General features: G+C 45.4%; 3 protein-coding genes and 1 pseudogene across 8 annotated transcripts in view; 3 read left to right on the forward strand and 1 right to left on the reverse strand.

Moving 5' to 3' along the window:
• The first annotated feature begins 18,499 nt into the window (after positions 1-18,499).
• Positions 18,500-20,189, forward strand: MAP1LC3A (microtubule associated protein 1 light chain 3 alpha). Its single transcript, XM_021689027.1, has 5 exons — positions 18,500-18,771; positions 19,055-19,110; positions 19,187-19,293; positions 19,573-19,742; positions 20,035-20,189. The coding sequence occupies exons 1-4, from the start codon at positions 18,732-18,734 to the stop codon at positions 19,733-19,735; spliced, it is 366 nt and encodes a 121-aa protein (XP_021544702.1). The 5' UTR covers positions 18,500-18,731; the 3' UTR covers positions 19,736-19,742; positions 20,035-20,189.
• Positions 20,190-20,396: 207 nt separating this feature from the next.
• On the reverse strand, positions 20,397-109,835 carry PIGU (phosphatidylinositol glycan anchor biosynthesis class U). 4 transcript variants are annotated; one of them, XM_044919109.1, is made up of 12 exons: positions 109,693-109,835; positions 98,531-98,595; positions 86,128-86,187; positions 84,824-84,886; positions 78,378-78,487; positions 76,096-76,196; positions 59,239-59,336; positions 47,442-47,509; positions 45,184-45,327; positions 42,313-42,437; positions 34,539-34,681; positions 20,397-20,828 (listed from the first exon to the last, which is right to left on the reverse strand). In XM_044919109.1, exons 1-12 carry the CDS (start codon positions 109,820-109,822, stop codon positions 20,715-20,717), a joined length of 1,221 nt encoding a protein of 406 aa, XP_044775044.1. In that variant the 5' UTR covers positions 109,823-109,835; the 3' UTR covers positions 20,397-20,714. The 4 variants fall into 4 exon arrangements, with proteins under 4 accessions (XP_044775044.1, XP_021544700.1, XP_044775045.1 ...); XM_021689025.1 differs by having other exon boundaries at positions 47,355-47,509; XM_044919110.1 differs by lacking the exon at positions 45,184-45,327 and having other exon boundaries at positions 47,355-47,509.
• Positions 109,836-112,116: 2,281 nt separating this feature from the next.
• Positions 112,117-112,223, forward strand: LOC123326152 (annotated as a pseudogene).
• Positions 112,224-134,692: 22,469 nt separating this feature from the next.
• Positions 134,693-143,105, forward strand: part of TP53INP2 (tumor protein p53 inducible nuclear protein 2) — an 8,956-nt gene continuing 543 nt past the window's right edge. Inside the window, exons 1-4 of one of the 3 annotated variants that reach the window (XM_021688962.2) lie at positions 134,693-134,883; positions 138,909-139,082; positions 139,488-139,776; positions 140,302-143,105. The exon at positions 140,302-143,105 is cut by the window's right edge and continues 543 nt beyond it. In XM_021688962.2, coding sequence (XP_021544637.1) covers positions 138,959-139,082; positions 139,488-139,776; positions 140,302-140,554 — 666 coding nt within the window. In that variant the 5' untranslated portion in view covers positions 134,693-134,883; positions 138,909-138,958 and the 3' untranslated portion in view covers positions 140,555-143,105. Of the gene's footprint in view, positions 134,884-135,793; positions 135,825-138,908; positions 139,083-139,487; positions 139,777-140,301 lie in introns of those variants that run through there. The other 2 variants (XM_044918600.1, XM_021688963.2) reach the window with 2 other exon arrangements.

Raw genomic sequence — 143,105 nt, forward strand, 5'->3', positions numbered from 1 at the left:
TTTCAAGATCACATCACCCCAGAAAACTCTCCTGCTGCTTACCAGCCAGACTCCACCCCTATTCCCCAGAGGCAACCCCTGTTTAGATTCCTTCCAAGGTTCAGCTCCATCCATCATTCAAACATCCACCTCAGCACTTGCCACTGTGTCTGGGAATTCTCATGTTGCTCCGTAAGCTGGTATTGCCTTTCTCCAAAAATGTGTTTTTAAAACACTGCAGGAGTTACAGGGGCGCCTGGGTGACTCAGTCGGTTAAGCATCCAACTCTCGATTTCAACTCAGGTCATGATCATTAGGGTCCTGGGATTGAGCCCTGGTCAGGCTCAGCGCTCAGCAGGGAATCTACCTGAGATTCTCTCCTGTGTCCTTCCCCCTGCTTTTGCTCACACGCATGCATTCTTTCTCTCTCTCTTCAAAATAAATAAATAAATCTTTAAAACACTGCAGGGGGCTCCTGGGTGGCTCAATCGATTAAGCGTCTGCCGTCTGCCTTCGGCTCACGTCATGTCCCAGGGTCGAGCCCCAGGTCGGACTCCCTGCTCATCAGTCTTCTCCCTCTCCCTCTGCCCATCCTTCTCCTCATGTGCGCTCTCTTGCTCTCTTGCTCTCTCCTCTCTCTCAAATGAATAAATAAAATCTTTAGATATAAAAAAAAATACACTGTAGGAACTATAGGCTTTCTCCTCTTATGTATATTTGACTCAAACCAACTGTAATTCAGTACAACTTTTCATTGAGAATCCCAAACGAACTTTCCACACCAAATTCAGGTTCTAGTGAATTACCAGGGGGAAAAAAGAGAAATGTGGATCTCATAGATTTATTGCAGCAGGTAGAAATCATGAATTTGTCAAACAGGTCAAATCAGTAGAGCCACAATCCAATGTCAATGAACTTAAGCTGATCAATTGTATTCAGTTGCAAAAGAAAATAACAGAACACAAAATGCTAGTTCAACTGTTGTGTTAAACAAGCTCAGTTGGATCAAAAGGCAACTTTATTATGGTCTCCCACTGTCTTTAAATTTATTCTCCGGGGGGTGCCTGGGTGGCTCAGTCGTTAAGGGTCTGCCTTCGGCTCAGGTCATGATCCCAGGGTCCTGGGATCGAGCCCCGCATCGGGCTCCCTGCTCCGCGGGAAGCCTGCTTCTGCCTCTCCCACTCCCCCTGCTTGTGTTCCCTCTCTCACTGTCTCTCTCTCTGTCAAATAAATAAATAAAATCTTAAAAAAAATAAAATATAAAGAAATAAATTTATTCTCCGGGGCTTGTTCTTCCTCTGCCCCTGGATGGAATGTCTGACAAGTCCTGAGGCTTCTCTCATCACTTTTGGGTAGATGATGTATCCGGCCCAGTGTAACAACAAAACCTTGTAACTGAATTTGGAGATGGAGACTGCCCCTTGCCCACCTTCAGCCCACTGCCAGCCTTGCCCTCCGTGGTGGGGGATGCAGGGTAGGCAGCAAGTGCTTGGCCCTGTTTCCTGACTGTGCTGTCACCTCTTTTGCCCCATGTTGCTGAGAGGGGAGTGAGATGGAGAGGAAAGTGCATGCTTTACCAGTACTATTGGAACTCGGTTCTGGCTCTTGAAGCCTGACATGTTTAAAGCTGAAACATCCTTCTGGTCCATCTTTCATGAATGTTTTCAAGACCTGTCTGCTGTCCTCCTACCTGCAGGCTCCCTGCTGGCCCCTTACAACTTTCCTGTTGACCTCTGGTTCTCAGGGTCCCCCTCTACACGCTCTGCCTCTGTCAGCTTGAGGTGAAGCAGAATCATCCACCACTTCCCTCCATGGGTGGAGACTCAAAGCATATCGACAGCTTCTAATGATCGTCCTCTAGCTTCCACCTCGTTTACAGGCTGGCTATCAGGCAGAAGTCTAGACTCACTTTGGGCCCCCTTGTGTTGCAGTCCTGCGTTGTCCCGCTCCTCTCTTAGCATGCAGCCACTAGTGCCTTGGAGCTTCAGTAGAAACTGAGATGAAAATTACTAGACTTTAACTTCCTAGTTCACAAGAAATATGTTATTAAAAACTTGCCTTAAAGGCAAGATGAAATAGGAATTTCATGATTTTTAAAAAAAATTCTGGGTTTTAAATACTTGGTTGACATACAAGACTTGTTTGACTTTGAAAACTTTACTAAGTTTTCAAATATATTTAGAGAAAACATGTTCTTATTTTACAGTCTTTACAAAGTAGTGCTTTGTTCATTGATTCATTCAACACTTATTTAGCGCATGCCTACTATGCACCAGGCCCCATGTCTAGACATAAAGGAATGGAAACGAGCTTATTTCTAGTTGGAGATGAGACAACAGTTAAGAAAAACAAAACTACGCTTGGGACCCATCTTGGATCAATTAAATCATAATCCCTGAGCATCATTAGTTTGTAAAAGCTTCCCAGGTTTTTGTGACATGCACCTAGAATTGAGAACCATGGACATCATTCAACCTTATACACATGCCATGGTTGCGAGTGCAAGAAGCTAAACAATACTCAGAGATAAGGAAGAACTCTCAAAAGATTAAAAATATGAAGGGAATAATCTCAACAGAAGAATTGCAAGATAAATTTGAGAAAATCTCCCCAAAAGAGGAAGAAAGGAAGAGAAGATGAAAAAGTTAAGAAAATTGAGGGATCCGTCTGGGATATTCAACATCTGATTAGCAGAAGTTCCAGAAAGAACAGAGGGTAGAAAATTATCAAGAGACTATGAGAAAGTTTTCCAGAACTAAGGCCCTAAGTTTCCAGATCAAAAGATCTGAGTGACCAGAGAAATTAATTTTAAAACAGACCCATGCCACCCTAATGTTTATAGGAGCAACGTCCACAATAGCCAAGATACGGAGAGATCCCAGATGTCCATTGACAGATGAATGAATAAAGAAGATGTGGTGTATATATATACAATGGAATGTTACTCAGCCATCAAAAAGAATGAAATCTTGCCATTTGCAAGGACGTGGATGGAACTAGAGAGTATTATGCTAAGCGAAATAAGTCAGAGAAAGATGAATACCATATGATTTCACTCATGTGGAATTTAAGAAACAAGACAGATGAACATAGGGGAAGGGAAGGAAAAATAAAAGATGAAAACAGAGTGGGAGGCAAACTATAAGAAACGCAACTATGGGAAACAAACAGGGTTGCTGGAGGGAAGGTGGATGGGGGGATGGGGTAACTGGGCGATGGGCATTAAGGAGGGCACTTGATGTAATGAGCACTGGGTTAACACCCAACTGCAACTGATGAATCACTAAATTCTACCCCAGTAACTAATAATACAGCATATATTAACTAAATTGAATTTAAATAAAGAATTTTTTAAAAATAAAAAAGATTAAGGGGTGCCTGGGTGGTTCGGTCGTTAAGTGTCTGCCTTCTGCTCAGGTCATGATCCCAGGGTCCTGGGATCGAGCCCCGCGTCGGGCTCCCTGCTCGGCAGGAAGCCTGCTTCTCCCTCTCCCACTCCCCTTGCTTGTGTTCCCTCTCTCACTGTGTCTCTGTCAAATAAATAAAAATCTTTAAAAAATTTTTAAAATAAAAAAACCCAGGCCAGACCCCACCATCATAACATCTCAGAACACTGGACAGACACAATCCAGAGAGAGAAGAAAAACAGGTGCCAAGGATTAGAAATTACAACAGCATTGGACCAACAGCATCACTAGAAACAGAGTGGAGCAATGCCCTCAAAATTCTGATTAAAAAATGATTTACAACCCAGAGTTCTGTTCCCAGCCAAACTATTAGTTAAGTGTGAGAGTTAAGGTAAATATTTTCAGACATATAAGATCACATGCATTTATCTGCCATGAACCCTTTCTCAGGAAGCTACCGAAGAATGTACATCAAAATAAGGGCATAAAGCAAAGGAAATAAGACATGGGGTTCAGGCAATTTGAGACTCCAACACCAGAGAGACAAAAGGGATACCTCAGGATGATGGTGAAGGGCCCAGGGCAGTAAACCTAGTGAGAAGTCCTAAACAGGGGAGAAGGATGTTTCCAAGTAGAAAAAAACTGATAGATTATTTGATGTATTTGAGTGGATTCAGAGAGATTTTTAGTTCTGCAACAAATTTAGGCATAATTTAATATTGGGGCATGGAAAACAAACAACAAAAAAGAAAAAGTAAACCTAAATTCCAGAAAATACAAAATTGTACAATAAAAAGCAAATCTAGGGACATATCATGTGGCTGAGCTGTGCATAGTTTGTAGGCAAACTACTATAAACCCTGAATGGTGCTACAGCTGCTGGGGGAAGGGAAGGGTGATGAGGGGCAAGAGTCAAAGCCCGTTGGGACACCTGGGTGGCTCAGTCGGTTAAGTGTCTGCCTTCGGCTCAGGTCACCGTCCCAGGGACCTGGGATCTGGCCCCACATCGGGCTCCCTGCTCGGCGGGGGGCCTGCTTCTCCCTCTCCTGCTTCCCCTGCTTGTGTGCTCTCTCTCGCTGTGTCTCTCTTTGTCAAATAAATAAATTAAAAAAAAAAAAGCGTCAAATTCCCTTAAAGAAATAAGAGGAAAACCATAGTGCTTAGAAACATCAAGGTAAGGGGTGCCTGGGTGGCTCAGCGGGTAAGCGTCCATCCAACTCTTGATTTCAGCTCAGGTCATGATCTCAGGGTTGTGACCTCAAACCGAGCTTGGGGCTCCGTGCTGGGCATGGAGCCTGCTTAAGATTCTTTCTCTCTTTCAAAAAAAAGAAAAGAAACATGAAGGTAAATATCAGGTAACTGCAATAAGCAGTTAAATTGTTATTTGACTTTTGTATGTTACCAGTATTATTTGGGTTAAATTTTGAGAGTTTGCAATAACCTAAAGCTATGCTTATAATATGATATTAGTGCTTCTAGCCCTTTTCCAGTGAAATAACTGAAGAATGAGGAGAGTTTTCTAGAACTCCAGGGGGAATCTGGAGGGATAGATTAAAGAGAATCTGTTGCAAGCATAAATTATCTTTGACGTCTCCTACTATCTTTAAAAGTGTACACATATTTTGCATTCTGGTGGCTCCGTGGAGAATGCAGGACCTGAGTGGAATCCGGAGCCCAGTCAGCCAGGTGAGCACTGATGGTGGCCTGGGTGAGAGGATTAACTTGGGGTCCTTGCTGGGGGTGGGTGTAGGAGGGGGATTCCCAAGGAGAACATCAGAACTTGCTGAACTGGTGGGAGGGAAGGAATGAGACCTCCAGGGGACTCCTAGGTGCTTGCTTGAGCAACCAGGTGCTGCCACTGATTGAGATGGGGAGCAATTTTGGAGGGGACGAGACCAACAATTTTGAAATGGTCTGCTTAATCTGGGCCTATTAGACATCAATGTGTCCGATATGTTGAACACACTGTTGAATACACAATTCTGTGGTGGACATACAGACTTGGGACCGTAAACCTGTGATTAAAGCCAAGGGCTTTACATGAATTCACCAGAGTGAAAGAGAGAGCGAAAGGAGAGAGGAAGGGTCTGAAGGCATCACCAGGGATACTTCACCTCTGGAGGTCTGCTCCAGGAGCAGACACTAGCAGAGAATGAGAAGGAGGGAGGCTAGGAGAGTCAATTGAGACAAAAGCTCTTTCAATTAGGATTTAGTTCAGCTGCAGAAAACTCAAAATAACTGTGGCTTAAACAAGATAAAAATTTATCCAGTCAGCAGTCCAGGGTTGGAATGGTGACTCCACAAAGTCCTCAGGGACCCAGGCTCTTTTCAGCTTTCATCTCCACCATCCCCAGGGTATAGCCTTTGTCCTTATGATCCGAGATAGCTGCTAGAGCCCCAGCCATCACACTCAAGTTTCAGGCAGCTGACGGAGGATGGGGGTACAGAAGGATGTACTCTTTCCCTTTAAGGAGAGTTCCCAGAAGCCCCACATAGTACTTTCCACCCCCCCCCCCCCCCCCCCGCCCCAAGAGCACTCTATGCCCTTATAACAACCAAGCAGGCTGCTTGAGGGGTTTGAAGCAGGAGGAAGGGATGGCCCCAAGGCCAGGCCAGCGTGCTTCACAGGACTGTAGGTGGTGACTGATCATCTCGGGCCTGATTCCCACCTGGTCAAAGGTCTTGCTGTTGTAGATGCCCACCATGTCCGGTAGGATGATCTTGTCCCGCAACACTTATGTTTTATAGACAAAAGTTTTGTCATCTTGTCACTCTTAACTGCAGTGGAAGCTGGGAAATTAAGCTGGGTGTGCGGCTGCCCTAAGAGACATTCGGGGTTCTGTTCCAAGGGGGAGTAGCACCATAGTTGGGGGGGGCGGGAGGAGGGGGCAACAGTCTGCAGTCAACGCCACAGAAGCCAAGAGAAGGAAGAACTTCAAGGAGAAAGTGGTTGGGAAGGGAGCCGAGGAGAGGTGTGTGAGTTCCCAGAACAGGTCTGTTTGCTGGTGAGAGACGCGGAGGGGCCTCCAGGAGAAGGATGGCCCCCGGGCCCTGGGGGAGGGCTGGCTTAGGCAAGCACAGGGGCAGCTAGTCCACTGCCCCCAAGGGGAGGCAGGGCGAGGGCTCAGGGGGCTGCGGGGTCGGAGGGCTGGAGCTGCACAGGGAAGCATGGCCGGCTGGTTGGGCAGGGCCCAGCTGAGCGGTGCTGCGGTCAACGATCTGGCTTTTGCAGGCAGGGGCACAGCTTTCACCAGGACTGGGGTGTTGCCGGGTCGTTCGGCAGAATGAGGGAGTTCTGGGCTGTGGGAAATAATAACTGGGGTGGGCTCTGGAGTGTGTGCTCGGCAGGAGAGAGTGGAGACAGTGGGGAACTGATTGACAGAGGGTGGTGTTCCAAGGCCGGTGGGGAAGTGTGTGGTCGAGGCTGAGAGCCGGGAAGTTGGGGGGCCAAGCTGACCTGGCGGAGTGACAGCGGGGAGGGTCGGGAGGGGACAGAGGGGTCTGAGAGGGTTCAGAGAGTGACTGGATTGGTGACTGAAGGGGAGAGCCCGGCTGAGACCCGGTCAGGCTGGGGTGATGGACTGTGAGGGCAGGTGGGGATAAGCAGGAGGGTGGATATTGGGGAAGATGGTGGCTTCACTTGGATGTGTTGAACCTGAGAAGCCTAAACATTCTGAGGCAACCTTCGCTCAGGAGGCAGGACCCAGACCTGAGGCCCTGAGGGCAAGTCAGGGCTGGAAGTAGGGATCTGGGAGTCACTGTCCTATCGAAGGCACTGATGGGTGTGAATGTTCCATGGAACATGACCCAGGATGACTTGAGCGGGCTGAGGAGAGATGAGGGCCATGGCAGGATGAGATCTCCTAGGTGCAGCCAGAGCCTGGAAAGGCTGATGGGAGGCAACCTCACCAGGGGACAGGCCAGTGTGTGGAAAGGGCAGGGACTGTGAGGACCTAGGAGGGGAGGGTGAGAGGAGCAATCCCGGCCCTATCATTCAGGGAGGGAAGGTGAGAGCTGAGCCTTCCCCCCGCTAGAGGGAAAGGAGGGGACAGAGGGAGCGAGGCACCATGGGGCAGTGGGACTGGTGGTCAAGGCCTATACTTCCCAGTGAAGCCAGAGAGACTTCGAGGAGTGAGGGTAGGGCAGCCCCAGCCAGAGGCCTGGGGACCCCTGGGCGGGTTTCATTCCCTCTAATCTTTGGAAAATTCCACTTAGAGTTTGTAAACAGGAACAACCAATCCTCACTCAGAGATAATGACCCTGACTCAGACCTCAATCCTCCTGGGTCCTCCTAAATTGAGGCCCATTTTATAAGTGAGTTCATTGCCTTAAATAAGATACCACAGCACTGGGTACTAAAGTTGGTCCATCTGATTCCCGGCCCGAGCTCCATGCCCTCCTGGTCACTCACTGATACAGATTCTTGACCTCAGAGGCAGGTTCTGTTAGTGTCTCCAGGTGAAATTGAGGCTCCAGGGGAAAAGAATGTGCTCAAAGTTTTCCAGGAAGAGGTAAAGCTACTTTGGACCCACATCTCTCTGCCACTGTGTAAAGGAACAGACAGAGGGGATAGAGCAGGAACCAAACACACAGTAAATGCTGCCCTTAAGGGGCTTGAAAGTTAGTGGGAGGGAGAAATAAAATCATTTTTGTAATAATTGTATGCCATATTAAATGTAAACCCACAATGAGATACCACTGCACACCCACCAGAGTGGCTAAAATTAGAACAACTGACAACACCAAATGTTGGCAAAGATACAGAGCTACAACAACTCCCATATAATGTTGATAGGAATCTAAAATGGAACCACTACTCTAGAAAAAGATCTGGAGGGGCGCCTGGGTGGCTTAGTTGTTAAGCGTCTGCCTTCGGCTCAGGTCATGATCCCAGGGTTCCAGGATCGAGCCCCACATCGGGCTCCCTGCTCCGCGGGAAGCCTGCTTCTCCCTCTCCCACTCCCCCTGCTTGTGTCCCTGCTCTCGCTGTCAAATAAATAAAATCTTAAAAAAAGGAAAAAGAAAAAGATCTGGTAACTTATAAAACCAAACACACACCTACCCCATAAACCAGCAATTCCACTCCTAGATATTTGTCCAAGTGAAATAAAATGAGTATGTCCACACAAAGACTGTTATAGGTATGTTCATAGTATCTTTATTACAATCACCAAAAGCTGGACAGTCCAGGTGTCCATCGGTAGGAGAATGGATAACCAAACTGTGGAGCATCCATACAATGGAAACTACTCAGCAATATAAAGAAATGGTCTACTTGTATCTGCAACAACATGAACCTCAAAATGTTTATACTGAGGTAAAGAAGGCAGATACAAAAGCATGTACTGTATGGTTCTGTTTCTATGAAGTTCTAGACCAGGTCAGACCAATCTATGGTGAAAAAGTCCAATGGTGGTTGCATCTGGAGGTGAGGGTGGAAATGGACTGAGAAGGGGCAAGAGGGAACTTTCTAAAAAGGTGATGGTAGTGTTCTATTTCTTTGCAGGAGTTTGGGTTGCACAGGTGCCAAAATGCCTCAAACACACACTTAAAATCTGTGCTTAGTTTTATGTAAATTTTATCCCTGTAAGGAAAAAAAAAATAACCAAAACCACACATTGATATGGATGTGAAGGGTTTAAAGATTTTATTTATTTATTTGCGAGAGAGAGAATGAGAGACAGAGAGCATGAGAGGGAGGAGGGTCAGAGGGAGAAGCAGACTCCCTGCTGAGCAGGGAGCCCGATGCGGGACTCATCCAGGGACTCCAGGATCATGACCTGAGCCGAAGGCAGTCGCTTAACCAACTGAGCCACCCAGGCGCCCCGGATGTGAAGGGTTTAGAGATAAAGTGAACTGATAGACATCAGCAACTTACTGGTTTTTTCCTTTTTTCTATTGAGACATAATTGACATACAACATTTATATTACTTTTTGGTATACAACATAATGATTCAACATTTGTATATATTATGAAATGATCACCGTTTAAGTTTGGTTAACAACTATTAGCATACATAGTTAGAAAATTTTTTTTTTCTTAAAAGTGATGGGAACTTTTAAGATCTACTCTTTAGCAACTTTCAAATATACACAAATATACATTACTAACCCTAGTCACCATGCTGTACATTACATCCCCTTGACTTCCTCCCCACCGCCCCACCGAGGTGGGGCTCGATCTCATGACCGGAGATCATGACCTGAGCTGAAACCAAGAATCAGATGCCCAACCGAGCCACCCAGGTGGACCCCCCCTTGACTTATTTATAACTGAAAGTGTGTGCCTTTTGACCCCTTTCACTCCTTTTGCCGCACCCCACTTCCCAGCCTATGGCAACCATTAATCTGTTCTCTGTGTCTATGAGCTTGTTTGTTTTTTTAGATTTCATGTGTCAGTGAGACCATGGTCCATCGATGTTGTCACAAATGGCAAGATTTCATTCTTTTTTATGGATTAATATTCCTGTGTGTGTGCCACATTTTCTTTATTCATCTATCAATGGACACTTAGGTTGTTTCCATATCTTGGCTATTGTAAATAATGCTGCAATAAACATAGGGTTGCATATATCTTTTCTAGAGACCTTGTTTCCTTCAGATAAACACTCAGAGGTGGAATTGCTAGGTTCCTATTTTTAATTTTTTGAGGAAACTCCATACTGTTTTTCACAGTGACTGCACAAATTTACCTTCCCACCAATAGTACACGAGTGTTCCCTTTTCTCCACATCCTTGCCAACACTTGTTTCTTATGTTGATGATAGGTAGTCAGGTGTGAGGTGGTATCTCGTTGTGGTTTTGATTTGCATTTCCCTGCTGATTAGTGATGTTGAGCATCTTTTCATGTGTCTATTGGCCTTCTGTATATCTTTTTTGGAAAAGTGTCTATTCAGATCCTCTAATGATTTTTTATTTTTTTTAAGGATTTTATTTATTTATTTGACAGAGAGAGACACAGCGAGAGAAGGAACACAAGCAGGGGGAGTGGGAAAGGAGAAGCAGGCTTCCCGCCGAGCAGGGAGCCCGATGTGGGACTCGATCCCAGGACCCTAGGACCATGACCTGAGCCAAAGGCAGACGCTTAACGGCTGAGCCACCCAGGTGCCCCCTAATGATTTTTTAATCAGATTGGGGTTTTTGGTTTTTTTGCTATTGAGTTGTATGAGTTCTTTATATACTTTGAATATTAGCCCCTTATCAAATATATGACTTGCAAATATTTTCTTTTTTTAAAAAAAATTTTATTTATCTGTGAGAGACAGCACAAGCGGGGGAAGGAGCAGAGGAAGAAGCAGACTCCCGCTGAGCAAGGAGCCCGATGTGGGGCTCAATCCCAGGACCCTTGGATCATGACCTGAGCCAAAGGCAGATGCTTAACCGACTGAGCCACCCAGGTGTCCTGCAAATATTTTCTCCTATTTGGTAGTAGTCTTTTTATTGTGTTGATCGTTCCTTTGCTGTGCAGAAGCTTTTTAGCTTGATATAGTCCCACTTGTTTATTTTTGCTTTTGTTGCCTTTGCTTTTGGTATCAAATCCCAAAATCATCACCAAGACCAATGTCAAGGAGCTTACCACCTATGCTTTCTTATAGTTTTATGGTTTCAGGTCTTACATTCAAATCTTTAATCCATTTTGAATTAGTTTTCATTGCAGTGTAAGTAGTGGTCCAGTTTTCCCATCATCATTTACTAAAGAGACTGTCCTTTCCTCCATTGTGTATTCTTGGCTTCTTTGTTATAAATTAATCATATATTTGCATGGGCTTATTTCTGGGATCTCTGTTCTACTCCACTGATCTATGTGTTTTGAATGCCAATACCATCCTGTTTTGATTACTGTAGCTTTGTAATATAGTTTGAAATCAGGAAGTGTGATGCCTCCAGCTTTGTTCTTCTTTCTCAAGATTGCTTTGGCTATTCAGGATCTTTTGTGGTTCCATACAAATCTTAGGATTGTTTGTTCTATTTCTGTGAAAAATGCCATTGGAATTTTAACAGGGATTGCATTGAATCTGTAGATTGCTTTGTGTAGAGACCTTTTTTTTTTTTTTAAAGATTTTATTTATTCATTTGAGACACACAGATACAGAGAGAGAGAGCATGAGCAGGGAGAGAGGCAGAGGGAGAAGGAGAAGCAGGCTCCCTGCTGAGCCAGGAGCCCGATGTGGGGCTCGATCCCAGGACCCTGGAATCATGACCTGAGCCGAAGGCAGATGCTTAACATCTGAGCCACCCAGGCGCCCCATATAGAGACCTTTTAATACTAATTTTTCTAATCCATGAGTACAGAATATCCATTTATTCATGTCTTCGATTTCTTTCATCTATGTCCTATGGTTTTTAGTATACAAGTCTTTCACCTCCTTTGTTAAATTTATTCCTAGGTATTTTTTTCTTTTTTGATGCAATTTTAAATGGGATTATTTTCTTGATTTCTCTTATAGTTCATTATTAGCATATAGAAACACAACAGATATTTTTAAAGATTTTATTTATTTGACAGAGAGATCACAAGTAGGCAGGCAGATGGAGAGGGAGCAGCAGACGCCCTGCTGAGCAGGGATCCCGATGCGGGGCTCGATCCCAGGACACTGGGATCATGACCTGAGGTGAAGGCAGACGCTTAACTGAGCGAGCCACCCAGGTGCCCCGAAACACAACAGATTTTTATATATTGATTTTGTATCTTGCAACTTTACTGAATTTATGAGTTCTAACAGTTTTTTGGTAGAGTCTTTGGGGCTTTCTATATATATAATACCCTGTCATCAGGGGTGCCTGGGTTGCTCAGTCAGTTAAGCATCTGCCTTCAGCTCAGGTCATGATCCCAGGGTCCTGAGATCGAGCCCCACATCAGGCTCCCTGCTTAGTGGGGAGTCTGCTTCTCCCTCTCCCTTTGCTTGCTGCTCCCCCTGCTTGTGCTGTCAAGTAAATAAATAACTCTTTTAAAAAATAATATCCTGTCATCTGCAGATAGTGACAGTTTTACTCTTCCTTTCTGATTTAGATGCCTTTTATTTCTTGCGTAATTGCTCTGGCTAGAACTTCCAAGACAGTGTTGAATGAAAGTGGTAAGAGTGGGCATCTTTGTCTTATTCCTGATCTTTTTTTTTGGGGGGGGGTCCTTTTTTAAAATTTAAATTCAATTAATTAACATAGAGTGTATTATTAGTTTGAGAGGTAGAGTTCAGTGATTCATCAGTTGCATAGAACACCCAGTGCTCATTCCATCACGTGCCTTCCTTCATGCCCATCACCCAGTTACCCCATCCCCCCCTCCCCTCCAGCAACCCTCAGTTTCTTTCCTATGCTTAAGAGTCTCTTATGGTTTGTCTCCCTCTCTGCTTTCATCTTGTCTTGTTCCTGATCTTAAAGGAAAAGCTTTCAACTTTTTACTGTTGAGTATGTCAGGTATTAGCTTGTCATATATGTAGCCTTTATTATGTTGAGATATGTTTCTTCTATAACCACTTTGTTGAGTGTTCTTGTCATAAATGAACGTTGGATTGCAACTTATTCTGAAATGCATAAAAAAGATGGATAGATGGATGTACAGATGATAAAGCAAATAGAACAAGCATTAAGTGTAGAATGTAACTGGTGGGTATATTGGTGATCGCTGGACAATGACTTCCAGTGTTCCATGTACCTGAAAACTTGCATAATGCTTAAAAAAATTACATTGCATATTAGAAGGTGATAACTGTTCTGGCAAAAAATTAAGCAAGGCATTGGGAGGGAGGATAGGAGTGATTGGAGTGGGGCTGCAACAGTAAATAAAATCATTTAGGAAAGCCTCCCTGAGGAGACCTGGAAAATGAGAGTGTGAGCCACACAGAGATCTTGGGGAAGAATGTTCCTGGCAAAGGGAACAGCAAGTACAGAAAAGCCCTGGGGTGCAAGTATGTCTGGGGTTCCCAGAATAGCGAGGAGGCCAGTGTAGCTGAAGCCAAGGGGGTGAGGGTAGATGAGACCCCAGGAGTAGCAGGAAGGGAGATGGCACAGTCCTCATGGGCCACTGTGGAGCTTTTTTTGCTCTGAATGAGTGGGGCACAGAAACCGTGGACCCAACTCCTGTGTGCACAGGAAAGCTGCCGTCAGTGTAGTGAGACCAGATGGAGGCTTGCAAAACCAAAGCCAGGAGACCAGAGGGGAGCCACTGGCAGTGGTCAAGCAAGCAGTGATGGCAGCTCTGGCCTGGGGGTTGTGGTGGGAGCGGTGAGAACTGGTCCGATTCTGGAGCTATTTTGAAATGTGGGCCAGCAGGGTTTGAGCATGGATCGGATGTGTGGGTAGAAAGAAAGAAAGAAAGGAGCCAAAGATGACGGTTGGAGACAGGGAAGATTACAATGGGAGCACATTTTAGAGGAAGAGCATAGGTTCATTTAGGGGAAGCTAAATTTGAGATGTCTCCTAGGCATTCAAGTAGAGACCTGGAGTAGACCAGACCTTTGGATTCGAGGGAGATGGGGGAGAGGAGGAAGCAGTGGGGAGAGAAACCAGAAGACTGGAAGAAGGAGTGTCAGTCCTGCTGACAGGTCAGGTAAGAGCAAGAGTGAGCACAGACCTTGGGATTTGGGGGCTGGGCCCCTCCCCCACTGTAGCCTCAATCCAGGGTTTAGTCAGACAAAAGAGAGGAGTAACCACTTCCCCAAGGCCATGGCTGATCTAGTTCTTTCAGCTGCACTTAACAGCTCTGACCACACTGTCCTGTAACTTTGTGAGATTTGTCCATTTTGACACAGCTTTAGATCAAGAGTCTGTGAACTAAGGCCTCAGGCCAGATCTATTTTAGCAAATAAAGTTTTATTGGGACACAACCATGTTCATTTGGGCCCCAAGGCTGCTTCCACACTGCAACAGAATTGAGTAGTTGCTGGGGATCAAAAGGCCTGCAAAGCCAAACATATTTACTGTCTGGCCTTTTCAAGGGGAAGTTTGCTGACCCCTTCTCTCTCACGGTGTTTTGCTCTGTTAAAGGAATACCCAAGATACTCAGTAGGACATTTAGGTAGCCCCAGTTTTTTTTGCTATTATGAAAATGCTCCAATTAAATATACTTAACTGTGTTCCCTTGAGCTAATATGGTACACAGCAAGTGGAATTCCTGGTCTGTAGGATATAAGCATCTTCAGTTTCAGTAGATTTTGCCAAATTGCTCTTTAGTGTGGCTGAAAAGATTTACACTCCCATCAGCAGTGTGGAGAGTTCCTATTTTCCCCATCTTTCTCTAAAACATGGTATGATATTAGTTCATATTAGTTAGCAGTCTTCTATTGTTCATGGTTCCTCTGCATCTTCTGGCTGTGAGCGATAGTTATGCTTCCCCTTTCTTTCTCTTGGCTTGGTGCTCTAGCTGGGACCTTGATACAATGTTGCAATGTGTTCAGTGACAAAATTCAAAATTTTGTTCCTGGCTTTAAAGGGAATAATGCTTAACATTTTACCATACAGTATGGTGTTTTACCATAAAGTATGATGTTTGCTGCAGGGTTTTTTGGGGGGGTGGGGGAGAAGTCACCTAGAAAACCAGCTGGATTATTATTATTATTATTATTATTTTTTAGGTATATGGCTACTCATTTGTCTATTTCTTTTTGAATTAGTCCTGGCAAATTATCTTTTTCTAGAAAATTGTCCATTTCATCTAAGTTTTAAATTGACTGGCATAAAGTTTATAACATTCTTATTTTTTTTAAAGATTTTATTTATTTGACAGAGAGAAAGCACAAGTAGGCAGAGAGGAGGCAGAGAGGGAGAGGGAGAAGCAGGTTCCCCTCTGAGCAAGGAGCCCGATGTGGGACTCGATCCAGGACCCTGGGATCATGACCTGAGCCGAAGGCAGACGCTTAACTCACTGAGCCACCCAAGCACCCCTATAACATTCTTATCATTTCTGCTAGAAATGATAGTTATGTCCATTTTGCACATTAATGTTCATTTTATTGGTCTCTTCAAAGATCCCATTTTGTTTTGTGGTCCATCCTAGTGTTTTTGTTTTCTATTTCAATTTCTGCTCTTCATTATTATCTTCTTTCCACTTTCTTTGGGTTGACACTATTTCTCCTTTAAAAAATTCTTTAGGGGCACCTGGGTGGCTCAGTTGGTTAAGCATCCCAGTCTTGATTTCAGCTCAGGTCATGATCGGGGTCATGAGATCAGCCCGAGTAAGTCTCTGCACTCAGTGGGGAGTCTGCTGGAGATTCTCTCTCTCCCTCTGCCCCTACACCCCACACTCTCTCTAATTTGAGAGAGTATGTGTGCACACAAGCAGGGGGAGGGGGAGAGAGGGGGAGAGGGAAGGAGGTAGGGAGTGGGGGAGAGAGAATGAATCTCCAGCAGACTCCCAGCTGAGTGCAGAGCCCAACATGGGGCTCAATAGCAAGACCCTGAGATCATGACCTGGGCTGAAACCATGAGTCAGCTGCTCAACCAACTGAGCCACCCAGGTACCCCTCTAATAAAGAAATCATTTTTTTTTTTAGATTTTATTTATTTGAGTGTGCAAGCAGGAGGTGGGGCAGAGGGAGAATTGCAAGCAGACTCTGCACCCAGGGTGGAGCTCCATCCCATGACCCCAAGATCATGACCTGAGCAGAAATCAAGAGCTAGACGCTTAACCGACTGAACCACCCGGGTGCCCCTGATAAATAAATCTTAAAAAAAAATTAACACTCTGTAAATTTTCTGTATTTCTTACCTACTATAATAAGGCTATAAATCTGTCAAATGATGCTTTAGTTGCCTTCCCCCTACCATGAGTTTTTATATGTATTCTCATTTTTTTAATCTAAATAGTTTTCATTTCTACAGAATTTCTCTTTGAGTAAAAAGCTTTTTAGATGTTTAAACGTCCAAACATTTGGGGTTTACTTGGCTCGGTCTGTGGTCACAGAAATATGGTCTCCATGAAATGGATGGGCTATTTGATACCTTTGAGATTTATCTTGGGGCCATTTTTAGGTCATTTTTTTGGTAAATGTTTCTTGTGTGCTTAAAAGTAACAATATTGGGTTCATGGTTCTATCAGGGTTCATTAATATCTTCTATATCCTTTTTTTGGCTGTTGGGTCAATCAGTTACTGAAAAAGGTCTTAAATCTCTCACTGTGATGGAAGATCTGGCAATTTCTCCTTGTATCCTATCACTTTCGTTTTATACATTTTCAGTCTTTTAAACCTCTAACTTGTATATTTTACAAGAGTTATGTCTTCCTAAAAGTTGTACTTTTCATCATTTTGTGGTCACCCTCTTTATCTCTAATAATGTCTTTTTTTTTTTTAAAGATTTTATTTATTTATCTGACAGAGTGCATAAGCAGGGGGAGCAGCAGAGGGAGAGAGAGAGAAGCAGGCTTCCTGCTGAGCAGGGAGCCCGACATGAGGCTCCATCCCAGGACCCTGGGGTCACGACCTGAGCGGAAGGCAGACGCTCAACCGACTGAGCCACCCAGGCGCCCTCTAATAATGTCTTTTGTCTTAAAGCCTATTTTGTCTGATTTTGCTATAGATATACCTTCTGGTTAGCTTTTCTCTAGTATACCTTTTCCCATCATTTTACTGTCGGTGCACTTATGTTTTTCTTATTTTAAAGATTTTATTTCTTTGACAGAGCACAAGCAGGGGGAGTGGCAGGCACAGGCAGAGAGAGAAGCAGCCTCCCTGTAGAGCAAGGGAAGCCCGATGTGGGACTCGATCCCAGGACCCCAGGATCACGACCTGAGCCGAAGGCAGTCGCTTAACCAACTGAGCCACCCAGGCGCCTGGTGCACTTACATTTTAAATGTCCTCTTGTAAACAGCATGTAGAGTTGCATTTTATTTTCCTTGGCCAGTCTGATCATCTGTTTTAATAGGTGAATGTAAAACCTTTTTTTACCTCTGGTTTTTGTATCCTATACCATTCTTTACTACCTTTTTCTCCTTTTCTGCTTTGGCAGTTACACTTTCCATTTTTTAAAAAATATTTTATTTATTTATCCGACAGAGAGAGAGCACACAAGCAGGGGCAGTGGCAGGCAGAAGGAGAGGGAGAAGCAGACTCCCCACCGAGCAGGGAGCCCCACGCGGGGCTCGATCCTAGGACTCTGGGATCATGACCTGAGCCAAAGGCAGACATTTAACCAACTGAGCCACCCAGGCGCCCCTATACTTTCCATTCTTTTAATGATCCCTCATAAGTGTCTGAAACACACACTTGGATATACAAAGCTGGACAATTACCAATATCTTTATCCTGCTCCCCTTGAATAAGAGCACTTGAACTGATTACCCTCTTCAGTCTGACATGTTGCTGTGTCCTCTCATTTTGTACTCCACAAATTGGATCATCACTGTTCATGTTCCACGGTGTTTTAGATCTACTTACATGTTTACCAGTCAAGCTGCTCACCATTTTCCTATCTTCTCTTTAGAGTTCTGCAAATTCATTACAAAGTGCCAAGATGCTACTTTTGTTTATCCTGCTCTGGATTTTATGTGAGGATCCTGGACTTTAATCAAGTTTGGGAGCTCTTCAGGAACTGCCTCTCCCACTTTTTTTCTCTCCTCCTGGAATTCTGACGGACCTGTCCTTTCACCTTTTACATTGTCCATCACCTTGTTTCTCTGGTGAGTAGCTTCTGCTCTCCCCTCCAGCTCAGTGACTTACCTTCTGCTGTGTCTAATCTACTTTCTGGTCTCATCCTTTGAGACCTGAATTTCAATGGTTTTTCTAATTCTAGAAATTCCTTTTAAAACCTGTGATTCTTTTTAGCATCTCGCTCTTTCTTGTTTTAATTCCCCCCCACACACCCTAGCTTTTTTTCCTGTAACCATGAGCTCCACGAAGGTGGGGAGGTCTTTAGGTTCGCACCATCTCTGGAAGGGAACAGAGACTCGGAGTGTGCTGTGGGATGACTTAGCACCAGTGGGAACGGAGACCGCTGAGCCCCAGACTGGCCTGCGCGCAGCGAGTCAGCCCTCCCAACTGCCCGCAGACCCGCCAGTCTCTCAGCCCCCGCCTTGGGGGAGAGCGGCCGGGAGCCCATGACGTCACAAGACTGTGACGCGCCGGGGAGCCCCGCCCCTTCGCGGCGCTTGCCCGGAGTCCAGCTCTCTGCGCCGTGACGTCACGGGTCCGGGCGGGCGGGTTTTGCGTCGGCCCAATGGGAGCGGCGCCCCGGCCTCCCCTTTAAGGAATGTTGTGACCTGACGTCACCCGGGCGAGTTACCTCCCCGAGCCACCGCCGCCAGGCTCAGCTCACAGCCCCGGAGCCCTTGAGCGCGGCGGAGCCCCCGAACCTCAGAGCCCCCAGCCGCGCGCCCCGGAGCCCCGGCCTGCGCGCCCCGCCGGGCTCGCGCGATGCCCTCGGACCGGCCTTTCAAGCAGCGGCGGACCTTCGGTGAGGCCCGGCGGGTGGTCAGCGAGCGCGGGGTGGGGGCGCCGCGACTGACCCGGACTGCCGCAGGCAACGTCAGCCCCGTGACGTCAGACTCGGGCTAGAGCCCCGGGCCGGGAGGCAGGTTCAGGCCTGGGCCGGGGCCTCGCCTCGGAGCCCGGCGGGTGCCAGGCCCTGGGGCCTGACGGCCCTGGGGGCGGGGGCTCGGGGGGGGCGGGGCCGGGGACAGGCGGGGCGAACGGCGAGCGGGACCTCTCTCGCCTCACTGCCCGCCCACTGTCCGCAGCCGACCGCTGTAAGGAGGTGCAGCAGATCCGCGACCAGCACCCCAGCAAGATCCCGGTGAGTCCCGCCGCCCCCTCCCATCCCCGCGGCCCCCGGCCCCGCCCGGCTCACGCATCCCCCGCCCCACCCCTAGGTGATCATCGAGCGCTACAAGGGTGAGAAGCAGCTGCCGGTCCTGGACAAGACCAAGTTCCTGGTCCCAGACCATGTCAACATGAGCGAGTTGGTCAAGATCATCCGGTGTGTGGGCAGCAGCAGTCAGAGGGGGCTCGGGTCCTTTTGGGGATGGCGGGGCCCTCGCAGGGCCGGGCCTTGAATCCCTGTTTTGGGGAGGTTGGGAAAGGTCAAGGTCGGGGCTGGGGTCAGTGGCAGGTCAGAGGTGAGGGCTTATAGAAGGGCCTGGGATGGGTGTGAAGCTGCCTCAGAATCCTTTTGGAGAGAGGGAGGTGGGGGGTCAGGGCTCCACCCACCCAGCAGCCAGGCCCCCTCACTGTAGGCTTGCTCTTCTGCCCACCCCAGGCGCCGCCTGCAGCTGAACCCCACGCAGGCCTTCTTCCTGCTGGTGAACCAGCACAGCATGGTGAGCGTGTCCACACCCATTGCGGACATCTATGAGCAGGAGAAGGACGACGATGGCTTCCTCTACATGGTCTACGCCTCCCAGGAAACCTTCGGCTTCTGAGCCAGCAGTAGGGGGGGAGGGGGTTGGCCTGGGCGTGGGGGGGGGGGGGCGGTTAGGGCCCTGTCAGGGTCTGCCCAGGGAGCTCCTGGCTCCTGAACTGAACTGCCTCTGCCCGAGATGGGCTAGGCAGGGATGCTGCCCCCCCCCCCCCCAGCCAGGGGGCACCAACCACACCTACTCTGCCCCTGGGTGGATCCTGGGCCATTGTTAGGGTTGTCCCCATGGGTGCTGGCTGGGATGGGGGAGGGTAGGGAACAGCCCCCAGCACCCCTGCTCGGTGTGATTTGTCTTTTTTTTAGGCCCCTGCCCAACTGCCCCTCCCTCACCTGAGGCGCTGCCCCCCTGCCTGGACCTGCCCACCCCTGAAGGACTGGCCCCTGGCTCACCTGGTCTTGACATGGTGTATGGATCTGTGGTCATTGTCCCTCTGCAGAATAAAGATTGCTCAGGCCTGCCTGGCCCTTTGCCTCCAGCTGCTTGGGGTGTGGGGAGGGCTGCCAGCGGGGCTGTCTTACACCAGTCTCAGCTCGCCACGGAACAGACTTGTGTGCTGTGGACCTGGGGTTCATTCTGGAAACCCACACCAGTATGTAGTATATGGGGGTGGTGTTCAAGGCCAAGTCCACCCTTTCCAGGAGTTCAGTGTGGGCCCAGGATAGATTTCATAACAAAAAACATTTATTAAGTAGCCACAACCTAACAAATCCTGCTCTCCTGCTTCTTCCCCTATCCAGCATCGGAGGGGGCTCCCTGGTCTGCAGAGGCAAAAGAGTGGGGGCCCAAGGGGAGGTGCTCCTGGCTACTCCCCACCGGCCTTGCTGCCAGCCCCAGTTTCCCTCTGGTGCCAGAGCTACGGAACCCTGGACTCAAACCTCATTTGCCTGAGGACTCCTCTGCTGGCAACTCCGGCTCGAGGGCTGGGCCCAGCTCCTGGCCCTTCCACCCCCTGAAGTCCATGCAGCCCTGGGCCCAGCCAGGCCTACTTGAGCACAAGCATGGCCTCTGTGCCGTCCTTGGCAGTCAAGTAGAGCCCATGGGTGAGGTAGTACTCGCGCCGCAGGAAGGCATAGAAGTAATCCGAGATGAGCAGGATCTGCGGGGAGAGAGGAGCTGTGAGCAGTGCTGAGGAACCTCCCCCGGAACCTTGGGTTGCTAGGGGCTAGGCAGGTGTTGGGGAGACCCTGCAAGGTCTTGCACTTCAGAAGTTGCCTGTACTGCCCCATCCCATCCCAACCCTGTGGGTTTATGCCACCCGCCCAAGCTCCGGCCTCTGAACTCCACAATGGTATGTCTGCACCCAGAGGCCCCTCTGCCTCACTGCTTGGGTGCCCAGGGGCTCCTCCATGGTACAGCTGAGCCCCTGTCAAAGCTGCTGCTCCCTGGGAGCCCTTACCCGCTCCCCCATCTTCCTTCCGGGTGCTGAGGCCACAGAATCACCTGACACTTCCACCTGCCGGACACAAGGCTGCTAAGTCCTGGCGGTTCTACATCCCAGACTCTCTCAGATCCACCCATTTCTACTTGTCCTTAGAGCTACCACCCTGGACAAAGCCACTGTCATCTAAACAACAGCAGTCTCCTCTTTGGGCTCCCTGGTCCCAAGCCTCCCACCCCTGTAACCCTCGCCACGTCCAGTCCATTCTCCCTAGCAGCCAGAGGTTGCTTTTCAGGACAAAATCTCATCCTGTTACTTCCCAGCTGAAAGGTCCTCTAAAGGCTTCCGAGGGCTCTTAAGGTGAAGATCAAACTCTTTTGGGGCTCTGAGGCCTTGCGCCTGGTCCCTCACCCTCTCTCCTGCTCCACCTCAGCTCCAGCGACACTGGCCTCTTTCCTCCTGCTGCAGGATCTCTGCTGTTCCCTCTGCCTGGAATGTTCCCTTCCCTTTCATCCAGTCAACATCTCCTTACCCTTCAGGTCTCAGGAAGGATCCTGATTCCTTAGAGAAGCCCTCCCACACCCCCCAGATTGGTTCATGGCCCCCATTAACCTCTATTTCTTAACACAAATTCATCCAGATTAGTTTTGCTTTCATCTGTGTGACTGCCTGATGGCTGTGGCTCCTCCCCTGGACTGGGAAGGTCCCCACGGGGTTCTGCCACCCTGGTATCCATGCCCAGCTCAGTCTGCCTTTCCTGTATGGGCCACAGAATTAAAAGGGCCCTAGAAGCTCAGGCTACCATCCCCCTGGCAGAGGCCTAGAGAGGAACAAGGACTTGCGCCATCTTACAATCCCATTACATCCCAAGACCCCCAGGGTCTGGGGCAGGAGGAGGGCAGAGGGGCTCACAACCCCAGGTCTCAGCCACTCAGAAGCCTCTTAGACCGTAGCCACCTGTTGGCACAGATGAGAAGATGGAAGCCCAGAGCAGGGGGAACACCTGGCTAGGGTCTGTAGAGCAGGTCAGAGGTTGAGCTGAATCTGGCATCTTGGCCTCTGACCCACAGAGACTCCTGTCCTGGGCAGCCTCATACCGTGGGCAGGAAGAACATGGAGGGACCTGAAGGAAGAACTGAGGACCAACACCAGGGCTGGCCTCAGGACAAGGTCCTGCCATTTTATGACCAGAGGAGCCCATCTGGAAGGCTGATGGTCTCCATTTTATAGATGAGAAAACTGAGGCACAAAGGGTTCAATAGTTGGCCTAAGGCTACACCAGGAGAGCTGGCCTAGTGGCCATGACCCTGCAAGGCGACGCACCTGGGATCCAGTCTGCCACAGGGCAGAGAACTTGCAGCTGAGGGTATCAGCGGAGTAGACAGCCCAGGGAGCCCCGGAGGCCTTGCCCCACAGCTGCTGGTGGAGGGCAGGTACCAGAGCAAAGCTGACCTTACAGCCTGCAGCCCCTTTCTCACCCAGGCCCAAGGTGCCCGGTCTGCAGATGGAGAGCCTGGAGCTGCGGCTGAGTGGGTGGAGGCTGACCCCCGAACCGGGTCCGATGAGCGTCAGATACAAAATCACAATTCACAATGAAACAAAAGGAACCAACTCCAGTGTCACACACAATCAGCTGCACAAGTATTAGAAAGTCAAAATACTAGGTATTAGGTCAAACCATATGAAATAGCCATTTCTGCAGATCAAAAATGGTTGAATACTGGAAATGTCGTACAGTTCAATCTAATATAAAATGGAAAAAAAAGTCAAGAAATACAAATAGCAGAGTATGCATGGTATTTAGAAGAACCAGAGCAAATAACTCTAAGGCCATAGGGAGCTATTCTATTTCCTTATAATCTTTAACATTGTGAAGTATGTATTTGTATTACATTGACTAAAATATCAATTTAAAAAACCAGCCAATAAATGACTGAATAAATAAACAAATGAGGGAGAATTCCTTTTGGAACCCTTACAGAAAAATTCCAATAACATATGTAGACATTCCCTCCTCCAGGAGGTGGAGCTTAATCCTTGCCTAGCCCCCCCCCCCCCGCCCCAACCCCCTGCCTGCGGGCAGGCCAGATGCAGTAACTCACTTCCAAAGAACAGTGCAGGGAAAGAGAAAATAGTAATTCTACACTGGAGAAGCCCCAAACACTGTCTTGAACAAATGATGAACGGTAACATCAGTATGAGATCAGGTGGCTACCATGTACTGGGCATGGTACCTGAGCATTCCAAAAATCCAAACCACAGTGTTATGATGAGAAAAGCATCAGATAAACCCAAAGTGGGGACACTCTACAGGAGACCTGGCCAGTGCTCCTCAAGACTGTCCAGATCATGAGAAATTGGGACAGAGTGAAAAAGTGGGCAGAGGACACGGGAGAGACAGAACACATTAATGTGGTCCCCTGGCTCGGATCCTGGGTGTGGGGCATATGGGAACTTTCTGTATCTAAAGTTATTCTGAAATTTAGAAGTTTATTTAAGGGGAACCTGGGTGGCTCAGTCAGTTAAGCGTCTGCCTTTGGCTCAGGTCATGATCCTGGGGTCCTAGGATCAAGTCCTGTGTCAGGCTTCCTGCTCGGTGGGGAGCCTGCTTCTCCCTCTCCCCCTGCATGTGCTCTCTCTCTTTCAAATAAAATCTTTTTTTTTTTTTTTTTTTTTTTTTTTAAAGATTTTATTTATTCATTTGAGACACAGAGATAGAGAGAGAGATAGCATGAGCAGTGGGAGAGGCAGAGGGAGAGGAAGAAGCAGACTCCCCGCTGAGTCAGGAGCCCGATGTGGGACTTGATCCCAGGACCCTGGGATCATGACCTGAGCCGAAGGCAGACGCTTAACCATCTGAGCCACCCAGGCGCCCCTCAAATAAAATCTTTAAAAAAAAAAGTTTTAAAAAAGCAGCGTACTGGGGTGCCTGGGTGGCTCAGTCGGTTAAACACCTGACTTTTGATATCAGCTCAGGTCTGGATCTCAGGGTTGTGAGTTCAAGCCCTGCACTTGGCTCCACACTGGGTGTGGAGCCTACTTAAAAAAAAAGAAAATTAAAGAAAGCGATGTATATTGTTATTTGCAATAATATAAATGAACCTCAAAAAATATGCTGCTGAATGAAAGGCAGCTTTGGAAAATGTACATGTTAAGAGTTGTGTTTTTCGGGCGCCTGGGTGGCTCAATTGGTTAAGTGACTGCCTTCGGCTCAGGTCATGATCCTGGAGTCCCGGGGTTGAGTCCCACGTCGGGCTCCTTGCTCAACAGGGAGTCTGCCTCTCTCTCTGACCCTCCCCCCTCTCATGCTCTATCTCATTCTCTCTCTCAAATAAGTCAATAAAATCTTAAAAAAAAAAAAAGAGTTGTGTTTTTCACTGTATGTAAATTTCATATAAGAAAAATGTAAGTAAGTACTGAACTCTGGTTAATGATATACATGCTGAGACGTTTAGTAGGAAAATGCAGTGATGTCTGTACTTCACTTTGAAGTATATTTTAAAAATAAGATGGATTGAGGAATGGATAATTTGTGATCACAAAAGTATAGTACAACATTAATGGTACAGTCTAGGTGGTAGGTATGTGGGTGTTCAATGTTCAGTCTTTCAACTTTGCTATGTCTGTGAAATTTTCCAGGATGAAGTGTCAGGGGAGGGTGGCATGGAGGGAAAGAGCCCTGTGTGCGGGCTTGGTCCGTCTGGAACCAAAGTCACTAGTCCTGATTGAGTGCCCTGCCCCCAGAGGGAAGGCATCTTGTGGACACCAGGCTGGCCTGGAGGCTTGGCTCTTTCAGAGTGATGCCCCCAGCTGGTAGCAGGCTGGCCGAGACCACCTCTTCTGACCTTGAGGCTTGCCATTTGGGCTGAGAAGGGATTTCCCAGAGGCCGGGATTCAGGCAACACAGCAGCTGTAGACCCAGACCCCTCTGCTCAGTCTGGGCAGCGGGAGTTGGGTGAGGGGCAGTAGAAATAGCATGGGTGAGTTAGTGGCTGTGTGACCCTATGTAAGTCACTTTCCCTACCCTAAGGTGCATCTTCTGCACCTGTAAAGTGAGTGATAAACTAGTTTACCCACAATGGTGGCTCCTAGTCCTTGCTCCATTCCTCCGTGCTTTCAGAGACCTGAAGAGCAGCCCATTCTTTTTTTTTTTTTTTAAGATTTATTTATTTGAGAGAGACAGACAGAGAGAGCGAGCACACAGAGGGAGAGGGCGAGGGAGAAGCAGACTCCTTGCTGAGCGGGAGCCCTCTGCAGGGCTCGATCCCCGGACCCTGGGATCATGATCTGAGCCAAAGGCAGACGCTTAACCAACTGAGCCACCCAGGCGCCCCGGGCAGCCCATTCTTCAAAGCTGCCCTCGAGAACTATGACTGGACTCCTTGGCCTCTCTCCTGCCATCAACCACCAAGTCCTGCCAATCTCCTTCCTCAGACTTCCAACTCAGCCTCCTTGTCTCCCTCCCACTGCCATCTCTTGCTGGAAGGCGTCCTGCATCATCCTGGCCCCTCTTGATTCCCAGTGTCTGTCTGTCTGTCTGTCTCTCTCAATCTCTCCATCTCTCTCTGGGAGTCTCTTACAGTCTCTCTCAGTCACACACACACACGCACGCACACACGCACGAACCCTTCACTTGCCTGCTCAGAAGCTTCTAGTGCCCCACTCTGCCCTGCACCACACCCACACGCCCCAGAAGCCCTGACCGCAGCCTGGTCCCGCAAACAGTGCTTGGATGGCCATGCCTCGCCGCCTCAGCTGGGCTGGAATGGCCCTTCCCACAGACAGCTCCTACGTATCCCTAGAGCGGGATCATCTGCATCTCCTGCCCCAGAGTCTTCCCTAAGCCCATGCTCACTTATGTCACCCCTGGGATGGAGTCACTTCGTGTTGCCCCACAACCAGACAGGCTGGCATCTGCTCCGGCTCTGGGACCCTGGGCCCGGCAGAGGGCTGGTGCTCTGGGAGTGGTTTGCGGGTACCCAGCCCCTCGGCATTAGCCCAGTGAGGGCTCATCAGACCACTCTTCTCCGCCGGCAGCCGTGAGGGCTGCAGGACTACCTTCTGGGCCACAATGAAGATGTAACAAGGTAGCGGATCAAAGGACGGCCAGGGGACAGGGAAGGGTGCTTCACAACGTGGAGTAAAATGGTCAGAACATGCTCCATCACAGGCTGGGAAAGCAACAACTTCTGGGTAGCCGCCCCGGGCCAGGCCCTTTAACAAAAAAGCATCATGAGGGCATGGGGGATGGGCAGACCAGGTGAAGGCTAGTGGGGAGTGGGGGTGGGGGGACAGGCTTCCTGTGGTGAGCAGGTCGTGGGGATGAAGGGTACAGCATAGGGGCACCGTGGGTGGTAGGAGCACTGTGTGGGGACACAGGGCAGCTGCCCTTGTGGTGAGCACAACAGAGCTGACAATCACTAGGTCATACACCTGAAACCCAACGTAACATGTGTGTCAACTACACCTCAATTAAAAAAAAAAAAGCATACCATTGAATCTTCATAACGTTCTGGGGTAGGGCTTATAAGCCCCACTTACAGATGAGCAAACTCAGGGTCACAGGCGGGTAAGGGAAGCTTTAGGCTGCAATGTTAGTCCTGCCTGAGGCCCAAACCTTAGTTCTTCTCCGGCACCCCCAGAGTCCCTCCCAGTTAAGGATTCTGGGAGGGGTGAAAGGACTGCGCACCCACACATGTGGGTCCTGTTAGGGGCCCATGCGAACCCGTGGTCTACACTGACACTCCTGTTGAAGCTGTGCTCCCAGGTCCCAGCCCTGTCACTTAGCCAAGAAGACTGAGTTTTTTGGGGGGAAAGGCAAAATAAGTATCAGAGCCCTCCAAGCCAGCAAGGCTGTTAATTCAGGGTGTCGGGGACAGAGGGGCGGGGGGAAGGCTCTGAACAGAAGCCTCAGCCGACACTGGCCCCTGGGCTGCCCCAGCTTCCCAGAGAAGCAGCTGCTCTCGCCATAGGCATGTCCCAGTTCCCAGGTCTCTTGCTTGGGCTGGAGATGCTGACCCTTGACAGCCGACCTGCACTTGGGGAGCTCACGTGGTCATCACCATGGGCAAAGCACAGCATCCTCTGCCCACACCACCTCGGATCTTGGAATATGGGAGCAGGAGGGGCCGAGGGTCGACTTGTGGAGCTGGACGGGCTTTGGCGTGACCCAACTCAGGCCTGGATGGACGCGTGTGGGAGGGGATGGTGAAGAAACAGAGCTCCACCCTCCAGCTCTAAAGACGCAAAACAGTGGGAAAATCACTGGACCTCCATCTCAGGGTCTGGAAGGTCACAAGGTAAGATCAAAGTCGCTATGATGGTAATTGTCATCTATGTGGCATTTTTCAATTCACAAAAGCTTTCCCCACCCAGCTCCGTACTGAGTCCTCACAGCCAACCTTCTAGGCGGAGGACACGGAAGCTGCTAGCACCTCTCGCCAGGTTTCAACAGCCTCTCTGTGCTCCTGGTTCGGGTTCACACCCCTCACCTTTTCCCCTCCTGGCACGATGAGGTTTTCCAATCAGGAATGGGATCCCAGTTATCCTCAGCCAAAACCCACAGGCTCAGCCTGCTCCTCAGCATGACAAGGCTCACACTCTCTGGCGGCGCCCACCAGGCCCGCGGGACGGCCTTCCGCACCCGCTCGCTCATGCTCTCCTCCCCACAGGTGTCACCACAGAGAGCCCAGTTAGCTCCTACCCACCCCCAGGCACCCCATGTATGGGCTGCCTCCCCACAGAAGCTTCCTTACCCACTGCAGCTCTGAGCTCCCCAGCCTTTTTACCCCATTCACGGCACCATCCGGCTGCCCCGGCCCTGCCTGGTTCCTTTTCTTTCTCTCCCTCAGACCATGGGCTCCCAGGAAGCAGAGCTGTGTCTCATTCACATTCTGCTAGCAGAGTGCCTGGCACATAGCAAGCGCCCAATATATGCAAACAAATTAATTAGGCCCAAGGAGTTAGAAGACTTGCCTAAGGCCAGTGAGCCAGGACAGATGGGGCTGGGAGTTACTGCAGAGGCCGGGCCTCCAAAGCCCAGGCTTTCTGCTGGCCTTGCCTCCCTATATTTAGCTCAGGCTTTTCCTGTCACTCTGGCTGCAGGCGGGGAAGGGCCTGTGAGAGCCACGCTTGGGATGCTGAGCACCGAGCTAAAAGTCTGAGGATGGGGGGACAAAGGAATGAACGAAGACCTGGCAAAATGCCACCAGTGCGGAAGGCAAAGCACAGGCAGCTGGATGAGGGCAAGGACTCCAGCCTGGGCCACAGGCGCCTCCTGTCAGGAGGAACACCTCTTCCCACACACAGACTCAGGATTTTGCAGCCAGGATTACACAGACCCATGGAATTAAATCTGAAATGGGCCCTGGCTGTCCACAAATGGGGGTCACACACCACCCCACCACTGATGATCTGCCCCACACGTCCCCAAACATTTACTTCCTCATTGTCCCATTCCCCAGAATGACACACCAGACCAACTGGAAGGCAATTCCAGGAGACAGGACTGTGCTTTCATGGGTGGAGTAAATAAGCCAGTCCTGAGCAGACCCAACACAAGAAGGCTGGTGCCCAGACCCCAGGGCTCCAGGCCCCCCTGGAGAACAAGAGCAGAGTGGCCAAAGCAAGGCCAGCCTTGGATCTACAGGGTCTGCACTACAAGGAGAAGGGACCGGAGCTGGCACTTCACAGTGAGGAGGCAGCAACTCATGGAATGTTCCAGACAAAGCTGGGACACTGTTTTGGACAGTGGGGAATCTATTTTAGACGCGGACATAGAATAGGAGTGGGGCTCTCAGGGTCAGCCACAGGCGAAGATGGGAAGGGGGTTCTGGTTCTGACACCCTAGGAATCCAGTAAGACCTGCCACAGGCCCAGCTTTGTCCTAACAGATGCTAGAAGTGGGAGGTTAGGGTACACAGGATTATATGGGATCACTGGTCATAAAACGTGGTTTTTGGATCCCAGCTCATTCCGTTTATTCATCAATGAACAGTCACTGAATATTCTTGGTGCTGGGGATATAGTCATGAGCAAGACAGACCTGGGGCTGACCTCATGGAACCCCCTGTCTAGCAAGAGGACATGAGAAACAAGAGCATGAATAAACACCCCCCTCAGAGCTTGGGGACTTGCAAGCCTCTGCTTTCTCATTGGCACCAGGAGAGGAGAATACTAGTGCCTCCTTCAAAGGGCTGTTATAAGGACTAAGTGAATTCCTTATGATAAAAATAAGGGAAAGCAGCTTACAGGGCCCCGAGGAGGGGAGCAGCTGCGTCAACTGTGGTGAGGAGCTTCCTTCTTACACAAACAGGGAAAGATCGCCAAGATGTTTTATTAAAAGGAAAAAGTCATATTTTCATCATGATGCCAATAATAAAACACCCACACAAATAAAACTCTTCCCCAGGAGCGTACAAGTACATGCGAGCGCACAAGGAAAGGTTCAGAAGGCCACACAAGCACATGATCCAGAAGATTAAAGGGATCATATGGGCCTGGCCCCTAGCAGGCACTCTTTAAACATGAGCCACTATTAATTATAATTTTAGGAAGAGATTTCCTCATGTTCCCTGTTTTTAAGATGAATGGGGGTGAGTGGGATGTTTTTATCTTACTCATTCAAAAAAGCTAAATTTAGACACATTACTTTTTTTGTTTGTTAAAGTAGATTCCACACCCAGCATGGAGCCCAGCATGGGGCCTGAACTCATAACCGTGAGATCAAGACCTGAGCTGAGATCAGGAGTCGGATGCTTAACCAAGTGAGCCACCCAGGTGCCCCTCAACATATTAATTTTGATTTATATGTAATCCTTGATGACTATTTTTCTTCTGCTGGTCACTGACCTGCAGGAGAAAAGAGTTAAAAAAAAAAAAAAAAAGGAAGAAGTTTGTTCTCCTTTCCGTTTATCGGTCTGAATGTTTCCCTGGGGATTTGCTCTGGCTACCTGAAGAGCAGGTCACGGGTGCTACTTCTCATATCAACATATGAATAATGGCAACAGGACCCACACATGCCCTATCCTCTCAACACCCAGGGAGCCTGGGTTATCAAGCCTGGTTTTAAGAAAACTGCAACCCAGAGAAGTCACTTGCTGAAGGTCACACTGTGAGGAAGTAAAAAAGGACCTCAACCAATCAATCTAGCTCAACCATTCCTTCTCCCCAGCCTTTCTTGTGTATGTGTGTGTGCGCACACACACACCCATGGATGTTTTACTGTTGTCATTTCCTGGTTACTGACTTTGAGGCACAATTATAATTAACAAATGATCCATGCCACAAACTGTAAACTACTTAATGGCCCCAGGGGAAAGGATGGAGCCTAAGTCACTGGTTTACCTGCCAGTATTACTAAGAATTTTTTTTTTTTTAAAGATTTATTTATTCACTTGAGAGAGTGAGAATGAGAGAGAGAGAGGGAGTACATGAGAGGGGGGAGGGTCAGAGGGAGAAGCAGGCTCCTCCTGAGCAGGGAGCCCGATGCGGGACTCGATCCAGGGACTCCAGGATCATGACCTGAGCCGAAGGCAGTTGCTTAACCAACTGAGCCCCCCAGGCGCCCCTATTACTAAGAATTTATCAGTAGTTTGTCGTATCACAGAGTGTGGCACTGACCAACTCAAACAGAGCAGGACCTAAAATCTACGGGTCAAGATGTTCTCCACATTCAATTCTGCACTCACCAGCGACAGACTGGGCTCTGGATGCCTGCTGCAAATCCATGCTCATCTGGTTCCCAGGACAGCTCTGGTCTGTCTTGCCCAGGGAGGGGAGAGGGAGGACCAGGGGACTTTAAGGTATCGTCCCAGCTAGAAGAGCTGAGAAAAGCCAGCCATGGGACTGAAGACATGTCCCCAAATGCCATACATTGCAACCGAAGCACTGATTGTAGGTCAGATGGAAGCAAGGGCTGGTTTGATCTGTGGGGGACACGTAGCGGCTTCCCCAGCCACAGAGACCAGGTTCTGACAGAAGCCAGAGAAGGGTTAGGGACAGAGCTGCTACCCACTAACCTCAGCCGGTGGGGGCGACTTGGCCCCCCCACCTGCCCACCTCCCACACCTCTCGTTCTCCAGGTCTGAAAGGCCCAGCTGCTATTCCTTGCTCCCCAGGGCTTTCATGACCACTCACAACAGGAAAGGGGATCTTGTTCCCGCTGGATTCTTCCAGTGGTTACTCTGCACACTGGGCCCTTAATCACGCCCCGTTCTCCCTGGCCATCTCTGGTTCATTCACTCATTCAGCAACTGTTGCTAAACTGCTCTATGCCAAGCACAGAGCTGGTAGCTGGGGTCCCTGCAGTGGGAAGGACAGGCTGATCTCTGCTCGCATGAAGAGCAGAGGCTAATAGGGGAGGCAGAGAGAGAAATAATAATATAAACTTATAAACTGGGAGAGTGCTAGGAAGGAAACAAACGGGCTAAGAAGGAGACAGTGGAGCAGGGGAACCTCACGGAAGGCCTTTTTAAGGAGGGGACACTTAATAGTGACTAAAATTCTGTCTCATACTTGTGCTCTGTGGCTCCCAACAGCCTGAGGCAGGTGCATCTAACCTTACGACGGGCACTCTTCTGCTCAGTCAATGCTCTAGGACAGTGAGAGGACTTGAGCGACTGCCTTGGTGAGTAAGTGCCCCCATGTGATGTGTCCCTTCAGGGGTCTGGCAGCAGCTGCCACAGAGCCCGAACAAAGCCAGCAGTCCCAGAAAACATCTGACCCGACAAAGTTGTCTGACTCAAGAGTCCAGACCCAAGGCGGCCAATGACACAGGTGTGTGATGTCTGCACTTGGGCCACAGCTGGGAGGCCTGGAGGCTGGTCTGACCTGTCTGAAGGGCAACGTGGCAATATCTGCCAAAATGCACAAGGCCCATGTCCTCTGACCCAGTAAATCTCACCACCTGGAGTCTGTCCTGAGAAAACGCTGGCCTGTGTGTACAAGGTTATGTGGAGGGATGCCCAGGGCTCTTCCATTTATAGCAGAAAACCAGAAGCAGCCTCGATGTCCATCAGCAGGAGCCTACCTAGTCAAATCAATCAAGCTCCTCCTGCCCATGGGCTCTTAGAACCAATATCAAGAGGGGATCATCAAGTGAAACGCTGCAAGTCCAAGAGCGGTGTCCAGAATAGGAGGCCATTTCTTCATGTACACAAACAAGCTCAGCATGCATGCATGCATACTGACAGGGTTCGTAAATGCACAGACAACATCTGCAAAGACACCCCACACCGATCCCAATCATGATGTCTGCCCGGGGTGGGAAGAGAGGGGGACCCTGGGGGCCCTTTTCATTCCGTAAGCTTCTATTTTGTTTGATTTCTTTTCCCAGCAATAATGAATTCATGTATTACTTGTCTGATTAAAAGTAAATTTTTAAAAGATTAAAAAAAAAAAGGTAAAAAGACAACGTCAAGGCTCAGCCTGGTTTTTCTCCACAGCTCAGTCACCAACTAGCACACTCCATGTAGTTGGCCTTTCGTTCCCACCCCCAGTCCCATCTTCCAACGGTCCAGTCTCTCCTGCCTTCGATGGTCCCTGAGCACTTGCAAACATCTCCCCTACCATCGACGGAGACCCTTCCCTCACAAAGGCAGCCACAGGGAAAAAAGCAGTCATCTGGCAAGTTCCATGAATACCTCGTCATCACTGCAACTGTAGTCCTGACCCACACCTGACACTCATGACCCAACGACAAGCTGTGGACTATTTCAGCAGAGCTTTTGCCAAACTCCGCAGAGGCCCAGGGCGGGCCCAATGCCCTCACACGTCAGCCATCACTTTCCAAAGATAATTAAAGGGATTTCAGCAAGACAGAAGGGCCAGAACAACCTTTTGGATTTCCTAGAGTATGAAGTCGAATCCTGCACATTTCTGTTTAGGCAGGCCACAGGAGGAGCTGAGCATCCACCATGACTAACCTGTGTGTGACAGACAGGATGGACCCTCCAGCACGGTCCCACCCAGGCTACAGGGCCCTCCTCTCTCTTCCTGCTGTTCACAAACCAGGATAAACAATCGGGCTAGACAAGAATTGTCCAGAAAGGTCTGTGCAGGAAATACCAGACCCATCACTCACTACGAAAGCCCAAGCTCCTCCCCTCTTCTTTCCCAGCAGCTAACCTTGGAGGCAAGGCTCTCCCTGGGGACCATTCCCTGGCATCATTCGTCTCCCCAGTGGCCTGGCTTCCCATCCAGTCCATCAAGCACAGGAAATGCCTGGCTGTGCCAACGGCAATTAAAGTGGTAAATGGGACAACTGATTCTCCTAAGACCCCACAAGGAAGATGGAGCTGACCTAAGGGAACTTCAGAGAAGTGTGCTGGACCACCTGCAGCAGAATCTCTGGGAAAACTTATTAAAACCACAAATTCCTGGGCGCCTGGGTGGCTCAGTTGGTTCAGCGACTGCCTTCGGCTCAGGTCATGATCCTGGAGTCCCGGGATCGAGTCCCGCATCGGGCTCCCTGCTCGGCGGGGAGTCTGCTTCTCCCTCTGACCCTCCCCCCTCTCATGCTCTCTCTCTCTCTCATTCTCTCTCTCAAATAAATAAAATCTTTAAAAAAAAAAAACAAAAAACCACAAATTCCTGACCCTGTTTTCCGTATCTATTGGGAGTGGGATCAGGGAATCTGGGGGTTTTTTTTGTTTGCTTTTTTGGACGAAGCTGTGTAATTGTGGTAGTCACAACATATCTATAGGATTTAAAACATTACCAGGGCATCTGCATTCTTAACAACCCCCCCTCACCCCGATTCTGAGAAGCATTGCTCTGTGGCACCCAGGGAGGGGCTTTCCCTGGGTCAGGAGGAGATCAGAGCTCCCAGCTGTACCTCTCATTCTCTGACCCCCTGCGGCCTCCTCACCCGCTACTCCCAGTCCCACGATTTCTGCTCCGACTGACCCAACAGCTAGACTGAACTAGTTCTCATCTCCCTGCCTTTGCTCCTGCTGTCCCAGTCTGGAAAGTCTCTCCTCCCCTTATCCCTGTCCGCCCCCCACCCCCGGCCCCCACTGCCCCGCTACAGTGCCACGCAGCCCAGGGGCTGTTACAGAAAGAGGGGAGCCTCAGAAACGGAGCCTTCCCTGAATTTAGTTCTTGGCTCCTCCAACGACCTTGGGCAAGAGACAACCTGTGTGAACAAGCCTTGGTTGCATTTGTAAAGCAGTGATAACACTATCTCACAGGCTTGCAGGGAGAATGCACTGGGGCGATGGCTCAGCATGGTGCCCAATAAATGCTGGCCGAATTCAGCTTTTCTACTGCTCTCTTCTTTAATCTTCTCTACTGGACCAGGAGCTACTTCAGGGGAAGAATGGTCCCCTCACTCACGTCCAAATGCCTAGTTTGCAGAACCCACGGCCTTTGCTGAATGTCTGAAGCTACAAAACGAATCCCTGTCCCCGTGCAGCCCTGGACTCTTACCTGCCCAACGTTGAAGGTCAGCGTGATGGCATAAAAGAAATTAGAGTTGGCACTTCCCGCATAAATCCAGAGGTGCCACAAGACAGGGAAGAGCAGGGAGCAGACGATAATGATGCAGACGAGGACAAAGATATTTCTCAGGACTGCAAAGACAGATGGTCATAGTTAGCCAAATGCTGATTCTTCTCGGCACCCTTTCTTGGGGGGATGGCCCCACAGGACGCAGAGGCCCAGGGAGAGTCTGGTGTAGCTCAGAGGCAGAAATCCTCCCCCCAGACTCAGAGGCTCTGCGGTGCCAAGAGGCAAGCCTCAGACCCTTGAGTCAATGGCTTCCCATGCGCAAAGCCAGTGGGAAGTCCTAGGTTTGGTCTCTGCACCTCCCACTGTGGGCCTGGATGGCTACCATCGGCAAGACTGTGAAGGCCTCTGGGCACCGCAACGGGGGCATTTCAGCAAGACAGTGGAGTGTCTAAGGGTAATTCCTTCCTGCTCCCCAAGCAGGGTGCTGTCTGTCCATATGGGATCATAGAAGGGAACAGCAGCATGAACCCATGGAGTTAGAGGCCCCCTCCCCCACATAGGGTCTCTATGGTGCCACAGCCCTGGGTCTTAGGAACATGCTTTCCATTTTCCTTAATTCATGTCTTAGGTTCCCTGCCTTTCTCTTCAAATGTCCTTTACTTTTCCTTAGATGATTTGAAAAACTCTTTTGACACCCTCTCTGTCTGACATCATCCCCCCACACCCCCACACTCCCAAAGGGATTACAGAATCCCAAATCCCACCAGGGGGGAAGCTCTCCTAGAAACCCCAGGGAGGACCGGAAACTCAGGCTGGTACTGGCAGGCAGGCGGGGTGCAGCTGGAGGGGAAGGAGCAGGACAGTGTACCCAAACTTGGTCTTAGAAAGGCAAAGACCTTGGTTAAAATCCCTGCTCCACCAGCAAGTTTCTCTAAGTCTCAGCTTGCCCATCTCTAAAGTAGGGCTAAAATGCCTACTCTCAGGTGGCTTACATGGATTAAGCAAGATGTGTGAAAAACCTGGCACGATGTATTCCTGAGTATTTTCTATGGCTGCTATAACAGATCACCACAAATGTAGTGGCTTAAACAGTATACAGTTTATCTTATCGTTCTGGAGGTCAGAAGTCCAAGACAGGCCTCACAGGCTAAAATCAAGGCACAACCCCCTCGCAACCCCCTTCCCGCTTCACCCAGCAAGGCCAGAGTAAGTCCCTTCCTACGCTGCAGCACGCTGACCTCTTTTGCTTCCTTCCCTCTTCCACTTTTTTTTTAGAAAATAGACTTTGGAGCAGTTTTAGGTTCACAGCAAAACTGTGGAAGAGATCCCCCATGTGCCCCTTGCCTCGAAGCCCTTCTATTTTTTTTTTTTTTAATTTGACAGAGAGGGGGGAACACAAGCAGGGGGAGTGGGAGAGGGAGAAGCAGGCTCCCGCTGAGCAGGGAGCCCGATGAGGGGCTCGATCCCAGGACCCCGGGATCATGACCTGGGCCGAAGGCAGACACTTAACCAACGCCACCCAGGCGCCCCAAGCCCTTCTACTTTTTAAGGGCCCTTGTGGATTACACTGGGTCTACCTGCAGATAAGCCTCCAGGCTAATCTCCCCATCTGAACATCCTTAACTTTAAATCCTTTTGCCACATAAAGTAATATATTCACAGGCTCTGGGGATGATGTGGACATCTTTGTGGGGAGGGCAGCATTAATCTGCCTATCATACTGTGCTTCCCCCTGCCTTTTAACTCAATAAGGGGTATCTGACAGTAGGATTATATGCTATTTTTATATCTTTATTTACACTTTATTGTATTTTTAAAGAAACTAGTATTATTTAAAATAAACTAATGAGGGCGCCTGGGTGGCTCAGTTGTTGGGTGTCTGCCTTCGGCTCAGGTCGTGATCCCAGGGTCCTGGGATTGAGCCCCGCATCGGGCTCCCTGCTCGGTGGGAAGCCTGCTTCTCCCTCTCCCACTCCCCCTGCTTGTGTTCCCTCTCTCGCTGTGTCTCTGTCAAAAAAGTAAATAAAATCTTAAAAAAAACCAAAACAACTTACCAATGGATCTGGGTCCCAGCAGGCACTTAATGAACAGAAGTTCCCTACCCCTCTCTGATCCTGACCTTCAGGAAATCCCTTCTTCCAAATCAGAGTTTGGGGAGATTTCAGAGATGGGGAACCTCCCGAACATTAAGGTTGTTTGTCTTGGTTGTACGGAAACTTGGTAGAACTGCTATACCAGGGATTCATGCATCGGAAGGGGGACTGGATTACACATGCGAGTCTCAATTCTGGCTGCAAAAATAAAATCACGGGGGAGCCCCACCTGGTCTGAGTCAATCAGAGTCTCTAGGGGTGGGGCCTGGGCATCCATAGTCGTTTGTTAACAGCTTCCCTGGTGATTCCAATTTGCAGCCAAGGCTTCAAAGCGTGGGATTACAGCTGCAGACCCTTGGCAAATAAGAGGCCCAGACCAGTCTGCAACAGAGATTTCACTGGTCTGTGTCACGGTGATGATAACCAGAACAAGGTAGTTCAGAGTTCCTGTTAAAGGTGAATGTTTTGAACTTAAGATTCATGAGAAATGAAAGGTGTCTCTTTGTTGCTTGTTGTTGTTGTGAAAAAGTCCTTTCTTTTATGAAATGGGGATGAATGGCTGGCAGTTGACTATTTTAATATCTTTAGCAAAATAAGAAGTTGGCAACTCTGTCATCAGAGTTTTTAAAAAAGTATTAGTGGTCTGTGAACTCCCACAATTTGGAAACACTGGCCTGGAGTGCTTAGGGGTCCTCTTTTCTGACCTGAAATTTCCATGATTCTGGGTTTTCAAAGCAGGGACGGACCTGACTCAAGTCTTCTTGAGACTTCCTTGCTCCCAGAACAAGAAGTCTGGGAAAGGGGATACATGCATTGAGAATTACTAGTAGGGCGCCTGGGTGGCTCAGTTGGTTAAGCGACTGCCTTTGGCTCAGGTCATGATCCTGGAGTCCCGGGATCGAGTCCCACATCGGGCTCCCTGCTCAGCAGGGAGTCTGCTTCTCCCTCTGACCCTCCTCCCTCTTGTGCTCTCTCTCATTCTCTCTCTCGCAAATAAAAAAAAAGAATTACTAGTAAACAATGTTACAACCTCAAGAAAGGAGAACAAATCTATATGCCATTCCTCCACTCCCACATCACTATTTACATTTCTCAGTGGTTCTTTTTTTTTTTAAAGATTTATTTATTTATTTTAGGGGTGGGGGCAAAGGGGCGAGAGTTTTTTTTAAAGATTCTATTTATTTATTTGACAGAGAGCGCGCGCACGAACAGGTGGAGCGGCATGCAGAGGGAGAGGGAGAAGCAGTGCCTCCCCACCGCAGAGTAGAGAGCCCGACTCAGGGCTCGATCCTAAGATCCTGGGATCATGACCCGAGCTGAAGGCAGCCGATTAACCAACTGAGCCACCCAGGCGCCCTGCTAGAGAGAGTCTTAAGCAGACTCTGCGCTGAGTGTGGAGCCCAAAGCAGGGCTCGATTCCACAACCCTGAGATCACAACCTGAGCCGAAACGAAGCGTCAGATGCCCCTCTCAGCGGTTCTTTCTGATCCCCTGGAAATTATTTTGCTGAAAAAGATAGACGCTATTCCTAAAACAAAACTCCTGTGGCCTGACAGCCCAGGTAGGTCATTGTTCCTTGCCTCGCCACTCTGGATTTCAGACAGGGTGACAAGAAGGTGACAAAGTGCACAGAGACTAGGAGAGGCTCCCATGCAACTCCCGGCTGCAATTACAGACAGCTGCAAAGATACATTCCCATGTGCCTTGAGGAACTGTCACCAGCATCCAGTTGGCTTCTGGCCTGTGATGACCTTTGCAGGAACAGGGAGCTGCTACTCACTCTTGCTGGATGACAGGCCAGAGGACTAAAGCTATATGCCAGAGCACACGGTGCTGGGGACCTGGGGCACAGGACAGCTTGTTCCAGGCACCAGGTGTCAGAGATGTCAGAGATGACCAGGGCCTGATGAGACGAAAGGCTCACCCTTCATCAGACTTACTGGGTCAGAGGGAATCAGATTCCCCACCACACTCATAGGGTGGCTTATCCAGTCTCTGCCTCTGTTACTGACAAACTGAAACTTCAGGCAAGTCCCCTTCCCTCTCTGAGCCTCAGGTGTTCAGAAATAAAATTCTAGGGGCGCCTGGGTGGCTCAGTCAGTTAAGTGGCTGCCTTCAGCTCAGGCTCAGGGCATGATCTCGGGGTCCTGGGATCGAGCCCCATGTTGGGCTCAGCAAGGAGTCTGCTTCTGCTCACCCCCCCACTAGTACTCACTCACTTTCTCTCTCCCTCTCTCAAATAAATACATAAAATCTTTAAGGAAAAAAAAAGAAAGAAAATTCCACTTGAAGAAGCCAGCCCCACTGGGAGGAGCACAGAGGGGACCGGGAGCTTCAAAGGTGCTTATTGTATTATTATTCTCTATAACTTGTATGTTTTTTATCCATATTCTTTTATCTTTATGCAAAAGTTAATAAAAACAAAACACATACTACACACATATGCCGCCTCTGGTAACTGGCTCTTTGGACCGGGCCACCGCAGACTAGCATGGGCTCTGCCAGCAGGCGGTTCCCTAACACCGCAATTGTGTGTGTGTATGACTCATCCTGGCCCCAAGCACCAAAGAGTCCCTGTGTCTGGGGCCTGCATTCAGAGCAGGGCCCACATACCTGTTCTTCTCCCCACTGGCCAGGACAGGAAAACAAAAAGGTGAATGTGTGAGCAGGCAGGTTAGCACTGGCAACTAATGTTTAAACTGAATTCTTAAGCCCATTACAAGTGTGAATATATCCAACCTAGACTTACAGACTTCTCCGAGTCTCCGCCCACAGGTCCAAAGGACTTGGCTGGAGATGCTCCTGGCTGAATGCAATGACGCACGGCTGTCATGCCCCACACAGATACCCTGAGCACAAGTATTCTCTGCCACAGGAGCTGGCCATTGAGGGGGGCAGCCAACGCTCCATGCAGGATCTTTGGTCAAGCTGAACTGTAAACTGCTTGCCCAGCCAGCCAACTACAGCCTCTGTTAGATCATCTAGGTTTCTAGAAACCCCATCCTTGTTTTCTCTGCCTCAACCCCAGAGGGCATAAAATAGCTTATTTCAAGTTTTGAAAAATATGTTTATTCCAATGACTCTGACTACTTAGCCTGAAGCTTTGGTCACGGAACTATGCAGGGGGCCCCCTGCATGATTATTGCCGGTGATAACTGCCGCGCTCTTTACATATATTCTTTCTCAAACTTAAAACACTCATTGGAAGATATTCTCCCCATTTGACAGATTAAAAACCCAGAGACTCAGAAAGGTTCGATGAATTTCCTAAAAACAGATAGCTAGTAATGGGAAAGCCAGGATCCAAATTCAAGTCTTTCTGGCTCCAGGCCGTGTTCAGGAATACGGGATGAAGGATTAACCAAGAGCAAGAGGTGACCCGTGTGGGACAGCCAGCTAAGAAAACAATGACTCTACTTTTGGGGAAAGAGGATCAATGTACCCAAGACCCACCCTGTCACAATCTGGGGCATGCTGACATGTTTGGTGGCCTCATGACTTGTCACTGGCCACCCTGCTGAGGGGCACCAGGCTGACTAGGTGAATCACTGGGTGATTCTTATCTATGCAATGAGGATGTCACAGGCAGAAGACACCAGCCACTTCCTTCTCTCAGGCAGGTCGGACTGGTCACCGCCCCACAGGTCACCACCTGCAAGGGCAGCCCAGGCTTGGCCCGCCCACTCTGCTGTTTACCTTCGCTCAGAGGCCCCGGCTTACAGGTAGGTTTCTTTCTAGCAGCTGGTCGGTTTCACTTCCTGGTTGACACCCAGACAGCCCCAAATAATAACAAAGATTTACTTCCTCTGAAGCCTGCCCTCCCCAGGTTCATTCTTGACATCTTGCTGGGCACCCACTGTAGGCAAGGAAAATTCTACAGCTCCCTTCCCATTTTAGTTTAGAGAATCAAGTGGTGTTGGGCCACAGACATTGCCTCTTTATTAGGGAGGCTGAAAAAACCCATCCAGAAACACCTGCTGAGCTGTGGGTCAGGTCTGAGCCTGGGTGCTGGGGACACAGAGGTGAGTGAATCATCAGCCTACCCTCAGGAAGCCCATTACGCTGAAAAGAGCCCTCACAGAGGGCTAAGAGTCCAACTGAGGAAAATCCTGGGGGCCTAGGAGGCAGGGGGAGGGGGACGGTTAGAGCTGAAGGGGTTTTCAGAGCAGGCAGCTGTGCAGTGCTGCCATCTGCCTTCTGTGGACATTTAGGTGCAGTGCTGGGAAACAGTCCAAAGCCCAAGGTCTAGTGTTCCACTGTCCAATACGGTACCTACCAGCCACGTGTGACTTCTTAAATTTAAATAAATTTCAATTAAAAATTGAGTTTCTGAGTCACACCAGTGGCTATTCTATTGGACTGTGCAGATAAAGGACATTTCCATCATCACAGAAAGTCCTACTGGACAGCACTAGCTAGAAACTCATGGCCAGCCCTTCCACTTACCTATCACGTAACCTTGAACAAGTGGCTCTACCTTCCTGAACCTCAGTTTTCTCATCTGCAAAATGGTGATATTTTCCCACCAAGGCTGGTGTGAAGATAAACTGACCTAATGCACATAACACTCTTAGAACCACAGTGGCCAGGTAGCTACCGAGTAAGTGCTCAAAAAATGGTGGTTATTTGGGGGCGCCTGGCTGGCTCAGTCAGTTAAACATCGGACTCCTGGTTTCAGCTCTTCGGCTCAGGTCATGATCTTATGGGTCGTGGGATAGAGCCCCGAGTCCTTGTCCGGCTCTGTACTCAGCAGGGGGTCTGCTTAAGATTCTCTCCCTCTGCCCCTCCCCCTACTCTCTGACTCTCACTCTCTCTCAAAAAACAAAATCTTTTTTTTTTTTTTTAAAGATTTTATTTATTTATTTGACAGAGAGAGATAGCGAGAGCAGGAACACAAGCAGGGGGAGTGGGAGAGGGAGAAGCAGGCTCCCCGCTGAGCAGGGAGCCCGATGTGGGACTCGATCCCAGGACCCTGGGATCATGACCTGAGCCGAGGGCAGATGCCCAACTGACTGAGCCACCCAGGCGCCCCAAAAAACAAAATCTTTTAAGAAATAAAATAAGCAGCATTTTTTTTTTAATTTTTAAAAAAGATTTTATTTATTTATTTGACAGAGAGAGACACAGCGAGAGAGGGAACACAAGCAGGGGGAGTGGGAGAGGGAGAAGCAGGCTTCCCGCGGAGCAGGGAGCCCGATGTGGGGCTCGATCCCAGGACCCTGGGGATCATGACCTGAGCCGAAGGCAGACGCTCAACGACTGAGCCACCCAGGCGCCCCTAAGCAGCATTTTTAAAAAGATTTATTTACTTGAGAGAGAGAGAGAAAACGAGCGAGCACGAGTGGGGAGTTGGGGAGCAGAGGGAGCGGGAAAAGCAGCTGACGTGGCCGATCCTAGGACCTGGAGATCGTGACCTGAGCTGAAGGCAGCCGCCAATCAACAGAGCCACCCAGGCGCCCCACAATGTTGCTTAGTTATTACCATCACCAGTCTGCAGTACCTAGCTCAGGCAGACACTCAGGTCACTGTCTCTCTCCCAGTGCTGCTGGCGCAGCAGACGCCCAGCAAATGCCTATCAATTTCTTTTTCCCTGGCTGTTTCATCCAGGGACCAGGCTGACACAAATCTGCCACCAGAGGTTTAGAGGAGGGAGTACTCACATCTGTAGAGATGGTTCCACACAGGGAAGAAGGCCATGTAGAGGGCCACGTCCCCCACCGTTGGGTAGGACTTGAAGATGGAGATGATAGCAATCTGGATGAACATGAAGAAGATAGGGTGGTCCCTGGGGCGGGGCGGGGTAGGCAGGCAGACAGAGAGGGAGAGATCAGTCAGGGATGAGGTCCACCCCCAGAGACTCCTAACCCCATCCCTTGAACTCAAAAATGCTCTCCAGGGGACTTCAGGCAGGGGCTGGCTCTGCTGCCCACAGGACACAGGGGCCAGATCGAGTAGCACAGCAGAAAACTGGGGACCCAGAGACGTCCAGAGGTGGTGGTGGAGGGCCCAGCAAACACTAGAGAAACAGCTCATCCCCCCGCCAACCCCCATCCCAGCTCCGGGCCTTCCCCTAGGAGCCACTAAGGAAGAAAACAGATGAAGTCAGCTTCATTACTGGGCTCTAAAGGCTGCTTGTTAGAGTCATCAGGCAGCCTCCCTTGCCAGAGGCCCCTTTGACAACCGTACCCAGGGCAGGAAGTGCCGGGCTTGCCGACGCTCTTCTCTGACAGTATGGTCAGTGGAGTCTCCGGACCCTTAGCTATGATGCGCTCCTTTCCAGAAAGAGAACTGATTGCTGCAGGCAGCTTTTCAGCTCCAAGGCGCTGGAACTGGAGTTCTTATTACCTTAAACTAACAATAACAGCTACCATTTCCTAAACCCTCACTCTGCCAAGTTCTGTCCAGGCCCTTTCCTTGTGCCATCACATGTGATCCCTACTGTGAGTCAGCTACTCCTCGAAGTAGGCAGGACCGTCACCCACACTTTGCAGATGAGGAAATGGAAGTTCAGAGAAGGTAGGTGAATTAGTAAGCACTGGGACTGCTTATCTGCAGAACTCTTAAGCATCACCAGTGCTGTTCTCCTGAGTGCCTAGCACGATCACAGCTCTCGTCAGGAAGGGTGGGGACAGAGCTCCATCTCCAGTGTTCGTCCGAGAGCTGACCAAGTGCTAAAAGGAAGCCAACAGGAAAAGGCCAGCTCTACACCCTCCTCAGCTGTACCTAAACAACAAGCATATGGCCTACTTCTGTGCAGTACCTGGATGCCCAGCTCATTAAGGTTTTCTTCAGAGATTAATAGTATTCTTGACTTGCAGGTCAAAGGTCAGGGTGACTCAGTGGGTGTCAATCTGAGATGTGGAGACAAACACGTACACACCCCAAACACTTGAGCAGTTTTACACAGCAAATGCTTCAGACGCAGCTTGGCAAAGTCTCACAGTCCTGTAGGCTCTAGAAGGGTCCAGCTAGCTCAGTGAGCATCTTCCTAAAGATAAGCCAAATCACTGGCTGTGGGCTTTTTAGGTAGCTGGTAAGAACTGCAACATTTCTATGAAAAGGCCAGTGAAAGGACAGTGACAGAAAGTATGGAGACCCGAGGCTCCTGCAGTACTGTCTGGAGAGAGGTGGCCGGAAGGGCTCTGTTCCCACGAAGCTGGCACTGGAAGCAACCACCGCAGGGGGCTGCAGAGTTAGCAGAGCTTCAGATCCAGCAGGGGAGGCCACTTCATACACTCTGTCCCTACAACCTGGGGTGGGTGTGGGTGGGGGTCACATGCTGGTGCTGCTGTTGTCTACCCAGGAGCCACCTGTGGCCTTTCCCATGCAGACAATGAAAGGGGCTATGCAGATGAGGAAAGGTGTTCCGGGCTCCCGGCTTCTCTCAGCCCAGCGGCTAAGCCTGACCAGAACAAAGGCAGGAGACTGGGGACGACAGACAGCTGGAGAGCTTGGCTGGGCAAGGCTGCCAGAGTTCTGAGACTGCCAGGCCAAAGCTAAGTTGTGGGAAGGAGGCATGAGCTCTGAGCTTTTATAGAATAGGAACCATGTGCATTGGTACACTGGCCATGAAGACTGGCAGGAAGGTTAGAACAGAGAACTCAGGCTCCTGAAATCTAAACCAAATTCCCTTCCAGGTTCCCTGGACCAGCAGCCAAGGATGACTGGCCCCACTGAGATCAGGTTGTGAGGGGCCCTTCAGGCACCCAGGACCATCACCTGGACCATGTGTCAGAGCCTGTTTTCCCTTCCCTGAGCCAGGATAACAGAACAATTTCCAGGGGCTACTACAAGTGATCTCTTTCAGGAGTTTGGCACGGTGCAGAGGGATGAGGATAGATTTTGGAGACAAACAAACGTAGGTCCGAATCCCAGCTCCACTACTCACTCGCTGTGTGACTCTGGGAAAATTTTTCCACTTCTCCGAATGTCCATTCCTCAACTATAAAATGGAAGTGATGGTAATAAAATGATGCCTACTTCCAAGAAATGCTGGAAGGCTTGAGTATGAACACTTTTCAGAAAGCCTAAAAAGGGCTGGGATGGAGCCAGGCTCAATACATGTTCACTTTCTTATACTACAGAAGAGAGCTCCACAGATAAGCCTTTTGAAGGAAATTCATCAGAAGACTAAACAGAGCTGCAGGTAGCCAACCTCCCAACTAATACATCCTGAGTCCCTACTGTCACCAGGATAGTGATGGAGGACGCCCAACAAGAGCCACTTTTTCCAAAGATACCTTCCAACTCCAAACCCTTCCTCTTATGCAAAATATGCGGGGTTCAGTAGCACTGTGGGCTCAGAGTGAAGCCACAGGAAATATGAAGGGTGCTCCAAAGCGCCGTCCCTGCAGCCTGTACTCATGTGTGACTGTGCTGTGAGCTACGGCGCCTGGCACGGGAGCCCAGTGAGGGCAGGTCCCCTGGGCAGAGACGGCATAAACCTGAGGGCAGATGCTCCCAGTTTGACAGGCACCTGTAAGACTGCAAATGGCTCTGTGGACAAAGCAGCAGCAGGTCCAACCACTTACTTTAGCTTTATGGCTAAGGGGATGGTGTAGAAGAAGACGTTGATCTGAAACACACATACAAAGAAGAGGCTGAAGTGCTCAAACATCTCCGCAAAGAAGTACCAAAAAAGACCGATGTTTGGAGTAAGATCTGGAACAGAAAGTCTGGAATGAAGAAAACAAAGGGAGGGGAAAAAAGAGAGCCAAATTATAAATGGTCTGCTTTGACCTGGTTTTCTCCTAAAGATTCTGGTCACTACTGGGCAGCCAAGGATGACTGTCCCTACTGAGATCAGGATGTGAGGGGCTCTTCAGGTACCCTGGATATAGGTAAATAATAAAAACAAGAGGCAGAGAAACAGAAAATGATAACCCTTAACAAATATTAGCTGAACCAAACTGGCGTGCATCAAAGATCTGAAATGAGGCAGCATTCAGGCTAGAAATCAAGAGACCAGCCCCTTGGGGCGCCTGGGTGGCTCAGTCATAAGCGTCTGCCTTCGGCTCAGGTCATAATCCCAGGGTCCTGGGATCGAGCCCCGCATCGGGCTCCCTGCTCAGTGGGGATCCTGCTTCTCCCTCTCCTACTCCCCCTGCTTGTGTTCCCTCTCTCGCTGTCTCTCTCTGTCAAAAAAAAAAAGACCAGCCCCTCTTTTACTGCCTAAAATACATATGTTTAAATTTAGGAGACATCCAGGACTGTAACAATAGAGGAATGGGTTTTAAACAAACAATATCTAGGGGCGCCTGGGTGGCTCAGTTGGTTGGGCGACTGCCTTTGGCTCAGGTCATGATCCTGGAGTCCCAGGATTGAGTCCTGCATCAGGCTCCCCACTTGGCGGGGAGCCTGCTTCTCCCTCTGACCCTCCCCCCTCTCATGTACTCTCTCTCACTCTCATTCTCGCTCTCTCAAATAAATAAATAAATCTTAAAAAAAAATAAAAAATAAACAAATAATATCTACTTGGGGGCATTCCAAAGACTTGCCTAGAGGAGCAAGCTCAAAGATCCTACTGCTCCCCATTCTTGCTCTGTATCCCCACAGCAGGAGCCAGAAACTGAATGCCTGACATGGCACTGACTTCTGGGGCCTTGCAGAAGCATCAGCAGGTTCCAGCTAGATCCCAGATCTCATCTGAGAAATAAGGATTTCACTGGAAAACTTTTTGTCTAGTTGTATCAGATAAAGATTGGTTGCCATTCTGGCTCTTCTAAAAATTTACATTATATGTTTTATTTAAAAAACAACAGAGTTGAAACTGATGTCAATTCACAATGTGAAAAGGGCAATAAATGGAGCATGGAGAAGGGAGAAATATGCAGGGGCTCATGGTCAGAGTTCACTGACCAGAGTTCACTCCACCCAGGGCGCGTCTTTGCCTCCTGCTGTGACTACATTTCCTTTTCTGTAAAATGAGGTAAAGAACACAGTCTGCGGGTCCGCAAAAAAACAGGCAAAGCTTTTCGCCAGCAATACAAACTCCTATCTAAGGAACAGCATGAAGAGCGAACAGTTATGCTCAGCAAGGATTTAACACAAATTAGCAGTCCAGAATCCCAAAGGGGAGTCTGCCACTCCATATCCCTTCCTCACCCTGACAGGTTTAACTAACACCTCACTAGGCTGTGAGTTCCTTGAGGTTTGGGCAGCGACCATCCTCCTCCGCATACCACACAGAGAGCATTGGGAAATGTGTGCAGAATTCATACTCCATTTTGATTTTCTCTAAAAGTCTGACACATGGGAGGTGGCTTTATTTTAAAACTGTTAGAGACCTGCTTGCAGTAGAGGAATCCATTCCTGTTGGGGACTGAACCAAACCCTTCCAGGCAGACACTGGTAGTTGCTTCAGATGTTCCTGGAGAGTGATCTTTAATCTCACTAGACTGAAGACACTTGCTAGACCTGTGGTTCTCAAAGTGTGTTCCTGGACCAGCGGCATTAGCATCACCTGAAAACTACTTAGAAATGTAAATTCTTGGTTCCTATCCCAAATTTACTTAATCAAAACCTCTAGAGGCTGGGCTCGGAAATCTGGGTGTTAAGAAGCCCTGCAGGTGGTTCTGGTGCACACTGAAGTTTGAGGACCACCATGTCTAGATGCTCCCTGTGGTTGCTCACACTCTGACTCCAGCTAGAGCTGGGAAAAAGAAATTAGCTTCCAGAGTTTTCTAATGAAGTCATTACTTACATGAAGCCATAGACTGCAGGGATGAAATCCCAGGAGCTGAGAAGGAAGAAGGAGAGGCAAATGATTACCACTAGACTTCCCACGTACATCATGGCATATTCCCAAGAGAAGATCCAGAAGGCTTTGCTCTTCACTTTCACAGGTATGTACTGCCGCTAGGAGAGAAGGCAAAATGGTATATTTAGGGATGTCAAGGACAGAAGGAAATTATCAGCTTAAACTTCAAGATCCCTTCAGCACAGCATAGGACACAGAAAAATTTTGAAAATCAAAGGACTGAAAAGGATTTACTTATGCCAGATAAACACTAAGCATAAGAAAACTAGTTTAGTTATACTGTTACCAGATAAAATAAACTTTAATGTATAAAGAATTACAAAAATAAAGATGTTCCATAACGATAAAAGGTTTACCAGAAAGATGTAACAGCTCTAAACTTCTATGTACCAAATAACACAGTCTAAAAATATATAAAACATGGGGCGCCTGGGTGGTTCAGTCGTTAAGCATCTGCCTTCGGCTCAGGTCAGGATCCCAGGGTCCTGGGATGGAGCCCCACATCGGGCTCCTTGCTCCACGGGAAGCCTGCTTCTCCCTCTCCCACTCCCCCTGCTTGTGTTCCCTCTCTCACTGTGTCTCTCTCTCTGTCAAATAAATAAATAAAATCTTTAAAAAATAAATAAATAAATAAAAATATATAAAACAAACGTGGACAGGTCTACAAAAGAAAAACAGACATAACCATCATCAGTAGGTAACTGTTAGATCAAACAGACAAAAATCAGTAACCAAGTAGGAAATAGGAATATCACATTTTTTAAAAATTTGTAACTTCCCTGAGAATGAGTCAGGGAAAAAAAAATCTATATATCTACATAGATATAGAAAACGTGGCAAAATGGTAACTGAGTCATCTAAATAAAAGGTACTTATCATACTAGTCTTTTAACTTTTCTAAAGCATGAAATAAAAGATTAGGGAAAAACTAATTCAAGAAGAAACAGAAAATTAGAATGGTCCTATAAACATTTAAGAAATTGAATTAGTACTGAAAATTTTTCCCATAAAGGAAAGAGCAGGCCCAGTCAGTTTTACAGAAAAGTTCTACCAACATTCAAGAAGCAGGTTATTCTAATCTTACATTAACTCTTTCACAGCAAATATCATAAGCTTTATACCAAAACCATTTACCAACAAAAATGCAAAAATGCTAAATGATATATTATCTAACATAATTCAGCAATACATGATAAAGTTGGGTTATGACCAGGTTGGATTTATTCCAAAAACTCAAGGTTAATTCAACATAAGAAAAGCTATTGATATATGTAACACAAACAGCTTAAAAATAAGAAATCATATTAATGTCTAGATATATGCAACAACTACTTATGATAAAAATAACAAGCAATAAAAGAATTCAGTGAAGGAGCAGAGTATAAAATTAACATACAAATAGCCTTCATATGCACTAATAATAAACAATTAGAGGACACAATGGTAAGGAAAACCACATTTACAATAACACCAAGGAAAAGAAAACTTAGAATTAAGTTTAACAGGAAATGTGTAAAACCGATTCATGGAAAATTTTAAAACACTCCTGAAAGACACTAAGGTAGACTTGAACAGATGGAGAGATATCCCCTGTCCTTGTTTAGGATGATTCGAAATTATAAAGAGGTCAGTTCTTCCTAATTTATAAATTCAATGCAATAATACAATACCAATAAAAATGTCAACAAGCTATTTTATGGAATTATACAAGATTAAAGTTCATATGGAAATACAAACATGCAAGGAATGAAGAACTAATACACCTTACAACAGGGATGAACCTTGAAAACCTCAAGCTAAGTGAAAGAAATCAGTCAAAAAAAGACCACATATTGTATGATTCCTTTCATATGAAATGTTCAGGATAGGAAAACCTATAAAGACAAAAAGCAGAATACTGATTGCTTAGGGCTAGAGGGGAAAGGGACACTGGGGAAAAACAGAGTTACTGCTTAACGGGCATGAGGTTTCTTTTTGGGTGATACAAATATTTTAGAACTGATTGTGGTAATGGCTGCACAACTCTGTAAATATCCAAAAATCACTGAGTTGTATTCTTTAAGTAGGTAAATTGCATGCTATGTAAATTATATCTTGATAAAAATAAAAGCTGTTAAAAGAAAAACACCATAAATAAGTAAAAAAGACAAATGAGAAACTGGAAGAAAATATTTGCAGACAAAGGGTTAATACTCCTAATATATAAAGGATTCTTAAAAATTGAGGGAAAACAGATCTAAATCCAACAGAAAAATGAGGAGGAAAAATGAACAGACAATCCACAAACATGATAAAATGTTCAAACTCATTCATATTTAAAGAAATGCAAATTAAAACAACACTGAGATACCATTTCTCATAATCAGACTGGCAAAAATTTTATAATGTGACAACACATTCTGTTAGCAAGGCTGTGGAAAAACAGGCACTATCATACATTACTGGTGGGAATAAAAAATTTGTACAATCCCTGTGGAGGGAAATTTTAAAAGACCTAAAAAAACTACATATATACTTACCTATGGATCAGTAATTCTACTTCTAGAAATCTACCTTGAAGATACCCCTCTGACAATATGAAAATACATATACACAAGGTTACTCATTAAAGCATTGTGATTGCAATTGCAATTGCAATTGCAAAAAGTTGAACAAACTATGGTACGTCCACACAATGGAATACTACACCACTATAAAAAAGAATGAAGATCTCTGTGTATCAATCTGCAGTGACTTCCAAGAAATAATAGTAAAAAAAGCAAAGCACAAAAGGGTACCTAGAGTATGCCATCCTTCATATAAGAAAGAAGGAAATATACAGGTACCTGCTCATTTGTGCAAAAGAAACACAAGAAGGATAAACCAGAAACTAAAAATAGTTACTTAGGGTGACAGACAAAGAAGGAAAAAGGAAAGAACAAGGGGCGCCTGGGTGGCTCAGTCGGTTGGCCGTCTGCCTTCGGCTCGGGTCATGATCCCAGGGTCCTGGGATCGAGCCCCGCATCAGCCTCCCTGCTCAGCGGGGAGCCTGCTTCTCCCTCTCTCTCTGCCTGTCGCTCTGCCTACTGTGTTCTCTCTCTCTGTCAAATAAATAAATAAAATCTTTAAAAAAAAAAAAAGAAAAAGAAAAAAGAAAGAACAAGATAGCAGGGATGAAGCTAGAGTGATATTTCTCTGAATATGTTTTTTGTGTAGCTGATTCTTGGAACCATAGCAGTATTTCTTAGTCTCTTCACATACCCCCCAAATAAACAAAAAATTAAAACCAACCAAGGTGTAGGGGAAATCCAAAATGATACAAACAGTAATACATGAGCCTAACTATATCATAAATAAGATAACTACACTGAAGGACCACATGGGAGAAGAAAAGAACTAACCTGAGTGACTTTGAGAAACAGTAGCCTGACAAAACAATCATGCTAAAGACAAAAAGGATTATACTTAAGTGCCATAATCAAGTCAGTAAATATACTTCTCACATGGGTATTTCTCACAGCAATTCTAGAACAACTTTGTGTGTGTTCTAGAACTGAACATATTAGCAAATAAACTGCAAATAATGAAAGTTGGGCTTCCAAGCATTAGAGAAAGAAATTATACACAAGGAAAAGGAAGACACTAAAGTGAACCCTGTGGTGTTGGACTGGAATCACAGGTATCAGTATAAACAGATATTGGGATCGAGCTATTAGTATGAAGAGATAGAGAGATAAAGAATTACAGACATGTTTGGGGGGGCAGTTAGTGTACATGCATGTATTTCATAGCTCTGTCTGCTAGAAGCATACCCATAACCCTTGGTTTCTAAATAGCATTCACCAATAAAAGGAACCAGGAGTCCTCAAAGAAGTAGTTGATTCCAGGGCTGGGGCAGGGAAAATACAAGATGAACTTGGATCACCTTGTGGTACCAGAAAGAAAGGAAGGAAAGGCTCAAAAAGATGAGGCTTGTCAAACAAACACAAGAGCCGATTTAAAGGAACCCCCTTTTCTAGGTCAAAGCTAGAAAAATGTGAACAATGGCTAATATTAGTACTGGATTTTTTTTTTTGATGTGAAATTCACACAACATACACTTAACTATTTTAAAGTATGCAGTTCAGGTGCTTTAATGGTTGCCATGAAAGAAGTTTGAGGTGGATGAGGGTTAGCTCCCACTCTACACTCTCTCTGCGAAAAAAGCAAGTTCCAGACCAGATTCTGGTATACTTAACAACATTTATTAAACAAATATTCATTAGCAAGCAGGCACAAAGCACTTTATACAAATTATTCTAGAAGGTCCATTAAGTCCCAGCTCTCTCCCTTTTTAGTTGTTCCAATCAACTATTGTAAAAAAGCTTCACTTGGGGTGCCTGGCTGGCTCAGTTGGAAGAACATGTGACTCTTGTTCTGGGAGTTGTGAGCCCCATGTTGGGTGTAGAGCCCCACGTTGGAAGTAGAGATTACTAAAAAAAATAAATAAACTTAACAAAAAAAATTTTCACTCAAAGCAGAAGTGACAATATGACAATATCCCAGAGGCATGGGTCTCTTGTCCTTGGAGTCACATCAGGCAACCAGAAATCCTCCTAAGAAGGCTAGACAGAAGATGGATTGGGAATGAAGCCTCGGGCACCATCTCCAAGGGAGAAAGTTACAGGCCTTCCTGGATTCTTATTCCCCTTTCATGCAAGTATAGTAAGTGTCTCTAAAATAGTTTAATCAATTCCATTTCTTTTGAATACTTCAATTGCACCTACTTCTTTTTTTAAAGTTCATTTATATTTTGACAATTGACAATATACAGATACAGAACATTTCCATCGTCACAAGAAGTTCTATTGACAACACTGCTCTAAAACAACAAAGTTTCAAGAAATATTATATTTCTGGGGATGGAAAATGATTCCACAAAGAGGAGGCATCCAGAGTTAAATTCAAAGAGGAAGGCATTTAAGGTTCTGAGTTCCCTGCGGAGTTGATCATCCTGATCCCTTCTTCATGAAAAATACTGCCCGCCATCTAACATAAAAGGAAGGGAGGCAGGGAGGGAGAAAGTAAAAGTGTTCTTTTGGTTTGTTTTTCCCTTCCTCCCTACTTAATGGTATTTAAAAAGAAGGGAAGTGGGAAGTGAAAAAGACAGCCAAGAAGAACTGAATCAGGTAGACTGTTCGAAGCCACTCTCTGAGGAGAGTCCCAAGCACAGATCCAGGAGATGAGGTTTCGCTTTTCACAAATCCATTAGCAGCCCCCAAATTTTGGTTTGCTGCCATGTTCTTAGTGCTTTATTGAACCTAAAGTGTTACTGTTGATGCTTGAGTGGAAAATGATTTTTTTTTTCCCCTTGGCAAATCTGTGATGTAAAATGTGCATTAAATTTTAGGTATAATTTTTGTTAAGACTTGGTCTAGAGGTCAGGTTTGCTTTAGGAAACAGAGCCCTGAAAATATAATGTCAGGTGGAATGTTTACTGAATCTATTTAAAAAATCTGGGTCTGATTAAAGATTAAGTAATCTTTCAGGACCACTCCCATTACAGCAAGTGAGGCACGCCTGAAATGCTTAAAAAAGAAACTCAAGTGATCCTTTCTTTGATGGCTTGTTATTTATAAACCCTAGAGCCTAACTTAATCTAGAGGTCCACATTGTACATTTCCCAGTGAGCAGATAAGCATTCATTTTGCCCACCTTTTTTTTTTTCTCAATAGCAAATGCTGACTTAAAATGAAATGAGTAAGTTGAAGGGTTGGGAGAATGGTGCCCTAAATATTTGTATCAATTTTTAGAAATCTTTTCATTGTAAAATAGAATACAAAATACAGAAAACCACATAAAACAAATATGTAACCTAGTGAATGATTATGAGACAAACATCCATATGGTTAAGAGGAAGAAATGTCCCGCCACTCTCAGAGTCTCTATCTGTGCCCTCTCCCACACACAGTCTCCTCCTCCCTCCAAAGTCACCACTGATCCCGGCTTGTAGAGTACTCACTTACTTGCATTCCTTAATGGTTTTCTATCAAAATGTGTATGCCTTTACACTATAGTTTAGCTTGCCCATTTTTAAAAAATTTAATACAACTTCAGGGCGCCTGGGTGGCTCAGTCGGTTAAGTGACTGCCTTCGGCTCAGGTCATGATCCTGGAGTCCCTGGATCGAGTCCCACGTCTGGCTCCCTGCTCGGCGGGGAGTCTGCTTCTCCCTCTGACCCTCCTCCCTCTCGTGCTCTCTGTCTCAAATAAATAAATAAAATCTTTAAAAAAAATAAATAAAAAAAAATAAATAAAAAATTTAATACAACTTCTAAGTCTCTTAATTTACAGGTCCTCCAGCCCATTCCACTCATTCCCCCTACAATTCATGGGTTGAAGAACCTGGGCATTTAACCTGTAGAACTTCCCACAATCTGGTTTTTGCTAATTACATACTTTTCTTCAGTATTTCTTGCAAATTGGCAACTGCATCCCCTTGGCAAAACTCTGGTGGTGGTGCATCCTTTTCTCAGGAGGCATGATTTTTGTTTTTCATGTTAGTAGCTATTAACACTCAATGCCTAGATCAACCAGTGTTGCAAAATGATGCTATCCTATCAATCTGTCTTGATTTGCAAGCTCAAAAATATATAGTAGCTCACCTACTATATGGTTACCTAATGGTACAGGAAAGACAGGATAAATGCTTAATTTTTTTCCTTTTAGTTCCAGTTTTCAAGGTAATGAATTGGTTTTCTGTCAATTCTCCTAATTTGACCAATTACCAATTGACCTTTTTAATATCATTATGAATATAATTTTGGGTTTCAATCCATTGTAATTCTAATCCTAATGAAACTCAAACTGTCCATCTTCGGTCAGTGGGAGCCTCTTCAAGTTGGATCCTGAGTCCTTTTGAGATGACCCCAGCAGCCTTTCATAGCTTCCTCGTTATCTGGTATCACAATGGTCTAGGATTATCCTGTACATTTCCTGCCCTAAACATAGAATCAGCCATTTCTCTGAGAAACTCATTATCTTTTAATGGGTAAAAATGGTATTGTAAGGTCACAATCTGAGCCCCAAGGAGACTCATTGATACTGGGTTGGTCATTGTTTCTAGACCTTTTAGCGGATATAAACATAGACACACACACATACACGTACATACACACACATATTCAAATTCCTACAGGGGCCAGGCAGGTAACAAATGAGCGAAGGGTAATAGAAATGAAGCACAGGAACTATGCTAAACTGTGAAGAGGGTGTACCTTGTCTAAAGGAGACAGATCTCCCAATTTTCCAAAAGAAGCCAGAAATATACATTTTTAACATGAATTTTTAAAATGTTGACAACTAATTAAAATAATTAAACAGCATGGTCAAATAAAACACATCTGTGGGCCAGGTATGGCCCATGAGCTGTATACCCTCAACCTGAAAAATGTAACCTGTAGTTACATCCCAGAAGTTATATGGTTGCGAATGTATTAAAAAAATTAGGAAGAAAAGCCTAACTACAATAAGAAAGGGGAGAAATGTGTAATTATCTCCCTCCCCCAACTCTCTAAAGCATTAGGGAGAAAAGCATTTTCTAGGGGTGCCTGGGTGGTGCAGTTGGTTGAGCGTCTGACTCTTGGTTTCAGCTCAGGTCATAATCTCATGGGTCGTGAGATCCAGCCCCACATCCAGCTCTGTGCTCAGCGCCGAGTCTGTTTCAGATTCTTTTTCCCTTTCCCCCTGCCTCTCCCACTAGTGCTCTCTCTCTCTCTCAAATAAATAATAAATCTTAAAAAGAAAGAAAAGCATTTTCTATACAGAAACCGTTTCTTTCTCAGATATGGTGAAAAAGACAAAAAGTCAGTTACCAGGAAAAAAAATCCAAAACTCTTAAGGAGGTTGAAACCTAACAAAAGTTATTATACCTAGGTTCTTGGACTAACAGGATGAGACCCAAGAGATATATTTTACATGATAGGTATATTAGAGGCAACAAAGCTGGTGGAAAAGTTCATTGCAATTGCATGATCAAGTGCTCACACTCATTTTTCACCTGTTCTAAAGAGAAAGGAAGCTAACAGAATTGCCACTGCTGCCTTGGTCCCCGCTGGAAGCAGCAGAGACAACAGAATGTTGCTGGGGAAAGAGAGTAAGATGTGAAAATTCCAGATAAGGTGCCAAAGAAGGCCTGGGGAAGGACCCAGTTATCAAGAAAGACCTGGTCGGCGGGGAACCTGGGTGGCTCAGTAGATTGGGCATCTGGTTCTTGATTGTCACTCAGGTCGTGATCTCGGGATCGTGGGATGGGGCCCTGTACCGGGCTCTGCTAGAAGCATGGAGTCTGCTTGGGATTCTCTCTCTCCCTCTGCCCCTCCCTTCCCGCCTCCTCACCTCCTCGTGCCTGCGCTCTAGGCAGGCACTCTCTCTCTCTCTCTCAAGTAAATAAATAAACAAAACATTAAAAAAAAAAGGAAAGAAAGAAAGGAAGGAAGACCTGGTTGGATTTGGCTCCTTTGGTGCAAGCTAATACCATGTGACCTGCTGCTCCAGGCTCCAGAAAGTATAGAGATCACATGATTAACCTTTTCAGTTCAGACAAGAGAAGGTCAGATTGGGTTAAAGCAAAAACCATAAGAACACTCATGAGGTATTTCCCCCTGGTTTCTGTTACTTTCTTTCAAAGAAAATAAGAACCTCAAGCCATCTAAGGGGGTCCAAGACTTAGGAATCCCAAGCAAAAGGAAGGAGGGAACTAGAAACTTGCCTGACTGCACCATGAGCCTCCCTCTGCCAGCCCCATAGCTTCAGCTTGGAGGTCCTATGCACTTGGCATATCCTTCACTGTCGCCTCTAGGTCCTGTGCCCTAAAGTGGCTCTCTATTTTATTCTGAATGCTATCAGATCATAACATTTTAGCTTCTCTCTAATTTGAAACCAGGCCATAAGCCAAGGTCAGAGGAAGAGTAAAGTTGGGGGGAGGGGACCCGATGAACTTAAACTACCATTCTTTTTTTTTTTTTTTTTTTTTTTTTTTCGAGAGAGAGACACCAAGAGAGGGAACAGAAGCAGGGGGAGAGGGAGAGGGAGAAGCAGGCTCCCCGCCAAGCAGGGAGCCCCATGTGGGGCTCGATCCCAGGACCCTGGGAACATGACCTGAGCCGAAGGCAGATACTTAACAACTGAGCCACCCAGGCGCCCCTTAAACTACCATTCTTGTAAGTGACCCACCAGGAATCCAGATGCAGCATCCCCTGCCTTTGACCCTGAAGCCTTCCTGGGTCTCTTCCTGGGAAGAGAAAAACAGCTTTGCCTCTGGCACTGATCAGACATTAGCTTGTCTGCAACCTGCCTTCTGTACCCTTTAGAGACTCCACTGGAAGAATGGAGGTAGGTTTGTAGTGTCAAAGAAAGAAGTACAAACTAATTTTTATAGTTCCTTTGACTCTAGAAAATGAATTATTTTCTTTCCCCCCTCATCACCCCACATACCCTCAGACTGATGACCATGTCCTTTCTATGAACTCTTATACTCTGTTTTAATACTTGACGTGTTAAGCCTTTGCAGTAACTAATATTATATTATCCCCATTCTGAGGCACAGAGAAGGGACTGAATAAGGTGACTGGCTGAGCTGCTTGATTCTGTGACTCAGTTGTACTGTCCCTTGATGTCAGGGGGAAATTTGAGTTTTAAATGAAAGTGATTTTACAAAAGGCAGTATTTAGAAATTGGCTTAAAAAACCATTTTAAAAATTTTAGTCAGTTCATGTGTACAAATGAATATATTTTTAATGGTATTTATTTGATAAATAGTTGCACAAAAATTCTGGTTGTATGCATTCCTCTTAGGGTTCAGACTTTCTAAAGAATGAACTGTAAATATGAATAAAGGAAATGCAAACAGCATATTGTTATGTGGAAAAATTCTTGGATTCAACAAGAATCTAGAAAGAGAATCAAAGCAAAACTTCACAGTGCAATGATACATCTATTGGACTAGCAATCATATGTCAAATTTGAAAAGCCAGTGCTGGAAACCTGAGAGGAGATGGTTCACTGCACTTCATTTCATTTTTTTTTTTTTAAGATTTTATTTTTGGGATGTCTGGGTGGCTCAGTTGGTTAAGCGACTGCTTTCGGCTCAGGTCGTGATCCTGTATTCATAGGATGGAGTCCCACATCGGGCTCCCTGCTCAGCAGGGAGTCTGCTTCTGCTTCTCCCTCTGACCCTCCCCCCTCTCAGGCTCACTCTCTCTATCTCTCTCTCTCAAATAAATAAATAAATAAATAAATCTTTAAAAAAAAAAGATTTTATTTTTAAGTAATCTCTACACCCAACCTGGGGCTTGAACTTACAACCCCGAGATCAAGAATCTCACGCTCTACCGACTGAGCCAGCCAGGCGCCCCAATTCACTGCACTCTAGACGCTGATGGTGGCACTACAAATTGGCTCAGGCTTTCTGGTGAACACTCCAGTCTTACGTAATTAGGACTATGAAACTTCTCACACCTTTGGGTCCAGTGAGTCAGCTGGAGGAATACGCCTTAAGGAAATAACTTAGAGAAAACCAAATTACTACACTATTTATACCAGTGACAACCAGGGCACATCTCAAATTCCCCACACAGGACAAAGACCAAGCTAAATCATGTATCACTGTGTACATCAACACAAAGACATATTATGAAGTCACTTAAAATGACAAGCATATAGCCTATTTCAATAAATGGAGGTATATACTCAGTTTTAGCAACAGTGCTTATAATTAAGAACAAAGGCTCTGAAATCAGACATTTCTTGGTTTGAATTGTGGCACTGTCCCCTGTATACTTTCAAGAAATGTTTCTTGTTTAAGAATGGATTTGGACCATGCAGGACCTCCAAGTGGTTTCTTGCTTTTGAGGAGATGTGTGTATTCTCAATGGCGTGGAAAAGAGAGACAGAGGGCAGGCTCTTGCATCAGGCTGGCCGAATTCATATCTCAGCACTGTCACTTGCCAGCCATGTCACCTTAGGCAAGTGACTACACCACCCAACATTCCAGTTGCAATTCATGTGTCTAATACGGCTAATATTAGACGAATACATGGCTAATAATATGGCCTACCCCATAAAGTTCTTATGAGCTTAAAATGAAATGATGCCTGCAGAGTGCTCAGTACAGTGCCAGACATAGTAAGTTCTCCATAAATTTCAGCAATCTGTATTCTTCAATTAATACTGATCACCTGCCATGATCTCAGCATTGCACTAGGGACACCCACTACATTTAATCCCTACAAGAACCTTACAAGGTGAGTGTTGTTATACAGAAGTTTTTTTTTTTTTTTAAGATTTTATTTATTTATATGAGAGAGAGAGAGTGAGAGAGAACATGAGAGGGGAGAAGGTCAGAGGGAGAAGCAGACTCCCCACTGAGTGGGGAGCCCGATGTGGGACTCGATCCTGGGACTCCAGGATCATGACCTGAGCTGAAGGCAGTCGCTCAACCAACTGAGCCACCGAGGTGCCCCTATACAGAAGTTTTTTAAAAAAATAAGCTGAGAGAGGGGCCTATGAATATTGGATGAGAGGAGGAGAATGCAAGATGGTTGGCAGATCCCAACTATAAACATGTAAAATGAAATACGCTCATACATTGGCAATGATATGCATAATTGGAATTTAATGGTCACTAGGCTCATTTTGTTTAAAGTTAGTCAAGTGTCTTTGTTCGTGTTTTCAAGTAGAAGCAAGTAAATGTGAGATAGGGACCCAGTCCCATTGCTTTAACTGAGCCGTGCCCTTCCTTCCCCCAGGCAATGACCAGGCCAGGTATTAAATGTCACTTGAGCGCTGGCTTCTGACCAGCAAGTGCTTACCTGGAGGAGGTAGAGGAGTCCTGGAACGAACAAGGTGAGTGGGTACAGAGACTGGTATGTTGCTAAGGCAAGAAAAATAGCACTGAGGAAGGCACTACCTGTAAAAAGAAATAAATATATGCAATAATCCAGCCTTAGCAATCAGGGTTAGACTTGGCAAGCCCCCCAAACAAGAAACTTCCCATAACTGGTCAAATAAGTTCTTATCACATGTCTCCTTGTGTACAAAATGCTATGCAAACTCACATACAGTGAGAGCTTCTTGGCTTGATTTCCTGTGAAAGGAAACCTAGGAAGTCAAAACTATTTACTTTAGCAACCTGAGACACCTCAACTATGTTTCCTTTAAATTTTCAGACCAAGAAAGATTTCACAAAACTGTGGCCTAAAGATGAATAAAGGGATCAAGTCTATTAACATCTATGTCCTGTTTAACTTATCAACGAAGCCCATAATTATCGCTTAAGCGATTCAGAGCTGGGAAACCCATCCCTATTTTACAATACCCTTTCCTTATGCACTATCTTCAAGTCATGTGCTTATTATTAAGGTATATTAATTTTTATTAATAATGTCCCCATTCCCTACATAAAATGGGCCACTATGATATAACAAATTTGCAATGACATGGAAAGATATGTATAACATCTTATTAATTGAAATTTATAAAAAAGATATATACTATGATCTCTTTAAAAAAAACATGCAGGGGCGCCTGGGTGGCTCAGTTGGTTGGGCGACTGCTTTCGTCTCAGGTCATGATCCTGGAGTCCCTGGATCGAGTCCCGCATCAGGCTCCCTGCTCGGCGGGGAGCCTGCTTCTCCCTCTGACCCTCCCCCCTCTCATGTGCTCTCTCTCTCTCTCATTCGCTCTGTCTCAAATAAATAAAATCTTTAAAAAAATAAAAAATAAATTAAAAAAAAAACATGCATAAGTAAATTTTTTAAAAAAGACTAAAAGACTAGGCCCAAGTTCACATGATTTTCTCTTAGTGGTTGAGTTACAGATTTTTTTTTTTTTTTAATTTTTGCTTCTCTGTATTTTCTAAACTTTCTATAATGAACATGCTTTGTTTTTGTCATAAGAAAAAACTGATTTCCTTTTTTTTAAAGGTTTATTTATTGGGGCAGCTGGTGGCTCAGTGGGTTAAGTTTCTGCCTTCGGCTCAGGTCATGATCCCAGGGTCCTGGAATTGAGCCCCACATGGGTCTCCCTGCTCAGTGGGGAGCCTGCTTCTCCCTCTCCCACTGCAGCTCCCCCTGCTTATGCTCTCTCTCTGTCAAATAAATAAATAAAATCTTTTTTAAAAAGGTTTTTATTTATTTTAGAGAGAGAGAGAGAGAGCGCGTGTGCATGCCCGCATGAGCAGGGGGGAGGTTAGGGGGGAAAGGGGCAGAGGGAGAGAGAGAATCTCAAGCAGACTCCCCACTGAGCACTAAGCTTGGAGCCTGCGCAACACCAGGCTCGATCTCATGACCCTGAGACCACGACCTGAGCAGAAACTAAGAGTTGGATGCTCAACCGACCGAGCCATCCAGGTGCCCCAAAACTGATTTCTTTTCTTTTCTTTTTTTTTTAAAGATTTTATTTATTTGACAGAGAGAGACACAGCGAGAGAGGGAACACAAGCAGGGGGAGTGGGAGAGGGAGAAGCAGGCTTCCCGCGGAGCAGGGAGCCCAATGTGGGGCTCGATCCCAGGACCCTGGGATCATGACCTGAGCCAAAGGCAGACGCTTAACGACTGAGCCACCCAGGCGCCCCAACTGATTTCTTTTCTAAAAAACTAAATAGCTGTTCTCTTTCAGTTGGTTTTGGACCACAGAGTACCCTAAAACCAAGGCTAGAGAACCCAAATTTGCAACAGAGGTTTCAAAGTGGGCCCAGAAATCAGGAGACTGTAATTAATGGTCCAAGGCTGGTATCTTGTAATGATAATGTTTCATAAAATGATAGGACTCATGGTCACTCTCATTAGTGTGGGGTCAACTGTTTACTGGAAATAACATATAGCCTCTCAATGGTATTTCATTAAAGGAGGGACTAGTCATTCCACTCAGTCTGAGAGGTTTTACCTCTCTTCCAACTCAGCTCCAAAAACAAACAGAAGGAGACGATCCCTAGGATTTTTTTTTGCCGACCAAAGTAGTCTCTATACTTGAAACACCTCAGAGCCACCTTGGAAGAGGAGGGTTACGAATGTGACTACTTTATAGGAGAGTGAGTGGAGAGAAAAGAACTTTGAGGGCTCCACCCCTCAAACCAAGGGAACTCAGCAGCTAGGAACAATTCCTGGTTGAAGAAAATGGAAGGCAGGCAGAAAAAGGAGCAAAAGCTGGAAGTACAAGACCAGAGACAGAATTCTCTGGGGTGGGCTGTTTCACCATGCTTATCAGTGCCAGGCATGATGTCCTATATCCAGGGTACTTCTAAACATGACTGAGCAGGGGCAGGATCATGCCCAGCCAAGCTGGCCCACCAGCAGAAGCCCCCACATCCCCGCTGAGCCGCAGATGCCTAGAACCAGGACCAGGTCAATTCTGAGCCAGGGAGATGGCAGTGGTGGGAAGGTACTGTTCTGGAGTCTAACAGCTAGGGTGGGTTCAGGGTTCCCTGACTTGGCCAAAAATCTGAACAACATTTTGTAGGAAACCAGCTAAGGGAGGGGAAAAAACTGGAAAGAACTTTTAAATTTAGCATGACTTTCTGCAGAGACTGGGGTGAGAGAAAGAAGAGGCCCTTTTAGCAGAGGAGGGAGGCTAATGTTCCAACTCCATCCATTTTTACAAATGTGGCGAAAACAAACACATGACTTTCACCCCTCTCTCTCCTAGGAGACACCAGGGAACCAAATAAACATAGCCACCTCCTGCCTTAATTGCCTGAGATCAGTAATTACTTGTCTGGAGCAGCTGACTATTTATAAGGCCCAAAAGAGAAGAAATGGCTCATAGCATAATAGAACGGACTTGTGAGTTTCAGAACACCTCCTCCGAAGATCAGGAAAAAGCAGTTTTCCTTCCTTAGATGAAATCATTCGGAAGGAAAAACCTGTTCCTTCTGCTGTTCTCTACCAGTAAGTGGTGTCAATATCTCCCTGGATACTGCAGTGATCTTTCACCTCCCCTGCCCCACGCTCCCTCCAGCAGCCATCACGGCCTGCTGGTCGACCTCTGGAACATCCACCCCTGCAGTTCCTGCTCTCATCTGTTGCTTCTCCTCCTCAATGGTCATCCCAGTCTCCTCCCAACTAGTCCTCCAGAGAAGTACCAGAAGAATTCTTCTAAAACACAGATTACACCGTGACAAGCCCCTCTTTAAACACTTCTGATGCTTCTATTTCATCTAGTGGATTAAGTCCAAACTTCAGCAACAAACTTCGCTATCTGGGTCTTAATTCTCCAGCTTCACCTCTCACTGCTCTTCTACACACATCCCATCCTCCAGCTACTCTGGACCATTCCCTAGTTTCTGAAAACACCATGCCCTTTCATTCCTGTGTCTGTTCTCAGCCTATTCCTTCTGCCCAAGCTGTCCTTCCCTGCCCCACTTCTGGTAAAGACCCATCCTCTAGTGGCTAATTGAAATGTCACTTCCTCTATGAAGCCTAAGCAGAAAGGATAACAGTAGTGATTATAGCTAATAACGGTCACTTATTAGGTGCCAGGCTCCTATCCTCTGTATCCAGAACAACGCTGGACTCAAAAAAAAAAAAAAAAAAAAGCCCTCAGTAAACATCACAAGCACCTTGTGAAGGTTCTATTTTTCTACCCATTTTTATTCTACCCATTTTACAGGTAAAGAAACCAAGGTACAGAAACAGAAGGTTAAGTAATAATGTATCATTTTATTTATTTTTTTTTTCAAAAAATTTTTTTTTTAATTTTATTTATTTATTTGAGAGAGAGAGAGAATGAGAGACAGAGAGCATGAGAGGGAGGAGGGTCAGAGGGAGAAGCAGACTCCCTGCCAAGCAGGGAGCCCGATGCGGGACTCGATCCAGGGACTCCAGGATCATGACCTGAGCCGAAGGCAGTCGCTTAACCAACTGAGCCACCCAGGCGCCCAATGTATCATTTTAAATAATGGAATCACTCAGATGATTCCAGTGCCCATTCACTTAATTCATTCAATAGCCTCATTTAATACCCTCACATTCAATACTGATACTCTCTCATAATAATTTGCTAATGTTGCTCTCTCTCCCCATTTGTCTGTGAATTTCTCAAGGGCAATAAATCTCTCTTCACTCTGAACCTCCAGCACCCAGCACAGTGCCTGGCACACCTGATGAATGAATGAATGAATGAATGTCATTCAGTGATATATATGAATCCCTTTGACAAATCCAAGCACATTAAAGAAAACCAGTGTTTCTTTTTTATTGAGATATAATTGACATATAGCATTGTATTAGTTTCAGGTGTATAGCATAATGATTTGATATTTGTGTATATTGCTAAATGAGCACCACAATCAGTCTAGTTGAAACAAGGTTCTTAAGGAAGGAAAACTTAGCAAATGTTAAAACACAGATAATGAAACATGGGCAAAGCACAGAAGAAATCTGACTTTTGAATCAATGGAGCCTGCTGAATAGAAGTTGAGGACTTGTGGCAGGGGTCTGGGCACAGAGAAGGCTCTCTGTGGGGTAAATTAGTGGATGGCAGAGGCCTGTGGTCCAGAGGCAGAAATGTGGTACTCCAACAGTCAGGAGCCTGGTGTGTGGGATGCTGGGCCAGGTGTGGATGCACATGCACAGTCTGAGCAAAAGTGAGGGGGAGTATGGAGACACATAAGAGACTCAGAGAGGGCTGATACCTTTTGAAAAAAGCCTGAAGGGGAAAGATGAATGGATTAAGAAGGCAGAGGGATGATGATATGTGCTTGGGGCAAGGTCAGGAAAGCTAAAGAAAAGTAAAAGGAGGGGCACCTGCTTGGCTCAGTCAGTAGAGCAAGCCAGGGTCATGAGTTCAAGCCCCATCCTGGGCGTGGAGCCTACTTAAAGAAAAAAAAAAAAAGAGAGAGAGAAAAGTAAAAGGTGACTTCAAATATTTTAGATAAACTATGCAATGTACAAACATTTCTGGAGTGCCTGCTCTACGCCAAGCCTGTGCTGGGTGCCAGGAAGACTGGTAACTGGGACAGTCGCTGTCCTCAGGGAGCTCCCAGTAACCAGTGGCAAAATACGGAGGGAGGAAAGTACGAAACTTAGCCCATTAGGGGAAGCTGACACCTAAGTTCTGAACAATGATTAGGCGAGGCCTGGCAGTCCAAGGGAACAGCGAGTACACAGGCAGGAGGGCGAGGGACAGAAGGGTGGAGGGGGCTATAATTAGCTTGACAGGCAAAAACAAGGCAAGCGTTGGGAGGAATGACTGGGAAAGGGCACAAAAGGGGCTCTTGTGGATGTTGGTAACATTCTGTTTCTTAATCTGAGTGCTGATTACTCATCATTTTGTGAAAATTCATGGAACTGTACACTAATAATTTGTGCACTTTCTGTATATATCTTATAAATACTTCAAATAAAAAGTTATAATCTACAAAGTCTCAGCACGCAGGTAGGTAGGGGTCAGGTGATAGACTGCACAATCATCCCAAAGCATTGACCGACAGGCCCAGACATGACATCTCAAATAATGCCTGAAACTGCAGCCCCATCTGGACAAGAGCTAGGGCATCGTACTCATCTAACCGGGAGGAACTATGCCAAGAGGACTGTTTTACCAAAACAAGATAGCCTACTATTTATCTGCTAGTATGGCCCAGATACTTGGATACTAGGTTTTCTGTCCAAGCCCTAGTCTCTGGCCTTATGATGGGACTATTAAAGTAAATCAGTCACATGTGTATGCCCTGGCTATAGTATCTGGGAATTTCATTATCTACCCATCTAGCTTTGAGTATGTTTTCCAACTCTCTCTTTGTATCAGGGCGGGGGCCAAATCAAGCCTTGGCAAGACCTGGGGTAACAGTGCCTCCCAGGTACTGTACCTTGAAGCCATCTGGGCCCGGGTAGTGGCAGAGCTACAGGATAGAGCAGGAATGCAGACGAGGTGGGGCTCTGGGGGCTGGTTCAAGATACGGACTACAAGTGGAATGAGCAGAGAGGGGTCACAGACAGTGACCTGTACCAGGACAGACAGTGGGACAGACCGGAACGTGACGAAAAGGGCTGAGATCCTCTAGGACTCTCAGAAGAGGAAGCTGCACTAGGGCCTGAGCAAAAAGCAAGATTGCTGGGAAAGAGGAGCTGATGCTGGGGTCTGGCCCACCGTACTACATTCCATGCCAAGTGCTCTTTTAACAGGGCAGGCACCCTCGGAGTAGACCATCCATATCAGTGATGATAATAATTAATTGAGCACATACTCTGTTCTGGCCATAGCTGTAAGCACTTTACATGTATTAAGTCCTTCCAATAACTCCATAAGGTGGGTACTATTATTATTCCCATTTTACAGAAAAGAAAACTGAAGCACAAAAAGGTTGTTTGCCCAGGGTCACAAAACTAGTGAATAATAATAATAGGATTTGAACCCAGTCTCATTCCAAACCCCACACTCTTTAACTACATCACTATGCTACCTTCTTTTTTTTTTTTTTAAGATTTTATTTATTTATTTGAGAGAGAGAGAATGAGAGACAGAGAGCATGAGAGGGAGGAAGGTCAGAGGGAGAAGCAGACTCCCTGCCGAGCAGGGAGCCCGATGCGGGACTCGATCCCGGGACTCCAGGATCATGACCTGAGCCAAAGGCAGTCGCTTAACCAACTGAGCCACCCAGGCGCCCACTATGCTACCTTCTTGATCTCAATCCATAAAAATCACGATAAGCAGAGCAACTATTTGTTGAATGGGTTGTGCTAAGGAAGTATGCTAAGCACTTTTTATTTCTTGTTTATTCTTCCACTAATCTATGAGGCAGACATTATCTCTGTGATCAAACGGAAGCTCCCGAGGCTTTGTGATTTGCCCAGGGCTACAGAGCTGGTAACTAGAAACTAGCAAGTTTTGAAGCTGCTGTGATCTGAAAAAAACGCAGGCTGCTTTATCATGAGCAGGGCTTTACCCTAGAGGAGCCCCATATGGAAGCGATGGCTTAGGCCTAAGGATCATTGCTCTGCCATTGCTCTTCCAGGGCTGAGCTCCAGGAAGAGACCCTCTCATTTTTACCTCCAAGTCCTCCCCAGAAGGCTCAGGGAGCCCCTATCAATCCCGAGGGATCTTTTAAAAAAGAGGGCATTATTAAGAGTAACAACCAGCATCACTATTTACTGGGATCTTAGTACATCCCCCACACCATGCTGTGTTTTACATGAACCATCTTTATATTTGCTCTGCACAGTAGGGACTGTTTCAATCCCATGTTATAGATAAGGAAACTGAGGACCAGAACAGTTAACTGATTTGGTCAAGGTGATACAGCCAGGAAATACGGGAGCTGGGATTAGCTACCAGGTCTGTCCGACATCAGAGTAGCCTGAGCTCTTAATTACCCTGGACTGCCTCTGAGAGTCCTTCTTTCTCCTTGAGAAGCAAGTCCTGTCGCGCACACACACCTCTTTTGGTGAAACAAGGAGAGTTGGAAGGGTCCTTAGGTGGCAAATCTCAAGAATTCCTAGTTTGGAACACCTCATTACTGACAAACACCAATAGTGAACAAGCAGGACTCCCATTAACATGTTTGTTTCCCTTTTTATTAATTTTTAAGATTTTATTTATTTGACAGAGACACAGCGAGAGAGGGAACACAAGCAGGGGGAGTGGGAGAGGGAGGAGCAGGGAGCCTGATGCGGGGCTCAATCCCAGGACCCTGGGATCATGACCTGAGCCGAAGGCAGACGCTTAATGACTGAGCCACCCAGGCGCCCCTGTTTGTTTCCCTTTTTAAAGCCTAATGATTATTTCAGAGATGGAATATTTTAACTAGCCACTGAAAAGCAGACGACCCCTTGACCGAAAGCCCTAACCTTTGAAGTGAAACCCAAACTGTTCCACTAAAATAACATCAACCCTGACCTTAGACCTGTTTGCTGGCCAACTCCACAAAAAGGACATCACAATACAATGGCCTGGGCCTTGTCCTGGCCTGTAGCTCTTGATGTGTCCCAGGCAACCCTAGACTGCCACAAAGGAGGCCAAAGGAGAGCAAGCAGGAGAAGGGGACAGAGCCAATGAGGACACTCTGTTCTGTGGGACACCAGCCCCATGGAAATCTGGGGAGTTGCCAAGTTTACTTCCACTGTCCCTAACTTCTTATCAATCAAGTAAATTTGTTTTTAATTATGTGCCCACCAAACAAACTTTGGGAAAAAACAGATATGAAAAGGAAACAGAAACATGAGCTTACTCTACAGAAATAAGTATGCTTTTGGAATCTATTTTCTATTTTTGTTGTTTTAACATAGTTGAGATTATATTTTATTAAAATATACAATCTTGTATTCTGCCTTAAAAAATAAGTATCCTCGGGCGCCTGGGTGGCTCAGTCGGTTAAGCGACTGCCTTCGGCTCAGGTCATGATCCTGGAGTCCCGGGATCGAGTCCCGCATAGGGCTCCCTGCTCAGCGGGGAGTCTGCTTCTCCCTCTGACCCTCCTCCCTCTCGTGCTCTCTGTCTCTCATTCTCTCTCTCGCAAATAAATAAATAAAATCTTTAAAAAAAAAAATAAGTATCCTCATAATTTGCAATTATTTTTTAAAGATTTATGTATTTATTTATTTGAAAGTGTGAGTGGAGGGAGGGGCAGAGGAAGAGGGAGAGAGAGAATCCTCAAGCAGACTCCCTGCTGAGCACAGAGCCTGACCCAGGGCTCGATCCCAGGACCACGAGATTGTGACTGAAACAAAATCAAGAGCCGGCTGCTTAACCGACTAAGTCACCCAGGCACCCCTACAATTATTTTTAAACACATGGGCAAACCATTCTTTATGTAGCAATTCCTCTCTCTATTTTGAGATCTGTTTTTTTTTTCAGAGAGAGAGTGCTTCCACTTGCATGCAGGCATATGCAATTGGGGGGGGGCCAGAGGGACCTCACTGTTTTGAGGTATTTTCCATTTTTTCTAGTCATTATAAATAATCCTGCAGTTAATGGCTTTGTATCATAAAGCTTTGTCTATATTCTGCACTGGTTTTGGATAGGATCTCAAAAGTAGAATTAATAAATCAAAAGTACAAACATTTTAAGACTATTGCTAAACTGTTTCCCAAGAGGCCTATACTAATTTCTAAGTCAACTCCCCATGTAGGAGAATGCCTATTTGACAGCACCTTTGTCAGCACAGAGAATTATCTTCTAAAATCTTTGCCAATTTGAAAGGGAAAAAAAATGAGCCACTCCTGTGTTATTTCAATTTGCTTTTATTGATTATCTATGGACTTGAATATTTTTCCATATTTTTTAGTCACTTATATTCTTTCTGTGTGAATTCTCCCAACTGTTTTCTCCCAACTTTAAAAAAAAAATTTTTTTTTTAAAGATTTTATTTATTTATTTGACAGAGAAAGACACAGCGAGAGAGGGCACACAAGCAGGGAGAGTGGGAGAGGGAGAAGCAGGCTTCCCGCAGAGCAGAGAGTCCAATGTGGGGCTCGATCCCAGGACCCTGGGATCATGACCTGAGCCGAAGGCAGACGCTTAACAACTGAGCCACCCAGGCGCCCCTTTAAAAAATTTTTTTTAAAGATTTTATTTATTTGAGGGGCGCCTGGGTGGCTCAGTTAGTTAAGCGACTGCCTTCAGCTCAGGTCATGATTCTGGAGTCCCGGGATCTAGTCCCACATTGGGCTCCCTGCTCAGCGGGAAGTCTGCTTCTCCCTCTGACCCTTCCCCCTCTCATGTGCTCCCTCTCTCTCATTCTTGCTCTCTCAAATAAATAAATAAAATCTTAAAAAAAAAAAAAGATTTCATTTATTTGAGAAAGAGAGAGAGCAGAGCAGGGTAGGGGGTGGCGGGGAGAGGGAGAAGCAGACTCCCCACTGAGCAGGGAGCCTGATGTGGGACTTGATCCCCGGACGTTGGGATCATGACCTGAGCTGAAGGCAGATGCTTAACTGATTGAGCGACCCAGGTGCCCCCCAACTATTTTCTTCTGTAAATGAAGAGTGAATTATTCCTTTATAAATTTTATTAAAATTGAATTATGTGGTACAAATGTGAAATGCAGAAAAATGACTCACAGGTTTTATAAGTGAACCAACTTTATTGTATATTCTGTCAGTAGAGATTATTAATATACTCAAAGAGTTAGAGTGATTCAGAGACCCAACTAAAATAGAATTCTTCAAATATTTTGACAGATTTTAATAGATTGCTATTTGTGATGGTCTCTGTTTACAGCTGCCAACAATGGAAAAGAACTTAAATGTCCAACAAAAGGGAAGGTCTGGGACCCCACAACAAATATACCAAGGAATGGAAACAGAGGTGGGGCAGGGTGATGAAAGACATTTACTTCTCATTTTATACGTTTGAATTTTATTCTTACCAAGTACTTCAACTACTTACATGAACTGCTCCTAAAAGTTAAAACAAACAAAAAAACCCCCTAAATTTAGATTTATAGAAACTGACAAACATGTGACCAATGTCACACAATTCACATGAAATAAGTGATTAAAGTAAAACAAAATGGGGGCACCTGGGTGGCTCAGTTGGTTAAGCGTCTGCCTTCAGCTCAGGTCATGATCCCAGGGTCCTGGGATTGAGTCCTGCATCAGGCTCCCCGCTCTGCGGGGAGCCTGCTTTTCCCTATCCCTCTGCCTGCTGCTCCCCCTACTTGTGTGCTCGCTCTCTCTCTCTGTCAAATAAATAAATAAAGTCTTTATTTATTTATTTATTTATTTATTTAAAGATTTTATTTATTTATTTGACAGAGAGAGACATAGCGAGAGCAGGAACACAAGCAGGGGGAGTGGGAGAGGGAGAAGCAGGCTTCCCATGGAGCAGGGAGCCCGATGTGGGGCTCGATCCCAGAACCCTGGGATCATGACCTGAACCAAAGGCAGACGCTTAACGACTGAGCCACGCAGGTGCCCCATCCCTATTTATTTATTTTTTTAAAGATTATTTATTGGGGCACCTGGGTCCTGGGATCGAGCCCCACATTGGGCTCCCTGCTCTGTGGGAAGCCTGCTTCTCCTTCTCCCACTGCCCCTGCTTGTTCCCGCTCTCGCTGTGTCTCTCTCTGTCAAATAAACAAATAAAATCTTTAAAATAAATAAATAAGGATTATTTATTTATTTATTTGATGAGAGAGAAAGAGAGAGAGGACAAGCAGTGGGAGCAGCAGAGGGAGAGGGAGAAGCAGGCTCCCCACAGAGCAGGAAGCTCAATGCAGGGCTCAATCCCAGGACCCTAGGATCATGACCTGAGCTGAAGGCAGACACTTAACCTGACTGAGCCACCCAGGCACCCCTAAATAAAATCTTTGAGAAAAAAAAGTAAAACAAAATTGTGTGTATAACATTACAAAAATGTCTATGTATTCATCCAACAGAAATCTGGATCAATATAATAAAAGGATTTTTGTTCTGTGGAACCAAAAACAATGTGGCCACAAAAGAGATACATACAGTTTTTTACATGTTCTTCCCCCAAAACAAAATCTTTCCATTGATTTAAAGAAGCATACAAAAGACATTTTTTTAAATGGCATATTTCACATTTTTGTGTGAAACTCCTCTTGCATGTAACTTCAGAGCCCATGTCTTCTGTCTTTTTGTCTTTGCACTTGGCTGGCTGGCTGGCTGGCTGACTTGCTTATGTATGTATGTATGTATGTATGTATGTATGTATGTATGTATTGATTGATTGATCTCTACACCCAACATGGGGCTCAAACTCATGACCCCAAGATCAAGAGTTGCATGCTCCACTGACTGAGCCAGCCAGGCTTCCCTGCACTTGGCTATTTTTTTAAAAAAGATTTATTTATTTATCTGAGAGACAGAATGCGCGTGTGTGTGCACACGCGCACATGTGTGGTGGGAGGGGCAGAGGGGGAGAGAGAATCCTCAAGCCAACTCCCAGCTGAGCACAGAGCCCAACATGGGGCTTGATCCCAGGACCCAGATATCATGACCTGAGCCAAAGTCAAATGTTGACTCTTAACCGACTGAGCCACCCAGGCGCCCCTGCACTTGGCTATTTTCAAGGTGGCATTTCCAAAGGCTGGTGCTCAGTCCCTTCTGCCAGGCTGCAGCATAGAGTTCTTATTTTAATGAAACCCAGGTACCTTAATGAGTGGGTCTACCTGAGCCTGGCATTCTGGAAATAGGGACTGAGGCACAGACAACAAAGAGTCTTCACTATTTCAAAGTCGTTTCTAACAAAATGACCACAATTTTCAGAACAAGAAAATTCATGTTATGCAATATCTAGTCACAGATAATAAGTTAAATTAAACAGCCTACAGAAAGACTACCCACAACCACTGCAAGAGAAACAATGTCTTATGAAGACCTAAGTCATTCCCATGCCACCCTAGAAAGAGAATGTAAACTCTATATAACTTTTGATTCTTTATTTCCTGAGTATGCAAACTATTCAGCAACAAGGTAGCAAAATAAAGACTCTCATACACTTCTTACAGGAATACAAATTGGTAAAACTCTTGAAGGCAATTTAGTAACAAATTTCAGAAATCCTAAAGAAGGTACACACCCAGTGATACAATAATTCTCTTTCCAGGACTTCACCGTAAGAAAATAACTATACATGGGTGTGGAAATTACTATACAATAGAAAATTAACTGTAGTATTATTTAAATAGCTGAAAACTAAAAAATTAGCTAAGTATTTAATAGTAGAAGTTGGTTAAAGAATTTCTACACATTTCAGGGGCACCTGGGTGGCTCAGTCGTTAAGCGTCTGCCTTCGGCTCAGGTCATGATCCCAGGGTCCTGGGATCGAGCCCCGCGTCGGGCTCCCTGCTCGGCGGGAGGCCTGCTTCTCCCTCTCCCACTCCCCCTGCTTGTGTTCCCTCTCTCGCTGTGTCTCTCTCTGTCAAATAAATAAATAAAATCTTTAAAAAAAAAAAAAAAGAATTTCTACACATTTCATCCATACAATAGAATAGTATGTAGCCATTAAACATGGCTAGGTGTTTATTAATATATGTGTAGATTATATTATTGACCCCAATTCTCCACCCCTCCCTATGTCCAGGCTCTTTGTTATATAACTTTGCAATGTCCTCCCATTGTGGACAGGATGGAAGTCTCCACCACAAGCTCAGCCATGTGTTGTTCTGATCCGCAGGATGTTAGCATGTGTGATGCAACCAGAAACTTAAAAAGTGCATGCCTGATCGGGCTTGTCCACAGTTGTACCTCTGCTATCACTATGAGAAGACCATGCCTAATTTAGTCCCCTGGTCCAGGAGGATGACAGACATGTGGAGAAGAGCCCAGCCTAGATTAGCCAACTACAGCCAGCCATTAATGCATGAATGAGCCCCCAATGAAACCAACAAACTGCCTAGACAAGTCTAACCTAGATCAGCTGATCCCTAGCTGACTCTCAGATATATGAACCAAGTAAAGGCTTATTGTTGCTTTAAGCCACTGAGTTTTGGAGTAGTTTGTTAAGTAACATTTTTGTGGCAATAGTTAAATAACAGTATTTAAAAGTCTGAAAGAAAAAAGAGGGGAAAAAATCTGGAAATACATACTCCAAATGCTAACAGACTTCCTGTTAAAACTGGTAGACTGATCACATGTATATCCTCTCTCCCTCCAAAAACCTCACTAAAATGACAATAAAGGAATAAAACTTGTCTTAAACAAAAAGGAGAGGAGATTATAGCAAAATAAAGTTTAATACAATAGCGGAAACGTAAAACAGGTGGAAGAGGGATAAATGACTGAGCAACATGGAAGACATTACAGTTTAATGGCCTGCAGAGAGGAGCAGCAATAAAAATCAGGCCAACTCACCCCCTAGAGTTTCCAAGAAATTCAGTACCTTGAAGACATCAGGTACTATCGAAAGTGGGGCACAGAGATGGAAATCAAGCTGAAAGTTTGTGTACAGACCAGTCAGGGCCCCAGGTCACATCTCATCTATGTGCAGCCAAGTGACAACCCCTACCTACCCCATCTTTCCACCTACTACTCCACCCCCCGAGACCACAGCTCCAGAGAACACTCAGTAAAGAGGCACAGGTCTAGAGGATACTATGCACAGTAATGGGTTGAGGGGAAGTGTAATGGGATTACATAAACTCTTTATACTGCAATCAGCCACATCAGCCGTTCCTGTTCTCTCAACTCTAGCAGTGGGTCACATGAGCCCCCATCCCACCCAAACTCCATCTTGATTACCCTTAGGCAGGACATCGGATTCTTCTTTAGAAAACCTAAATCATTTCAGGGAAAAAGAAAACCTATAAATGACATTTAAGGATACCTCAAGATAAAAGGCCAGCCCACTGCCTGATCTCCTTTCGGTAAGACTGCTTCTGCCCATTCACAGGGTCTCAAATGAACACGTTAGTGCCAGTTTTAAGTAGAAGACAGACAGCCGAAGATTATAAATAAGAGAAAACCCTCCCATGTGAAAGACAGAACCCAAATCAAACAGGAAAAGAAAAAGGTGGGGGGGGGGCCAGAAAGACAAAGGGAGTATGTGTAGAACTGATGGAAACTAAAAAAACAACAACAAAAACTCAAGAGATAAGGGAAGGATATTGTGGTGATAAAATAATAATAGGATGCTTCAAAGAAACAACTGGAGATGAAGAAAGAACTTCAAAATATAATTAACGAATTTGGGGCGCCTGGCTGGCTCATCTGTAGTGCATGCAACTCTTGATCTTGGGGTCATGAGTTCGAGCCCCACATTGGGCATAGAGTTTAATTTAAAAATAAACATAAGAATATAAAAACAGATTTAAAAATATATATATAAAATTTTAAAAATTTAAAAATTCAGTAGAAGAGTTGGAAGATAAAAACATAGTAGTGTCCCAGCAAAAGTCACCAAAAAAGATGGAAAAGTCCACTGAAAATAAAATGCAAATTAGATCAGTCAAGAAAGGCCAATATCCAATATATGTCCCAAACAAGAGGACAGAGAAAATAGAATTTGAAAACTAGTACAAGAACACCTTCTAGAACTAAAGGACACTGGTGTCTAAACTGAAAGGGCCTACCAAGTGCCCAGCATAATAAATGGAAAAAGACCCATGTCAAGACATGGCGTCATAAAATTTCAAAACACTAAATCTTTCAGAAAACATTAGATTACATTTAATGGCATCAAACTGCTTAATAGCAACCAGGATGCTAGAAGACAGTGAAGTAATGCCTTCAAAATTCTGAAGGAAAAGTTTTTCCAGTCTAGAATTCTATACCTTGTCCCAACTATTTAGTACTAAACTAGAATAAAGACATTTTTCAGACAAAGAATGACTCAAAATATGTATCTCATACACCTACTCCTTTTTTTAAGATTTTTATTTTTAAGTAATCTCTACACCCAACATGGGGTTCAAACTTACAACCCCGAGATCAAGAGTCGCACGCTCTACTGACGGAGCCAGCCAGGTGCCCCTCATACACCCTTTTTTTTGGAAACTACTAGAGGAAATACTTTAGCAAAACGGAGGAAAAAATCAATGAAGGAGAGAAGGAATCCAGGAAAAAAGGGAAATGACACAGGAGAATTATAAAGGGAAGTCCCAGTATGACAGCTTTGCACCAGGCCCAGAAAACAACCAGGGAAGAACTGGGGCAGGATGGAGGATGTGTGAGAGAGGTCTTCAGAAAAATCATAGAACTGATACACTGTTTGATGCATTAAACATTTTTTAAAAACTGCACTTGATAGGTCTAGCAGAACAGCTGGGGGAAAGGGATTGTTACAAAAAGACTAAGCAAAAAAAAAAAAAAAAAAAAGATAATTATTAACCCCAGGAAAAAGAAAAGGTTATACAAGAAAGAAAAAGTAGTTACTACTTTGCCCAACAATGAATAATACGTACAGAGTCATAAACTATAGGTACTGACTACTGATTAATCAAACCTGTGATACAACTTCTCTAAGAAAATTAGGTAAAGGGGAAGTGATGATACAAAAGAGCTGAATCTTTATCTCCCATCAGGGGAATGCAATAAATAATGTCTAAAATTTATAATTCAGGAAATAGCAATATGAGATCTTACTTAGAAATATGGAAGTAGGAGAGCCTGGGTGGCTCAGTCGGTTAAGCGTCCGCCTTTGGCTCAGGTCATGATCCCAGAGTCCTGGATCGAGTCCCGCACCGGGGTCTCTGCTCAGTGGGAAGTCTGCTTCTCCCTCTCCCTCTCCCCCTCCCCCCTGCTTGTGCTTTCTCTATCTCTCTCTAATAAATAAATAAATAAAATCTTAAAAAAGAAATATGGAAGTTAATACCAGCAAAAGCCAGAAAGTAGTTCTTTCGAAGTTGAACTAGGGATGGGAAGAGAGGCTGAGGGCTCCTATTCTCATAAGCTTTTTCTCAGTTTTTGTTTGTTTTTTAAACTTTATTTATTTTTAAAAATAATCTCTATACCCAGTTCGGGGCTTGAACACACGACCCCAAGATCAAGTGTTGCATGCTCTTCTGACTGAGCCAAGCAGGCGTCCCATTGTTAATTTTTTTCCAACTGTGTTAACAATAACTCTGAGTAGTAGAATTTCAGCATCTTTTAATTAATTTTTTTCTCAGCTTATCTAAATTTCCTAGAATAATCTTGTATTACTTGTGTAATTAAAAAAATATATTCTTAAATGTTGGACTGCTTTTAAAAAAAAAATCCACAGCAGAAGTATTATAAAACCCTGCACAAATCAGGGACTGAGCTTTGCGCTTTCCTCTGAGGCCTTACCTTTTATCGTGGTCAAAATGAAGAAAGCAATGAGGGTGTTGTTGATGGCACAGGTAGACTTGGCAACACAAGACAAGACGGTGTAGGGATTTAAGAGATAGCTGGGGAAAAACATACAATGTTGGCATTAGTAATCCCGGTCAAAGCACCAGGGAGTCCTGGCCACCACAGGCAGGCAATTCAAGAGATTTACTAACACCATACTCAAGGGAAGGCAACTTCTTAGAAATGAGTTCTCTTAAGTAAAAGAGAATGAAATGGGGTTGGGACCAATGAGTCTAAGATGCTGAACATTCACTGCCTGTTCTGTGCTACATGGTATATCATCACAGAGATCCAGTAAACTAGCAACACCATTAGTCCTCTGATGGAGAAACTGAGACTCAGTGGTTAAGGAACTTGCCCAAGGTTTCATAAGCTAATCAATACATTCAAAATCCGGACTTTCTGGCTCGAAAGCCTATGTTCTTTTTATTACTTCAGATATCATAAATGATAAGATTTTACCAATTCCCACAGAGTCATATATTTTAGGAATGGCTACAGTTATCTCTGAAAACCAGGAAAGTAATTTTTCCTCAATCAGGCTCCCAAGCTCTGATGCAGGCTACCCCCCCTTTCCTCCAAGAGGCCAGAGCAGCTTGCGGTTAGCCCTCTGGGTAGTCAAGCTGTATCTACCAAGCCAGACCCTCAGGACAGAGTAAGTATCTGCTGAATTTCACAAGCTGGTTGCCACAGAACTTCACAGGGCATCTTGAACTTCCACTGGGAAGGAATTAAGCTGAAAAACCTAGTCTTTTTCTGAGGTGGAAAGGAATGGACTGAGAAATGAATTTAAAATGCTGATTAGGGAAATTTTATAGTCATAATGGATGATTATTTTATTTATTTCTATCCTGCTTCCACAGAAGATATGAGGCCGCTCAAATGAGAACAGATAATAAAAGCTAATAGCAAAATAAAAACAGAAATAAAAAATTAAGACCAGGAAAAACGTAAATAGAAAAAAAATAAGGGCCAGGGGAAAAAAGACCAAAGGGTCTTCTACAGCACTGTAATAATCAGCTTCAAATCTGGCTCTGAGTTTCCTGGCAGACAGAGTGAAAAGGGAGACCAGTTACATAATTCTGATTATTAGATAGGAAGAAACATACCAGCATGTCAGGGACAGATTATAATTATTATTCACCAATAAAGACCTTAAGTCCAATACCTCCCAGGGCTGTAAGATCAGCAGTTCTAAAGCCAAAGGCCCAGAAATTGTTGGTGTTTTTTTTCAACAATTACAGATAGGCCTGTTACACAACCCTTAAAGAAATGGCTGCCACTATTATAAAAGTATCCCCAGGAGATATAAGAGTCCATAAGGGACTCATAATGTTGCTAAACCTCCGGTTCTATTAGGTAGTTCCTGCCAATATTTCCGAAATACATAGATATGAAAGTTGTTTGGTGGGAGAGGGAAAAAAAGCCATTTCTAAATAGCAGGTGATGTTCAAGAAGAAGCTGCACAGCCACCTATTTGGAACACTGAACAGGAGATTCAACACAAAGCAGTGGGTTGAATAAACTGCCCTCACAAGGCCCCATCTAATTCTGAAGTTCTAAGGTCAGGTTTTTCCATGAGGAAACTTGTCTGTCTTATTTACAGTGTATCCCTTTGAAGCTAGTATATTAATATTCAGTGACTGTTAGTTTGACTGAGTAATTGTCACATTTGCCTATCTCCGGAATATAAATGGGAATAACCTGAAAGAATTAAATTTACTGGCAGCACTGAGCACTTCCCGAGAAATCTTTTACAGAGCTTCAGTAAGTTCCACTCTCCCATACTGGTGTCCCAGCTGGGATGGGTCTGTTTGCCTAGTTTTCTAAACTACAAATGGGGGACTAATTGTACATGAAATATAGGAGCTGCTCAAAATAATGGCCACATAAAGATCAGAATTTTATTCAATCCATATATACAATTAAAGAACTTTTTTTTTTTTTTTTTTGAAACACTGGTTACAAGTAGGCTGGAGCCCAGATCAGCATAGAATGAAAAAGCATTTGTAAAGGGTTGATTGTGCATGTCCCTGTGTGAGGCTTTGTCCCAACAGAAACAGAATGGCTCTGTCTCTTTTGCTGGCCAGAACCCCAGTTGTGCAACAGAACCGCAGCAAGTACTTGATGACTAAGACTGCAAATCTCCAAAAATACAACAAACAACATGAGAAAGTCTCATCAGATTTTCCTTGCGTTTGTTGGCACTGAGCCCCGTTTTGTCAAAGAATACTTACAACAGGGCCACTTTTAGAGGGATGGAACGCATTTCCATCGGGGTTCGGATGAGTTCGGCCACATCTGGGGCATATTGGTCTAGTTCTAGGAGGAGTTTCTGCTTTTTAAACTGGAAAAAAGAAATGACAAAACACATTACTTCCCATTGATTTTAGAATGAAGACAGCAGTCCTTCCATGGCCCACGTGGCCCCGCCTGGTCTGGCCCTAGCTATGCTGGCTCACCTCACCCCCACCTGTCCAGGCTCACCTCACCCCCACCTGTCCCCTCACCTCTCACTCTCTGGGTTCTAGCACCATGAACATGCCGTAACCCTCATGCTCCCAGGCCTTTGCATTTGACCTGGAACAACCTGTTCTCTTTCCCTAGTTAGCTCCCACATCACCTTTAGATCTCAGTTAAATCATTTCTTCCTCAGGAAGACACACTCACCCCCCCTCAGTAGGTAAAATCTCCCTATAACATTCTTTCATAGCACTGTTCACGGTTACAACTTTCTTATTTATGTGACTAATATCTGTCTCCCTCACTAGGCTATGAGTTCCATGAGGGCAGGGATGATGTTTATTTGCCAGGACCTGGTACAGTGAGCAAACAGTAAATATCTACTGAATGGCTAAATGAATGACTGAGTGGCAAAGCAAGGTTCTCAGCCATTCTGAACAGATATCATTCTGAACAGATATCAGATATCATCGCCTGGGTGGCTCAGTCAGTGAAGTGTCTGCCTTCGGCTTAGGTCATGACCAGAGTCCTGAGATGGAGGCTCCCTGCTCAGTGGGGAGTCTGCTTCTCCCTCTCCCTCTGCCCCTCCCCCTGCTCATGCTCTCTCTCTCTCTCAAATAAAATCTTAAAAAAAAAAAAAGAGTAATCATGAGTGGCCTAAGGACTCCAAAGTTCCATCAGCAAAGTGAAATATTTTCATACAAAGTAAAATGATCCCCTGAATGTCACAGTATCCCAGGTTTTCTTCCAAGCCCTCCTGTTTCAAGTTTTTGACTCCCACAGAGGAAGTGGGGAATGGCCATGATGAAGGAAGGAGGACGGCTGGGTGTGGCTGGGCAGCTGGATAGTCTAGAGGGAGTGAGATGGGGGCGGAAAGCTCTTGCCTTCCCCTGGTGTGTCCCAACAAGTTCATGGGTGTGCTCCAGAATGAAAAAAAGTTAGTCAACCCGGGCGCCTGGGTGGCTCAGTTGGTTAAGCGACTGCCTTCGGCTCAGGTCATGATCCTGGAGTCCCAGGATCGAGTCCCACATCGGGCTCCCTGCTCGGCAGGGAGTCTGCTTCTCCCTCTGACCCTCCCCCCTCTCATGTGCTCTCTCTCAAATAAATAAATAAAATCTTTAAAAAAAAAAAAAAGTTAGTCAACCCTATAAGCAAACATGGGTCAGATTATAGATGGAAAAAACCTCTGAACCCAAAATGGGGAGCTTTGCTGATTTAATGGTCAGAGAATCTTATTTCAAGAGCATAAAATCAATGCTGCAACTGATTATAAAACAGAGTAGTACAGGGGAGCCAGAGTAGCGAGTGCTTAACTGGGCATGATAGAAGAGTTAATGATGAAAAAGGCATGTGTAAAACGCATATTGTATCGTGCCATTTACACAAAGTTAAAAGCATGCAAAATAATACTACGTGTTATTTAGGGATATATACAAAAGTAGCAAAAGTTAAGGCCCTGTGGGGGGACAATAAACACTAAATCCACTACAGTGTGAACTGGTGAGAAGGAGAATAAAGAGGTGAACATTTCAGAGGTGAGTATATGTGTAATATTTTTATTTTTTATTTTATTTATTTATTTGAGAGAGAGAGTACACAAACATGAGGGGGAGGAGGGGCAGAGGGAGAAGGAGAGAATCTCAAGCAGACTCCCCAGAGTGCAGAGCCCTACACAGGGCTCGATCCCACAACCCCAAGATCATGACCTAAGCTGAAACTAAGAGTTGGACACTCAACCAACTGAGCCACCCAGGTGCCCCATGTAATGTTTTATTTTTGAACCTGAAATAGGTTCACAGTATGTATTATTCTTTACATATTTTTGCATGTCTTACATATTTCATAATTTTTTTAAATGGAAAGCTTTAAAAAATTTTTAAAGATTCGCTTTTCAGTTCAAAAGAAAATCGAGGAGTTGGGACGCCTGGGTGGCTCAAGCGGTTAAGCGGCTGCCTTCGGCTCAGGTCATGATCCCAGAGTCCTGGGATCAAACCCCACATCAGGCTCCTTGCTCAGCAGGGAGCCTGCTTCTCCCTCTGCCTGCCGCTCACCCTGCTTGTGCTCACTCTCTCTCTCTCTCTGATTAAAAAAAAGAAAGGAAAAAGAAAATTGAGGAGTTATCACAGGAATACAGGTAAGCCCAGACTTCTTGCACAGATTTAAATAGAGGCTTAATCAGAAAACCTGAACAAACTGGGCGCCTGGGTGGCTCAGTCGTTAAGCGTCTGCCCTCGGCTCAGGTCATGATCCCACGGTCCTGGGATCGAGTCCCACATCGGGCTCCCTGCTCGTCAGGAAGCCTGCTTCTCCCTCTCCCGCTCCCCCTGCTTGTGTTCCTGCTCTCGCTCTCTCTCTCTCTGTCAAATAAATAAATAAAATCTTTAAAAAAAAAAAAAAGAAAGAAAACCTGAACAAACTTCAAAAACCTCCCTTTGATCATCTCTGAGAGTTCAGGTTCAACAGTGGGAATTACCATCAGTAAGAGTTACACTACCATTCACAGGTGGGGCTGTTTAATTAAACAGACAATATATAAACTAAGGTGCTTTTATCAGAGGGGCTGGCTCCGTAGACAAAGCACTTAGTGAGGACAGCTGCAGCAGGGGTAGAGGAAGAAGGCCCTGCTAGCTTAAGGGTCCTGGAGTTCCTGCAAAAAGGTGGCCACCTGGATGGGGTGAGACCCACAAAGAAGGCTGTTGAAAGGAAACAGGGAGTTGATCCAGAAGAAGCCAGAGAGACAGGTGGGAATGCAGACCCATTCGCAGGCTGGAAGCCAGCCAGCAGGACTACAGGAGGAGATGGGGGCAGCTCAACAGGCACATGTAGATCCTACACAGAGGTGACACTGTGCCAACAACTAAAGAAAAGTACTTCCTTGTCACCCTAATCTTCCAAAATACTTTGAAACAGGAAGATTTTATGAAAGGAGAGTCTACAGGAGAGAAGGGCAGTCAGGTCAGCATTCCCCAGATTCTCTGCTACATCTCTTTTTGTCTCCTCCAATCTCATCAGCAAAGCCCCCATTATGCCTGGCTTCACAGGCCCAATATTGACTCAGCTCCCTGAAGAACAACAAAAATTCCTTTTAAAAATCCCCACTGGATCCAGTCAGAGACAGGAAAATGGCTAAAAGTCTAAGGAAAAGTGAACACACACACACACCAAGAAAATATTAAAAGTATAAAAATAAATGAGGTTAAAGCCTACAATTTAAAATCCAAAGATAAATATTTCTAAATATATTCAGCAGCCTTGACAATGAGGAGATTTAAAGCTACCACAGGGGGCGCCTGGGTGGCTCAGTCGTTGAGCATCTGCCTTCGGCTCAGGTCATGATAGAACCCAGCATCAGGCTCCATGCTCCGGAGGAAGCCTGCTTCTCCCTCTCCCCCTCCCCCTGCTTGTGTTCCCTATCTCACTGAGTCTCTCTCTGTTAAATAAATAAATAAAATCTTTAAAAAAATAAAATAAAAAATACAGCCACCACAGGATGGGGCATCTGAGTGGCTCAGTCAGTTAAGCATCGGCCTTCAGCTCAGGTCATGATCCCAGGGTCCTGGGATCGAGCCCCGCATTGGGCTCCCTGCTCAGCGGGGAATCTGCTTCTCCCTCTCCCCCCCTGCTTGTGTTCCCTCTCTCACTGTGTCTCTCTCTGTCAAATAAATAAAATCTTTAAAAAATAAATAAAAATAAAAAAAATAAAGCTGCCATAGGAGAGGTTAAAAGTGGCCTAAAAGGGGGCTCCTGGGTGGCTGTCATTGAGCGTCTGCCTTCGGCTCAGGTCATGATCCCAGGGTCCTGGAATCGAGCCCCGCATTGGGATCCCTGCTCCGCGGGAAGCCTGTTTCTCTCTTTCCTAATCCCCCTGCTTGTGTTCCCTCTGTCGCTGTGTCTCTGTCAAATAAATAAATAAAATCTTTAAAAAAAAAAAAGTGGCCTAAAAGGTAATTACCTAGGTGCACTGTCTCTGTGATCATTAATCACTTTATACACAGATGCTTGTGTGCTTTTCCATATGCATGTTATATTTCAATAGAAATTTTTGAATTAAAAAAAAATCTCCAGGGTGGAGCTAATTTATCTCTGCATTCCTCAGCTTGTGAGGAGACCATGACCTGAGCCAAAGGCAGATGCTTAACCGACTGAGCCACCCAGGCACCCCTAAGATAACTCTTTTTTTTTTTTTAAGATTTTATTTATTTGACAGAGAGAGACACAGCGAGAGAGGGAACACAAGCAGGGGGAGCAGGAGAGGGAGAAGCAGGCCTCCCGTGGAGCAGGGAGCCCGATGCGGGGCTCAATCCCAGGATCCCGGGATCATGACCTGAGCAGAAGGCAGACGCTTAATGACTGAGCCACCCAGGCGCCCCCTAAGATAACTCTTTTAGCAACTTTCAAGTATACAGTATTAACTATAATCACCATGCCATATATTAGATATCTAGAACTTACTCATCTTATAACTGGAAGTTTGTACCCTTTGACCAACATCTTCCCATTTCCCCCACCCCCAAATGCACCCCCTGGGCAACCAGCAATATACTGTTTCTGTGAGTTTGACTTATTTATTTATTTAAAAGATTTTATTTATTTATTTGATAGAGAGAGACATAGCGAGAGAGGGAACACAAGCAGGGGGAGTGGGAGAGGGAGAAGCAGGCTTCCTGAGGAGCAGGGAGCCCAATGCGGGGCTGGATCCCAGGACCCTGGGATCATGACCTGAGCCAAAGGCAGATGCTTAACGACTGAGCCACCCAGGCGCCCCTTATTTATTTATTTTAAAGTAAGCTCTACACCCAATGTGGGACTTGAACTCACTTCCCCAAGATCAAGAGTGGCATGCTCTACTAACCAAGCCAGTCAGGTTCCCCAGTTTGACTTTTTTTTTTTTTTAAGATTTATTTGAGAGAGAGAGAGAGGGAGGGAGTGCACACTTGTGTGAGTGTGGCAGGGGAGGGGCAGAGGAAGAGAGTCTTAAGCAGACTCTGAACTGAGCATGTGCCGACGCAAAACTCGATCTCATGAGCCTGAGATCAGGACCTGAATGGAAACTAGGAGCCAGACATTTAACTAACTGTGCCACCCAGGCACCCCCCAGGTTGACTTTTTAAGATTCCACGTGTAAGTAAGATCATACGGTATTGGTCTTTGTCTGACTTCAGTTAGCATAATGCCCTTAGGTTTATCTATGTTGACCCAAATGCTCCACTGGTTTAAGATGTACACTCACTGGGTCTTAGTGATAAGTCTCTAAAATGTAGTTCTTTTTTTTTTAAACTAATTTCTACACCCACTGCGGGGCTTGAACTCACAACCCTCAGATGAACAGTCACAAGCTCTACCGACTAAGCCAGCCAGGTGACCCTACTTCAAGGGTTTTATAGGCCTATTAAGCCTATAAACGGACCCCAAGTTAAAAATTCCCAATCTAAGTATCTTGTAAGTCTCTTTGAGGTCCATAATTCTAGAATTTACCAGCTTTGTTACTAATGACCAGTGCCACAGAAAGGCAGACTGCTACTTCTGGTTCCATTACTTGGCAACAGAAGTGAAAATGAACGATAAACAGACAACACCAAAGAGATGCAGCCTTCTCTCACTCCGGTCTAAATCTTCTCAGTGGCTCCCAACCAATCAAGGAGGACTGCAGCCAATTTTTAAAATAACTACATGGATAGTGCATATGGTTAATCTGTTAACTCTCTCAGAACCCAGGAAAACGAAAATGGTCACAATATACCATTCCCCTTGGCCATCACATAGGGATTAAGACTAAAGTTTACATCAATACTTTCTACAGGCATTTACTACATGCCAAATTTTCCAAGTAAGATTGCTCTCTGCAGGGTAACAGAAACTACATTGGGAATCCAATTTTACCTCAGATAGGCATAACACAGTCAGTTAAAAGCTGTATTCATGAAAAGAAGATTTTTAAGGGTCCTCATTAATATTATTGTAGTTCAGCTCTGCTCCAGAAAGTCTGAACTTGCACAAGTGAATGGATATTAAGCTACACAGATGAAACTGACCTTTCTGTATCTATTAGTAAAGCTGTCTTTGGTTCAGGTTTGACCATTCCAGGGCTGGCTTAACAGGCCAGTAGCTTCACTCCTACTTAGTATTTTTAAACAGTTGGATCCTTAAGTACATGACCTTTGATTCTTTGTAGTAACAGAGACCAGAAGACTCCCCAAAACTCCACCCACTGACTACTTACCACAACTTTATTGAAGTCCTGGATTGCAAAATACAGGGCAATAGCAGTGAGTGCATCAGTTATCTGTCAAGAGAAAGAGAAATACTAGTGTAGGAGGGATGGAATGCTGCCAGGACCTACAGCTTTTGGATGATAGTGGACTATTTGGTAATGAACTCAGGCAGAACCTCAACTCTCACTTTGACCATCCAAAGATAAAGCCTTTCAGGGAGATTTGACTAGAAAACCCTGAGGACTGGCACCCACCAAGGCTTGTTAGCCTGGTGTACCACATCTGTTCTTTAATTGCAAGTCACTTAGGTTTTCTGTAAAACAGGAATAACACCCAGTGCTTTGCAGGCCTGATGTACGTCAAGTGCCTAGCATGAAGTAAGTCCTCAGTAAACAGCAGCCATTATAATGATTAAGGAAGACTTCAGCGGGCCTCCTACTTGACCCAGATTTTCAACCCTACACTAGGCAAGTGTATCACATTACTCTCTCTCAAAACTACCCTGTCAACTCAACTTTGAAGGTTATTGCTCCTGAGAGAGTCTCATCAGGCCTATGTCCACTGCATGGAATCTCTTGGCAGAATGCTTAGGAAATTCAGGATGCCCTCTACACTGGCACCACAATTAAAACCAATCATAGAATCTTAGTGCTACAAAGTTTGAGACTACATAGTCCAGAAACCAAGTACAAGGAATTGGAACTGGTCAACTGTCAGAGACTACTCCCTGTACTTCCATAATACTATCAGAGTTCCTTGAATTCAAATTAAGGATAGGTTTTTGCTTTTATACTCTCAGAGACTCCTAAGCTCCTAAAAGATATTTTTCTTAAGATAAAAGACTCTAGGGCGCCTGGGTGGCTCAGTTGGTTAAGCGACTGCCTTTGGCTCAGGTCATGATCCTGGAGTCCCTGGATCGAGTCCCGCATCGGGCTCCCTGCTTGGCAGGGAGCCTGCTTCTCCCTCTGACCCTCCCCCCTCTCATGTGCTCTCTCTCTCTCATTCTCTCTGTCTCAAATAAATAAATAAATAAAATCTTTAAAAAAAAAAAAAAAAAAAAAAAGACTCTAGGGACGCCTGGGTGGCTCAGTCAGTTAAGCGGCTGCCTTCGGCTCAAGTCATGGTCCCGGGGTCCTGGGATCGAGTCCCACATCGGGCTCCTTGCTCAGCAGGGAGCCTGCTTCTCCCTCTGCCTCTGCCTCTCCCCTGCTTGTGCTCTGTCTCTCTCTCTGACAAATAAAATCTTAAAAAAAAAAAAGATAAAAGACTCTAAAGATATACACATATTGACTTTATGTGGAAGGTTACTTACCATAAATACCAATTCAGCATAGTCAATCAGGAAATGAAAGAGGTATATTATTAATGGAGTCTGTAGGAGAAAAACAAGCAAACAGACAAATTAACTTAAATCTTACTGTTACCAGTTCGCAGTGTAGGGAATGGGGAAGAAGCTATTCTTTCAGCAAAAATCTCTCTTTTCTGGAATACTGTTCTATGCTAGTTGGCCAGCGTACATATGAGGGAGAATAATTTAGTGTCACTGAATCATTTTTGCCATGGGGTATATCTGCTGAACTGAGTAAAGAGAACAAAATATGACATGTGCTAAATATCTGTTGAGGAACTGTAAGCATATTAAAGGTATGAGGTAAAATCTAGTTCTAAGCCATACAGAATAGCCAAGGGGAACTCCACAGTGGACCAAGATTACTGAAATCATACAATAAATTGGGAAATGTTTTCCCGCTTTTTGTCCTCTGAGATGTTTTATATCATTAATGTTATTACCTCCTCAAATATTTGGGAAAATCTGCTCACTGTGAAGTCATCTTGGCATGGATTTTCTTTAAGAGAAGATTTTAATTACAGATTCAATTTCTTTCACAGTTTCTTGCCTTAAAGTCTTCTTTTTCTGATGTCAGCATAGCTACATCAGCTTCTTTGTGTTAATGTTTGCTCGCTATATCTTTTCCTATATTTTTAGGTTCTACTTTTTTCTGTGTCCTCATATGTAAGATATGTTTCTTAAAAGCAACATATAATTACTTTTCTTCTTTGTTTTTAAAGATTTTATTTATTTATTTGACAGAGAGAGACAGAGCACAAGCAGAGGGAGCAGGAGAGGGAGAAGCAGGCTCCCTGCTGAGCAGGGGAGCCCCATGCGGGGCTCGATCCCAGGACCCCGGGATCATGATCTGAGTCTAAGGCAGATGTTTAACCGACTAAGCCGTTCAGGCACCCCTACTTTTCTTTAACCTAATCTGACAACTGTTACCTTTTAGTTGGCTTTTTAGTCTATTTACATTTATTGTAATTAATGATGTATTTGTGTTTAAGTTTACCATCTTACTATTCTATTTTCCATTTGTCCCATTTTCTCTTTCTTGCTTGCTTCTGCATTTTTTATTATTCCATTTTCTCCTCTACCAGTTTGTTGGTCATACACTTAGCTACTATTCTTTCAGTGATTAACCTACAAATTATGGAATAGGTCTTTGACTTTAATTAGCATATAATATAAATTACTTTTTTTTAAAAGATTTTATTTATTTGACAGAGAGAGACACAGTGAGAGAGGAAACACAATCAGGGAAAGTGGGAGAGGGAGAAGGAGGTTTCCTGCTGAGCAGGGAGCCCGATGCGGGGTTCGATCCCAGGACTCTGGGATCATGACCTGAGCCAAAGGCAGAGCCACCCAGGTGCCCCTACTTTTACTACTTTTAGATAATATAAGGACCTTTGAATATAGCTACTCCCAACTTTTTCTGTTTTTGGTGCTACAGCTTTAATTCTACATGTTTTGTTTTGTTTTTTAAAGATTTTATTTATTTATTTGACAGAGAGAGACACAGCGAGAGAGGGAACACAAGCAGGGGGAGTGGGAGAGGGAGGAGCAGGCTCCCCGCCGAGCAGAGAGCCCGATGCGGGGCTCGATCCCAGGACCCTGGGATCATGACCCGAGCCGAAGGTAGACGCCTAACGACTGAGCCACCCAGGCACCCCAATTCTACATGTATTTTAAACCCATAAAGCATTATTATTGTTTTATACAGTCAATGTTTACTTAATTTACCCACATATCTACCTTTTTCACTGTTACTTATTCCTTCCTGTATTCCATGATGCTGTTGAGAACCACAATCCTGCCTTTTTATAATTTTTTAAATGCTGGCAACAAATTTTATCAATTTTTATTTGCTTGGAAATGTCTTTACCTTCATCTCTGAGAGATAATAACCCCTTTGTCTGTTTGTAATCTGTCTTTGATTTTGAGCAGTTTTATTAAAATGTATGTTTTTCTTTGAATTTATCCTGCTTGGGTTTATAGAGCTTCTTGAATTGAAATATTTCATAAATTTTGAAAAAAAAAAATTCAGTTACTAATCTCTTCAAATATTGTTCCTGCCTCATTTTGTCTCTTCTCCCATTCTGGAACTCCATTTATATGTATGTTAAACCTCTTTAGGGGCACCTGGGTGGCTCAGTTGGTTAAGCGACTGCCTTCGGCTCAGGTCATGATCCTGGAGTCCCGGGATCGAGTCCCGCATCGGGCTCCCTGCTCAGCGGGGAGTCTGCTTCTCCCTCTGACCTTCCTCCCTCTCATGCTCTCTGTCTCTCATTCTCTCTCTCTCTCAAATAAATAAATAAAAAATCTTAAAAAAAAAAAAAAAAAACCTCTTTACTATATCTCATAGGCCTCTTTTTTTTTTCTTTTCTGTTTTCTATCCTTTTCTCTCCAAACTTTAGTCTAGGTATTTTCTATAGACCTATCTTCCAGATCATAAATCCTCTCTTTAGCTTTGTTTAATCTGCTGTTGAATTTCCTACTGCATTCTTAATTTGCTGTTAGGTTTTCCAGTTCTAGAATTTCCATTTGATTCATTATTATATATATTCTAGTTCCCTGGAGAAAATCTCTACCTTGTCACTTATTTTTTGTGCATATTAATCACTGACCACTATTATCTTAGAGTCCAAGTTTGATAACTCCAATATCTGAATTACCTGTGAATCTTTAGTGCCTGTTTTTTCCTGTCTTTTATTATGCTTGGTAACTTTTGAATGAATGATGGACACTGTACAGGGAAAATTGTAGAGGTTCTGCATGAGGTATTTTCTTCCAGAAAGGACTTTTCTTTTTTCAGAAAGGATTTCTTTAAACTTCTGGCAAGCAATTAGAATAGAATTGCATCACCTTAATCTAATTAGAATTTAGTTTTTTGTGGGCGCCTGGGTGGCTCAGTTGGTTGGGCGACTGCCTTCGGCTCAGGTCATGATCCTGGAGTCCCGGGATCGAGTCCCGCATCGGGCTCCCTGCTTGGCGGGGAGTCTGCTTCTCCCTCTGACCCTCCCCCCTCATGCTCTCTCTCTCTCATTCTCTCTCTCAAATAAATAAATAAAATCTTTAAAAAAAAAAAAAAAGAATTTAGTTTTTTGTAAGACTAGTCTCTATGTGGTCTACCCTTATTCCTTCCTTCAGTGTAGTCCTTCAGAGGACCCAACTGGAAGCCAAGACCTTTACCAGAGCCCTGCCACCTTGGTTGGCCATGCACTTGAATTTGTATTTCTCTAGCACTGTGAGACTGCCAATAGCTCTGCTTAGCTCCTTAGCCTCTTTTTTTTTTTTTTTAAAGATTTTATTTATTTATTTGAGAGAGAGAGAATGAGAGACAGCACGAGAGGGAAGAGGATCAGAGGGAGAAGCAGACCCCCCGCCGAGCAGGGAGCCCGATGCGGGACTCGATCCAGGGACTCCGGGATCATGACCTGAGCCGAAGGCAGTCGCTTAACCAACTGAGCCACCCAGGCGCCCAGCTCCTTAGCCTCTTAACAGTCAATTTCTGTTCTCTTTCTCTGCTCTCAGCCTGTGCCACTTACAAACTGATAAATGCATTAAGGAGAAAGCAGCTTAGACCGTCAGTCTCACATTTTGTACCTTCCTCTCTGGGATCTCAATCCCTCAATCCTGGCTATCTTGATATTTTCCAACACCATCAAACAGATGTTTTTTTCCTATTCATCCTCCTTTCCTAGTCGTCCTTGGCAGGAGGGTTGGTCCGCTACTATAAGCAAGTTCACCAATCCACCAGAACCAGAAGGATAGTGCATGACTTGGTTTTAGTGAACCCCTGCTGATGACTAAGGAGGATCTCTTCCCAACTCCCAACCCCATGCAAAAATGTGTCCTATAATATTGCAAAGGTCACTAACAGGCTTTTTAAGGACAGCAAGCTGGTGTGGTAGAAAGAACAAGGCTTTGGGGTCAAACTCAGGTTTAAAACCAGGTTCCGGGGCGCCTGGGTGGCTCAGTCGTTAAACATCTGCCTTCGGCTCAGGTCATGATCCCCAGGTCCTGGGATCGAGCCCCGCATTGGGCTCCCTGCTCCGTGGGAAGACTGCTTCTTCCTCTCCCACTCCCTCTGCTTGTGTTCCCTCTCTCACTGTGTCTCTCTGTGTCAAATAAACAAACAAAATCTTAAAAAAAAACAAAAAACAAAAAAAACCCCCAGGTTCCACCTGTGTACCTTTTCTCTCTAAACCTTAGAGTCCTCAGCTATAAAATAAAAATAGTGACCTACTGGGGTGCCTGGGTGGCTCAGTCGGTTAAGCTTCTATCTGCCTTCGGCTCAGGTTGTGATCCCAGGGTCCTAGGAAGAGCCTGCTTCTCCCTCTCCCTCTGCCTGCCACTCCCCCTGCTTGTGCTCTTTCTCTCTCTCACTCTGTCAAATAAATAAATAAAATCTTAAAAAAAAAAAAAGTGACCTATTTCACAAGGTTCTTGGGAGGAGTAAATGATAATGGGCATGAAGCGCTTAGCACAGTGCCTAACATATATACAGTAAACCTCAATATGTTAGCTACCTGAGATCAACTTTTTACCTCCTATTTTCAAAAGAAAACAAGGGCATCAACTTTGCCTTTCAAAGTTCTAAAAGAATTAAACTTTTTACAACTATCTACTAATGGATTCTTTTTTTTCACTTATCTTTGTCAGTAAGAAGTAGTAACTTGATACTTATATTACCAATGGCTTGCTTTCAAAGTATTTTGATGCTTTAGATAGTTAAGAATGGCCCTAAGTAGGTCTCAGAAATGACAGAACAAATAGTTCTCAAAAAGCCTATCAGCAAATGGGCTGGTTTCCATAATGAGCTAACATGGACACAGTAGTTAGTTTGTGTATCGTATTAGTATAGACAAGTATACAGTGAATATAATTTGTCTTCATGCTACATTTCCATGTGGGTGACTATTCCCAGTCAGGGCAGGGCAAATATGAATGAACTCACAATTTTACAATCAGTAATTGGCCAACCACAGAAAACAGAAACGTCTGTTGAAGGTAGTCATGAAATCTAACGTGGTTGCCAGATCCTCTTTTTCTCTCCTGTGCAGATTTTTCTTCTCCACTCTTACATTTCCCTAAGAACTAGATAATAAAATCTGCTGAAGATTAAAAAAAAAAATGCAAAGCAATGATGCACTTCCCCTTCCAAAGTCTTCTTTTCACTTGGCTTGACATAATTTTATTTCTTTATTTCTTAAAGAAACTGTCTTGAAATATAGATTGCTCTGGATTTATGAACACTGAGCTTAAAAGCAAATTAACCCATATGCAAGGGGCGCCTGGGTGGCTCAGTCGTTCGTTGAGTGTCTGCCTTCAGCTCAGGTCGTGATCCCAGGGTCCTGGGATCAAGCCCCACGTCGGGCTCCCTGCTCGGCAGGGAGTCTGCTTCTCCGTCTCCCACTCCCCCTGCTTGTGTTCCCTCTCTCGCTGTGTCTCTCTCTGTCAGAAAAATAAATAAAATCTTAAAAAAAAAAAAATTAACCCATATGCAGGAAAGGAGCAAGGGAGTCTAACTCTGAGGTCACCCCCACCATGTTTGGGGGAAGCAAGTGTTCAGTCCTAAAGGGGTTGTCTTACATAAGTATAGAAAGTTAACATGGCTTCTTGTAGCTGGAAATTACTACCTCCTACCATTATCCCCCTTTACTTACACTTACAGACACACACACACACACACACACACACTGGTGAGGAGTAAGAATGTGTTCTAGACTCCCTCATTGTAGCGAAGAATGCATTTTCTCATAGAAGCATTTTACATAATGGTTAAATGGCTAGATATAGCTCTTCTATTCATCCGTTTGACATATTCTTTCTGAAGGGACTATTTCACATCTTCCCCTGTCCTCCAACTTTCCTACCCACTTCTCACTTTCATCTGACAACCTCATTTCTTACTTCACTGAGAAAACAAGCAATTAAATGAGAACCACCTTATTTTCCCACTACCCCATTGACCAACTTCCTGTATCTATACCTATATTCTCTATCTCCTGTTAACAATGGATGAGTTTCCTTTCTTCTTATCTGAAGTCAAATTCTCCCCTTGTGAACTGTAGCCCATTTCTTCTTGCCTCCCTAAAGACACTGCTCATTCAATTATCCTCTTTCTTACATCTTCAACTTCTCTATCCACAGGATTATTCCCATCAGCAAATGCAGTCTCATTTTTTTGCTATTTTATTCTTTTATCTTATTAAGTTTTAAGAGATTTTACATGTTCTTTTTAAAAACTTTTTATTTAAATCAATTTAGCTAACCTATAGTGTATTATTAGTTTTGGGGGTATAATTTAGTGATTCATGAGTTGCATATAACATGCAGTGCTCATTACATCAAGTGCTCTCCTTAATGCCCATTATCCAGTTACCCAATCTCCCCACCCACCACCCCTCCAGCAACCTTCAGTTTGTTTCCTACTTTTAAGAGTCCCTTATGGCTTGCTTCCCTCTCTGTTTTTATCTTATTTTATTTTCTTTCTGTTTTTTTCTTCCTTTCTGTTTTTTAAGTAGGCTCTACGCCCGACGTGGGGCTTAAACTCATAGCCCTGAGATAAGAGTTGCATGCTCTACTGACTGAGCCAGCCAGGCGCCCCCACATGTTTTTTTTCATTGAAGTATAATTGACACACAGTGTTATATTAGTTTCAGGTGTACAACATAGTGATTCAACAAGTTTATACATTACGTTATGCTCCCCCCAAGCGTGGCTATCATCTGTCACCATACAATGCTATTACAATACCAGTGACTATATTCCCTGTGCTGTACCTTTTATTCCCTTTTATTCCCTAACTGAAAGCCTGTATCTCCCTCTCCCCTTCACCCATTTTGCCCATCTCCCCATCCCCTTCCACTCTGGTAACCATCAGTTTGTTCTCTGTATTTATGGGTCTGTTTCTGCTTTTTGTTTGCTTATTCACTTGTTTTATTTGTTTGTTTGTTTTAAGTAGGCTCCACACCCACCATGGAGCCCAATGCAGGGCTTGAACCCACAACCTGAGATCAAGAGTCAGACGCTTAACCAACCGAGCAACCTAGGCACCCCCTGCTTTGTTTTTTTAGATTCCACATATAAGTGAAATCGTATGGTAATTGTCTTTCTCTGACTTACTTCACTTAGCACAATGCCCTCTAGGTCCATCCATATTGTTGCTTCAAATGCCAAGATCTCATTCTTTTTTATGGCTGAAGAATATTCTACTGTGTGTGGGGGGGGAGGGTGGATGTGGGTGTGCACACATGCATTCATCTATCACTGGACACTTGGGTTGCTTCCATATTGTGGCTATTATAAACAATGCTGTGATAAATATAGAACAGATTTTCATATTTAAAATGTCTTTACAGGGACGCCTGAGTGGCTCAGTCGGTTAAGCATCTGCCTTCAGCTCAGGTCATGATCCCAGGGTCCTGGGATCGAGTCCTGCATCGAGCTCCTTGCTCAGCAGGGAGCCTGCATCTCCCTCTGCCTGCTGCACTCTCTCTCTCTGACAAATAAATAAGTGAAATCTTAAAAAATAAAAATAAAAATAAAACGTCTTTACAGGACACCTAGGTGACTCAGTTGGTTGGGCATCTGCCTTCAGCTCAGGTCATTGATCTCCAGTCCTGGGATTGAGCCCTGCTCGGTGGAGAGTCTGAATATATCCTCATTCCCAAATGTTTATCAATTTTACTGTTCATCCAAAATAAATGCTTCTCTCTCTCCCTCTGCCCCTCCCCCTACCACTCCTATGTGCTCTCTCAAATAAATATCATCTTTTAAAAAAAACAAGAAAAAATAAAATGTTACTATACATCTGCCTTTAGCTACTATACCATTTCCCTGCCCTCCTTTAGAGCCAAACTCCTCATAAAGGTTGTCTATTCTCTGTCTTTTCAAGAAAGACAAAGTCTAAGATGTAAGCCACAGGGTCTTTTATAACCTAATCTAGGAAGTCTCCATTTTCTCAGCATAGTAAAAACAAAATCCACTTGTTACTGTGGGCCACCAGGGCTGGTGAAGGATCTCAAAATGGCTGAGCAAAAACTTGCTCTAACAGGCATTTAGGGGCACCAGGGCTGGCTCAGTTGGTAGAACCTGCAACTCTTGATCTCAGGGTTGTGAGTTCAAGCCCCACGTTGGAAGCAGAGATTACTTAAAATCTTAAATAAATAAATAAAATAAAACAAAGGCATTTACCAAGTAGTCCTTTGGGAGATCATACCCTGAGATCAAAAGACCACTAACTCCCTAAAGTCCTGGAATTGAGACCCTTACCACCAAGCTAGCTACTCTACCTAAGAATCCACCTGCTATCAATTGGACTTAACACAAGGCCAATGTGGTAAAGGCTGGCTTGGCAAATGACTTTGAGAAGTTTAATGCCCTGAAGGTTCCTGTGCCAGGATGCTGAAGAAAAAAGAAGATGTGAAAAGTTGTGCTGAGTTTTTGTCTCTCACCAGGACTGAGGAATACAAGAGAGCTGGAGAAGATGAAGAACATAATTCCATTTGATCAAATGACCACTGAGGACTTGAATGCAGTCTTCCTAGAAACCAAATTAGACAAGAAGTATCCCAACTGGCCTCACCAGCCAACTGAGATTTTATATACTTGAGTCTGGGAGGAAGCTCTCGGCCTCATAAATTCTAGACATTAAAAATAAATATACTGGGGTGCCTGGGTGGCTCAGTCGTTAAGCATCTGCCTTCAGCTCAGGTCGTGATCCCAGAATCCTGGGATCAAGCCCCACATCGGGCTCCCTGCTCAGCAGGAAGCCTGCTTCTCCCTCTCCCGCTCTCCCTGCTTGTGTTCCCTCTCTGTGTCTCTCTCTGTCAAATAAATAAATAAATAAAATCTTAAAAAAATAATAATAATTATACTAAAAACAGATAGATAGATGATAGACAGTAGATAGATAGATAATCTGAACTCTTAACCATGTCTGTAAAAAGTGCTACATAATCTGACTCCTAACTTCTCACAACTTGTCTTTAATATTTTCCTATTTGCTCATTCTGCCTTAGCAACACTAATGCAGAATTGATCCAACTCACAAATGCCAACCACATTCCCAAATCAGGGCCATCATATCTGGCTTGCTAGCTTCATTTAAATTGATTATTCAAATTTCACTTCCTTGGAGTGCCTTCCTGGAACACACCATCTAAAATACTGACACATACATGACCATCACTCTTTATCCCTTTACCCAGCTTTATTTTTCTACATGTATTTGCTTATCATTTAACTGAAATCCCACTTTTTCTTAACTTTAGCTTTATGGAAGTAGAATTAGTATAAAACAAACTTCACATATTTAAAGTACACAATTCGATAAGTTTTGACCTATGTATATACCCATGAAACCATCAACCAAGATACTGAATATATCCCCATTCCCAAATGTTTATCAATTTTACTGTTCATCCAAAAGAACCAACTGTGACGTGCTCGCTTCGGCAGCACATATACAAAAGAACCAACTGTGTTTCAGTGTTTTTCACTATTGTTTTTCTATTTTCTGTTTGTTCCCACTCAGATCTTATTTCTTTTATTCTGTTTACTTTGAAGTAAATTTCTTCTTTTTCTAGTTTCGTAAGGTAGAAACAGGGGTCATCAATTTGAGACTTTTCTTCTTTTCCAATATAGGCATTTAGCACTATGTATTTCCCCCAATCACTGCTTAGTAATATCCCACATATTTTGATAGGTTGTGTTTTCATTTTCTTTCAGTTCAATATACTTCCTAATTTCCCTTCTGATTTCTTCTTCGATCCATGGGTTATTAAGGAGCATGTTAGTTAGTTTCCAAATATTTGGGGATTTTCCAGACATCTTTCTGGTATTAATTTTTTTATTTAATTCCATTGTGGTCAGAGAATATACTTTGTATCACTTCAATCCTTCTAAATTTATTGGGCCTTGTTTTATGACCCAGAATATGGTCTCTCTTACAGATATACACTTGAAAAGATTATGTGTTTTGCTGTTGGATAGAATGTTCTATAAATAAATATCAATGAGGTCAAGTTGGTTGACATCCTATTCAAGGCTTCTACATCCTTGTTGATTTTCTGTCTGCCTGTCGTGTCAATCCTTGAGAGAGGGATATTGAAATCTGACTATAATTGTGGATTTGTCTACTTCTCCTTGTAGTTCTGTCAGTCTTTATGTATTTTGAAACTCTGTTATTGGGTGCATAAACATTAGCACTGTTATGTTCTCTTGATGAATTGGCCCCTTTATCATTATGAAATAGCCATCTTTACCCCGGTAATATTCTTTGTTTTGAAATCTGTTTCCTTTTTACTAACTTAGTGTTTGTTGCTCTCAGAAATAAGTACCATGAGACCAAGGACTATGTCTTGTTTTGTATCCCTAGCACCTAGCAGGGTAGCTGGCATTTGGTATGTACTTAACAAATCTTTATTAAAAGAGAGAAGGAAGGGAGGGAGTGGAATTCATATGTGGATATAGAGCTAGGCACTAGAAATACTTAATGAAAAGGTACCAGTACGGGTGCCTGGGTGGCTCAGTTGGTTAAGCGACTGCCTTCGGCTCAGGTCATGATCCTGGAGTCCCTGGATCGAGTCCCGCATCGGGCTCCCTGCTCGGCAGGGAGTCTGCTTTGCCCTCTGACCCTATCCCCTCTCGTGTGTTCTCTCTCTCTCATTCTCTCTCTCTCAAATAAATAAAATCTTAAAAAAAAAAAAAGAAAGAAAAGGTACCAGTACTTGTTCTGAGGAATATATAATAAGTAAAACAAGTACAGAGGCAATTTCAAGAGTACAGTATGAGCCGTTAAAAGTATAAGCACAAGATGCTTTGAAAGATGTTCAGGAAGAACATCTAACTGGTCTAACATAATGAGGAATGGCTTCTAGAAGGAGGTAAAATCTAAACTAATATTTAAATAGCATAGCCAGGGGCTTTAATAACTGCGGCTCAGCCGTTAAGCGTCTGCCTTCCGCTCAGGTCATGAGCCCACGGTCCTGGGATCGGGCCCTACATCGGGCTCCCTGCTCTGCGGGAAGCCTGCTTCTCCCTCTCCCACTCCCTCCACTTGTGTTCCTTCTCTTGCTGTGCTTCTGTCAAATAAATAAATAAAATCTTTAATAAATAAATAAATAAATAGCATAGCATAGCATAGCCAACCACAAAAAGAGGGGAAAAACAGCCCTCCATAAAGAGACAACAAAATGAGCAAAAACACATAGGTAAGAGAGAATATAGAGTTGGAGCATAATGAAAGTATGTGAGAACTCTCTCAGAACTCTCTCTTCCTGTTCTGTCTAGAAAACATACTGCCCAAAGACTATTGCACACTGAGCCCTCATGGCTAGTGGGCTATGCTTTTATATGCCCACACACATCTGTTCCCAATAACTGATTTGTGTGCTTATTAAGAGTCTTAAAATATCCCTGTTCCTGCTTGCAGTTCTTATTATTGTGGTTCAATCAGATAGTAATACAAAACTAATGAAATATGAATGCAAAAGCCAATTGTTATCTCCATGAGAACCAAGCTGAATGCTTTAAAAAAAAACTAGATAGAAAAAGAAAGAAAGGAAGGAAGAAAGAAAGAAGAAAGAAAAAATTGTTCTCAAAGTAGGTATGAGGGAGACAACTGTAAAAATGAGGGGTTAAGAATTCAAATAGAAGACTTCTACTTTAAAACGATATAACGAACAATAATGGGGAGGGGAGAGTGGAAAGAAATGTGGTTCATGTAAGCAGGGCCCACACAGTTTTGTATGCCCCCTAGGGTGTTTGGGTTTTACCCTGAGTTCAGTGGTGAGCAAAGGTACTAAGCAGGACACTAACAATATCAGACTCACATTGCAGAAAGATGACTCTGGCTGCAGAATAAAGAGTAAAGGAGCAAGACTGATGGAGAAACACTTGTCAGGAAGCTGTTGCAGGAACCCAAGCAAGAGATGATAGTGACCTAAGAAGGATTTTACTATTTTAAGAACTAATGTTACGGGTTAAACAGGCTTCTGTGGGCTTTCTAAGAAACCAGCATTGCTGACATAGTTTTCATGGGAAAGCATGTCCCAAAGAACTAATTACATGACAATTAACATACAACTTATTTGTGGACTGGGAACTGTTTATAATTTATTTGCCAATAAAAATGGTAACTTCCACAGAAGTCTCATCTGCTTCCCCAAATTACAATCTTAATCTGGATCATTTCCACTGCAATTGTGAAACCTCCTTCTTATGCAGAGGACATCTAAAAAAGGTCTGTTTCTAAACATGATTTTCGAAAATAGATCTTTTCAAATGTTTGTACAAAACAGAGGTTAGGCTTTGGCATTTGTGACTATAAACTACTCTTAGTACTCAGAAAAAAAAAAACAAGAACACTTACTTCATGAAATACTGCTCCAGAATACGGAGACACTCCCAAGTCCAACAGTGAGAGGCCTTCAACCACTGAAAAGTAAGACATCCAAGTTCACTTACTTCAGAGACATGTGCAGATGGCCAGAGACCAAAGCATTAGATACTCCCCAAAACAAGAAGGGCCTCACAGTTTGTCCAACCCCCTTTACCTCATTCCCAGCAAGTGGCTTTAAATCTTGATTTGAATACTTCAGATGATGCAGAACTTTTTTTCCATACAGAGCATCCCTTTCCACTGTGGGGCAGCTCTCAGGAAAAAGTTTTATGTTAGACTATGAGCTTTCTCTGATTTCCTTGTGATTTCCACCCACTCTAAAAAGTGTTTCCTTGGGCGCCTGGGTGGCTCAGTTGGTTAAGCGACTGCCTTCGGCTCAGGTCATGATCCTGGAGTCCCTGGATCGAGTCCCGCATCGGGCTCCCTGCTCGGCAGGGAGTCTGCTTCTCCCTCTGACCCTCCCCCCTCTCATGTGCTTGCTCTCTCTCATTCTCTCTCTCAAATAAATAAATAAAATCTTTAAAAAAAAAAAAAAGTGTTTCCTTTAGGGTGCCTGGGTGGCTCAGTTGGTTAAGCGACAGCCTTCAGCTCAGGTCATGATCCTGGAGTCCTGGGATCGAGTCCCACATCAGGCTCCCTGCTCAGCAGGGAGTCTGCTTTTCCCTCTGACCCTCCCCCTCTCATGCTCTCTCTCTGTCTCATTCTTTCTCTCTCAAATAAATAAAATCTTTAAAAAAAATAAAATAAAATAGGGCGCCTGGGTGGCTCAGTTGGTTAAGTGACTGCCTTCGGCTCAGGTCATGATCCTGGAGTCCCTGGATTGAGTCCCGCATCCAGCTCCCTGTTGGGCGGGGAGCCTGCTTCTCCCTCTGACTCTCCCCCTCTCATGTGCTCTCTCTCATTCTCTCTCAAATAAATAAATAAAATCTTTAAAAAATAAAATAAAATAAAATAAAATAAAAAATGTTTCCTTTATATATATTTTGCCCCATTCCCCAAAATAATATGACAACAAATCAGAAGCTGGTGAGAAATGCTGTCCCTAGTGTAGGGAAATGGGCAGTCACTTTCATGTGTTGTTTGAGTGGCATGTGTATTAACTTTTCTACAGGGAAATACGTACTTTTTAAGTATGTGCCTTCTGACACTTCCAGCAGGAGCCTGCTTTTCTATGTGATTGTTCTTACAGCAATTTATCCTAGGGAAATAACTGTATGTTCATTATGGTGCTAGGAGTACTAAAAAAATAATCCCAGTGTCCATTAATATTTACCTAAATGATTTATGATATGTATATGTGTATGTATAGATATATAGACAGAAACACTTTATAGTTAAAAATCATACTGTGGTATAAATAATTGAATAAATAAATAAATAAGTGGAAGAGAAAAGAAAGCTCTTCTTCTTCACAGAGATCTGTAAGTACCAAATGTAGAAGAAAAGATGGAAATAGAAAATCACCACTTGGCAGACCCCACAGTAATAATGGTGAAAGACAAGACTGTCAAGGGATACTAAAATCAGAGAATAAAAATATGATGAGAAACCATATTTGCAAGGGGAAAAATAATTTTATGTGGACAAACTTGGCACTCACTACCTTAATCGTGTGACCAAAGTTAACATCACCCAGCAATATGTTGAACAGTTCACATTATCAACATCAAGTACCTCCTGAAATGATTCACTGAGATGGAGACAAAAACACTTCTGTGGTCCTCATGCCAAAAATGTGGTATCCTTGCCAAAAAAGCATAACTTCAATCTAATCATGAGAAAACACTAGGCAAACCCAAATCAAGAGACAAAATAACAGGCCAGTGCTCTTTAAAAATATTAAGGGGCGCCTGGGTGGCTCAGTGGGTTGAGAGTCTGACTCTTGATTTTGGCTCAGGTTATGATCTCAGGGTCGTGGGATGGAGCTCCAAGCCGGCTCTGTGCTCAGTGGGAAGTCTGCTTGAGATTCTCTGTCCCTCCTCCCCCTCCCTGCTCACTCAGGTGTGTGTATATGTGTGTGTGTGTGTGCGCACACTCGCACGCGCACACTCTCTGGAAGGAAGGAGGAAGGAAGGAAGGAAGGAAGAAAGAAAGAAAAAAAATAAAAATATTAAGTCTGAGGAAGTGTCCCAGATGGGAAGAGACTAAGGATACATAATAACTGAATGCAATGTGGGACTGTGGACTGAATCATGGACCATAAAAAGGACATTAGTGGTACAACTGATAAAATTCTAATAACAGATTAGTTATTAGTATTGTATGAATGTTAATCTTCTGGTTTAGATCAGTGTACTATGTTATGTAGGATGTTAACATTAGAAGAAGCTAAGGGAAGGGTAAACAGGAATTCTTTGTACTAATTTTGCAACTTTTTGAAAATCTAAAACTATCTCAAAATTAAGAGTTAAAATTAAAAAGTATATTACAGATATCCATTTATGGAAAGAAAGATGTCCATGAAATACTCTTAAATGAAAAGCAGGACATAACACAGCATGTCAATATGATCGAATTTTATTTTCAATATTTATAAGCCTTAATCCATTTAATTGAGAGAAAATGAATATGTATTCAATGAGAAATGCCTCAAAATAAACATAAAACTTAGACATTAAATAAAATAAATAAAAATTTTAAAATACAGCAACCATCTGGGACACCTGGGTGGTTGTCATTCGCTTAAGCATCTGCCTTCAGCTCAGGTCATGATCCCAGGGTCCTGGGACCCTGAGTTCCTTGCTCAGTAGGGAGCCTGCTTCTCCCTCTCCCTCTGCCTGCCACTTCCCCTGCTTGTGCTCTTTCTCTCTGACAAATAAATAAAATCTTAAAAAAAAAAAAAAATACAGCAACCATCCCTGTTGATAAGATTACAGAAGATGTTTGGTTTCTTTTACCTTTTCTTCATTTTCTGAATCATTAGCAATGAGCATTATTTCATAATTATTAGAAAGAAATAGGAAAATTAATTTTAAAAGAAACTGAGAGAAGGATAAGAAAAAATGTAAAATGGACACACAAAAACCTATAAAATGTATGAGCTTATATATGCCCAAAATAACTCAGAAGTACACATAAGAAACTGATATGCATAAGAAACTGGTCCCTCCAGGGAACACAACTAGGTGGTTCTAGGAAAGCAGTGTGGAAAGGTGCCTTTTAACCATGTAGCCTTTTGCACCTTTGATTTTTGAAACCTGTGATTGAATTACCTATTCAAAGGTAAATAAAACAAAATCAAAGTTACAAAGCCTCTTCCAAAAAAACTATATATTTATAATGAGTGGGCCTTAAATATGGCTTTAAACTTTATGGACCCACCCTAGAAGGAAACTTAATCAGTTACACAGTTCATCCGGGCTGTAAAATAAGACAAACCCCATTGTTCAAGACAGTTATAACTGGTCCTTATACTAGGACCAAAAAGAAACTTCCCTCTAGGAGCCACATAAAGAGGTTGCTATGTAACACAACTATTAAACCCTTCACTAACAGCTTTACTGGAGACCCAAGGACATGATTCATCAGGCCACTTCACAAGGTAAGTCCCACCTAAGCCAATGGCATCCTACCACAGAGCAGTAAAAGCAACTCAACAGAGGATCACTAAGATGCTGTCCAGGGACATCACTCTCCACTGGTTTAATCCAGAGGGAGATTCTTCAGTATGTAGCTGGAAGAACAGTTTGTACACTTTTCAGGCAATTGTCTAAAATGTAATTTCTCTCAGGTTTGCTTTTGCTGGATTGGATATTGTACACCTGTGAATTTGTTAATGTGTTCTCTGGCAAGTACTTGGAATGTGGCTCTGCTATCTTGGTGATTAAATATGACCTCATATTACTTAATAGATAATTGATCTGAGGGAAGAGTCAACCTCATGTAAAAATATTAAAAAAAAAAAACCCACTGCCATTTATTACCACCATCTATAACATTAAAAACTGTAAAAGAGCATAAACTCAAAATATTTTCACTTGAATACACTGATCTTTATGATAAACTTTTTACAATGTCCTTATTTTGGTGCACATGATTGAAAACTCTGGCATGGTCCACAGTACATTTGGAAACATCTGACTTATAGAGTAACAAAACCCTCTAGAATATAAAAGTGAATCTACTCCGGGGTGCCTGGGTAGCTCAGATGGTTAAATGTCTGCCTTCGGCTCAGGTCATGATCCCAGGGTCCTGGGATTGAGCCCCACATCGGGCTCCTGGCTCAGCGGGAAGCCTGCTTCTCCCTCTCCCTCTGCCTCTCCCCCTGCTCCTCCTCTCTCTCTCTCTCCCTCTGTATCTCTGTGTCTCAAATGAATAAATAAAATCTTTATAAAAAATGCTTTAAAAAAAAAGTGAATCTACTCCACGTATAAAAGACCAATAATATTTTGCTAGGAACATTTTAAAATAGGTTTCATAAAATACCTGTTTGGGGGAAAAACCAAAATATTCAATTAAAACAACAACAACAACAACACAAAGAACCCATAGCTTTAAGCCATTCTTCTTCCTAGAGTACCCCCCAAAATAACAGCTGTGAAAAGTACACCAGAGAAATTGAGTAAAATTTCTACTTCATGGGATTCTTATCCAAAAACTAGTATTTCATAGTTGACCATAAAAACTAATTAATTATTGCCAACTATTCTAAAATATAAGGGTTTTTTTAATAAAGTGTCTCAACTTTTTAAGATTTTATTTTTAAGCAATCTCTACACCCAACATGGGGCTTAAACTTACAACCCCAAGATCAAGAGTCTCATGCTCTACTGACTGAGCCAGCCAGGCGCCCCAATAAAGTGTCTCAACTCTTTTTTTTTTTTTTAAGATTTTATTTATTTATTTGAGAGAGAGAATGAGATAGAGAGAGCATGAGAGGGGGGAGGGTCAGAGGAAGAAGCAGACTCCCTGCCGAGCAGGGAGCCCGATGAGGGACACGATCCAGGGACTCCAGGATCATGACCTGAGCTGAAGGCAGTCGCTCAACCAACTGAGCCACCCAGGCGCCCAAAGTGTCTCAACTCTTAACTGATAAATCCCATGAAGCAAAAATTCTTAGTTACCTTGATATACTTTTCCTATAGGTGATCATAAATGCATATCATCTAGCATAAGACAAACATTGTCTCTGAGCTTCCCATCTCAAGAAGGACATGCATTCAGCTTGTTCAAAAGAAGTGGTATCCTTATATTTCTAGTCCAGAAGGTCCAAGATACAGTATCATTCCCATAGCAATGAACACACTTAGCATCCAGATCTTGCTTTCTAAATAACATTCTCCAATAAAAGAAACCAGGGCTCCTTGGAGAAGTGGTTGATTCCAGAGCTGGACAATGGAAAAGATAAGCTAAGACTAAAGAAAGCATCTTGTGGTTGCAGAGAGTGTCCCAATGGCCAAAGATGGAACAATTTGAGCATCAAAATAAAGATAATGTAGTTTATAATCCAGAGAATAAAATAAATACCTATGAATCCATACAGATATAAAATAAATGACTGAATAAATAAGAAGGGACAACTCTTCCTTACAGAAGAATTCCAACGAAGAAGGAATGAGGGAAAAAGAAAAGTCACCATTAGAACACCACAGTAATGACTGGTGCAGGCAGATCAACCCGTAAGTAAAACCCAAAAGTAGTGGGCAAAAACTTAAAGAGAAACAAGATATTTACAGAGCCCCTACATATAGCCCCAAATATTTATGGATTAAAAAGGGAAAATAACTTTACACTGGATAAACCAGGTAGATACTATCATAACCAAGGGATTAAGGATAACATCACCCGTAATAAGACCTTTCAATATGATGTACCCCCATCCAATACATTGAGAGGATCACATCACTTCAGTGGGATTCTTCTCCAAAACCCATGATCTCAGTCTAACTATGAGAAAACATTAGAGAAACCCAAATTGGGGGATATTCTACAAAATACTTGACCAGTATGTTTCTAAAGTGTCAAGGTCATAAAACACAAGGAAAAGCTGAGGAACTCTCACCGATGGGAAAAGAATGAGGAAACACAACTAAAGGCAATATGGCATCCTGAATCAGATGTTGGAACAAAAAAGAACAGTGGGAAAAATGGTAAACTCTGAACAACTACAGTTTGTTCAACAGTATTATAACAATGTTATTCTCTTAGTCTTGATCACTGTACCATGATTATGCAGGATGTAAACATTATAGGAATGTATAGGAAGCTGGGTGAACAGTATACGGATCTTTCTGTACTATCTTTGCAAATGTTTTGTAATTCTAAAGTTATTTCAAGTAAAAAGCTAAAAAAAAAAAAAAAAAGTAGTGGTATCCAGCTGCCAATTTGCAGGAAATACAGAGGATGCAAGAACATGTTAAACTGTACCATGAATATACAATCAGTCAAATCCAAACTATAGGAAACTACAGGTCAAATGGTCTGGGTTCTTTAACAGATAAGAAAAGGATGGGATGGATGGGGACCTTAAAGATTAAGGGAGACTTAAAACACATATAAAAACCTTTGTTTAGGGGCAAGACTAAGCTGTAGTGATTAGGGACACTCATTTGAGCAGTAAAATGAAAAGAATGTAAAGATGTCATGACTATAATATAAAAGTCAGGATAACAGTTACTTAATGAAGGGGGCATGGGGGAGAGGCTGTGACTGAGATGGGGCACATAGAAAGGCTTTTGGAGTAAGTGGCAAAGTTTGATTCTTGATTTGGATGATGGCTACAAAAGTGTTTGCCTTATAATGCACTGTACAATACACTGTTATGTGTGGCTTACTTATTCTCCATTTTAACAATAGAGGTTTTGATTTTTTTTTTAAAGTAGTGCTATCACAAGTGTTCTTCCTGACCCTGACCCTCATGGTTACTTTGGAGGTAGGTTTCTAAATAAGAGCTAATAGCTTGGGCTCTATCCTGAACTCAAGAAGCTAAGCCCATACTGATTCCTAATCACTAGGTCAAGGCTGAGGAAAGACCAAAATATTGATTAAAAAAAAAAGTTCCAAAACATTTCCAACAGATTTTTTTTTTTTTAAAGATTTTATTTATTTATTTGACAGAGAGAGAGACACAGCGAGAGAGGGAACACAAGCAGGGGGAGTGTGAGAGGGAGAAGCAGGCTTCCCGCGGAGCAGGGAGCCCGATGCGGGGCTGGATCCCAGGACCCTGGGATCATGACCTGAGCCGAAGGCAGATGCTTAACGACTGAGCCACCCAGGCGCCCCGATTGTGGTGATTAAATTAGTTCTTGAACATATTTAAAATGCTTACAACAGGGGCCGTCATATAGAAAGCATTGTATCAGCGTTAGTTATTATTTTTACTGGAATGAGAAGCACATGCTTGCACTTTGTCAAGCAAGAAATCTGTATACATTGTAGTTGGACTATCAAATAAACTGACAGGTCTGTAGAAATGAGTGACATAGAAAAGATGTCTTTCCTATTATAATGGATATGTTATGTTTGCCTCCCAGCATCAATTTCCCCCTCTTCTAGTAACAGCACTATAATTTTCCTATGGGATACCCCCTTCTTCCACAGTTTGGGAGGTTGCCCCCTCTCCAAAGAGGTAGGTATATATATATTAATCTTTATTTATTTATTTTAAGATTTTATTTATTTATTTGCAAGAGAGAGAATGAGAGGGGTAAGGGTCAAACGGAGAAGCAGACTCCCTGCTAAGTGGCGCCCAATCACTTGCTTTTTAAAATATCCCATCTTGGGGCGCCTGGGTGGCTCAGTCGGTTAAGCGGCTGCCTTCGGCTCAGGTCATGATCCCAGGATCCTGGGATCGAGCCCCGCATCGGGCTCCTTCCTCAGCGGGGAGCCTGCTTCTCCCTCTCCCTCTGCCTGCCACTCCACCTGCTTGTGCTCTCCCTCTCTATCTCTGTCAAATAAATAATAAAAAAAAAAAATCTTAAAATATCCCATCTTAACATATACTCTGAAGACAAGTGATACTTACAGATGTTGTACCATCCCTCCACCCACTATCCCCATTTAAAACAGGACAAACAATTATCCTGACCCAATCAGATTCAGATGGGTGACTACCAAATCTCTCTCTCTAGGTCTGACACTGGCCCCAAGCTCCAGACCTAAACCTTTGAATATTATACTACACCTTATACACACATCACTTACTGCTGTCCTTTCTGAATCCATGTATTTCAGTCAGTATGACCACTGTTCTCCCTATTATTTAAATTCAAATTCCTAGGGGTGCCTGGGTGGCTCAGTCGTTAAGCGTCTGTCTTCGGCTCAGGTCATGATCCCAGGGTCCTGGGATTGAGCCCCGCATCGGGCTCCCCGCTCAGCGGGGAGCCTGCTTCTCCCTCTCCCACTCTGCCTGCTTGTGTTCCTGCTCTCGCTGTCTCTCTCTCTGTCAAATAAATAAATAAAATCTTTAAAAAAATAAAATAAAATAAAATAAATTCAAATTCCTAGAATTAGCTATTTTGGCTTTCAGTATTGTGCTAAGAGCTTCAACATGGATTATCTCATTTAATGGGGTATATATTATAACTTCCTATTTTACAGATGACAAAACTGATGTTGGAGATCACACAGATATAAGTGGCAGAGGAAAAAAGGATTTAAACCATTTTAAAGATCCCAGACCTGGGGCACTGGGGTGGCTCAGTCGTTAACCATCCAACTCTTGATCTTGGCTCAGGTCTTGATCTCAGGTGGTGAGTTCAAATCCTGTGTTGGGCTCCACACTGGGCATGGAGCCAACTTAGAAAATATATATATATCCCAGACCCTGTGCTCTGAGTCACCATACTACGTTGCCTCATCTTTGGATCCTTCACCCTGTCCATCCTATATGTAACCACAGCTTATGTTTTCTTTTCTTCAGTATTTAGTCATCAGTAACGATGCAACTACTCTACGCCAGGCACAAAGGATTCAGGAATGAACAGAACAGTTCTGGCCCTCAAGGAACTCATAGTACAGTGGAGAAACCAGATATAAACAAATAATTATGATAAAAAGTGAGACATGCTCTCAATAGAGGTATGTATAAAGTGCTAAGAGAACAGAGGAAGGAGGGCTTAATACTGCCCTGGGGCTTCTGGTATCCAGAAGAAAGCAGGAACCATGTGGCTTCAACCCAAACAATTCAGTTTGTTCAACAAATAATTATATGCAAGTATTATATTCAAGGATTATCAAGTCTAAAGTCTCACCATCACACAGAAGAATTGCTATTAACTTTATTACCATCTGTCAACTGGGAAACTTGGGCATATTACTTAACTTCTCTAAATTTTAGTTTCCTTATCTGTAAAATGGGGGAAATAGCACCATCGAACACAGAGAATAACTAGAGGATAAAAGAGGCTTACCATAGTCTTTAATATAGTATTTTTAGAAACCTAAACTCAAATTATTCATAAAACAACCATTCATCATGCCATTGCCCATTCCAAAATGTCTATGGGGTAACATCAAAACTCTAGCATTTAAAGTTCAAGAACACAGGTGCCTAGGTGGTTCAGTTGGTTAAGCAGCTGCCTTCAGCTCAGGTCATGATCCTGGAGTCATGGGATCCAGCCCCACGTCCAGCTCCCTGCTCAGCGGGGAGTCTGCTTCTCCCTCTCCCTCTGCTCCTCCCCCTGCACATGCTCTCTCTCTCTCAAATAAACAAATAAAATCTTAAAAAAAAAAAAAAACTGGGGGCGCCTGGGTGGCTCAGTCGGTTCAGCGACTGCCTTCGGCTCAGGTCATGATCCTGGAGTCCCGGGATCGAGTCCCGCATCGGGCTCCCTGCTCGGCGGGGAGTCTGCTTCTCCCTCTGACCCTCCTCCCTCTCACGCTCTCTGTCTCTCATTCTCTCTCTCGCAAATAAATAAATAAAATCTTTAAAAAAACAAAAAAACAAAAAAACTAAGTTCAAGGACATTTGAACTTAGAGTACTTCTGGGGTGCTGTTACTTCTGTAATGTTCTGTTTCTTGATCTGGGTGCTGGCTACATGAGTGTACGCAGTTTATAAAAATTCATTGAACTTGGGCGCCTGGGTGGCTCAGATGGTTAAGCGTCTGCCTTCTGCCCAGGTCATGATCTCAGGGTCCTGGAATCGAGTCCCGCATCGGGCTCCCTGTGGGAGCCTGCTTCTCCCTCTGCCTCTCTCTCTCTGTCTCTAATGAATAAATAAATAAAATCTTTAAAAAAAAAAATTCACTGAACTCTACACTTATTACATGTGCATTGTATGTATATTGTACTTTAGTAAAAAAGTTTTTAAAAAAATCTTTAAATTCTGGCCCTAACCTAACCCGTGCCCCATTACTCCCCCAATTTTTACATTTCGCACTCTTCAACATTTTCTTGATCCTGTTTACCTTCGGCTACCTAGAACTCTCCTTTCTCTAATCTCCCTTTCCAAATTCTACATCCTTCAACAGTTAGCTCAGAGCCCACAGCCCTAGGAAACTGGAAAAGGAGAGGACACTTTCTTCAGGGTTGAAACTCCAAGGAAGAAACTGGATGTACACAGGAAGAACATTTTTCAAAAAGGATTATAACTGTCTCCCCCACTAGTCTGTGGATCCTTCAGCATAAACTCTATCTCACTGTAGGCGCTGGTAGAAAACAGCGCCTGATGAAGAACTTAAGAAAAAACACTAAGAAATGGTGCACTGCAAGTCCCAAACTGAGAACAGGAGTCAAAGCACGTTCACACACTCTACTCGCTTAGGCAAGATTGGTCCCCTCACTTGGGGGTCCCCCTCACACACCATACCATACCCCAGGGAGTACCATCTGCGATCCCTCATCAAATCCCAATCCCCTCTGCAACTCCCACTCCATTAAGCATTCCCTTTCCTTATACCTATCTTTCCTCAGACCACGCCCCTCTGCTCAGGACCCGAGGGGGACACACCCCCTCAACTCCCCTCCGCTCCTGTGCCTGCCCCAAGGGCCCAAAGCTCGCCCCACAGTCCCACGCCCCCTCCCTTTGGCAGCCCCGCCCTCGGGCCCCGCCCTCCTGCCCTCCCCGAGGACGCCAGAGCGGGTCAGTTCCCTCAGAATCTTGAGCTTAAGGCCATTGCCCCCGCCTCCCATTCACTGAGGCCAGGAGAGCACAGGCGGGGCCTGGCCACCTACTCCAGCCAGTGGCCTCACCTCTCTTCCAAGAGTTCAGTGGGGACACCACCTCCACCCGTTCGGAAATGAACTCGGCCAGACTGGAGCGGAACAAGGCCGCCCGCACGGTCACGGCCACCACCACCACCAGAGCCAAGGGAGCCGCCATGATAGCTGGGGCGGGCGCGCAGGCGGGAGGGAAACGCGAGGCGGAAAAGCCTCCCGACCTGTGCGCCACCCTCTGTAGTTCCGCGGTCAAGTGAGCCTTGCTGCTGCCGCGGGAGCACCCAGACTGGGGACTACCGCTCCCAGGAAGCCTTGCGGTGAGACGGGGTGGTACGACGTAGAGCCGGGCGTCTCAAGCTCCCAGCATAGGATTGGGCGGCGTCTCCTAAAATAGCAGGTATATTGTAAAAGCTCTGGGTGAGGCCGAAAGTGGGCTAGTGAAGGCGTATCTTCCTAGGGTAGTGAGCAAGTTTTGAAGAGTTGTTAATTTCACTCTTGTGTAAATGCCTTTTTTTTTAGTATATGTGCTGCGGAAGCGAGCACTTGTGTAAATGCTTTTAATGTTAGGATGTTTCCCTTTTGTTTTTAAAGGGTTTTTTGTGTTGGTGGTTTTTTTTTTAAGATTTATTTATGCGGCGCCTCGGTGGCTCAGTGGTGGCTTAAGCGGTTAAGCGTCTGTCTTCCGCTGGGGTCGTGATCCTAGGGTCCTGGAATCGAGTCCCACATGGGGCTACCTGCTCAGTGGAGAGCCTGCTTCTCCCTCTCCCTCTGCCGCTCCCCCTGCTTGTGCTCTCTCCCTCTCTGTCAAATAATATGCCAGGCACTATATTGGGTTCTGAAAATACATTTTGGAGTAGTAGACAAATTTATTTGGTCTGCAGCCAACCTTTCTGTGCCTCAGGTCCCTCATCTGAAAAATATGCTGGTTGTTAGCCCGCCCGTCCCTATGGACTCTCTAGAAATGACTGAGGAATGCTTAGAAATTTTGCAGGTCGCTTTTAAACACAATTATCCGGGCGCCTAAGCGTCTGCCTTGGGCTCAGGTCATGATCCCAGGGTCCTGGGATCTCCCTCTCCCACTCCCCCTGCTTGTGTTCCCTCTCTTGCTGTGTCTCTCTCTGTCAAATAAATAAATAAAATCTTAAAAATAAAAATAAACACAATTATCAAGAATTAAATTATATAGACTTACAATATTAAAACAAGGTAATAAATATGCAAATTACTTCCTAATTATTTTACTACATTTTTGTTTTATCTGTGCTCTTGAGGTTATTTATCACTACTATATTACTATGGCAAATACCGTATAATGGTGTGCTACTGCATGTCAATTCCCAAACTGGTGTTCACTGAGGTCAGTTTGATAGCTTGAAAACCCTCCCTGAGGAGAGTGTTTACACACAGAAATCAGCAAGCACTACAAATCAGAGTTTTGGACTTTGGAGAGCTCATTGATAAGCATTAAGTAGCACACCACTTAGTTAATGTATGAAAAGTACTTATGGTATTTAAGTGTTAGCTATAATAATTAATATTAAATATATAAGGAAATTTCAGGTCTGTGAATAAGATGGAACAGGTTGTATGATCAAGAATGACTTGGTGGGGGGCTCTTGGGGGCTCAATCGGTTAAGCAGCTGCCTTCCACTCAGGTTGTGATCCCTGGGTCCTGGGATGGAGCCCCGCCTTGGCTCCCTGCTCATCAGGGAATCTGCTTCTCCCTCTCCCTCTACCCCTCCTCCCGCTTGTGTGCTCACCCACTCTCTCTCTCAAATAAATAAAATCTTAAAAAAAAAAAAAAAAAGATGGTGGAAGTGTGTTGGTAACACTGGGCAGGGCGGTCAGGGAAGGCTCTGGGAAGAGGAAACATTTGAGCTGAGACCCAAAGGATGAGAAACTAATCAGAGCTGACAAGTGGAAGAAACAGACTGATTCAGGAAACAGCAAGATGTGTTTGGGAAAGAAAACAAGTATGTTCCAAGTGGAGAGAGTAGTAGAAGGTCTGGGTGGAGAGGCAGATAGTGGCCAATGAGGTAGGGACCTGTTTGCCATGGTTGGGAATTTGGACTTTATTCAAAGTGTAATCCAAGTACCATTGGAGGATTTTAAACCAAAAAGTGACATAGTCAAGTGTATATTTTTAAAAGATTACTATATCCCCTGGTCCTATACTGGGTGTTGGGGAATATTGCAGTGACAAAATTCCCCCCACCCCCGCCTTTATGAGACTTGAGTAGTTGAAGAGATGTGTCTCTCTCTGTCAAATAAATAATTAAATCTTTAAAAAATATATATATTTTTTATTTGACAGCGAGAGAGGGAACACAAGCAGAGGGAGTGGGAAAGGGAGAAGCAGGCCTCCTGCAGAGCAGGGAGCCAGATGCCGGCTGGATCCCAGGACCCTGGGATCATGACCTGAGCCAAAGGCAGACGCTTAACGACTGAGCCACCCAGGCACCCCATGAAGCCGGCTGTAGGTGTTGTTCCCACAACTACAAATTGCCATCGATGATCATTCTTCTCCTCCTTTGGAGGAGTAAGCGGGAGAGGATGCAGTCTGAGTGCTTTCTCAAAAAAATAAAAATTAAAAAAAATAAACTGTACAATTAAATGCATTTTCACAGCATACATACAAATGAAACTACTGCTCCATTCAAGACACAGGGCATTTCCTCTACCTCACAACTTCCCTTGTGTCCCTTTGCAGTCTATCTCTGCCTCCACCCTGAGCCCCAGGCAACCACCAGCACTATAGGTGGGCTTGCATTTTTAACAACATTAGAGGAACTCTTATGCCTACATTCCTTTGTGCAGCTTAAGGATTCTTTTTTTTTTTTTTTTTAAAGATTTTATTCATTTATTTGACAGAGAGAGAGACAGCGAGAGCAGGAACACAAGCAGGGGGAGTGGGAGAGGGAGAAGCAGGCTTCCCGCAGAGCGGGGAGCCCGATGTGGGACTCGATCCCAGGACCCTGGGATCATGACCTGAGCCGAAGGCAGACGCTTAACGACTGAGCCACCCAGGCGCCCCAGCTTAAGGATTCTTAAATCTATCCATATTACTACAGGTATCACCAGTTCAGGCTTTTTTATTGCTAAGTAGTATTCCTCTGTATGGATATATCCTGTCTGTACATTCACCTATTAATGGATATCTGTGCAGTTTCCAGGTTTTAGCCATTGTGAATAAAGCTATGATGAATATTCAAAAAAAAATCTTCTTAGGGTGAGGATTGTCTTTGGGAAAAGCCCTTATAGGTAGACCCAAACTAGTGCTTCTTAAATATGAGTTTGAATGGATCATAGACTTAAATATTAGACCTAAAACTATGAGATGCCTAGAAGAAAACCTAGGAGTAAATCTCTATGACCTTGAGTTAGGCAATGGTTTTTTAGATACAACACAAAAAGCACAGGCAACGAAAGAAAGAAATTGGATCTCATCAAAATTAAAAACTTGTGCTCCAAAGGAAACCATCAAGAAGTAAAAAGACAACCCACAGAATGGGAGAAAATATCTCCAAATCATATATCTGATTAGGGACTTTTGTTCAGAATATATGGAGAACTTTTATAACTCAATAATAGAAGATAAAGAATCCAATTAAAAACACGCAGAGGGGGCACCTGCGTGGCTCAGTTGGTTGAGCGGCTGACTCTTGATTTCCACTTGGGTCATGATCTTGGGGTCCTGGGATAGAGCCCTGAGTCAGGTTCTGTGCTCAATGGGAGTCTGCTTGAGGATTTCTCTCCCTCTCCCTCTGACCCTACCCCTGCTCATGCGCACTCTCTCTCATAAATAAATAAATAAATCATTTTTAAAAATGGGCAAAGGAGGGGCGCCTGGTTGGCTCAGTCGTTAAGTGTCTGCCTTTGGGTCAGGTCATGATCCCAGGGTCCTGGGATCAAGCCCCTCATCAGGCTCCCTGCTCGACAGGAAGCCTGCTTCTCCCTCTCCCACTCCCCCTGCTTGTGTTCCCTCTCTCGCTGTGTCTCTGTCAAATAAATAAATAAAATCTTAAAAAAAAAAATGGGCAAAGGATGGGGTGCCTGGTTGATGGAGTATGTGACTCTTGATCTCAGAGTTGTAAGTTTGAGCCCCACATTGGATGTAGAGATTACTTCAAAATAAAAGCCTTAAAAAAGTAGGCAAAAGATTGGAATAGACATAGCTCCAAAAAGAGACAAAAATGGCCAATAAGGATGTGAAAAATGCCCAACAGTATTAGTTATTAGGGAAATACAAATCAAAACCACAATGAGATATTACTTCTCACCCATGGGGGTGGCTATAATAAAAGGCAGATAATCACAAGCATTGGTAAGGAAGCGGAGAAATTGGAACCCTGATGATGGGAATGTAAAATGCTGTAGGCACTTTGGAAGAAGGTTTGGCAGTTCCTCAATATGTTAAACCTAGAGTTGCCATGTGACCCAGCAATTCCACTCCTAGTTAATATTCAAGAGAAATGAAACATATATCCACACAAAAACTTGCACATGACTGTCCATAGCTTGTTCGTAGTTATTATTCATAATACCTAAAAAGTGGAAACAAGACAAATATCCATTCTGTTTGTTATGAATGGATAAACAAAATGTGGTCTATCTATTCAATGGACTATACCTGGGTAAAATTTAAAAAGTATTCATACATGCTACAACATAGATGAACCTTGAAAACATGCTAAGTAAAACAAGCCAAACACAGAAGCCCACATATTTTATAATTCCATTTATGCGAAATGTCCAGAATAGACAAATCTATAGAGCCAGAAAGCAGACTAGTGGTTGTCTAAGGCTGAGGTGGCTGGGGGGATAGGGAATAGGAAATGACTGCTAATGAGTACAGGATTTCTTTTCAGGATGATGAAAATGTTCTAAAATCAGATTGTACAATTCTGTGAATGTACCCAGACCACTGAGCTATATACGTTAAATGGGTGAATTTTATCGTATGTGTGTTATGTCTCAATATCTTTTTAAAAAATGACCAATCATTTGGGAGATATATTTTTCAAATGTAAATTTTCTAGCTCTACTCTAGAAACTGTGATTTGTTAGGTCCAGAAAGGAGCCCAGGAACCTGCACTCTTCATCTATCTTACCAGTTTATTCTGATGCTGGTGGTTCAGGAACTGTACTTTGAAGAACATTACCCTGAAAGCATAGGTATTCAGTAGCTTATGCAACAAAAAGATGAAAATAGGGGCGCCTGGGCGGCTCAGTCGGTTAAGCATCTGCCTTCAGCTCAGGTCATAAACCCAGGGTCCTGGGACCCAGCCCCAAGTTGGGTTCCCTGCTCAGTGGGGAGCCTGCTTCTCCCTCTGCCTGCTGCTCCCCCTGCTCGTGCTCTGTCTCTCTCAAATACATAAATAAAATCTTAAAAAAAAAGAAAATAGTAATAATAGCTAGCAAGTATTGAGTGCTTACTATGTGCTAAGCATCATTTTAAGTGCTTTATGTGTTTTATCTCATTATCTCTATATACTATTATAGCTACTATAATTTCCCCATCACCACCTGCGTATGAGGAAACTGAGGCAAAATAAGTTTATTAATTTGTTTAAGGTCACACAGCTAGTAAACAACATAACCAGGATCTGAATATTAGGTCCAGACATTGTGGTTAAACAGCTCTTCCTGAGAAAACGAGAGGAATTTGGGTTGAGTTGGGTTGAGTTGCTTTGTTGTTGGCTGAGAAGGAGGTGTAGAGAATTGAAAGGAGGAAGATAATAAAGGAGCAAGCAAGATGATTTCTGTCCTGAGAAGTCAGAGATCCCAGATGATATGTGGACAGGAGGAAGAAATTGAGGCTCTGTGATATTAAGCAACCAGCTTTAAGCCACACGCCTGGGTACATTTATTGAACACCTACTTTCACCAGGTCCTATGCTAGTCTGTGGAGATACAGTCTATCCAATACGTTTCTTTTATTCCAAACAGCAAACTGATTCTGGCCATCTTTAACACTGAAGAAGTTAACTAGGAGGCTCTGAGGGAGCTCACAGGGCCAAAGAGATGACTGGGGAACCAGACTTGGAATGGTCAGGAACCAGGTAAACAACACAGGGTCTGGGTAGCAGGAGCTATGTGTCAGGTCAACTAGGTACCACCAATGGAATGAGTGAACATTAACTAGTTTTTAATGGTCTTGCATCCCGTCATTTATGATTCAAAGTTCTTGGAAAGAGCCTAAGATTGATTAAGATTGGGTCCCATGCCTGCATCTTGGCTGTGTGTATGACAGCAAGAGAAAAGAATCTGTGAGAAATCAGATGATGAATTTTCTATGTTTGTCTTAGGACAGCACACCCTGAAGGCAGCTGGGTGAAATCATTTGAGTGAAGGCAAAGGGTGTTTGGATGCTGAATGGGAAGAAAAAGGCAAATGCCCACCAATAATGGTGGTGAGAAAGATAGACACAATCCCTCCTGTATGGGAGCTTATGGTCTAGAAGGGAGTCATACAAAATAGAAGTAGTCAGACAAAATAATTAGAGGTTACGATTAGACCTATGAGGGCAACAGATGAGGAGCAATGACAATGAATGACAGAGGACCTAGTATTGACTAGATGGGGTAGTCAAGGAAAGCCTGTTTGAGGAAGTAATATTTAAGGGGAGACCTAAAAGATGAGAAAAAACCACTGACATAAAGAACTGGCAATGGTAAATGGTGTGTATGGTGAGGAGGGGATTGAGTTTGCAACAAGGGAGGCCAATGTGGAGTGAAATGAGCAAGAGGTGAGACTAGAGCAGTATGCAAGGGTCAAACGGCCTTTGTGAACCATGATGCTAAGTTGGATTTTTATTCCAAGAACAATGGGAAGTCCACTCTGGAGTTTCAAGTAGAATTGAAACGTGATCACAGTTAAGATTGCAAAAATTTCCCTCTGACCACTAAGTGGAGAATGGATTGGAAGAAGCCAGGGTGGTAGCAAGGAGACCAGTGAGAGGGTGCTGCCAACCAAAAGGGGAAAGAAGATGGTGGATTCAAGAGGTGTTATGAGACTTTCATTAACACAAATTTGAGGGACAGAAACATAGAGCAACAATCTCAGATTGACGAGTATATAAAATATTTAAACATGACTGAGGGCTTTTTCCTTCCTGGTGGCCTGATGAGTCCTCCACTATTATGGAGGACACACATAACCAGCCAGGCAAGGACGTTCATGACATACTAACTGTTCCCGCAGAAACAAATGATCATAGAGGTCCACTACCCTGGGAAGGAAAGAGTACCTAAGCCAGAAATTCGAGAAAATCTAACCAAAATGTACAGGAACACACCAGACAATTGTCTTTGTCCTCAGACTTGAACCTATTTCTGCGATAGCAAAACAGACTTTGATAAAATTTACAATTCCTTGGATCATGCAAAGAGAAATCAACCAAACAGAGATTTGCAAGATACGGCCTGGATGAGAAGGAAAGAACTCAAGAAAATCAGGGCACCTGGGTGACTCAGTTGGTTAAGTGACTGCCTTCAGCTCAGGTCATGATCCTGGGGTCCTGGGATCGAGCCCCACATCGGGCTCCCCCTGCTCAGCGGGGAGCCTGCTTCTCCCTCTCCCTCTGCCTGCCACTCCCCCTACTTGTGCTCTCTCTCTCTGTGTCAAATAAATAAATAAAATCTTAAAAAAAAAAAAACTCAAGAAAATCAGCAAAAGACACATAAGAACAGAGTGAAAAAAACAAACAGGGTTGTTATAAAAGCAAAAAGAAGAATTAAAGATATAGCACTGGCTTGCTCTATGTTTGTGTAGATTTTTCACCAGAAAATAAACTATCTAAAAACTTAAAAATGAAGAATAACAACTCAATAAATCGGGTGAGTGGAAGCCAGTGGCATGTAGGGAAAAATAACTGAAAGTGTCCTTAAGATGGAAAAAGTAGGGGGCGCCTGGGTGGCTCAGTTGGTTGGGCGACTGCCTTCGGCTCAGGTCATGATCCTGGAGTCCCGGGATCGAGTCCCGCGTCGGGCTCCCTGCTCAGCGGGGAGTCTGCTTCTCCCTCTGACCCTCCTCCCTCTCATGCTCTCTGTCTCTCATTGTCTCTCTCGCAAATAAATAAAATCTTAAAAAAAAAAAAAAAAATTAAAAAAAAAAAAAAAAAAAAAGATGGAAAAAGTAGGAAAGGCCTGATCTAGTTCACTGTACAGACTAGGAAACAAAATTTCAGAGAGGAGCAGCTCCTGCCCCAGGATCATCTGGCAAGTCAGTGGCGGCACTGGGTCCAGAGACCAGGGTTCTCATCACCTGTCTCCTATACCAGCGGCCTCTTGTTCCTGAGTTGGGTGTCTGGGAAGACCTAAAAGGAGACCCACACCAGCTCCATCCTCATCCCTTGCCCCCAAGTGTTGGAAGGGCCCAAAGGGAACTGGAAATCTGACCTTCATAATGCCCTGAACACAGATTTCCGGGACTCTTTGCCTCCAGCTCTCTCAATTTCCTTCCTGTCCCCTACCCACAAATGCCCACCATTGCAAAAGCCATCCTGTTAGGAAAACAAGACCAAGATATAAACTAGACCTACAGCCTGAAGGCTAAAGATCGGCTTCCTCTTGCTCAGCTTCCTGTTTCTGAATCCCTCTCCCGCCTCTGGAGCCATATACCCTCCACAACTATGCATTCAGACCTCTCATGCCCTTCCTCCAAATACGCACAGACTTCCCTGCTCTGGCAAAGGAAACAGGGATAGTGGGCTTTGCTTGCTGCTTTCTGGCTTCCTTTCCACCTTTCCTTTCCCCTTCCTAACAGGACCCTGAATTCTCAGCCATGTGGTTTGAATGGGATTGACCTCAACCCCATTTCCAGGATTGGGCTCTAAATGGCTCAAACTAACCAATGCATTCCAAATCCCTAGCCACAATGATTGGTTCAGGGATGAGCAAATGACCCAAATCAGGTCAATAAGAGCTAAAAAAACAAAAAACAACCAAACCCTTCAATTCTGAGATTTTGAATTGAGCCATGGGGAAATGGGCATTTTCTTTTCTGCCAGGTTTGAGCTTGGAAGCACCCAGACCTAGAAGCAGCTGGTAGTTTATATGTACAAGCAAGATAAGGCCAAGGCCTAACTAATTCTACTGGTAAAGGTACAATGAGCCACTTTTCAGTTTAAGTAGTTTATTACTCACATACACAGCAAGAAGAGTAAGCCAGCTCCTGATGATCTTTGTTCCACACACCAAAAAGGATGACACTGAATCAAAAGGGGCTGGGCAATTACAACACAAGTGGTGGGCACCCTGTTGTTGAGGAGCCAGTTCTAGACTGCAATTCACAGGTTGTATATTCTGCAGCTCCATTCTGAATAGGGTGGGGCACAAAGTTCCATTAGCTCCTCAGAACCTGGGAAGCAGTAAAGAATCTGTCTCATGATAGCCTCCCAGGGCAGAGAGGAAAGCAAGTAGAAGATGGCCTCAGTCTTACAAGCCTCACATCTTCTCATGTTCTGGGAGAGTCACAAGGCAGTCTGCCAAGACTCAGATAAGCTTCTCAAACCTTTGCCCGTGTGGCCTACATGAATGAATACATGCAAGGTCACCAGTGTGCCAAGGGAGAGCCATTTCCCTACACTAGCATGTGGTCACAAAGAGAGAGCCTGTCAAGAATTAAGCCAACTCCTAGGAAGTGTTTTAGAAAAATCAGAAAAGACTGGATCTTAGTTCCATTATTTGAGACACTGGATGAAGCCTTGCCTGAAGGCAATTATTGCTAAACATTTCAACCCAACTTCTTTTCGAGTTTAATCCAGTTTGAGTTGGGTCTTTAGGTACCTGTAATCAAAAGGTCCTAACCAGGGACACCTGGATGGCTCAGGGGGTTAAGCGTCTGCCTTTGGCTCAGGTCACGATCCCAGGGTCCTGGGTTTGAGCCCCGCATCGGGCTCCCTGCTCTTCGGGAAGCCTGCTTCTCCCTCTGCCTGCCGCTCCCCCTGCTTGTGCTCTCTCTCTCTGACAAATAGATAGATAAATAAATAGATAAATAAGTGAAATAGAGACAGAGAGAGAGAGCGCAGAAGCAGGGGGAGCAGCAGAGGCAGAGGGAGAAGCAGACTCCCCTCTGAGCAGAGAGCCCGATGCTGGGCTCAATCCCAGGACCCTGGGATGAGGACCTGAGCTGAAGGCAGATGCTTAACCGACTGAGTCACCCAGGCATCCCCTAGATAAATAAAATCTTTAAAAAAAAGTTCCTAACCAATACAACCGGAGATGGAAATCAGCCTCCCAAAAGACTCTCATATACGTCCCTGGCTTTAATTGCCACTTATATTTTGGTGACTCTCAGATCTTTATTTCCAGCTGAGGTTTCACTTATTGATACTCAGAAATTTGTGTCAAACTAGATATTGCCACTTTAAACTCCAAATATCTAAAACTGAGCTCATGATCTTTTAACAACTCACTTTTCCTCCTTAATTCCTTATCTCCGTGAATGGCACCACCCGTCTTTCAGTTGCTCAGCCAAAAACCTGGGAATCAGCCTTGACACCTCCTATTTCCCCATCCCTTGTAGACAATTCACCTTCAAGCTTTGACCTAAACATTAGTCAAATCAACCTATTCTTCTCCATCTTCACTGCCACCACCCTGGCCTAAGTCACCAGCATATCTCACCTAGATGTCTGCCATACTCTCCTGACTCATCTCCTGCTGCGTTCTACTCTCCAGTCTACGACCCATTCTTCATGCCTGATGCCCATTGTTGAATGAATGAATGAATGCACAAATGAACAAATGAATATCACTAACTCTTCACTTAAAACCCTTCACTGGCTTTCCTTAGGATGGCTTGCAAGGACCAACACGTTCTATCCCTCTACCTACTTCCCTTGCCTCATCCCACACTTTTCTGCCCTATCTGCACTTGAGAAACTAAATAATCAATAGTCATTTCCTTGGTACCTTTTACTTTGTACACCCCACTGGCTACCCCAAAGTCCTCACTTGGCAAAGTCCTACTTATCTTTCAAGGCCCATTCTCCAAGTTTCCATCTCTTTGAAGACTTTGGTTCCATCCAGGAGTCAGTTCTCTATACTCCCAAAGCACTTAGCAGCTGCCTCTAAGTTGCACTTAATAATCACTATCTGATAATTCTGGTATCTGAAGATTTTGGCCATCGTTGTGTCTACTGGATCTTACTCATGGTGGATTGTTTCCTTGTGGATTATTAGCTAATGTTTGGAAGAGCTTTATATATAGGAATTCTGTGTAGCCTGCAACTGGGTGTGGGGGAGATCCAAAGAGGATTTGCATTTGTTTCAGCTAGGCATCTGAGAGATGGTTTTGGAATAGGTCTCCTTTTATGTTAATTTTCTCAGCCTTGGGGATTCCCAGCCATGCAGGTGATATAAATATGAACCCCACACTCGTGGAGGGCAGGCATGTGGTTTCAAATTCTTGGGAGATAGTTTCTTTTCCCCACCCAAAGACCAGGTCAAGATGGACATATATCCTGTTTGTCTCCTTTGCTAGTAGTCAGAAGTTTGTTTTCTTCTAGTATAATCTTACACTGTGGGTGTAGCCCTTCAAGGATCTCAGTTCTAACCCCAAACTTCATGTAAGTCCAAGTCTTCATCTCCCCAAATGTCTGTTAAAACTTGAACTGTTGCGGTTCAGTTGTGCATTTAAAAGGATGTTTGGTTGTTTTTGTTCCTGGCATTTCCATGTGTTATGTAGCAGGAAGTACCAGATATTGTCAGAAAAGGAAGTCCAGGGCGCCTGGGTGGCTCAGATGGTTAAGCATCTGCCTTCGGCTCAGGTCATGATCCCAGGGTCCTGGGATCGAGCCCCGCATCGGGCTCCCTGCTCAAGTGGGGAGCCTGCTTCTCCCTCTCCCTCTGCCATTCTCTCCACTTGTGCTCTCTGGCTCTATCTCTCTGTCAAATAAATAAACAATAAAAAAAAAAAAGAAAGAAAGAAAAGGAAGTCCAACTCAATACTTAGTAGACAGAATTATCATGGTTTACTTGTCTATTTTCTCCATGATTATCAAGCTCTGGGAAGGCAGGAAATGGGTCTGACGCATCTCTGAGTCAAGACACCCAGCCCCAAATCTGGCACAGAATAAATGCTCTGAGCATTTGTTGATACCAAACCTCCACTCAGACACTTGTAATGATGAGGAGCTCACTCTCTCCCAAAGTAGCCTTGCCTTTTCTTTGGAGAGGGTTGTGTTACCTGGGTGACCACCTGGCTAATGGGGGACAGACTGCCCCTAGTCTGTGTTCATCCTTCCCAACACTCAGCTTGTCCACTCACATTCTGCGGAGGGGAGCTCAGGGCCTGGATGATCCCAGTGATAACTGGGACTTTAAGCTTTGATTCAGGAGGAAGCACATAGGCCACTTCTAGATGTAAATCTAAAGCTCTCATGCACCATTGGTGGAAGTTTAAACTGGCAAGTTTTGGGAGAACAATTTGACAGCATCTATTGAAATTCAAAATATGTATACCTATCACTCTTGCAAGTCATTTCTCTGAATCTATTTTATTCACACAAGAATAGTCATTGTAGCATTGTCTGTGGCACAAAAAAATTGGAAACCACCAAAATGTCCATCAATAAGCTATCTACAGTTAAATAAGCTATCTGCAGCCATACAACAGGAAACAGTAGGATGGTATTTTTTTTAATGAGGTAGGTCTATGTGTCTATGTGTATTGACATAGGTAGAACTCCAAATCATATTGCTGAGTGAAAAATGTGAGTGTTCAGGACAGAGTATATAATATGACATGTTTATGTAGAAATGAACAAACCTATAAGCAGTAAAAATCAGTACATTCTAGAAGCTATTTGGTAACATCAAAAAACACTTAAAATACTATTTAAACTTTTAAAATAACCTCACCTTACTAATCCGCAGTAGTAGATACTCATCTTGGGGGGCCTGAGTGGCTCAGTTGGTTGGGTGTCTGACTCTTGATTTTGGCTGGAGTCATGATCTCAGGGTTGTGAGATCGAGCCCCGCATCAGGCTCTGCACTTGGTGGGGAGTCTGCTTGGGATTCTCTCCCTCCCCCTCTGCCCCCGCCCCCACTATGTGCTTGCTATCTCTCTCTCTCTCTCTCTCAAAAAATATTCATCTTACAAATAAATATGCAAAGTAGTGGATAAAAATATCAATTGCAGGGATGCCTGGGTGGCTCAGTCGGTTGAGCGTCTGCCTTCGGCTCAGGTCCATGATCCCAAGGAGTCCTGGGATCAAGTCCATTGGGCTCCTTGCTCAGTGGGGAACCTGCTTCTCCCTCTGCCTGCCTCTCTCTCTCTGACAAATAAATAAATAAAATCTTTAAAAAAATATATCAGGGATGCCTGGGTGGCTCAGTCAGTTAAGCGTCTGCCTTCGGCTCAGGTCATGATCCCGGAGTCCTGGGATCGAGTCCCACATCTGGCTCCCGGCTCAGCGGGGAGCCTGCTTCTCCCTCTGACCCTATCCCCTCTCATGCTGTTTCTCTCTCAAATAAATAAATAAATAAAATCTTTAAAAAATAAATAAATAAATAAAAAATAAATAAATATATCGATTGCAGCATTATTTGTAGAAATAAAATATTGAGAACAACCTTTCTTTCCATAGGGGACTGGAGAAATGTCAGGTGTACATACAATGGGATACTATGCATGTGTAAGAAGGAATGAGGCTGTTCTCCATACTGATAAGGAAAGGTCTGCAAGATATACTGTAAAGTGAAAAAAACAAGGTGCAGAACAGTGTCCCCATTTGTGTGAAAAACACACATATATATAGAATATATATTCAGTATATATTCAATATAATATAATATATAATGTAATATATAATGTATATATGCATATACTATATACTGTAATACATATGTAATATATGTGTTTGTGTGTGTATATCTATATATATGCACTGGATTTTAACTGCATAGAATACCTCTGGAAGGAGTAACAGGACACTAGAATTGGTGGTTGCCTCCAGGGAGGAGACCAGATGGTTGTGAACTGGGGAAGGAAGGACAACTGGATTCCCTATTGAACCTTTGGAATTTTGAACTATGTCCCTGTAATTAAGTAAGTAAACACAAAAATGTAAAGCATAATTCTAAAACTAGAAGTAAAACAAGCCCTATGAAACAATACACTTCCTATATGTGTGTATATGTGTATATATATATATATATATATATATATATGTCATGTAGAAAAAAGAGAGGATATACTCCAAATTAGGGGCATGGTGGAAGGTCTCTTGAATTGGACGAGTGACGGTCAAGGGACCTTGACTTTATCTTGATTTTTTGAATTTTATATTTATAACTTTTTAAAGTTAAAAAATTTGTTTGGATTCGGGCGCCTGGGTGGCTCAGTTGGTTGGGCGACTGCCTTCGGCTCAGGTCATGATCCTGGAGTCCTGGGATCGAGTCCCGCATCGGGCTCCCTGCTCGGCAGGGAGTCTGCTTCTCCCTCTGACCCTCCCCCCTCTTGTGCTCTTTCTCGCTCTCTCTCTCTCTCTCAAATAAATAAATAAAATCTTTAAAAAAAAAAAATTTGTTTGGATTTTATACAATATTTATGTAAATTGCTGCATCATTTAAAATACATTTTAATTTTTAAAAATGGACTTCAGGTGGATAGAATACAACCACCTCAAGGCGAAAGAGTAAGGCTGACTTCCTTCTCAGGGGATTCATGTCATGCCCTTTGTCCCACCTGCCTTTCCCTAAGGATACCCTGGCTCCGAAGGAGGCACCTGAGTTACTCCCAGCATCATTCCAAAGAGCCTCTCCTGTCTCCTTTCACCCACTTGGCTCCCTGTCCCCAGAGTTCCGGGCTGAGAACCAGCGCCAGTTGGCCATAAGGTTGTATTTCCAGAAGGCCCCATTGATGTGAGGTTGAACAGGGCCAGCCCACGAAAATTGGGACATCTGGCTCCAACCTCTTACCTCTCTGTTAATCCCCTTCAATGCCCTGCCCCCACCCCCATTCCCCACCTCCCAATCTGTGTTTCTCTTTCAGTCCATTCAGTAAATGGTGCAGTGAAAAACCCATTCAATCAGATGTGTAGGGATTTAGTGTCCTGCTCTCTTAACTAGCTATATTTTAGTTTATTTTCTTTTTTTTAAAGTAGGCTCCATGGGCAACATGGAGCCCAATGTGGGGCTTCAACTCATGACCCTGAGATCAAGACGTGAGCTGAGATCAAGAACCAGACACTTAACAGACTGAGCCACCCAGGCACCCCAACTAGTTGTATTTTAGGAGGCATCTAAAAAGGGCAATGCTTAACTGTGAGGGAAGAAGCAATAATAGTGGAATTTCTGGTACCAGTGAGGAAGGGATCCTAGGCAAAAGGGCTTTGCTATCACTCTTGAGTCATGTTCATTGTCAATGCCATATAGTGCTTAAGAGCTAGATGGGCTCAGGGCACCCAGGTGGTGCAGTCAGTTGGGCAGCAGACTTTTGATTTCAGCTCAGGTCATGATCTCAGGGTCTTGGGATCCATTGGGCCAGTGTTGGGCCCACATTGTGCTTGGCACTGGGTGGAGAGTCTGCTTGAGATTCTCTCTCTCCCTCTCCCTCAGCCCCTCCCCCACCTCCCTCTCTAAAAAATAAATTAATTAAAATAAAAAATAAAATAAAATACAGACCTTTTAAAAAAAAGAAAGAAATATTACTTGAAAAATTCTTAGATTACCACCTGGAACATTGAGAGCAATCAATAAACATTAGCCATGATTGTTATTACTTGTACAAATAGTTTTTCTTTCTTGAGGACAGAAATGAAAGCTTTGAAGGCCCTGCAAAAGAAATACTAAATCTGCCGAGCCAATAAATCACCCGGATATACAGCAAAGAGATATTAGTCACTAGCTTTTTCTTTTTCTTCTAAGATTTTATTTATTTATTTAAGAGGGAGGAAGAGAGAGAGCATGAGTAGGGGAGAGAGGCAGAGGGACAGAGGGACAGAGGGACAGGGGCAGAGGGGCTGAGGGAGAGGGAGGAGCAGACTCCCCGCTGAGCAGGGAGCCCAACACAGGGCTTGATCCCAGGACCTAGAGATCATGACCTGAGTGGAAGGCACAAGCTTAACCAACTGAGCCACCCAGGCGCCCCTAGTCACTAGCTTTTTAAAATTTCAACGTTGCTTCTTTTTAAACCAACTTTGTTGAGGTGTAATGAACTTTGACACCATGTAACTACTCTCACAATCAAAATATAGAGCACTTCTATCACTCCAGAAAGTTCCTTTGCTCCCCTTTGTAGTCAGTCCTTCCACCCATGCACAGGCAGCTACTGATCTGCCTTCTTTCAGTATGTATTATATATACTACTTTTGCCTGTTCTAGAAGTTCAGACTAATGGAATCATATGATATGTATTCTTTGGCATCTGGTTTCTTCTGTTCAGCATCATATTTTGAGGCTCATCCATATTTTTTGCAGGTATTATAGTTTATGCCTTTCTCTTGCCAAGTAGTAGTCCATTGTATGAATATACTGCGATTCTGTTACCTTTATATACTAGATTTTGAGAGAATAAAGGTTGACAGAGTTTGAAGTCTTGGAGAAGAGGGTGAAGAGGTAAGAACTGGCAGAAGAAGCCTCAAGCGTTTGCCCTGTGTCCCTTCCACTCACTCATTCCATTACCTTGGGTAAGCACTTCTCCCTCATCCATGCTTGTTTCCTCCTCTGTAAACTTACTGCACTAGATGATCTCTAAATAACAATTCCATGCAACTCCAATCAAGGTGGAAGGGTTTCTTCTCCTACAAGAAGGCACATTTTTTTTAAGGCTCACAAGTAAGGTCCTGCCCGCCACCCCCTCCACCCCCCACCCCACTGACAGAGACCCAGACAATTCCTTTGGCAGAAAGGGAGAATAAAATCCACAGAAAACCAGACAAGCAGGGAAAATAAGCAGGGAGGCCCCAGGCAAGTTCAAGGATTGATTAATAAATATTTACAGTCTATTCAGAATCTCTATCCCCAGCTTTTCAGCCCAAAGCTCCTGGTGGTAGACTCTTGGCTGGAATCAAGGGAATCGGGCCAGGAAGATTTTTATGGAGCAGAAGGGGTTGTGAGGACTTCAGAGAGCAGATCATGGTGAAGGGGCTGAGGCTGCCACTCTGGGCCCAGAGGGTAGGGTGGGTAGAACCAAGGGAAAGGGTGGTGGGAAGAGCTTGATCCAGAGAATGAGTCGGTATCTTTCAAAGATACTATTGAGCCCAAATACCCCCATGACCCAAATAAATCCCAGGGCCCTATGTGGCTCAGGCTTAGCCTTCAATGTCACATTCAAGAACTATAGTGTAAAGGACAAATGTTTGAAAACAAAGTAAATATTCAGCTACAGGATACTGAATGGACAACTTCAAGCTACCCCTGCTTTGATGTAATACTATGTAGCTATTAACAAACAAGGAGGCAGCTAGGGACTGATCTCCACATCCTGTTGTTGATTTAAAAAAAAAAAAAAAGCACATTTCAGAACAGTATGCACAGTACCCTATCATTTGTGTTCGGAATGGGGAGGTCATATATACATATACATACGTACATACATATACATATGTATATGCAAAGAATATATTTTTTTAAAGATTTTATTTATTTATTTAATTGACAGAGAGAGAGAGAGAGAGAGACAGCCAGAGAGGGAACACAAGCAGGGGGAGTAGGAGAGGGAGAAGCGGGCTTCCCACTGAGCAGGGAGCCCAATGCGGGGCTCGATCCCAGGACCCTGGGACCATGACCTGAGCCGAAGGCAGTCGCTTAACCAACTGAGCCACCCAGGTGCCCCTGGGAGCAGAAGTTGATTGAAGGGTGCTGGGGGCAGAAATGGGAAGGAAATCTATATCCTTTTATTCTCTGGGATTTTGAACTTAATGCATTTTAACCTATTCAGAAATTAATTAAAATGTATCAAGTCCAAGAACAATAGTCCAACTCCCAAAAGTAATTTAAGAATGACTCTAATACTCACAGTTCTTGAAAGACATCAAAGGGTCTCCAATCCATGTCAACATCTTTAGAATTTCCTGTTTTTACTAATCCTCTCACCCCACACTGCTGCCTCTCACTCACTCAGTAAACTTGTCACTTCCATCAAAAACTGTCCCCCTAGGCCCTTTCCCACAGCTTTGCTTTTCTTTTTCCTTCCCACCTTTCCCAACCCAGTCTCTGTCATCCTGTTATCCCAGTTTTGTATCTCAAAAGAAAGCAATCAGACAAGATAAAACTCTCCCTAGAAAGCCAGGGCAAAAAACTAGTGAGCAGGCAAAGGAATTCCCCCTTAATGTCCCCATTGTACAAACGGAGGCCCACAAAGGGACAAAGAGTTACCCAAAGTTACAAAGCAAGTCAGAAGCGGAGTCAAGACAAGGGTTCAGGGCTCCTAATTTGAACTTGTATTCCAGGCCATTCAACCCATCTGCCCCAAGGCAAGCTTCTATTCATCCTTCAAAGCCTACCTCAGATACCCTCTCTTCCCAGCAGCCTTCCTTGAATCTCTCTCTTTTTTCTTTTTTTGGATTTCCCTACCATCTTGTCCTACCCACTGTCATAGTTCTTATCTCCCTGTATTATAATGTCTCTGATTATATTTCTGTTCACACTGAAGGAGATTCTCAAGTGTAGAAAATGTGTCCGTCTCCCAGAGAGTAACTAGGTATTCCTGAGTGTGGTGAATTAAGTGAAAGTGATGGGGTTTTGGAATATAGGTGAGGTTCAGTGGGGTGGAGTCCAGAGCCGATGACCAAGAAAGAATTCTTGAGACATCCTTGGTGCAAAATGGTGGCTTATTAAAGTCCGGGGACAGGACCCGGGGGCAGAAAGAGCTGCTGCCCCGGGGTTATGAGGGGTGGCTGATACATACCCTGGAGTTGCATCCCACATATTCAAGTTACTCAATTTCAACTATATGACTTTGAAACCCCCCCAAAAAAGATAGCGGGGTGCCTGGGTGCTGGGTGGCTTAGTCGGTTAAACATCTGCCTTTGGCTCAGGTTGTGACCCTGGGGTCCTGGGATCGAGCCCTATGTTCAGCTCCCTACTCGGTGGGGAGCCTGTTTCTCCATCTCCCACTGCTTGTGCTTGCTCTATCAAATAAATAAATAAAATCTTTATTAAAAAAGACAGAAAAATTATTTTCCCCCATTTATAACACTATTATGAGTTTCACAAATATATTTGCACCAAAACAAAATATACTAGAGTGGGGCGTAAGATTTAAAATCTTAAAAATATATATATATCGGGCGCCTGGGTGGCTCAGTTGGTTAAGCGACTGCCTTCGGCTCAGGTCATGATCCCAGGGTCCTGGGATCGAGTCCCACATCGGGTTCCCGGCTTGGCGGGGAGCTTGCTTCTCCCTCTGACCCTCTCCTCTCTCATGCTGTTTCTCTCTCGCTCGGTCTCCAATAAATAAATAAATAAAATCTTTAAAATATATATATATATATATATATATATATACTAGAGTAAGATTAGTAACTCAAGCTACCTCTTAATTTTCATGCAAAAAACTTTTTCTTTCTTTTAAGATTTCATTTATTTATTTGACAGAGAGAGACACAGCGAGAGAGGGAACACAAGCAAGGGGAGTGGGAGAGGGAGAAGCAGGCTTCCCGCGGAGCAGGGACCCCGATGTGGGGCTCGATCCCAGGACCCTGGGATCATGACCTAAGCCGAAGGCAGACGCTTAATGACTGAGCCACCAGGCACCCCGCAAAAAACTTTTTCAACGTGTGTAGAAGTCTTCTATAGTTGTGTTACAAACCTCCACAAACATAGGGGCTCAAGACAACACCCATTTATTAGCTATAGTTCTTTAAGTCAGAAGTCCAGGCAAAGCTCATCTGGGTTTTCTGCTCAGGGACCCACAGGGGGAAATCAATGTGTTGACCTGCTGTGTCCTCATCTGAAGACGCAAACAGGCAAAGTTTGGCTTCCAGGCTCCCTCAGGTTGTTGGCAGAATTCACTTTCTTGCAGCCCATATTATTGAGATCCCCATTTCCTTGCTATCTGTTATCCAGAGGCCCCTCTGAGCTTCTAGAGGCCCCTCTTGGGTCTTTGTCATGTAGCCATCTCCACAACACGGTGGCTTGCTCCTTCAAGGCCAACACGGGAGAGTGTTACTTGAGAAAATGATTTTATGTTAGGTAAAAAAAAAAAATGCTGTCTATTTTTCACACATAGGCTTTATAATTTCTATGCTATTTATTACTGTATGTACATATGTATATACAATATTTCTATACACAGTTGCATATACAGAAACATGATCTTGGGCCTCAGGAGTCTAAGCCTCAATTTCCTCCTCTGGAAAATGGGGATAACAACAGTGTCCATCTTGGAGAGTTACAGGCACACAGTAAATGCTCAATAAATATAAGATGCTAATTACATTAATCCTGAAGAACACAGAGGGCTTAGACACAAGGAGATTAGGTGGGGGCAGGGGAGGGCTCCCTAGGCCAAGGAAACTGCCAGAGCAAAATCCTGGAAGCAGGAAAGCGGGTGGTGGAGTATGGTCATTTGCATAGTGTGTGTGTGTGTGTGTGTGTGTGTGTGTGTGTGTGTGTGTGTGTGTGTGTGTGTGTGTGTGTGTGTGTGTGTGTGTGTGTGTGTGTGTGGTGACAGAGAAGGCTAAATGAGTGGGTGAGGGCGGCTGCACTCACCCTCCAAGTCAGTACTTACTGAATGTTTACTGTGTACCAGGTACCATGAGAGCATGCCTTGGTCCAGATGGTAGGGAGCCCAGGAAGAGTTGTGAGCAGAAAAGGGCAGTGGTCTGAGCTGCAGAGGGCCCATCTGCTTCTAGAAGAGAAGCTGCCTCAGCAGGAGGGAACCCCACTGTCTACTTTCTCCTTCCCAGCCTCAAAGTTGGAGGGATGCAACCATTTCCCTTCAAAAGTTCTAAATGTGGGAATTCATGTGGGGCATTCGCACCTGAGCAGCTCACTTGGGTCCTTGTCCACACTCAAACATACCCACGGAACACCAAAGTCACCACCCCGTCCTCACACCTTGGGCGGGTGGACTAAAACTAAGCTGGGTATTTCGCTTCCTGTCACCTGCCTCCTCTTCCTGAAATGAATCCTGTCCTGACTCTCCCCTCCCCTCCAGGGAGGACAAACAAACACAAAGGGCTGCCTGAAGGACCAGACAGGTTGTACTGTTTAGGAAGCATGGAGCCAGCCACTTTGCAGATGGGAAAACTGACTTACCCAGGGCGCCAGGCCGTGAGCCCAGGATAGAACCGGGATTGAAATTCGGATTTACTGATAATCGGCCAAGGTCTTTTTCATGGTGTTCACACACATACACACACACACACACACACACACACCCCACCCTCAATTTAAACACCTCTGTGTTGAACAACAAAACTTTCTGAATAGAAATTCTGGGGGTATGGCCCCTGGCTAAGGTATGGGCCAATTTGTTGGCGGGGAATTGAGGGATTATGTCTGCCCTAGCTGGCTTTACTGATTAAATTTCTTCTCATCTGTCTCAGTTTCTTCACCAGTAAAATGGAAATAATAATATCTACATGAGAGGGTTGTTGTGAGGATTCAATTAATCATCAACACAGGTAAGGACTTTGAATAGTACCTGGCACATAGAAATCCCAATAGTATCATAATTAATATTTTCATTTCACTGTAATTCTGGAGACTAGTAGGGGACAGGGGAAGGCTCTGTTTTCTACAGTGATCAGGGCTCCGGGTTTTGACTCAGATTCCGAACTACCCACTGGTCTTTGCCTCAGCCTTGCCCTCTACCTGAGAGGGGAAAGAGGGAGACCAAAGGGGAGGCGGTTCTTCAGCAGGACTCATACCTTCAAGTGCACGCATGGTCTCGTGAAGGACACACCCAGGCTGACACATCTCTGCCCTTTGAAGGGGGGGGGCCCCAAGCCATTGCGGATGCCCCAGGGCTTGGTGAGGGCAAGCCTCAGGCCCAGACAGGAATAGAAGGGTGGCCTCTTGACCTCTAATCCTGGAGCCCATAAAATTGGGCAGGTGCTTATATCTGAGCAAAGATTGGATGGGCATGGGCATCTGTTAACTCCATGGGTGTGAGCTCATGTGCACACGTGTGTATGTTTGTACATGGATGCCTTCGTGTGTATGTGTAGATGTCCATGTCTATCCAGCAGTAGCACTTTCTAATTGGAAATGAGACTCCAGGATTACCCCTAGCATGGTGCCCATTGCCTCTTTTTACAGTGCGTAGGCCCAGACCAGGGTCCCAGAATACTAAGCTCCCCACCACCCCCCACCACCAGGGTCAGTAGATGGCTCTGCTGCTTTCTAATTCTAAGCAGGTGCCTTGACCTCTCTGCCTCACTGTGCCTCTGTTTCTCCACTATAAGATGAGTTTGGATGAATTAAGATCTGAGGTGTCCTCCAGCCCTGATAATAAATCTGCAGTGGAGAGTGATGGGTCCTGGGGTTCCAGGAGAGGACTCCACTGGGCTAAAGTCCCCTATATCCACAGGCCCCTCTGACTCTACAGAGAAATGGAAGACTGGGATCTGCCCTAACAGCCTGTACCTGGGGTTCAGCTAAGCCTGGGAACAGAACCCAGCTCATTTAGGATATCAGAGTATATGCCAAGAGCCCTTCCCTGGGCTCGGGGAACCAAAATCCTATGCCCAGTAGAATGCTTCCTATACCAGGGTAGAGGGTCCAGGTGGGTGGGGGTAGTACATGGACAGAGATTACACCCTTGGGATGCCAACCATCCATTTGGGAAGACACGCACACAAACACACACAGACAGAGACACACACACACACACACACACTTAGTCATCACCACTGCTTGTTTATCGAACAAATACATCACTGTCCATCAAAGTAGCTCTGGACATATGGGTGGGGAAGGCTGCCTAGAGGAAGAAGGGGTGAGTAGAGTCCTGAAGACAGAAAATATATGAATTCAGAAAGACCTGAAGAGGGCATTCTAGGCTGTGGGAGAGTGCTGAAGAGACAGTGAGGAACATGACGTTAGCACAAGCTGCAGGTAGGAGAAGTGGGGAGGAAGCGGGAGAGGGCTGGACCTGGTTCACGAAAGGCCACAGATTCTGTGTTAAGGAGTGTGATACTTTGGGAGCCACAGAAATTTTTAGAACAGGCAAACGGTGTGACGGGAGAGGCATGTTAGGGATTATTTAGCTTGAGTCAGCAAGGAGAACAGGAGAGGACATGAAGTTAGCAGGAAGTAGAGGTAAAAAGCAGAAGCTCAGGGTTGCACAAAAGGAGGACACTTTGGGGACATCACTCCAAGGGCCAAAACAATGCTCCCCCCCCCGCCCCCAGCCCCCCCAAGCCTCTGGGTATTATCTCCTGGCTCCTTCTCCTAGTTGCTAGGGCTGAGGAGTCCCTCTGGAGTTGCAGACTAGGCTGGGCCAGATCGGCAGCTCTCAGACCCACCCCCACCCATGCTGCCCCACTGAGAGAGAACCCAGAACCTCTCGCCCTGGAGATTTGGAGGACATGTATTTGTGGGCTCTCCTCAGGTATTTCCTGGGGCATTGGGAGAGATGGGGGTCTAGAATATGGGATTGGCAGAATCCTGAGGGTTGAGAGTTTGAAAGAATCTCTAGAAGCCTGGATATGTTAAATTTGACGGAAAAGGAAATTGAGGCCCACAGAGGTAATATGACTTGCTTGAGGCCACACAGCAAGTTGGGGGCAGTCAGGACTGGGCCTAGGTTTCCCTGGAGAGGCTGAGGCACCCTGGGGATTAGATACATGTAGAGAGTGAAGGGGGTTGGGTTCAGATCCTGGTTCTGCTATTTATTATAGCTTTGCAACCTGTAGGAAATGTTAGGCTCTCTGAGTCTGTGTCCTCAACTGGAAAATGGGGATAATACTCACCTTCTGGGGCTGTTGTGGAGATCAAAACATATAAAGTGCCATAGCACAGTGCCTGGCACTCAGTGTTTAGTAAATGTTAGCTAGTGGTCTGGCAGAGGCAATAGTACATACAATGTTTGTTGAATGCATTATTGAAAATGAATCCACAGGTGTGCCTGGGTGGCTCAGTCATTAAGCGTCTGCCTTCGGCTCAGGTCACGATCCCAGGGTCCTGGGATCGAGCCCCGCATCGGGCTCCCTGCTCCGCGGGAAGCCTGCTTCTCCCTCTCCCACTCTCCCTGCTTGTGTTCCCTCTCTCGCTGTGTCTCTCTCTCTGTCAAATAAATAAAATCTTAAAAAAAAAATTAAGAAAATGAATCCACATACTGACAGTGAGATGTGTGAGCCTAAGTTTCCCCTTGTGTAAATCGGGACAAATAATCCTTGTCCTGTCACTTTTCTGTCCAGCCCTGGTAGCAATATGGATTAAAGTATGAACGCTCCAGTACAGAGCCGTCTCTAGATGAGCTATTCAGCCCAGGACGATTCCTCTCCGAGTCCTACTCGGCAAAATTTCCCGTCAGCTTCGCCAATTTCTCTACACTGCCGGGTGCTCTCCTGGAACCAGGGAAGGGGATGTCCTCCACCTCTCTCATGCCTGCCCAGCTGAGGAAAAACAGTGGGAAAGCAGAGAATGTGTAGGGGTGAGGAGTTGAGACAGAAGAGGGAGGGAGAGCTGGGAGAAGGTTGGTGGGGAGAATGCAGGTGCACGGACGTGGTGTGGAGTTGACAAAAGGGTACAGATTGGGGGACAAGGATAGAGGATGCCGGCGAAAGGATACGGGGGACAGTGGGATGGGTGAGGGCGCTGCGATGTATGGACGGAATGCAGGAAGATGGGGATCTCGTAGGGAGTGGGGACCCTCCTCATTAAGAGGTCCGTGGGTCGCCCTGCGGCAAGGAGTCGAAGCTTGCACCAGTGGGCTCTCCGGGAGGCCCCCCGAGGTTCGGAGTCCGGCTCCCGGACAGGATCCACTAGCCAGCGAATCGTGGAGGGGGGTGGGGTGCGGGTATCCGCAGCCTGGGATTGGCCACCGCACCGCCGGCCGGTGACGCGAGGCGGGCGGGCCCCTTTGTGACGTCACAATCAGCTGTTAGAACTTTCCAATTTGTGCAGTGAGCCCGGCAGCGGCCGCACAGTCTCAAAGCTCCGCGGGCGAGCGCAGCAGCTGCGAGCTTCCGAGCTGGAGCCCCGCGGCCTCCCGGTCCAGCCCCCGCGATGCAGCCCGGCCTGTGATCAACGCCGACGCCCGGACGCTCCGCCGCACATCTACCTCAGAGCCCCCCGCCCGCCTCACCGCTCCTTCCCCCAGGTGAGTCCCGACCGGCTTCGGCCCAGGGGGGGTCCTGCGTCTGGAGACACGCCCCGCGGTCCCTGCTCCTGGGTCTTTGTTTCCGCCCGCGGCCGCCGGGCTGCATTCCCATCTCCCGATTGGCTGCCGCACGCCGGTAGACCGTGACGTCTCCCTATTTGCATATGACATTGAGACGTCACCAAGGCCGGCACCGCCCCCCGGCTCGGGTCGCCTGTCCTCCCGTGACCCAGTAGGCGCTGGGTCGGGGCTGGGCCCACGGGTGAGGGACGCTGAAAGGCAGCAGGACCGGAGGGGCCCCGGCAGTTTCCTAGGCTAACCCAGGTGTTGGGGTCAGGCCTCCGATTCCCTACTTTCTCCTTGGGTTCGGGAGGCGCTGGTGGGTCTAGGCTGGGGGGCGGGTGGTCCTCAGGAGTTCAGGGGCAGCCAGAGCTCCAGCTCTAGGTCGTTGGGGCGGCGCCAGATGGCGGAATACCCTCTCTCCAGCTCCAAGCTCTGCACCCCGGGACTACTGTAACATCTCACTGCTGTGCGCCGCGCTTTAGCTGATGTCACTCCCAGCCCCCAAACAAGGGGTCTTAGACTCTATTTCATGGAAGGGGAAACTGAGGCCCGGAGAGGGGAAGTTGCTTACGCGAGGTCATGAAGCCAATTAGAGTCATGACTACTGAGTGAATGACAGATGCATTAGCCACGGCACATGCCTGGTAGGAACTCAATACAAGTAACAAGTTACACATCCTCCTAACACTGGGGACTGACTCTACCTTAGGCTCAGTACCATCCAAATTCGGTGGGGCTCTTAGGTCCCCTCATTCCTGGATCTTTTTCCAGGAGGTCTCTGGAGACGGGGTCCCCTTTTGTGGCCTTGACCCTCACTCTGTACCTTGGAGTCCCAGAGCCCAATATCACTGCCTCCCAGCTCTTTGGACCACAGAAAGGTGAGTCATTGGCTGCATCAGGGTGTCTCCAGGACTGATGTTGGGGTGGGATGGAGGGTGAGAGTTGCCTCTGTTTGGCCCTTTCTTACCTTCCCAACCCCCAGCATTGTCTCCTAAGAAGGACATGACCCGGCCTAGTGCTGGTGAGGAGTAGGGTTGTGCTGCCCCTCTCTCTGCTCACAGAGAGGGGCAGGAGAAACGAGTAGGAGAAGGAGAGCTTCTGGCTTTCCAAGTGGATGGGCCCAGAGACTGGGCCAAGAGTCCCACCCCAGCCCGCTTTGCTAAAGGATGGGGTGGGGTAGAGATGGCTTGGAGCTCAAGTGCTATTCTGGGCACAGCTGCTGTAGTTATTAAAGGGAATGGTTCCCCCTGGAGCAGGGCTGGGAATGTGAGAATCAGGAAGCTGGCAAAGATGGGAAAGAAAATCCGGGAGGCTCCCCTAGTGGTCATGAGAGGGGGCGGGCACTGCCTGGCTGGTGCGCTGTCCCTCTTGGCTCTGTCACTTAATTGCTGTGTGACTTCAGGCAGGGAGCTCCCCCCCCCTTGCCCGGGCTGCCTTTACCTTGATCTGTGTGTCATTACAGGAGACCCACGGCAGGTTCTGCTGCACAGTGGGTGCTCTGGTAAATGCATGGTGAATCTTGGTGCCAGGAACTCCAAGCCCTTTTACAGATGGACAGAGGGGTTCTGAGATGAGAAGTGACTCGCTGAGTTCTGACTCCTCTCTGACCTCCCTATTGCTCCTGCATCATTACATTTTGGGGCTTGTTTGCTGAGGCTTTCCTGATTGTGTATACTCTGGACTGGATGTTTCATGACCCGGGGCTACACCTGCCTGGCCACCATCTAGCTCTATGTCTTTGGATAGACTTATTTCCTCGGATTCTCAGGTTGTAAAATGGGCCAGGTGAATATGATGGGCCTGCAACAGTTCTTAACCTCCCTTTCATCTTCTCACTGAAGTAGTAGGTTGTTGCAAGGAGGGTGTGCCTCATCAAGGCTCCAATCTTCCCTTCCTTCAGGAGGGGCCAAACTTTCTGGATTTTTGGTAACTGAGTCACTAACTCCCCATGGCTAACAGATGGGTTGGGATATGTGGCTTGTGCTGGGCAGACCCTAGTTGGGGGTGCCCAACCTTTTATAATCTCTGTAAATCTCCCACCAGAGAAGCCAGCACCCAGGGAACACTTTCCTTCTGGAGCCCACTGTGGGTCTGCAAATGCGGAAATACTCTCAGTTTATAGAGGTTGGAATAATTCTGGTGGCAAGTGTGAAAACATACCCAGGGAATGGGAGAGGTAGCAACAAGCATAAAAATACCTCAGGTGGGGGACGCCTGGGTGGCTCAGTCAGTTAAGCGTCTGCCTTTGGCTCAGGTCATGATCCTGGGGTCCTGGGATCGAGTCACGCACCAGGCTCCTTGCTCAGCGGGGAGCCTGCTTCTCCCTCTGCCTGCCGCTCCCCGTGCTGTGCTCTCTCTCTGACAAATAAATAAGAAAAATCTTAAAAAAAAAAAAAAACCCCAAAACCTCAGGTAGGTTAGCAATAGGTGTAGAATGCCTCCAGGGAATGGAAAAGTGGACATACCCCCAGGAAGTTCTACAGGAAGTGTGGAATCATCCCTAGAGGAAGGTGACAAGTGTCTCAGTAGCAAAATGGTTGACCATCTTCAGGGGACAGATGTGGAGGCACAAGTTTTGGGACACCCAGGGGACTCCTAGCCAGGCCTAGTCCTAAGGTAGGCTGAAGTGGGGAGAAGGGCAGATCTATAGCCACCTCCTTGGTGTCTCCATTCCTGGACCAGGGGGTCTCCTTCCTCATTTTCATCCAGGGAAGGACTGATTTGAGGGGTTGGGTCCTGGTCCAACCCTCAGTGCTCATCCTTAAGGGCTCCTGGGGTCTGACAGGCCCACCCTTCATCATCACCTCCCACTGACCTGCTGTTTCTCTGGGGCCAGGCAACCTGATGTTCCCCCTAGCCAAGAATGCTGCCCTTGAGCAGGAGCTTAGGTATAGAGGGTGAGGGGGGGAGGGCCCAAGGGAACAGGATCTTAGAACCTTGTCTGACAGACACAATCACCATGGTGGCGGTTCTGTGGGATTTCTGCCAGCTAGCACTTTTCAAGCCATACAGGCTCAAGTAGTGGTTCTTAGTATTTGGGGTCAAGGAGTGATACTAGGAAATCATGATGAAAACTTCTTCCCAGAAAAATACCTTGGCCACCAAGTTAAAAATGCCTAATCTAGACTAATGTCTAATCCAGCAAAGGCAAGGGACTATAGTGATTATGGGTGCTGCCTCTGGAATCTGATAGCATGGGTTTAAATCCAACCTCTGTGTCTTATTAGCTGTGAGACTTTGTGCAAGTTACCTTATCTTTCTGAGCCTCAGTTTCTTCACCTGTAAGAGAGAGATAATAATTAGACCCACTTCCTAGAGTTGTTGTGAGAAGTACCGGTGGTGATATAGGTAAAGTGCTTAGTACAGTACCTAGCACATGAATGTTAGCTATATTATGATGATGATAATAAGTAATCACAATATTGGACAGTTTCTTCATTGCTTGGAGAACTTCAGGGTCCAGCTTGGATGTCCAACCCTCTGGAGACCTTTCCTGATAGAATCTGGTCATATATATATCACTCCTTCCATGTCCCTAGAGCATGCAGTAATATTAATAACGAATTGATTCGTTTATTGAATGCTTACTCTGTGCCCGAGTATGGCTCTAAGCACCTTGTGTTTGGTTCATTTAATTCTTAATGGAGCCCAGAGGAGGATGCTATTTATTAGCTCATGTAATTCTTATAAGGGCCCAGAGGAAGGTGTTTTATCATTGGCATTTGGCAGATGAGAAAACTAAAGCACAGAGAAGTTAAATAACTTCCTAAGGTCACAGAGAAAATAGAAAAAGCCTGAAAGCAGACGGACTTACCAGATCGTGCACACACCGCAGAGCTTCCCCACACACCCCTGTCGTACTCTCACTGCGCTCTGGGGGCTGGGGGTGGGATCCCCAGCCCGGAGTCAGGGGTAGTGACTAAAGTCGGTGGGGGCTCTGACTCCTCCTCCGCACCTCGCAGGTTTCTACACTGCCGTAGGACGCCCCCCTGAGGCCGTTCCATCCCCGGCCATGTTCCAGCGCCTCACCAGCCTCTTCTTCAGTACCCCCCCTCCCCCCGAGGACCCGGAATGCCCCCTAGCCTTGGTCTCCGAGGAGGATGAAGTGGACGGCTGGCTCATCATTGATCTGCCGGGTGAGGCCTGGGTCGGGGGCCCGGACTCTGATTCCTGGGCCTGTGAAAGGGCAAGCGGCCGAGCAGCGGAGGGGAAGGGAGCTGCTAAGGCACTGGGGAGTTTCCCCGGCCTACTGGGCAAATGGGGCCGAGGCAGTGACACTGAAGGCAACAGGGCCCCATCCCACGCAAAGCCCGGGCCGTCTCCTGGCAGCGCAGCGTTGGGGCCCACACCTCACGTGCCCTAGGGCAGCCAGTCGAGACTCCTGGCCCGTGGGTGCCCCGTGGGCGCGGCAGGCGGGGCTGCGGGTCTGACTAACGATGCCCTTTCTCTCCCCGCCCCACTGTGTCCGGTGTGTGTGTGTGTGTGTGTCCCTCCCCGCTGCGCCCCCTCCTCCGCATGGCTCCCCCTCCCGCGCCCCGTAGACAGCTACGCGGCTCCACCCAGCCCCGGGGCCGCCCCTGCCCCCGCAGGCCGCCCCCCGCCCGCGCCCTCCTTGATGGACGAGAGCTGGTTTGTTACCCCTCCCGCCTGTTTTACTGCAGAGGGGCCCGGACTCGGGCCCGCCCGCCTCCAGAGCAGCCCCCTGGAGGATCTCCTCATCGAGCACCCCAGCATGTCCGTTTACGTCACCGGCAGCACCATAGTGCTGGAGCCTGGGCCCCCCTCCCCGCACCCCGACGCTGCCCTGCCTGACGGCGACCTTAGCGAAGGGTGAGCTGGCCGGGGACGTGGCCTGGAGACCTGGAGACCGGGGAGCGAGCCCAGGAGCCCGCCCCGCACCAAAGGGGCGGAGCCTTTAGAGGCGTGTCTTCGTGGCCGGGGGCGGGGACGAGGCTCGGAGCGGGCCTGAGGGGAAAGGGGCGGAGCTTTAAGAGAGGGCGAGGCCTGGCTTCGTGGCCCGGGCGGGGCCTGGGAGAGAGAGAGAGCTGGGAGGCTTGGGACGGGTTTGGCGGAGGGGCTAGGCGGAGCGCCGAAGGGGTGGGGTTTTCAGAGGCTGGGTTGGAAGGTTAGAACCGAATTGGAGTTGGGAGCCGAGCCTTCCCTGGAGTCCGGTTTACCTGTTGCAGGGGTTAGAACGGAGGAGGCATCTCCAGGCTGGCTCGGAAGAAGGGTTGGGACCCACTAGAAGGGCACTGGGCGCCCTAAGAGCAGAGACAGCACTGTGCCAGGGCGAGGGTGCGGGGACTGGGTGGGCGGAGTGTCCGGTCCTGACCGAGCCCTGCTCTGTCCCCGCAGGGAGTTGGCGCCCGCCCGCCGCGAGCCCCGGGTCCTGCACCACGCCGCCGCCCCTGGGCCGGCGCGGCCTGCGCTACTGGAGAAGGCGGGCCAGGCGCGGCGGCTGCAGCGGGCCCGACAGCGGGCGGAGCGCCACGCGCTGAGCGCCAAGGTGGTGCAGCGGCAGAACCGCGCCCGCGAGAGCCGTTCGCGGCGGCCCAAGCACCAGGGCAGCTTCGTCTACCAGCCGTGCCAGCGCCAGTTCAACTACTGAGGGTCCTCCGGCCGAACCACAGACCCCTCGCCGACTCCTGACCCTGTCGGGCCCCTCCGCCGCAGCCAGTGTGTTGCTCGAGAAGCGCCCGCAGCCCACCTGGGTGGGACACTACAACCTCCCTCCTCCTGAAGTGAGATGGGGTGCTAGCCCCCCTCCCCCACCTCGATTTTCCCACCTCTGATCCTCTGATCTGCCTCTGAACCCCCTCCTGTCCTTCACCCTCCGACCCCAAGCCTGGCATCTAATCCTCCATTTCCTTCCCCCTTGACACTCCATCTTTCCCTCCTTCTCTGGTCCCTGTCCCCATCTCTGCCTTGACATTCCCCTTCATCCTTGCCCTCCGGTCCTGTACCTCTGGCCCACTCCTTGTTCCACTAATCTCTTCTCCCACATCTAGCTCTTTCCCCGCCTTCAAGTCCCATTTTACAAGCCTCACCCATTCTCATGTTTGGCACTACGCTCACTCCTGCTCCCTTATTCATTCCCAGTAATTCGCTCCCAAATGGATGGGGGAGTGGGCGCTGAGGCCAAAGGCTTCTGCCTTTAGTCTCCTCCTTCCCTCTCCCCTCGGAGTTGTTTAGGCCTGGAAAGGTAAAGTATGTAGAACAGGACTGTGAGACGTGAGTTAGAGGGAGAAGGTGGAGGGAACTGAGGGAAAGAGGCAGCCTACTGGAAACAGGACATACAGGTTAAGAAGCTGTAGGGAACAGGGCACCATGGGAACTGGCACTGTGCTTGCTCAGAGAGGCCAAGCCCTCCTCTTGGGCTTGAGCCTGAAGTCTGCCCCCACTTCCCTTGCCTATAATCCCACTTCCCAAATCTCTTTAGAAATCCACCCCTCTGCACACCCCTGAGTCTGAAGGGCTTAGTACCTTGTTGCCCTATCCCCAACATGTCACCCCAGGAGTAGAGACTGGGCAAGACCCTGCCATCCTGGCCATCTGTTCACATGCCCAAGGTGCTAGAACTAGTTTAGGAGAGATGCAGGCCAGAGGGCTTGTAGGCAGGGAATGTGCACACCCCAGAGTAAGAATGCAGGAGAATGATGCTGGGAAGGACAAGCTGTGGGGTGAAGCCATCCCAAGGACAGCTCAGCCTTCATGTTGCCTCTGGCCTTGTATTTCACACACTGCCTAGGATGACTCATAAACACTCCTGGATAGGAAGCCAGGAGCCCCACTGGCCCATTCCCCAAATAGTTCTTACCCAGGGTCAGGCCCTCACATTTCCTCCCCCAAGGCTCTTCCTAGTCTGATGGGGAGAAATGGGTGCCCTGTGGTTCCCCTTGCCCTCTTCTCCAGTAAGTGACTGGAGGAGGGAACCAGAATCCCTGGGTGAGACAAGAGGGGACACATGCAGTGTTGTCCTTCTTGTAGTGGGAGTGAATTTTGGGCTCAGACACCAGCAACAGCTTCTTGGGATACCCCGAGTTGCTTCCCTTTTCCTCTAACTGTCCTTTTCTAGTGTGTGTTCTTTCTTCCTTGAAACTTTTAAGATTTCCTGTTACATACTAACATAGGTCTTCCCCCTCACTCCAGTTCCAGGTTTCTTGGCCTCACCACCAAGCTGAGGCTTGGTTGGAAAACTGCAGTCCCATGAGGGTAAAGGCAGCTGCCCTCCCTGATCCTATAGCCCCAAGCCTCAGGTTGGGTATATGGATAAGGGAGGGGGGTAGCCCCATGGTTGCTGGGATGGGGACAGAGGAAGTTCCTGTTGGGGTCTCCTATCCAACGGAGTAAACCAAATCTACAGTAAAGGCAGATCAAAGACCCTATGCCAGTCCACTAGGGCCCCAGTAGTTGACAACCTTGCTTCTCTCGCCAAGGTTCTCCTGCAGTTACAACCTAGTTGCTTTTCTTCTTCCAGCTACCCCGTGGTCACTTCACAGCCAGCTTAGGGTCTTCAGCACTTCTGAGAGGAGTTTCAGCTCCCTGCAACTCTTCCTGCCTACTCCTCTGCTGCCAGCTGGGGCAGAGGCTCAGTCCTGGGCAGTCCCCATGATCCTTCTGGGGCGGGTGGGGAGAAGAGTGAGTTATAGGGCATTTGGTTCAAATTTCAAAAGGCCTCTCCCTTAACACATATTTCTAGAGGCTCCTGTAGTTCTAGAACTTGGCAATCTCACCACCTGGCTGGTAAGGCTCATGTGTTTTCGTAGTTTCCTGTAGATTCTGTAGCATTTGAGTATGTATAGATTTCTAAGAACCAACACTACTCAAGTCTCCTGCTAGTCTGACTCCTGAAGCATCAGACCTCGTCATACTGTATTGACTGTGTATGTGCCTTTCACCTTGAGCATGCTTCAGGATTTTCTTTTTCTTAAACCACAGAACTTGAATACATGAGGAAACCTGAATTCACAAAGTCCTATGCAACCTTAGACAGGAGGGGGTGAGAGAGTCCGTCTTGACTGATGTTTTCAGAGACCGTGAAGAAGTTTGTATTAGTTAATGTCAATACTACCAGCACTTTGCCAAAACTGAGTATGTCAGAGGGACCCGTTTCTAGAGTCAGACCCAAGACATCAAAGGGCGACTTACAGTAATTCCTC

Source organism: Neomonachus schauinslandi, chromosome 10 (genome assembly GCF_002201575.2).
Source record: "Neomonachus schauinslandi chromosome 10, ASM220157v2, whole genome shotgun sequence".
Taxonomy (NCBI): Eukaryota; Metazoa; Chordata; class Mammalia; order Carnivora; family Phocidae; genus Neomonachus; species Neomonachus schauinslandi.

Excerpts from the sequence above, each read along its gene's own strand:
- PIGU (XM_021689025.1), bottom strand. The coding sequence starts at position 109,822 with ATGGCGGCTCCCTTGGCTCTGGTGGTGGTGGTGGCCGTGACCGTGCGG. Across the intron at positions 98,596-109,692 it reads ACTGAACTCTTGGAAGAGAG|TGGTTGAAGGCCTCTCACTG; the intron begins GTGAGGCCACTG and ends CTTACTTTTCAG. Across the intron at positions 76,197-78,377 it reads CCTCTAAAAGTGGCCCTGTT|CTATCTCTTAAATCCCTACA; the intron begins GTAAGTATTCTT and ends GTTTTTCCCCAG.
- MAP1LC3A (XM_021689027.1), top strand. The coding sequence starts at position 18,732 with ATGCCCTCGGACCGGCCTTTCAAGCAGCGGCGGACCTTCG. Across the intron at positions 18,772-19,054 it reads CAAGCAGCGGCGGACCTTCG|CCGACCGCTGTAAGGAGGTG; the intron begins GTGAGGCCCGGC and ends CACTGTCCGCAG. Across the intron at positions 19,111-19,186 it reads AGCACCCCAGCAAGATCCCG|GTGATCATCGAGCGCTACAA; the intron begins GTGAGTCCCGCC and ends CCCCACCCCTAG.